Here is a 135,546-nt window from a genome sequence, read left to right as displayed (position 1 = left end):
AGATCTTGCCACTGCACTCCAGGCTGGGTGACAGCGAGACTCCGTCTGGAAGAAAAAGGAAAGACAGAAAGAAAGAAGGAAAGAAAGAAAGAAGGAAGGAAAGAAAGAAAGAAGGAAGGAAAGAAAGAAGGAAGGAAAGAAAGAAAGAAAGAAAGGAGCAAAAAGAGAAGAAAGAAAGAAAGAAAGAAAGAAAGAAAGAAAGAAAGAAAGAGAAAGGAAGAAAAGAAAGTGAGAAAGAAAAGCAAGAAACAAGGAAAGAATGAAATAAAGAAAGAGAGAGAAAGAAAGGGACAGAGAGATAGGAGAAAGAAAGAAAGAAGGAAAGAAAGAAAGAAGAAAGAACGAGAAGAAAGAAAAGGAAGATAGCAAGGGAAGAAAAAGAAAAGAATGAAAGAAGGAAAGAAAGAAAGAGCAAGCAAGAGAGAGGGAGAGAGAAAGAAAGAAGGAAAGAAAGGAGGAAGGATAGAAAGAAAGATAGGTAGAAAGAAAGAAAGAAGGAAAGACAGCAGAACGAAAGAAAGAAAGAGAGAGAGACAAAGAAAGAAAGGAAAGATAGCAAGGGAAGAAACAGAAAAGAATGAAAGTAAGAAGGAAAGCAAAAGAGAGAGAAAGAGCGAGATAGAGGGAGAGAGAGAAAAAAGGAAAGAAAGAAAGAAAGAAAGGAAAGAAAGAGAGAAAGAAGGAAAGAAAGAAAGAAGAGTGAGTGAGAGAAGGGAAGAAAGGAAGGTAGAAAAGAAAGAAAGAGAAGAAAGCAAGCCAAAAAGCCTACAGCACCCGGTATTCCCAGGCGGTCTCCCATCCAAGTACTAACCAGGCCCGACCCTGCTTAGCTTCCGAGATCAGACGAGATCGGGCGCGTTCAGGGTGGTATGGCCGTAGACGCCGGCAGAGGCGCCTGGCTGCCCCAAGAGCCCGGCCCAGCCATGCCCGCCGGCTTCCAGCCCGCACCGCCAGCCCGGGGTCGTCGTGCTCGGATCGGGATCCCGGAGCCTCTTCGCCTGCTGCCTCTCCCGGCTGCCGAGCTCCCGAGCTTCCACCACGTCGGGCCCGCTCGGAACAGGGAGTGCTCCGAGGCGTCAGGGCCCACAGCCCACGATCCTGGGACCCCGTCGGGTCCTCCGCGCTGTCGCGCAGGTATTCTTTGGGATCCCTGCCGCTCAGGAATCCTGCGAGGCCCCCTCTTGCCCCCTCACCCAGAGTCGTCGAGGCTGGCGAAGGGCGAACAGCGTATTATCAAATGTCTTCTCTGACCACAACAAAATCGAGTTAAAAATCAATAATACAAGGAAAACTGATAAACTGACCTGTTTTCTTTTTGGAAAGTAAAGAACACACTGCTATGGTCTGAATGTCCCCCAAAATTTATATGCTGAAATTTATTTGCCAATATGATAGTATTAAGAGGTGGGCACTGGCCTGGGGTGGTGGCTAACGCTGTCATCCCAGCACTTTGGAAGGGAAAGGCAGTCAGATTGTTCGAGCCCAGGAGTTCAAGACCAGCCAGGGCAAAATGGCAAAACTTGTCTCTAGAATAAACACCAAATTCGGTGGGCGTGGTGGTGCAGGCCTGTAGTCCCAGCTACTCAGGAGGCTGAAGCAGGAGGACTGGTTGAGCCTGGGAGGTCAAGGCTGCAGTGAGCCATGATCAGGCTACAGGCTACTGCACTGCCGTAGGGGCAATACAATGAGACCCTGTCTCAAAAAAAAAAAAAGGGTAAAAAGGTGGATTCTTTAGGAGGCGATTATCTCATGAGGGTAGAAGTCCTTATGGATGAAATTAGAGCCCTTAGAAAAGGACTTGAGTGGGTTCATTCCCTCCGTCTCCTCCGTGTGGGGACACAATGTTCTTCCCCTCTGAAAGATGAAGCAACGTTGTGTCATCTTGGAAGGAGAGACTGGGCCCTCCTTAGACACTGAATGGGCTGATGACTTGACCTTGGACACCCCAGCCTTGAGAACTGAGAGAAATAAATGTCTCTTTTTAATAAATTATCCAGTCTCAGGTATTTGAAGAGATTCAGATATTTTCTTAAACAACCAATGGGTTAAAGAAGAAACCACAAGAGAAATCAGAAAATACAGTTGGGTGTCAGTATCCACAGGGGATTGGTTCCAGGACCCCATAAGTAGGCCAAAATCCACACAGAGTCAAGTCTTGCAGTTGGCCCTGTAAAACCTGGGCATTAAAAAAGTTAGGCCGCTGTATCCTCAGGGTTTGCGCTCTGTGAAGACTGTATTTTCAATCTGCCTTTGGTTACAGATGCAGAATTAATGAAATCAGAGGACCTACTGTACTTATTGAAAACAATTCCTGTATAAGTGCACCCTTGCAGTTCAAACCCATGTTGTTCAAGGCTCAGCTGTACTCAGAAATGAATGAAAATGAAAACACAGCATAGCCAAACTTTGGGATGCAGTGAAAGCAGTGCTAACAGGGAAATTTATAGTGTGAAATGCTTACATGAAAAAAACCTAAAGAAAGCCAGGCGTCGCGGTTAATGCCTGTAATCCCAGCACTTTGGGAGGCTGAGGTGAGCCAATCACCTGAGGTCAGGAGTTCGAGACTAGCCTGAACAACAGGGAGAAACCCTGTCTCTGCTGAAAATACAAAATTAGCCGGTTGTGGTGGCAGGCGCCTGTAATCCCAGCGACTTGGGAGGCTGAAGCAAGAGAATTGCTTAAACCTGGGAGGCAGAGGTTGCAGTGAGCCGAGATCGCACCATTGCACTCCAGCCTGGCCAACAAGAGCGAGACTCCCTCTCAAAAGGAAACAAAACAAAAAACACCCAAAGGACCTCAAATTAGCACTCTAAATTTACACTTTAGGCACTAGAAAAGAACAAATTAAACCCTAGGAAGGAAAGAAAGAAAGATTAATTCAGAAATAAATAAAACAGAAAATACAAAAATGGAGAAAATCAACAAAACTGAAAGTTGGTTTTTTAAAAGATAAAATTGACAAACTTTATGGAGTGACTAAGAAAAAAAGAGAGAATACTCAAATTACTAAAATCAGAAATGGAAGTGGGGACATTACTATTGGATCCAGTCAAAATGAAAACGATTGGCAGGGTGAAGTGGCTCACACCTATAATCCCAGCACTTTGGGAGGCCGAGGCATGCAGATCACTTGAGGTTAGGAGTTCAAGACTAACCTGGCCAACATGGTGAAACCATCTCTACTAAAAATACAAAAAAAAAATAGCCGGGTGTGGTGGTAGGCCCCTGTAATCCCAGCTACTCGGGAGGTTCAGGCAGGTGAATCACTTTAGCTCAGGAGTTCAAGACCAGCCTGGGAGACATGGTCAAACCCGGTCTCTACAAAAAAAAAAAAAAAAAAAAAAAAAAAAAAGATAAAAAGGAAAGAAAAAAAATAAATTAAAGAAAGAAAGAAAGAAAGAAAGAAAGAAAGAAAGAAAGAAAGAAAGAAGAAAATTCAGCCCATCTTGATGGCAAAAGCCTGTTGTCCCAGCTACTGAGGAGGCTGAGGTAGGAGGATCGCTTGAACCTGGGAGGTGGAGGTTGTAATGAGCCTAGATCACACCACTGCACTCTAGCCTGGGTGACAGATGAGATCCTGTCTCAAAGAAATAAATGAATAGGATTGTAAGAGAGTGCTAAGAACAATTGTACACCAACATATTGGATAACTTGGATGAAATGGACAAATTCCTAGGAACATGAACCCTACCAAGACTAAATCACAAAGAAAGTGAAAATCTGAATAGACGAGTAACTAGTAAGGAGACTGAATCAGTAACCCAATATCTCCTGCCAAAAAAAAAAAAAAAAAAAAAAAAAAAAAAAAAAAAAAAAAAGCCTTGGACTTGACTTCTCTATCAAATATTTAGAGAACGAATAGTAATCCTTGTTAATCCTGCCAAAACCTTGAAGAGGAGGGAGTATTCCCTAACTCATTCTATGAGGCTACAATTGCCCTGATACCAAAGCAAGACAAAGATTTTACAAGAGAAAACTGTAGAATAATATCCCATATGAAGATCGATGCCTAAAACTCCTCACCATATCCTAAGACTGTGAGGTGAAATTCATCACAGAAAAGGAAAGCCAAGCAGAAGCCTAAAACTATACCCCTAGTCTGACCGGGCGCTGGTGACTCACGCCTGTAATCCTAGCACTTTGGGTATCCTAGCACTTTGGGAAAGTGGGTGGATCGCCTGAAGTTGGGAGTTCCAGACCAAGACCAAGCTAACCAACATGGAGAAACCCCGTCTCTACTAAAAATACAAAATTAGCCAGGTGTGGTGGTGCATGCCTGTAATCCCAGCTACTCAGGAGGCTGAGGCAGGAGAATGGCGTGAACCCGGGAGGCGGAGCTTGCAGTGGGCCCAGATCTTGCCACTGCACTCCAGGTTGGGTGACAGAGTGAGACTCCGTCTGGAAGAAAAAGGAAAGAAAGAAAGAAACCAAGTAGGAAAGAAAGAAAGAAAGAAAGAAAGAAAGAAAGAAAGAAAGAAAGAAAGAAAGAAAGAAAGAAAGAAAGAAAGAAAGAAAGAAAGAAAGAAAAGAAAGAAAGAAAGAAAGAGAGAGAAAGAGAGAGAGAGAAAGAAAGAGAGAGAAAGAAAGAGAGAGAAAGAAAGAAGGGAAAGATAGTAAGGGAAGAAAAAGAAAAGAATGAAAGTAAGAAGGAAAGAAAGAAAGGAAGAAAGAGGCAAAGACCGAAGAAAGAATGAAAGAAAGAAAGAAAGAGAAAGGAAGAAAGTGAGAAAGAAAGAAAAGCAAGAGAAAAGGAAAGAACGAAATAAAGAAAGAGAAAGAGAAAGAAAGAGACAGAGAGATAGGAGAAAGAAAGAAAGAAGGAAAGAAAAGAAAAGAGAAAGAAAGAAAACAAAGATAGCAAAGGAAGAAAAAGAAAAGAAGGAAAGAAAGAGAGAAAGAGTGAGAAAGAGAGAGAGAGAGAAAGAAGGAAAGAAAGAAAGAAAACAAAGAGAAAGAAAGAAGGAAGGAAAGAAAGAAAGAAAGAGTGATAGAGAGATAGAGAGGAAGGAAGAAAGGAAGGAAGGAAGAAAGAAAGAGAAAGAGAGAGAGACAAAGAAAGAAAGGAAAGATAGCAAGGGGAGAAACAGAAAAGAATGAAAGTAAGAAGGAAAGCACAAGAGAGAGAAAGAGCGAGATAGAAAGAGGGAGAGAGAGAAAGAAAGAAGGAAAGAAAGAAAGAAAGGAAAGAAAGAGAGAAAGAAGGAAAGAAAGAAAGAAGAGTGAGTGAGAGAAGGGAAGAAAGGAAGGTAGAAAAGAAAGAAAGAGAAGAAAGCAAGCCAAAAAGCCTACAGCACCCGGTATTCCCAGGCGGTCTCCCATCCAAGTACTAACCAGGCCCGACCCTGCTTAGCTTCCGAGATCAGACGAGATCGGGCGCGTTCAGGGTGGTATGGCCGTAGACGCCGGCAGAGGCGCCTGGCTGCCCCAAGAGCCCGGCCCAGCCATGCCCGCCGGCTTCCAGCCCGCACCGCCAGCCCGGGGTCGTCGTGCTCGGATCGGGATCCCGGAGCCTCTTCGCCTGCTGCCTCTCCCGGCTGCCGAGCTCCCGAGCTTCCACCACGTCGGGCCCGCTCGGAACAGGGAGTGCTCCGAGGCGTCGGGGCCCAGGGCCCACGATCCTGGGACCCCGGCGGGTCCTCCGCCCTGTCGTGGAGGTATTCTTTTGGATCCCTGGCCGCTGGGGAGCTCCTGCGAGGCCCCCTCTTGGCCCACACCCCCAGAGGCGTCAGGGCTGGCCAAGGGCGAACAGCCGGCCCAGCCGCGCCTGGCCTTTTTCTCACAACGCCCCCACCACGGTGGCTTGTCCCGACCAAGACCCGGCCGGTGGGCAAGAGGGCGTGGGGGCTGGGGTGTTGGGGGATGGCCCTGCTTTGCCCCGGGCTGGCACTAGAGCCGGCAGCCTGATCCCCGGCGAGAGGGGCTGAGAGAAACCCAGAAACACCCCACCACCACCAGCAGCAAATCCACAGCCCCACACACAGACACACCCGGGCGCTCGCGCGCGGGAACCCACACACGCGCGCGCGCTCAGACACAGACACAGACACACACACACACACACACACACACACACACACACACATACGTGCACACACAAACGGCTTGAAGGAGAGCAAGGAAGAGATAGATGGAGAGATTGAAACCGAGGGAGGGAGAGAGACAGCGATCGAGAGAGACAGGGGAGGTGGAGAGGGAAAGAGACAGAGAGGCAGAGATAGAGAGAGGGACAGAGAGAGCGAGAAAGACAGACAGAGAGGGAGAGACAGAGGAAAGGCGACAGAAATAGCGCGAGGTGCAGGGGCAAACCCAGAAGAGAGAGGGGCAGGGAGCTAGAGAGCGAGAGCGATAGAGCCTTGGAGAGGGAGCGCCCTGCTCCCGTAGGCAGGGCCCTTTTGAGCAGGCCGGGATAGGGTGGAGGGGGCTTGGGCTGGGCCAGAACAGGGTGGCCAGGCCGTCCATGCGAGAGGAGCAACGGAGCGCTGAGACGGGTTTTGTCTTGGATTAATTGCTTGCTTTGGGGGTGGGTTTCGTAGGCTCCTTCCTGTGTTGGCACCTCCCTGTGCTCTTGGTGCGGTGCGGTGGGCCCCTTGATTTGCAGAGTGCGCCCGCCCTTTTGGCGGGAGCCGTGGCACCGGGCGTGCCCACGGGGCCCGAGGCCTGGGTCTCTGGCGTGTCCTCGGGACTGGAGTTTACGCGAAGTTGGTGGCAATGGGAATCCGGGTGCACAGGGACTGTTTTCCTGGTTGCTGGCGAAGCAATGTCCTTCCCCCGGATAAAGCAGCCCCTGCGTTCTGGAGCGGAGGTCTCGGCTGGCGTCTGTGGCACCCGCTGGCCCTGCCCGCCCCTTCCCCCGGTTTGGAAGGTTGCGGCGGCGCCCGCCCGGTGAATGGATTGAATCGCCTGTGCGTTCCGGGAGCGGGAAGGCGCCGGGAACGGCAGGGAACCCGCGCCTGCGCCTTTGGGGTCCGGCCTCCTGCCCTCCAGGGCTGGAGCCGGGCTCCTGGCCGGGCGGCGGCGAGGCGCAAGCGGTGGGATGCTGCTGCCCGGTGGTGCTTTGGTGGCGGACCCCCAGGAGGAGGTCCCCGGCTGCGGCGGGGGTGTAGGCGGGCGACAAGGGGGGAGCAGAGTCCGGGGAGGTTGGGAAGCATGGCGATAGTAGGGGCAAGGGAGGGAGAGGGGAAGCCACAAAAGCCTACAGCAGGCCGGGCGCGGTGGATCACGCCTGTAATGCCAGCACTTTGGGAGGCCGAGGCGGGTGGATCACGAGGTCAGGAGATCCAGACCAGCCTGGCTAACACGGTGAAACCCCGTCTCCACTAAAACTACAAAACATGAGCCGGGCGTGGTGGCGGGCGCCTGTAGTCCCAGCTGCTTGGGAGGCTGAGGCAGGAGAATGGCGTGAACCCGGGAGGCGGAGCTTGCAGTGAGCCGAGATCTTGCCACTGCACTCCAGGCTGGGTGACAGCGAGACTCCGTCTGGAAGAAAAAGGAAAGACAGAAAGAAAGAAGGAAAGAAAGAAAGAAGGAAGGAAAGAAAGAAAGAAGGAAGGAAAGAAAGAAAGAAGGAAGGAAAGAAAGAAAGAAGGAAGGAAAGAAAGAAAGAAAGGAGCAAAAAGAGAAGAAAGAAAGAAAGAAAGAAAGAAAGAAAGAGAAAGGAAGAAAAGAAAGTGAGAAAGAAAAGCAAGAAACAAGGAAAGAATGAAATAAAGAAAGAGAGAGAAAGAAAGGGACAGAGAGATAGGAGAAAGAAAGAAAGAAGGAAAGAAAGAAAGAAGAAAGAACGAGAAGAAAGAAAAGGAAGATAGCAAGGGAAGAAAAAGAAAAGAATGAAAGAAGGAAAGAAAGAAAGAGCAAGCAAGAGAGAGGGAGAGAGAAAGAAAGAAGGAAAGAAAGGAGGAAGGATAGAAAGAAAGATAGGTAGAAAGAAAGAAAGAAGGAAAGACAGCAGAACGAAAGAAAGAAAGAGAGAGAGACAAAGAAAGAAAGGAAAGATAGCAAGGGAAGAAACAGAAAAGAATGAAAGTAAGAAGGAAAGCAAAAGAGAGAGAAAGAGCGAGATAGAGGGAGAGAGAGAAAAAAGGAAAGAAAGAAAGAAAGAAAGGAAAGAAAGAGAGAAAGAAGGAAAGAAAGAAAGAAGAGTGAGTGAGAGAAGGGAAGAAAGGAAGGTAGAAAAGAAAGAAAGAGAAGAAAGCAAGCCAAAAAGCCTACAGCACCCGGTATTCCCAGGCGGTCTCCCATCCAAGTACTAACCAGGCCCGACCCTGCTTAGCTTCCGAGATCAGACGAGATCGGGCGCGTTCAGGGTGGTATGGCCGTAGACGCCGGCAGAGGCGCCTGGCTGCCCCAAGAGCCCGGCCCAGCCATGCCCGCCGGCTTCCAGCCCGCACCGCCAGCCCGGGGTCGTCGTGCTCGGATCGGGATCCCGGAGCCTCTTCGCCTGCTGCCTCTCCCGGCTGCCGAGCTCCCGAGCTTCCACCACGTCGGGCCCGCTCGGAACAGGGAGTGCTCCGAGGCGTCAGGGCCCACAGCCCACGATCCTGGGACCCCGTCGGGTCCTCCGCGCTGTCGCGCAGGTATTCTTTGGGATCCCTGCCGCTCAGGAATCCTGCGAGGCCCCCTCTTGCCCCCTCACCCAGAGTCGTCGAGGCTGGCGAAGGGCGAACAGCGTATTATCAAATGTCTTCTCTGACCACAACAAAATCGAGTTAAAAATCAATAATACAAGGAAAACTGATAAACTGACCTGTTTTCTTTTTGGAAAGTAAAGAACACACTGCTATGGTCTGAATGTCCCCCAAAATTTATATGCTGAAATTTATTTGCCAATATGATAGTATTAAGAGGTGGGCACTGGCCTGGGGTGGTGGCTAACGCTGTCATCCCAGCACTTTGGAAGGGAAAGGCAGTCAGATTGTTCGAGCCCAGGAGTTCAAGACCAGCCAGGGCAAAATGGCAAAACTTGTCTCTAGAATAAACACCAAATTCGGTGGGCGTGGTGGTGCAGGCCTGTAGTCCCAGCTACTCAGGAGGCTGAAGCAGGAGGACTGGTTGAGCCTGGGAGGTCAAGGCTGCAGTGAGCCATGATCAGGCTACAGGCTACTGCGCTGCCGTAGGGGCAATACAATGAGACCCTGTCTCAAAAAAAAAAAAAGGGTAAAAAGGTGGATTCTTTAGGAGGCGATTATCTCATGAGGGTAGAAGTCCTTATGGATGAAATTAGAGCCCTTAGAAAAGGACTTGAGTGGGTTCATTCCCTCCGTCTCCTCCGTGTGGGGACACAATGTTCTTCCCCTCTGAAAGATGAAGCAACGTTGTGTCATCTTGGAAGGAGAGACTGGGCCCTCCTTAGACACTGAATGGGCTGATGACTTGACCTTGGACACCCCAGCCTTGAGAACTGAGAGAAATAAATGTCTCTTTTTAATAAATTATCCAGTCTCAGGTATTTGAAGAGATTCAGATATTTTCTTAAACAACCAATGGGTTAAAGAAGAAACCACAAGAGAAATCAGAAAATACAGTTGGGTGTCAGTATCCACAGGGGATTGGTTCCAGGACCCCATAAGTAGGCCAAAATCCACACAGAGTCAAGTCTTGCAGTTGGCCCTGTAAAACCTGGGCATTAAAAAAGTTAGGCCGCTGTATCCTCAGGGTTTGCGCTCTGTGAAGACTGTATTTTCAATCTGCCTTTGGTTACAGATGCAGAATTAATGAAATCAGGGGACCTACTGTACTTATTGAAAACAATTCCTGTATAAGTGCACCCTTGCAGTTCAAACCCATGTTGTTCAAGGCTCAGCTGTACTCAGAAATGAATGAAAATGAAAACACAGCATAGCCAAACTTTGGGATGCAGTGAAAGCAGTGCTAACAGGGAAATTTATAGTGTGAAATGCTTACATGAAAAAAACCTAAAGAAAGCCAGGCGTCGCGGTTAATGCCTGTAATCCCAGCACTTTGGGAGGCTGAGGTGAGCCAATCACCTGAGGTCAGGAGTTCGAGACTAGCCTGAACAACAGGGAGAAACCCTGTCTCTGCTGAAAATACAAAATTAGCCGGTTGTGGTGGCAGGCGCCTGTAATCCCAGCGACTTGGGAGGCTGAAGCAAGAGAATTGCTTAAACCTGGGAGGCAGAGGTTGCAGTGAGCCGAGATCGCACCATTGCACTCCAGCCTGGCCAACAAGAGCGAGACTCCCTCTCAAAAGGAAACAAAACAAAAAACACCCAAAGGACCTCAAATTAGCACTCTAAATTTACACTTTAGGCACTAGAAAAGAACAAATTAAACCCTAGGAAGGAAAGAAAGAAAGATTAATTCAGAAATAAATAAAACAGAAAATACAAAAATGGAGAAAATCAACAAAACTGAAAGTTGGTTTTTTAAAAGATAAAATTGACAAACTTTATGGAGTGACTAAGAAAAAAAGAGAGAATACTCAAATTACTAAAATCAGAAATGGAAGTGGGGACATTACTATTGGATCCAGTCAAAATGAAAACGATTGGCAGGGTGAAGTGGCTCACACCTATAATCCCAGCACTTTGGGAGGCCGAGGCATGCAGATCACTTGAGGTTAGGAGTTCAAGACTAACCTGGCCAACATGGTGAAACCATCTCTACTAAAAATACAAAAAAAAAAAGAGCCGGGTGTGGTGGTAGGCCCCTGTAATCCCAGCTACTCGGGAGGTTCAGGCAGGTGAATCACTTTAGCTCAGGAGTTCAAGACCAGCCTGGGAGACATGGTCAAACCCGGTCTCTACAAAAAAAAAAAAAAAAAAAAAAAAAAAAAAAAAAAGATAAAAAGGAAAGAAAAAAAATAAATTAAAGAAAGAAAGAAAGAAAGAAAGAAAGAAAGAAAGAAGAAAATTCAGCCCATCTTGATGGCAAAAGCCTGTTGTCCCAGCTACTGAGGAGGCTGAGGTAGGAGGATCGCTTGAACCTGGGAGGTGGAGGTTGTAATGAGCCTAGATCACACCACTGCACTCTAGCCTGGGTGACAGATGAGATCCTGTCTCAAAGAAATAAATGAATAGGATTGTAAGAGAGTGCTAAGAACAATTGTACACCAACATATTGGATAACTTGGATGAAATGGACAAATTCCTAGGAACATGAACCCTACCAAGACTAAATCACAAAGAAAGTGAAAATCTGAATAGACGAGTAACTAGTAAGGAGACTGAATCAGTAACCCAATATCTCCTGCCAAAAAAAAAAAAAAAAAAAAAAAAAAAAAAAGCCTTGGACTTGACTTCTCTATCAAATATTTAGAGAACGAATAGTAATCCTTGTTAATCCTGCCAAAACCTTGAAGAGGAGGGAGTATTCCCTAACTCATTCTATGAGGCTACAATTGCCCTGATACCAAAGCAAGACAAAGATTTTACAAGAGAAAACTGTAGAATAATATCCCATATGAAGATCGATGCCTAAAACTCCTCACCATATCCTAAGACTGTGAGGTGAAATTCATCACAGAAAAGGAAAGCCAAGCAGAAGCCTAAAACTATACCCCTAGTCTGACCGGGCGCTGGTGACTCACGCCTGTAATCCTAGCACTTTGGGTATCCTAGCACTTTGGGAAAGTGGGTGGATCGCCTGAAGTTGGGAGTTCCAGACCAAGACCAAGCTAACCAACATGGAGAAACCCCGTCTCTACTAAAAATACAAAATTAGCCAGGTGTGGTGGTGCATGCCTGTAATCCCAGCTACTCAGGAGGCTGAGGCAGGAGAATGGCGTGAACCCGGGAGGCGGAGCTTGCAGTGGGCCCAGATCTTGCCACTGCACTCCAGGTTGGGTGACAGAGTGAGACTCCGTCTGGAAGAAAAAGGAAAGAAAGAAAGAAACCAAGTAGGAAAGAAAGAAAGAAAGAAAGAAAGAAAGAAAGAAAGAAAGAAAGAAAGAAAGAAAGAAAGAAAGAAAGAAAGAAAGAAAGAAAGAAAAGAAAGAAAGAAAGAGAGAGAGAGAAAGAGAGAGAGAGAAAGAAAGAGAGAGAAAGAAAGAGAGAGAAAGAAAGAAGGGAAAGATAGTAAGGGAAGAAAAAGAAAAGAATGAAAGTAAGAAGGAAAGAAAGAAAGGAAGAAAGAGGCAAAGACCGAAGAAAGAATGAAAGAAAGAAAGAAAGAGAAAGGAAGAAAGTGAGAAAGAAAGAAAAGCAAGAGAAAAGGAAAGAACGAAATAAAGAAAGAGAAAGAGAAAGAAAGAGACAGAGAGATAGGAGAAAGAAAGAAAGAAGGAAAGAAAAGAAAAGAGAAAGAAAGAAAACAAAGATAGCAAAGGAAGAAAAAGAAAAGAAGGAAAGAAAGAGAGAAAGAGTGAGAAAGAGAGAGAGAGAGAAAGAAGGAAAGAAAGAAAGAAAACAAAGAGAAAGAAAGAAGGAAGGAAAGAAAGAAAGAAAGAGTGATAGAGAGATAGAGAGGAAGGAAGAAAGGAAGGAAGGAAGAAAGAAAGAGAAAGAGAGAGAGACAAAGAAAGAAAGGAAAGATAGCAAGGGGAGAAACAGAAAAGAATGAAAGTAAGAAGGAAAGCACAAGAGAGAGAAAGAGCGAGATAGAAAGAGGGAGAGAGAGAAAGAAAGAAGGAAAGAAAGAAAGAAAGGAAAGAAAGAGAGAAAGAAGGAAAGAAAGAAAGAAGAGTGAGTGAGAGAAGGGAAGAAAGGAAGGTAGAAAAGAAAGAAAGAGAAGAAAGCAAGCCAAAAAGCCTACAGCACCCGGTATTCCCAGGCGGTCTCCCATCCAAGTACTAACCAGGCCCGACCCTGCTTAGCTTCCGAGATCAGACGAGATCGGGCGCGTTCAGGGTGGTATGGCCGTAGACGCCGGCAGAGGCGCCTGGCTGCCCCAAGAGCCCGGCCCAGCCATGCCCGCCGGCTTCCAGCCCGCACCGCCAGCCCGGGGTCGTCGTGCTCGGATCGGGATCCCGGAGCCTCTTCGCCTGCTGCCTCTCCCGGCTGCCGAGCTCCCGAGCTTCCACCACGTCGGGCCCGCTCGGAACAGGGAGTGCTCCGAGGCGTCGGGGCCCAGGGCCCACGATCCTGGGACCCCGGCGGGTCCTCCGCCCTGTCGTGGAGGTATTCTTTTGGATCCCTGGCCGCTGGGGAGCTCCTGCGAGGCCCCCTCTTGGCCCACACCCCCAGAGGCGTCAGGGCTGGCCAAGGGCGAACAGCCGGCCCAGCCGCGCCTGGCCTTTTTCTCACAACGCCCCCACCACGGTGGCTTGTCCCGACCAAGACCCGGCCGGTGGGCAAGAGGGCGTGGGGGCTGGGGTGTTGGGGGATGGCCCTGCTTTGCCCCGGGCTGGCACTAGAGCCGGCAGCCTGATCCCCGGCGAGAGGGGCTGAGAGAAACCCAGAAACACCCCACCACCACCAGCAGCAAATCCACAGCCCCACACACAGACACACCCGGGCGCTCGCGCGCGGGAACCCACACACGCGCGCGCGCTCAGACACAGACACAGACACACACACACACACACACACACACACACACACACACATACGTGCACACACAAACGGCTTGAAGGAGAGCAAGGAAGAGATAGATGGAGAGATTGAAACCGAGGGAGGGAGAGAGACAGCGATCGAGAGAGACAGGGGAGGTGGAGAGGGAAAGAGACAGAGAGGCAGAGATAGAGAGAGGGACAGAGAGAGCGAGAAAGACAGACAGAGAGGGAGAGACAGAGGAAAGGCGACAGAAATAGCGCGAGGTGCAGGGGCAAACCCAGAAGAGAGAGGGGCAGGGAGCTAGAGAGCGAGAGCGATAGAGCCTTGGAGAGGGAGCGCCCTGCTCCCGTAGGCAGGGCCCTTTTGAGCAGGCCGGGATAGGGTGGAGGGGGCTTGGGCTGGGCCAGAACAGGGTGGCCAGGCCGTCCATGCGAGAGGAGCAACGGAGCGCTGAGACGGGTTTTGTCTTGGATTAATTGCTTGCTTTGGGGGTGGGTTTCGTAGGCTCCTTCCTGTGTTGGCACCTCCCTGTGCTCTTGGTGCGGTGCGGTGGGCCCCTTGATTTGCAGAGTGCGCCCGCCCTTTTGGCGGGAGCCGTGGCACCGGGCGTGCCCACGGGGCCCGAGGCCTGGGTCTCTGGCGTGTCCTCGGGACTGGAGTTTACGCGAAGTTGGTGGCAATGGGAATCCGGGTGCACAGGGACTGTTTTCCTGGTTGCTGGCGAAGCAATGTCCTTCCCCCGGATAAAGCAGCCCCTGCGTTCTGGAGCGGAGGTCTCGGCTGGCGTCTGTGGCACCCGCTGGCCCTGCCCGCCCCTTCCCCCGGTTTGGAAGGTTGCGGCGGCGCCCGCCCGGTGAATGGATTGAATCGCCTGTGCGTTCCGGGAGCGGGAAGGCGCCGGGAACGGCAGGGAACCCGCGCCTGCGCCTTTGGGGTCCGGCCTCCTGCCCTCCAGGGCTGGAGCCGGGCTCCTGGCCGGGCGGCGGCGAGGCGCAAGCGGTGGGATGCTGCTGCCCGGTGGTGCTTTGGTGGCGGACCCCCAGGAGGAGGTCCCCGGCTGCGGCGGGGGTGTAGGCGGGCGACAAGGGGGGAGCAGAGTCCGGGGAGGTTGGGAAGCATGGCGATAGTAGGGGCAAGGGAGGGAGAGGGGAAGCCACAAAAGCCTACAGCAGGCCGGGCGCGGTGGATCACGCCTGTAATGCCAGCACTTTGGGAGGCCGAGGCGGGTGGATCACGAGGTCAGGAGATCCAGACCAGCCTGGCTAACACGGTGAAACCCCGTCTCCACTAAAACTACAAAACATGAGCCGGGCGTGGTGGCGGGCGCCTGTAGTCCCAGCTGCTTGGGAGGCTGAGGCAGGAGAATGGCGTGAACCCGGGAGGCGGAGCTTGCAGTGAGCCGAGATCTTGCCACTGCACTCCAGGCTGGGTGACAGCGAGACTCCGTCTGGAAGAAAAAGGAAAGACAGAAAGAAAGAAGGAAAGAAAGAAAGAAGGAAGGAAAGAAAGAAAGAAGGAAGGAAAGAAAGAAGGAAGGAAAGAAAGAAAGAAAGAAAGGAGCAAAAAGAGAAGAAAGAAAGAAAGAAAGAAAGAAAGAAAGAAAGAAAGAAAGAAAGAAAGAAAGAAAGAGAAAGGAAGAAAAGAAAGTGAGAAAGAAAAGCAAGAAACAAGGAAAGAATGAAATAAAGAAAGAGAGAGAAAGAAAGGGACAGAGAGATAGGAGAAAGAAAGAAAGAAGGAAAGAAAGAAAGAAGAAAGAACGAGAAGAAAGAAAAGGAAGATAGCAAGGGAAGAAAAAGAAAAGAATGAAAGAAGGAAAGAAAGAAAGAGCAAGCAAGAGAGAGGGAGAGAGAAAGAAAGAAGGAAAGAAAGGAGGAAGGATAGAAAGAAAGATAGGTAGAAAGAAAGAAAGAAGGAAAGACAGCAGAACGAAAGAAAGAAAGAGAGAGAGACAAAGAAAGAAAGGAAAGATAGCAAGGGAAGAAACAGAAAAGAATGAAAGTAAGAAGGAAAGCAAAAGAGAGAGAAAGAGCGAGATAGAGGGAGAGAGAGAAAAAAGGAAAGAAAGAAAGAAAGAAAGGAAAGAAAGAGAGAAAGAAGGAAAGAAAGAAAGAAGAGTGAGTGAGAGAAGGGAAGAAAGGAAGGTAGAAAAGAAAGAAAGAGAAGAAAGCAAGCCAAAAAGCCTACAGCACCCGGTATTCCCAGGCGGTCTCCCATCCAAGTACTAACCAGGCCCGACCCTGCTTAGCTTCCGAGATCAGACGAGATCGGGCGCGTTCAGGGTGGTATGGCCGTAGACGCCGGCAGAGGCGCCTGGCTGCCCCAAGAGCCCGGCCCAGCCATGCCCGCCGGCTTCCAGCCCGCACCGCCAGCCCGGGGTCGTCGTGCTCGGATCGGGATCCCGGAGCCTCTTCGCCTGCTGCCTCTCCCGGCTGCCGAGCTCCCGAGCTTCCACCACGTCGGGCCCGCTCGGAACAGGGAGTGCTCCGAGGCGTCAGGGCCCACAGCCCACGATCCTGGGACCCCGTCGGGTCCTCCGCGCTGTCGCGCAGGTATTCTTTGGGATCCCTGCCGCTCAGGAATCCTGCGAGGCCCCCTCTTGCCCCCTCACCCAGAGTCGTCGAGGCTGGCGAAGGGCGAACAGCGTATTATCAAATGTCTTCTCTGACCACAACAAAATCGAGTTAAAAATCAATAATACAAGGAAAACTGATAAACTGACCTGTTTTCTTTTTGGAAAGTAAAGAACACACTGCTATGGTCTGAATGTCCCCCAAAATTTATATGCTGAAATTTATTTGCCAATATGATAGTATTAAGAGGTGGGCACTGGCCTGGGGTGGTGGCTAACGCTGTCATCCCAGCACTTTGGAAGGGAAAGGCAGTCAGATTGTTCGAGCCCAGGAGTTCAAGACCAGCCAGGGCAAAATGGCAAAACTTGTCTCTAGAATAAACACCAAATTCGGTGGGCGTGGTGGTGCAGGCCTGTAGTCCCAGCTACTCAGGAGGCTGAAGCAGGAGGACTGGTTGAGCCTGGGAGGTCAAGGCTGCAGTGAGCCATGATCAGGCTACAGGCTACTGCACTGCCGTAGGGGCAATACAATGAGACCCTGTCTCAAAAAAAAAAAAAGGGTAAAAAGGTGGATTCTTTAGGAGGCGATTATCTCATGAGGGTAGAAGTCCTTATGGATGAAATTAGAGCCCTTAGAAAAGGACTTGAGTGGGTTCATTCCCTCCGTCTCCTCCGTGTGGGGACACAATGTTCTTCCCCTCTGAAAGATGAAGCAACGTTGTGTCATCTTGGAAGGAGAGACTGGGCCCTCCTTAGACACTGAATGGGCTGATGACTTGACCTTGGACACCCCAGCCTTGAGAACTGAGAGAAATAAATGTCTCTTTTTAATAAATTATCCAGTCTCAGGTATTTGAAGAGATTCAGATATTTTCTTAAACAACCAATGGGTTAAAGAAGAAACCACAAGAGAAATCAGAAAATACAGTTGGGTGTCAGTATCCACAGGGGATTGGTTCCAGGACCCCATAAGTAGGCCAAAATCCACACAGAGTCAAGTCTTGCAGTTGGCCCTGTAAAACCTGGGCATTAAAAAAGTTAGGCCGCTGTATCCTCAGGGTTTGCGCTCTGTGAAGACTGTATTTTCAATCTGCCTTTGGTTACAGATGCAGAATTAATGAAATCAGAGGACCTACTGTACTTATTGAAAACAATTCCTGTATAAGTGCACCCTTGCAGTTCAAACCCATGTTGTTCAAGGCTCAGCTGTACTCAGAAATGAATGAAAATGAAAACACAGCATAGCCAAACTTTGGGATGCAGTGAAAGCAGTGCTAACAGGGAAATTTATAGTGTGAAATGCTTACATGAAAAAAACCTAAAGAAAGCCAGGCGTCGCGGTTAATGCCTGTAATCCCAGCACTTTGGGAGGCTGAGGTGAGCCAATCACCTGAGGTCAGGAGTTCGAGACTAGCCTGAACAACAGGGAGAAACCCTGTCTCTGCTGAAAATACAAAATTAGCCGGTTGTGGTGGCAGGCGCCTGTAATCCCAGCGACTTGGGAGGCTGAAGCAAGAGAATTGCTTAAACCTGGGAGGCAGAGGTTGCAGTGAGCCGAGATCGCACCATTGCACTCCAGCCTGGCCAACAAGAGCGAGACTCCCTCTCAAAAGGAAACAAAACAAAAAACACCCAAAGGACCTCAAATTAGCACTCTAAATTTACACTTTAGGCACTAGAAAAGAACAAATTAAACCCTAGGAAGGAAAGAAAGAAAGATTAATTCAGAAATAAATAAAACAGAAAATACAAAAATGGAGAAAATCAACAAAACTGAAAGTTGGTTTTTTAAAAGATAAAATTGACAAACTTTATGGAGTGACTAAGAAAAAAAGAGAGAATACTCAAATTACTAAAATCAGAAATGGAAGTGGGGACATTACTATTGGATCCAGTCAAAATGAAAACGATTGGCAGGGTGAAGTGGCTCACACCTATAATCCCAGCACTTTGGGAGGCCGAGGCATGCAGATCACTTGAGGTTAGGAGTTCAAGACTAACCTGGCCAACATGGTGAAACCATCTCTACTAAAAATACAAAAAAAAAATAGCCGGGTGTGGTGGTAGGCCCCTGTAATCCCAGCTACTCGGGAGGTTCAGGCAGGTGAATCACTTTAGCTCAGGAGTTCAAGACCAGCCTGGGAGACATGGTCAAACCCGGTCTCTACAAAAAAAAAAAAAAAAAAAAAAAAAAAAAAAAAGATAAAAAGGAAAGAAAAAAAATAAATTAAAGAAAGAAAGAAAGAAAGAAAGAAAGAAAGAAAGAAAGAAGAAAATTCAGCCCATCTTGATGGCAAAAGCCTGTTGTCCCAGCTACTGAGGAGGCTGAGGTAGGAGGATCGCTTGAACCTGGGAGGTGGAGGTTGTAATGAGCCTAGATCACACCACTGCACTCTAGCCTGGGTGACAGATGAGATCCTGTCTCAAAGAAATAAATGAATAGGATTGTAAGAGAGTGCTAAGAACAATTGTACACCAACATATTGGATAACTTGGATGAAATGGACAAATTCCTAGGAACATGAACCCTACCAAGACTAAATCACAAAGAAAGTGAAAATCTGAATAGACGAGTAACTAGTAAGGAGACTGAATCAGTAACCCAATATCTCCTGCCAAAAAAAAAAAAAAAAAAAAAAAAAAAAAAAAAAAAAAAAAAGCCTTGGACTTGACTTCTCTATCAAATATTTAGAGAACGAATAGTAATCCTTGTTAATCCTGCCAAAACCTTGAAGAGGAGGGAGTATTCCCTAACTCATTCTATGAGGCTACAATTGCCCTGATACCAAAGCAAGACAAAGATTTTACAAGAGAAAACTGTAGAATAATATCCCATATGAAGATCGATGCCTAAAACTCCTCACCATATCCTAAGACTGTGAGGTGAAATTCATCACAGAAAAGGAAAGCCAAGCAGAAGCCTAAAACTATACCCCTAGTCTGACCGGGCGCTGGTGACTCACGCCTGTAATCCTAGCACTTTGGGTATCCTAGCACTTTGGGAAAGTGGGTGGATCGCCTGAAGTTGGGAGTTCCAGACCAAGACCAAGCTAACCAACATGGAGAAACCCCGTCTCTACTAAAAATACAAAATTAGCCAGGTGTGGTGGTGCATGCCTGTAATCCCAGCTACTCAGGAGGCTGAGGCAGGAGAATGGCGTGAACCCGGGAGGCGGAGCTTGCAGTGGGCCCAGATCTTGCCACTGCACTCCAGGTTGGGTGACAGAGTGAGACTCCGTCTGGAAGAAAAAGGAAAGAAAGAAAGAAACCAAGTAGGAAAGAAAGAAAGAAAGAAAGAAAGAAAGAAAGAAAGAAAGAAAGAAAGAAAGAAAGAAAGAAAGAAAGAAAGAAAGAAAGAAAGAAAGAAAGAAAGAAAGAAAGAAAAGAAAGAAAGAAAGAAAGAGAGAGAAAGAGAGAGAGAGAAAGAAAGAGAGAGAAAGAAAGAGAGAGAAAGAAAGAAGGGAAAGATAGTAAGGGAAGAAAAAGAAAAGAATGAAAGTAAGAAGGAAAGAAAGAAAGGAAGAAAGAGGCAAAGACCGAAGAAAGAATGAAAGAAAGAAAGAAAGAGAAAGGAAGAAAGTGAGAAAGAAAGAAAAGCAAGAGAAAAGGAAAGAACGAAATAAAGAAAGAGAAAGAGAAAGAAAGAGACAGAGAGATAGGAGAAAGAAAGAAAGAAGGAAAGAAAAGAAAAGAGAAAGAAAGAAAACAAAGATAGCAAAGGAAGAAAAAGAAAAGAAGGAAAGAAAGAGAGAAAGAGTGAGAAAGAGAGAGAGAGAGAAAGAAGGAAAGAAAGAAAGAAAACAAAGAGAAAGAAAGAAGGAAGGAAAGAAAGAAAGAAAGAGTGATAGAGAGATAGAGAGGAAGGAAGAAAGGAAGGAAGGAAGAAAGAAAGAGAAAGAGAGAGAGACAAAGAAAGAAAGGAAAGATAGCAAGGGGAGAAACAGAAAAGAATGAAAGTAAGAAGGAAAGCACAAGAGAGAGAAAGAGCGAGATAGAAAGAGGGAGAGAGAGAAAGAAAGAAGGAAAGAAAGAAAGAAAGGAAAGAAAGAGAGAAAGAAGGAAAGAAAGAAAGAAGAGTGAGTGAGAGAAGGGAAGAAAGGAAGGTAGAAAAGAAAGAAAGAGAAGAAAGCAAGCCAAAAAGCCTACAGCACCCGGTATTCCCAGGCGGTCTCCCATCCAAGTACTAACCAGGCCCGACCCTGCTTAGCTTCCGAGATCAGACGAGATCGGGCGCGTTCAGGGTGGTATGGCCGTAGACGCCGGCAGAGGCGCCTGGCTGCCCCAAGAGCCCGGCCCAGCCATGCCCGCCGGCTTCCAGCCCGCACCGCCAGCCCGGGGTCGTCGTGCTCGGATCGGGATCCCGGAGCCTCTTCGCCTGCTGCCTCTCCCGGCTGCCGAGCTCCCGAGCTTCCACCACGTCGGGCCCGCTCGGAACAGGGAGTGCTCCGAGGCGTCGGGGCCCAGGGCCCACGATCCTGGGACCCCGGCGGGTCCTCCGCCCTGTCGTGGAGGTATTCTTTTGGATCCCTGGCCGCTGGGGAGCTCCTGCGAGGCCCCCTCTTGGCCCACACCCCCAGAGGCGTCAGGGCTGGCCAAGGGCGAACAGCCGGCCCAGCCGCGCCTGGCCTTTTTCTCACAACGCCCCCACCACGGTGGCTTGTCCCGACCAAGACCCGGCCGGTGGGCAAGAGGGCGTGGGGGCTGGGGTGTTGGGGGATGGCCCTGCTTTGCCCCGGGCTGGCACTAGAGCCGGCAGCCTGATCCCCGGCGAGAGGGGCTGAGAGAAACCCAGAAACACCCCACCACCACCAGCAGCAAATCCACAGCCCCACACACAGACACACCCGGGCGCTCGCGCGCGGGAACCCACACACGCGCGCGCGCTCAGACACAGACACAGACACACACACACACACACACACACACACACACACACACATACGTGCACACACAAACGGCTTGAAGGAGAGCAAGGAAGAGATAGATGGAGAGATTGAAACCGAGGGAGGGAGAGAGACAGCGATCGAGAGAGACAGGGGAGGTGGAGAGGGAAAGAGACAGAGAGGCAGAGATAGAGAGAGGGACAGAGAGAGCGAGAAAGACAGACAGAGAGGGAGAGACAGAGGAAAGGCGACAGAAATAGCGCGAGGTGCAGGGGCAAACCCAGAAGAGAGAGGGGCAGGGAGCTAGAGAGCGAGAGCGATAGAGCCTTGGAGAGGGAGCGCCCTGCTCCCGTAGGCAGGGCCCTTTTGAGCAGGCCGGGATAGGGTGGAGGGGGCTTGGGCTGGGCCAGAACAGGGTGGCCAGGCCGTCCATGCGAGAGGAGCAACGGAGCGCTGAGACGGGTTTTGTCTTGGATTAATTGCTTGCTTTGGGGGTGGGTTTCGTAGGCTCCTTCCTGTGTTGGCACCTCCCTGTGCTCTTGGTGCGGTGCGGTGGGCCCCTTGATTTGCAGAGTGCGCCCGCCCTTTTGGCGGGAGCCGTGGCACCGGGCGTGCCCACGGGGCCCGAGGCCTGGGTCTCTGGCGTGTCCTCGGGACTGGAGTTTACGCGAAGTTGGTGGCAATGGGAATCCGGGTGCACAGGGACTGTTTTCCTGGTTGCTGGCGAAGCAATGTCCTTCCCCCGGATAAAGCAGCCCCTGCGTTCTGGAGCGGAGGTCTCGGCTGGCGTCTGTGGCACCCGCTGGCCCTGCCCGCCCCTTCCCCCGGTTTGGAAGGTTGCGGCGGCGCCCGCCCGGTGAATGGATTGAATCGCCTGTGCGTTCCGGGAGCGGGAAGGCGCCGGGAACGGCAGGGAACCCGCGCCTGCGCCTTTGGGGTCCGGCCTCCTGCCCTCCAGGGCTGGAGCCGGGCTCCTGGCCGGGCGGCGGCGAGGCGCAAGCGGTGGGATGCTGCTGCCCGGTGGTGCTTTGGTGGCGGACCCCCAGGAGGAGGTCCCCGGCTGCGGCGGGGGTGTAGGCGGGCGACAAGGGGGGAGCAGAGTCCGGGGAGGTTGGGAAGCATGGCGATAGTAGGGGCAAGGGAGGGAGAGGGGAAGCCACAAAAGCCTACAGCAGGCCGGGCGCGGTGGATCACGCCTGTAATGCCAGCACTTTGGGAGGCCGAGGCGGGTGGATCACGAGGTCAGGAGATCCAGACCAGCCTGGCTAACACGGTGAAACCCCGTCTCCACTAAAACTACAAAACATGAGCCGGGCGTGGTGGCGGGCGCCTGTAGTCCCAGCTGCTTGGGAGGCTGAGGCAGGAGAATGGCGTGAACCCGGGAGGCGGAGCTTGCAGTGAGCCGAGATCTTGCCACTGCACTCCAGGCTGGGTGACAGCGAGACTCCGTCTGGAAGAAAAAGGAAAGACAGAAAGAAAGAAGGAAAGAAAGAAAGAAGGAAGGAAAGAAAGAAAGAAGGAAGGAAAGAAAGAAAGAAGGAAGGAAAGAAAGAAAGAAAGAAAGGAGCAAAAAGAGAAGAAAGAAAGAAAGAAAGAAAGAAAGAAAGAAAGAAAGAAAGAAAGAGAAAGGAAGAAAAGAAAGTGAGAAAGAAAAGCAAGAAACAAGGAAAGAATGAAATAAAGAAAGAGAGAGAAAGAAAGGGACAGAGAGATAGGAGAAAGAAAGAAAGAAGGAAAGAAAGAAAGAAGAAAGAACGAGAAGAAAGAAAAGGAAGATAGCAAGGGAAGAAAAAGAAAAGAATGAAAGAAGGAAAGAAAGAAAGAGCAAGCAAGAGAGAGGGAGAGAGAAAGAAAGAAGGAAAGAAAGGAGGAAGGATAGAAAGAAAGATAGGTAGAAAGAAAGAAAGAAGGAAAGACAGCAGAACGAAAGAAAGAAAGAGAGAGAGACAAAGAAAGAAAGGAAAGATAGCAAGGGAAGAAACAGAAAAGAATGAAAGTAAGAAGGAAAGCACAAGAGAGAGAAAGAGCGAGATAGAGGGAGAGAGAGAAAAAAGGAAAGAAAGAAAGAAAGAAAGGAAAGAAAGAGAGAAAGAAGGAAAGAAAGAAAGAAGAGTGAGTGAGAGAAGGGAAGAAAGGAAGGTAGAAAAGAAAGAAAGAGAAGAAAGCAAGCCAAAAAGCCTACAGCACCCGGTATTCCCAGGCGGTCTCCCATCCAAGTACTAACCAGGCCCGACCCTGCTTAGCTTCCGAGATCAGACGAGATCGGGCGCGTTCAGGGTGGTATGGCCGTAGACGCCGGCAGAGGCGCCTGGCTGCCCCAAGAGCCCGGCCCAGCCATGCCCGCCGGCTTCCAGCCCGCACCGCCAGCCCGGGGTCGTCGTGCTCGGATCGGGATCCCGGAGCCTCTTCGCCTGCTGCCTCTCCCGGCTGCCGAGCTCCCGAGCTTCCACCACGTCGGGCCCGCTCGGAACAGGGAGTGCTCCGAGGCGTCAGGGCCCACAGCCCACGATCCTGGGACCCCGTCGGGTCCTCCGCGCTGTCGCGCAGGTATTCTTTGGGATCCCTGCCGCTCAGGAATCCTGCGAGGCCCCCTCTTGCCCCCTCACCCAGAGTCGTCGAGGCTGGCGAAGGGCGAACAGCGTATTATCAAATGTCTTCTCTGACCACAACAAAATCGAGTTAAAAATCAATAATACAAGGAAAACTGATAAACTGACCTGTTTTCTTTTTGGAAAGTAAAGAACACACTGCTATGGTCTGAATGTCCCCCAAAATTTATATGCTGAAATTTATTTGCCAATATGATAGTATTAAGAGGTGGGCACTGGCCTGGGGTGGTGGCTAACGCTGTCATCCCAGCACTTTGGAAGGGAAAGGCAGTCAGATTGTTCGAGCCCAGGAGTTCAAGACCAGCCAGGGCAAAATGGCAAAACTTGTCTCTAGAATAAACACCAAATTCGGTGGGCGTGGTGGTGCAGGCCTGTAGTCCCAGCTACTCAGGAGGCTGAAGCAGGAGGACTGGTTGAGCCTGGGAGGTCAAGGCTGCAGTGAGCCATGATCAGGCTACAGGCTACTGCACTGCCGTAGGGGCAATACAATGAGACCCTGTCTCAAAAAAAAAAAAAAGGGTAAAAAGGTGGATTCTTTAGGAGGCGATTATCTCATGAGGGTAGAAGTCCTTATGGATGAAATTAGAGCCCTTAGAAAAGGACTTGAGTGGGTTCATTCCCTCCGTCTCCTCCGTGTGGGGACACAATGTTCTTCCCCTCTGAAAGATGAAGCAACGTTGTGTCATCTTGGAAGGAGAGACTGGGCCCTCCTTAGACACTGAATGGGCTGATGACTTGACCTTGGACACCCCAGCCTTGAGAACTGAGAGAAATAAATGTCTCTTTTTAATAAATTATCCAGTCTCAGGTATTTGAAGAGATTCAGATATTTTCTTAAACAACCAATGGGTTAAAGAAGAAACCACAAGAGAAATCAGAAAATACAGTTGGGTGTCAGTATCCACAGGGGATTGGTTCCAGGACCCCATAAGTAGGCCAAAATCCACACAGAGTCAAGTCTTGCAGTTGGCCCTGTAAAACCTGGGCATTAAAAATGTTAGGCCGCTGTATCCTCAGGGTTTGCGCTCTGTGAAGACTGTATTTTCAATCTGCCTTTGGTTACAGATGCAGAATTAATGAAATCAGGGGACCTACTGTACTTATTGAAAACAATTCCTGTATAAGTGCACCCTTGCAGTTCAAACCCATGTTGTTCAAGGCTCAGCTGTACTCAGAAATGAATGAAAATGAAAACACAGCATAGCCAAACTTTGGGATGCAGTGAAAGCAGTGCTAACAGGGAAATTTATAGTGTGAAATGCTTACATGAAAAAAACCTAAAGAAAGCCAGGCGTCGCGGTTAATGCCTGTAATCCCAGCACTTTGGGAGGCTGAGGTGAGCCAATCACCTGAGGTCAGGAGTTCGAGACTAGCCTGAACAACAGGGAGAAACCCTGTCTCTGCTGAAAATACAAAATTAGCCGGTTGTGGTGGCAGGCGCCTGTAATCCCAGCGACTTGGGAGGCTGAAGCAAGAGAATTGCTTAAACCTGGGAGGCAGAGGTTGCAGTGAGCCGAGATCGCACCATTGCACTCCAGCCTGGCCAACAAGAGCGAGACTCCCTCTCAAAAGGAAACAAAACAAAAAACACCCAAAGGACCTCAAATTAGCACTCTAAATTTACACTTTAGGCACTAGAAAAGAACAAATTAAACCCTAGGAAGGAAAGAAAGAAAGATTAATTCAGAAATAAATAAAACAGAAAATACAAAAATGGAGAAAATCAACAAAACTGAAAGTTGGTTTTTTAAAAGATAAAATTGACAAACTTTATGGAGTGACTAAGAAAAAAAGAGAGAATACTCAAATTACTAAAATCAGAAATGGAAGTGGGGACATTACTATTGGATCCAGTCAAAATGAAAACGATTGGCAGGGTGAAGTGGCTCACACCTATAATCCCAGCACTTTGGGAGGCCGAGGCATGCAGATCACTTGAGGTTAGGAGTTCAAGACTAACCTGGCCAACATGGTGAAACCATCTCTACTAAAAATACAAAAAAAAAATAGCCGGGTGTGGTGGTAGGCCCCTGTAATCCCAGCTACTCGGGAGGTTCAGGCAGGTGAATCACTTTAGCTCAGGAGTTCAAGACCAGCCTGGGAGACATGGTCAAACCCGGTCTCTACAAAAAAAAAAAAAAAAAAGATAAAAAGGAAAGAAAAAAAATAAATTAAAGAAAGAAAGAAAGAAAGAAAGAAAGAAAGAAGAAAATTCAGCCCATCTTGATGGCAAAAGCCTGTTGTCCCAGCTACTGAGGAGGCTGAGGTAGGAGGATCGCTTGAACCTGGGAGGTGGAGGTTGTAATGAGCCTAGATCACACCACTGCACTCTAGCCTGGGTGACAGATGAGATCCTGTCTCAAAGAAATAAATGAATAGGATTGTAAGAGAGTGCTAAGAACAATTGTACACCAACATATTGGATAACTTGGATGAAATGGACAAATTCCTAGGAACATGAACCCTACCAAGACTAAATCACAAAGAAAGTGAAAATCTGAATAGACGAGTAACTAGTAAGGAGACTGAATCAGTAACCCAATATCTCCTGCCAAAAAAAAAAAAAAAAAAAAAAAAAAGCCTTGGACTTAACTTCTCTATCAAATATTTAGAGAACGAATAGTAATCCTTGTTAATCCTGCCAAAACCTTGAAGAGGAGGGAGTATTCCCTAACTCATTCTATGAGGCTACAATTGCCCTGATACCAAAGCAAGACAAAGATTTTACAAGAGAAAACTGTAGAATAATATCCCATATGAAGATCGATGCCTAAAACTCCTCACCATATCCTAAGACTGTGAGGTGAAATTCATCACAGAAAAGGAAAGCCAAGCAGAAGCCTAAAACTATACCCCTAGTCTGACCGGGCGCTGGTGACTCACGCCTGTAATCCTAGCACTTTGGGTATCCTAGCACTTTGGGAAAGTGGGTGGATCGCCTGAAGTTGGGAGTTCCAGACCAAGACCAAGCTAACCAACATGGAGAAACCCCGTCTCTACTAAAAATACAAAATTAGCCAGGTGTGGTGGTGCATGCCTGTAATCCCAGCTACTCAGGAGGCTGAGGCAGGAGAATGGCGTGAACCCGGGAGGCGGAGCTTGCAGTGGGCCCAGATCTTGCCACTGCACTCCAGGTTGGGTGACAGAGTGAGACTCCGTCTGGAAGAAAAAGGAAAGAAAGAAAGAAACCAAGTAGGAAAGAAAGAAAGAAAGAAAGAAAGAAAGAAAGAAAGAAAGAAAGAAAGAAAGAAAGAAAGAAAGAAAGAAAGAAAGAAAGAAAGAAAGAAAGAAAGAAAGAAAGAAAAGAAAGAAAGAAAGAAAGAGAGAGAAAGAGAGAGAGAGAAAGAAAGAGAGAGAAAGAAAGAGAGAGAAAGAAAGAAGGGAAAGATAGTAAGGGAAGAAAAAGAAAAGAATGAAAGTAAGAAGGAAAGAAAGAAAGGAAGAAAGAGGCAAAGACCGAAGAAAGAATGAAAGAAAGAAAGAAAGAGAAAGGAAGAAAGTGAGAAAGAAAGAAAAGCAAGAGAAAAGGAAAGAACGAAATAAAGAAAGAGAAAGAGAAAGAAAGAGACAGAGAGATAGGAGAAAGAAAGAAAGAAGGAAAGAAAAGAAAAGAGAAAGAAAGAAAACAAAGATAGCAAAGGAAGAAAAAGAAAAGAAGGAAAGAAAGAGAGAAAGAGTGAGAAAGAGAGAGAGAGAGAAAGAAGGAAAGAAAGAAAGAAAACAAAGAGAAAGAAAGAAGGAAGGAAAGAAAGAAAGAAAGAGTGATAGAGAGATAGAGAGGAAGGAAGAAAGGAAGGAAGGAAGAAAGAAAGAGAAAGAGAGAGAGACAAAGAAAGAAAGGAAAGATAGCAAGGGGAGAAACAGAAAAGAATGAAAGTAAGAAGGAAAGCACAAGAGAGAGAAAGAGCGAGATAGAAAGAGGGAGAGAGAGAAAGAAAGAAGGAAAGAAAGAAAGAAAGGAAAGAAAGAGAGAAAGAAGGAAAGAAAGAAAGAAGAGTGAGTGAGAGAAGGGAAGAAAGGAAGGTAGAAAAGAAAGAAAGAGAAGAAAGCAAGCCAAAAAGCCTACAGCACCCGGTATTCCCAGGCGGTCTCCCATCCAAGTACTAACCAGGCCCGACCCTGCTTAGCTTCCGAGATCAGACGAGATCGGGCGCGTTCAGGGTGGTATGGCCGTAGACGCCGGCAGAGGCGCCTGGCTGCCCCAAGAGCCCGGCCCAGCCATGCCCGCCGGCTTCCAGCCCGCACCGCCAGCCCGGGGTCGTCGTGCTCGGATCGGGATCCCGGAGCCTCTTCGCCTGCTGCCTCTCCCGGCTGCCGAGCTCCCGAGCTTCCACCACGTCGGGCCCGCTCGGAACAGGGAGTGCTCCGAGGCGTCGGGGCCCAGGGCCCACGATCCTGGGACCCCGGCGGGTCCTCCGCCCTGTCGTGGAGGTATTCTTTTGGATCCCTGGCCGCTGGGGAGCTCCTGCGAGGCCCCCTCTTGGCCCACACCCCCAGAGGCGTCAGGGCTGGCCAAGGGCGAACAGCCGGCCCAGCCGCGCCTGGCCTTTTTCTCACAACGCCCCCACCACGGTGGCTTGTCCCGACCAAGACCCGGCCGGTGGGCAAGAGGGCGTGGGGGCTGGGGTGTTGGGGGATGGCCCTGCTTTGCCCCGGGCTGGCACTAGAGCCGGCAGCCTGATCCCCGGCGAGAGGGGCTGAGAGAAACCCAGAAACACCCCACCACCACCAGCAGCAAATCCACAGCCCCACACACAGACACACCCGGGCGCTCGCGCGCGGGAACCCACACACGCGCGCGCGCTCAGACACAGACACAGACACACACACACACACACACACACACACACACACACACATACGTGCACACACAAACGGCTTGAAGGAGAGCAAGGAAGAGATAGATGGAGAGATTGAAACCGAGGGAGGGAGAGAGACAGCGATCGAGAGAGACAGGGGAGGTGGAGAGGGAAAGAGACAGAGAGGCAGAGATAGAGAGAGGGACAGAGAGAGCGAGAAAGACAGACAGAGAGGGAGAGACAGAGGAAAGGCGACAGAAATAGCGCGAGGTGCAGGGGCAAACCCAGAAGAGAGAGGGGCAGGGAGCTAGAGAGCGAGAGCGATAGAGCCTTGGAGAGGGAGCGCCCTGCTCCCGTAGGCAGGGCCCTTTTGAGCAGGCCGGGATAGGGTGGAGGGGGCTTGGGCTGGGCCAGAACAGGGTGGCCAGGCCGTCCATGCGAGAGGAGCAACGGAGCGCTGAGACGGGTTTTGTCTTGGATTAATTGCTTGCTTTGGGGGTGGGTTTCGTAGGCTCCTTCCTGTGTTGGCACCTCCCTGTGCTCTTGGTGCGGTGCGGTGGGCCCCTTGATTTGCAGAGTGCGCCCGCCCTTTTGGCGGGAGCCGTGGCACCGGGCGTGCCCACGGGGCCCGAGGCCTGGGTCTCTGGCGTGTCCTCGGGACTGGAGTTTACGCGAAGTTGGTGGCAATGGGAATCCGGGTGCACAGGGACTGTTTTCCTGGTTGCTGGCGAAGCAATGTCCTTCCCCCGGATAAAGCAGCCCCTGCGTTCTGGAGCGGAGGTCTCGGCTGGCGTCTGTGGCACCCGCTGGCCCTGCCCGCCCCTTCCCCCGGTTTGGAAGGTTGCGGCGGCGCCCGCCCGGTGAATGGATTGAATCGCCTGTGCGTTCCGGGAGCGGGAAGGCGCCGGGAACGGCAGGGAACCCGCGCCTGCGCCTTTGGGGTCCGGCCTCCTGCCCTCCAGGGCTGGAGCCGGGCTCCTGGCCGGGCGGCGGCGAGGCGCAAGCGGTGGGATGCTGCTGCCCGGTGGTGCTTTGGTGGCGGACCCCCAGGAGGAGGTCCCCGGCTGCGGCGGGGGTGTAGGCGGGCGACAAGGGGGGAGCAGAGTCCGGGGAGGTTGGGAAGCATGGCGATAGTAGGGGCAAGGGAGGGAGAGGGGAAGCCACAAAAGCCTACAGCAGGCCGGGCGCGGTGGATCACGCCTGTAATGCCAGCACTTTGGGAGGCCGAGGCGGGTGGATCACGAGGTCAGGAGATCCAGACCAGCCTGGCTAACACGGTGAAACCCCGTCTCCACTAAAACTACAAAACATGAGCCGGGCGTGGTGGCGGGCGCCTGTAGTCCCAGCTGCTTGGGAGGCTGAGGCAGGAGAATGGCGTGAACCCGGGAGGCGGAGCTTGCAGTGAGCCGAGATCTTGCCACTGCACTCCAGGCTGGGTGACAGCGAGACTCCGTCTGGAAGAAAAAGGAAAGACAGAAAGAAAGAAGGAAAGAAAGAAAGAAGGAAGGAAAGAAAGAAAGAAGGAAGGAAAGAAAGAAAGAAGGAAGGAAAGAAAGAAAGAAGGAAGGAAAGAAAGAAAGAAAGGAGCAAAAAGAGAAGAAAGAAAGAAAGAAAGAAAGAAAGAAAGAAAGAGAAAGGAAGAAAAGAAAGTGAGAAAGAAAAGCAAGAAACAAGGAAAGAATGAAATAAAGAAAGAGAGAGAAAGAAAGGGACAGAGAGATAGGAGAAAGAAAGAAAGAAGGAAAGAAAGAAAGAAGAAAGAACGAGAAGAAAGAAAAGGAAGATAGCAAGGGAAGAAAAAGAAAAGAATGAAAGAAGGAAAGAAAGAAAGAGCAAGCAAGAGAGAGGGAGAGAGAAAGAAAGAAGGAAAGAAAGGAGGAAGGATAGAAAGAAAGATAGGTAGAAAGAAAGAAAGAAGGAAAGACAGCAGAACGAAAGAAAGAAAGAGAGAGAGACAAAGAAAGAAAGGAAAGATAGCAAGGGAAGAAACAGAAAAGAATGAAAGTAAGAAGGAAAGCAAAAGAGAGAGAAAGAGCGAGATAGAGGGAGAGAGAGAAAAAAGGAAAGAAAGAAAGAAAGAAAGGAAAGAAAGAGAGAAAGAAGGAAAGAAAGAAAGAAGAGTGAGTGAGAGAAGGGAAGAAAGGAAGGTAGAAAAGAAAGAAAGAGAAGAAAGCAAGCCAAAAAGCCTACAGCACCCGGTATTCCCAGGCGGTCTCCCATCCAAGTACTAACCAGGCCCGACCCTGCTTAGCTTCCGAGATCAGACGAGATCGGGCGCGTTCAGGGTGGTATGGCCGTAGACGCCGGCAGAGGCGCCTGGCTGCCCCAAGAGCCCGGCCCAGCCATGCCCGCCGGCTTCCAGCCCGCACCGCCAGCCCGGGGTCGTCGTGCTCGGATCGGGATCCCGGAGCCTCTTCGCCTGCTGCCTCTCCCGGCTGCCGAGCTCCCGAGCTTCCACCACGTCGGGCCCGCTCGGAACAGGGAGTGCTCCGAGGCGTCAGGGCCCACAGCCCACGATCCTGGGACCCCGTCGGGTCCTCCGCGCTGTCGCGCAGGTATTCTTTGGGATCCCTGCCGCTCAGGAATCCTGCGAGGCCCCCTCTTGCCCCCTCACCCAGAGTCGTCGAGGCTGGCGAAGGGCGAACAGCGTATTATCAAATGTCTTCTCTGACCACAACAAAATCGAGTTAAAAATCAATAATACAAGGAAAACTGATAAACTGACCTGTTTTCTTTTTGGAAAGTAAAGAACACACTGCTATGGTCTGAATGTCCCCCAAAATTTATATGCTGAAATTTATTTGCCAATATGATAGTATTAAGAGGTGGGCACTGGCCTGGGGTGGTGGCTAACGCTGTCATCCCAGCACTTTGGAAGGGAAAGGCAGTCAGATTGTTCGAGCCCAGGAGTTCAAGACCAGCCAGGGCAAAATGGCAAAACTTGTCTCTAGAATAAACACCAAATTCGGTGGGCGTGGTGGTGCAGGCCTGTAGTCCCAGCTACTCAGGAGGCTGAAGCAGGAGGACTGGTTGAGCCTGGGAGGTCAAGGCTGCAGTGAGCCATGATCAGGCTACAGGCTACTGCGCTGCCGTAGGGGCAATACAATGAGACCCTGTCTCAAAAAAAAAAAAAAGGGTAAAAAGGTGGATTCTTTAGGAGGCGATTATCTCATGAGGGTAGAAGTCCTTATGGATGAAATTAGAGCCCTTAGAAAAGGACTTGAGTGGGTTCATTCCCTCCGTCTCCTCCGTGTGGGGACACAATGTTCTTCCCCTCTGAAAGATGAAGCAACGTTGTGTCATCTTGGAAGGAGAGACTGGGCCCTCCTTAGACACTGAATGGGCTGATGACTTGACCTTGGACACCCCAGCCTTGAGAACTGAGAGAAATAAATGTCTCTTTTTAATAAATTATCCAGTCTCAGGTATTTGAAGAGATTCAGATATTTTCTTAAACAACCAATGGGTTAAAGAAGAAACCACAAGAGAAATCAGAAAATACAGTTGGGTGTCAGTATCCACAGGGGATTGGTTCCAGGACCCCATAAGTAGGCCAAAATCCACACAGAGTCAAGTCTTGCAGTTGGCCCTGTAAAACCTGGGCATTAAAAAAGTTAGGCCGCTGTATCCTCAGGGTTTGCGCTCTGTGAAGACTGTATTTTCAATCTGCCTTTGGTTACAGATGCAGAATTAATGAAATCAGGGGACCTACTGTACTTATTGAAAACAATTCCTGTATAAGTGCACCCTTGCAGTTCAAACCCATGTTGTTCAAGGCTCAGCTGTACTCAGAAATGAATGAAAATGAAAACACAGCATAGCCAAACTTTGGGATGCAGTGAAAGCAGTGCTAACAGGGAAATTTATAGTGTGAAATGCTTACATGAAAAAAACCTAAAGAAAGCCAGGCGTCGCGGTTAATGCCTGTAATCCCAGCACTTTGGGAGGCTGAGGTGAGCCAATCACCTGAGGTCAGGAGTTCGAGACTAGCCTGAACAACAGGGAGAAACCCTGTCTCTGCTGAAAATACAAAATTAGCCGGTTGTGGTGGCAGGCGCCTGTAATCCCAGCGACTTGGGAGGCTGAAGCAAGAGAATTGCTTAAACCTGGGAGGCAGAGGTTGCAGTGAGCCGAGATCGCACCATTGCACTCCAGCCTGGCCAACAAGAGCGAGACTCCCTCTCAAAAGGAAACAAAACAAAAAACACCCAAAGGACCTCAAATTAGCACTCTAAATTTACACTTTAGGCACTAGAAAAGAACAAATTAAACCCTAGGAAGGAAAGAAAGAAAGATTAATTCAGAAATAAATAAAACAGAAAATACAAAAATGGAGAAAATCAACAAAACTGAAAGTTGGTTTTTTAAAAGATAAAATTGACAAACTTTATGGAGTGACTAAGAAAAAAAGAGAGAATACTCAAATTACTAAAATCAGAAATGGAAGTGGGGACATTACTATTGGATCCAGTCAAAATGAAAACGATTGGCAGGGTGAAGTGGCTCACACCTATAATCCCAGCACTTTGGGAGGCCGAGGCATGCAGATCACTTGAGGTTAGGAGTTCAAGACTAACCTGGCCAACATGGTGAAACCATCTCTACTAAAAATACAAAAAAAAAAAGAGCCGGGTGTGGTGGTAGGCCCCTGTAATCCCAGCTACTCGGGAGGTTCAGGCAGGTGAATCACTTTAGCTCAGGAGTTCAAGACCAGCCTGGGAGACATGGTCAAACCCGGTCTCTACAAAAAAAAAAAAAAAAAAAAAAAAAAAAAAAAAAAAAAAGATAAAAAGGAAAGAAAAAAAATAAATTAAAGAAAGAAAGAAAGAAAGAAAGAAAGAAAGAAAGAAGAAAATTCAGCCCATCTTGATGGCAAAAGCCTGTTGTCCCAGCTACTGAGGAGGCTGAGGTAGGAGGATCGCTTGAACCTGGGAGGTGGAGGTTGTAATGAGCCTAGATCACACCACTGCACTCTAGCCTGGGTGACAGATGAGATCCTGTCTCAAAGAAATAAATGAATAGGATTGTAAGAGAGTGCTAAGAACAATTGTACACCAACATATTGGATAACTTGGATGAAATGGACAAATTCCTAGGAACATGAACCCTACCAAGACTAAATCACAAAGAAAGTGAAAATCTGAATAGACGAGTAACTAGTAAGGAGACTGAATCAGTAACCCAATATCTCCTGCCAAAAAAAAAAAAAAAAAAAAAAAAAAAAAAAGCCTTGGACTTGACTTCTCTATCAAATATTTAGAGAACGAATAGTAATCCTTGTTAATCCTGCCAAAACCTTGAAGAGGAGGGAGTATTCCCTAACTCATTCTATGAGGCTACAATTGCCCTGATACCAAAGCAAGACAAAGATTTTACAAGAGAAAACTGTAGAATAATATCCCATATGAAGATCGATGCCTAAAACTCCTCACCATATCCTAAGACTGTGAGGTGAAATTCATCACAGAAAAGGAAAGCCAAGCAGAAGCCTAAAACTATACCCCTAGTCTGACCGGGCGCTGGTGACTCACGCCTGTAATCCTAGCACTTTGGGTATCCTAGCACTTTGGGAAAGTGGGTGGATCGCCTGAAGTTGGGAGTTCCAGACCAAGACCAAGCTAACCAACATGGAGAAACCCCGTCTCTACTAAAAATACAAAATTAGCCAGGTGTGGTGGTGCATGCCTGTAATCCCAGCTACTCAGGAGGCTGAGGCAGGAGAATGGCGTGAACCCGGGAGGCGGAGCTTGCAGTGGGCCCAGATCTTGCCACTGCACTCCAGGTTGGGTGACAGAGTGAGACTCCGTCTGGAAGAAAAAGGAAAGAAAGAAAGAAACCAAGTAGGAAAGAAAGAAAGAAAGAAAGAAAGAAAGAAAGAAAGAAAGAAAGAAAGAAAGAAAGAAAGAAAGAAAGAAAGAAAGAAAGAAAAGAAAGAAAGAAAGAAAGAAAGAAAGAAAGAAAGAGAGAGAGAGAGAAAGAGAGAGAGAAAGAGAGAGAGAAAGAAAGAGAGAGAAAGAAAGAGAGAGAAAGAAAGAGAGAGAAAGAAAGAAGGGAAAGATAGTAAGGGAAGAAAAAGAAAAGAATGAAAGTAAGAAGGAAAGAAAGAAAGGAAGAAAGAGGCAAAGACCGAAGAAAGAATGAAAGAAAGAAAGAAAGAGAAAGGAAGAAAGTGAGAAAGAAAGAAAAGCAAGAGAAAAGGAAAGAACGAAATAAAGAAAGAGAAAGAGAAAGAGACAGAGAGATAGGAGAAAGAAAGAAAGAAGGAAAGAAAAGAAAAGAGAAAGAAAGAAAACAAAGATAGCAAAGGAAGAAAAAGAAAAGAAGGAAAGAAAGAGAGAAAGAGTGAGAAAGAGAGAGAGAGAGAAAGAAGGAAAGAAAGAAAGAAAACAAAGAGAAAGAAAGAAGGAAGGAAAGAAAGAAAGAAAGAGTGATAGAGAGATAGAGAGGAAGGAAGAAAGGAAGGAAGGAAGAAAGAAAGAGAAAGAGAGAGAGACAAAGAAAGAAAGGAAAGATAGCAAGGGGAGAAACAGAAAAGAATGAAAGTAAGAAGGAAAGCACAAGAGAGAGAAAGAGCGAGATAGAAAGAGGGAGAGAGAGAAAGAAAGAAGGAAAGAAAGAAAGAAAGGAAAGAAAGAGAGAAAGAAGGAAAGAAAGAAAGAAGAGTGAGTGAGAGAAGGGAAGAAAGGAAGGTAGAAAAGAAAGAAAGAGAAGAAAGCAAGCCAAAAAGCCTACAGCACCCGGTATTCCCAGGCGGTCTCCCATCCAAGTACTAACCAGGCCCGACCCTGCTTAGCTTCCGAGATCAGACGAGATCGGGCGCGTTCAGGGTGGTATGGCCGTAGACGCCGGCAGAGGCGCCTGGCTGCCCCAAGAGCCCGGCCCAGCCATGCCCGCCGGCTTCCAGCCCGCACCGCCAGCCCGGGGTCGTCGTGCTCGGATCGGGATCCCGGAGCCTCTTCGCCTGCTGCCTCTCCCGGCTGCCGAGCTCCCGAGCTTCCACCACGTCGGGCCCGCTCGGAACAGGGAGTGCTCCGAGGCGTCGGGGCCCAGGGCCCACGATCCTGGGACCCCGGCGGGTCCTCCGCCCTGTCGTGGAGGTATTCTTTTGGATCCCTGGCCGCTGGGGAGCTCCTGCGAGGCCCCCTCTTGGCCCACACCCCCAGAGGCGTCAGGGCTGGCCAAGGGCGAACAGCCGGCCCAGCCGCGCCTGGCCTTTTTCTCACAACGCCCCCACCACGGTGGCTTGTCCCGACCAAGACCCGGCCGGTGGGCAAGAGGGCGTGGGGGCTGGGGTGTTGGGGGATGGCCCTGCTTTGCCCCGGGCTGGCACTAGAGCCGGCAGCCTGATCCCCGGCGAGAGGGGCTGAGAGAAACCCAGAAACACCCCACCACCACCAGCAGCAAATCCACAGCCCCACACACAGACACACCCGGGCGCTCGCGCGCGGGAACCCACACACGCGCGCGCGCTCAGACACAGACACAGACACACACACACACACACACACACACACACACACACACACATACGTGCACACACAAACGGCTTGAAGGAGAGCAAGGAAGAGATAGATGGAGAGATTGAAACCGAGGGAGGGAGAGAGACAGCGATCGAGAGAGACAGGGGAGGTGGAGAGGGAAAGAGACAGAGAGGCAGAGATAGAGAGAGGGACAGAGAGAGCGAGAAAGACAGACAGAGAGGGAGAGACAGAGGAAAGGCGACAGAAATAGCGCGAGGTGCAGGGGCAAACCCAGAAGAGAGAGGGGCAGGGAGCTAGAGAGCGAGAGCGATAGAGCCTTGGAGAGGGAGCGCCCTGCTCCCGTAGGCAGGGCCCTTTTGAGCAGGCCGGGATAGGGTGGAGGGGGCTTGGGCTGGGCCAGAACAGGGTGGCCAGGCCGTCCATGCGAGAGGAGCAACGGAGCGCTGAGACGGGTTTTGTCTTGGATTAATTGCTTGCTTTGGGGGTGGGTTTCGTAGGCTCCTTCCTGTGTTGGCACCTCCCTGTGCTCTTGGTGCGGTGCGGTGGGCCCCTTGATTTGCAGAGTGCGCCCGCCCTTTTGGCGGGAGCCGTGGCACCGGGCGTGCCCACGGGGCCCGAGGCCTGGGTCTCTGGCGTGTCCTCGGGACTGGAGTTTACGCGAAGTTGGTGGCAATGGGAATCCGGGTGCACAGGGACTGTTTTCCTGGTTGCTGGCGAAGCAATGTCCTTCCCCCGGATAAAGCAGCCCCTGCGTTCTGGAGCGGAGGTCTCGGCTGGCGTCTGTGGCACCCGCTGGCCCTGCCCGCCCCTTCCCCCGGTTTGGAAGGTTGCGGCGGCGCCCGCCCGGTGAATGGATTGAATCGCCTGTGCGTTCCGGGAGCGGGAAGGCGCCGGGAACGGCAGGGAACCCGCGCCTGCGCCTTTGGGGTCCGGCCTCCTGCCCTCCAGGGCTGGAGCCGGGCTCCTGGCCGGGCGGCGGCGAGGCGCAAGCGGTGGGATGCTGCTGCCCGGTGGTGCTTTGGTGGCGGACCCCCAGGAGGAGGTCCCCGGCTGCGGCGGGGGTGTAGGCGGGCGACAAGGGGGGAGCAGAGTCCGGGGAGGTTGGGAAGCATGGCGATAGTAGGGGCAAGGGAGGGAGAGGGGAAGCCACAAAAGCCTACAGCAGGCCGGGCGCGGTGGATCACGCCTGTAATGCCAGCACTTTGGGAGGCCGAGGCGGGTGGATCACGAGGTCAGGAGATCCAGACCAGCCTGGCTAACACGGTGAAACCCCGTCTCCACTAAAACTACAAAACATGAGCCGGGCGTGGTGGCGGGCGCCTGTAGTCCCAGCTGCTTGGGAGGCTGAGGCAGGAGAATGGCGTGAACCCGGGAGGCGGAGCTTGCAGTGAGCCGAGATCTTGCCACTGCACTCCAGGCTGGGTGACAGCGAGACTCCGTCTGGAAGAAAAAGGAAAGACAGAAAGAAAGAAGGAAAGAAAGAAAGAAGGAAGGAAAGAAAGAAAGAAGGAAGGAAAGAAAGAAAGAAGGAAGGAAAGAAAGAAAGAAAGAAAGGAGCAAAAAGAGAAGAAAGAAAGAAAGAAAGAAAGAAAGAAAGAAAGAAAGAAAGAGAAAGGAAGAAAAGAAAGTGAGAAAGAAAAGCAAGAAACAAGGAAAGAATGAAATAAAGAAAGAGAGAGAAAGAAAGGGACAGAGAGATAGGAGAAAGAAAGAAAGAAGGAAAGAAAGAAAGAAGAAAGAACGAGAAGAAAGAAAAGGAAGATAGCAAGGGAAGAAAAAGAAAAGAATGAAAGAAGGAAAGAAAGAAAGAGCAAGCAAGAGAGAGGGAGAGAGAAAGAAAGAAGGAAAGAAAGGAGGAAGGATAGAAAGAAAGATAGGTAGAAAGAAAGAAAGAAGGAAAGACAGCAGAACGAAAGAAAGAAAGAGAGAGAGACAAAGAAAGAAAGGAAAGATAGCAAGGGAAGAAACAGAAAAGAATGAAAGTAAGAAGGAAAGCACAAGAGAGAGAAAGAGCGAGATAGAGGGAGAGAGAGAAAAAAGGAAAGAAAGAAAGAAAGAAAGGAAAGAAAGAGAGAAAGAAGGAAAGAAAGAAAGAAGAGTGAGTGAGAGAAGGGAAGAAAGGAAGGTAGAAAAGAAAGAAAGAGAAGAAAGCAAGCCAAAAAGCCTACAGCACCCGGTATTCCCAGGCGGTCTCCCATCCAAGTACTAACCAGGCCCGACCCTGCTTAGCTTCCGAGATCAGACGAGATCGGGCGCGTTCAGGGTGGTATGGCCGTAGACGCCGGCAGAGGCGCCTGGCTGCCCCAAGAGCCCGGCCCAGCCATGCCCGCCGGCTTCCAGCCCGCACCGCCAGCCCGGGGTCGTCGTGCTCGGATCGGGATCCCGGAGCCTCTTCGCCTGCTGCCTCTCCCGGCTGCCGAGCTCCCGAGCTTCCACCACGTCGGGCCCGCTCGGAACAGGGAGTGCTCCGAGGCGTCAGGGCCCACAGCCCACGATCCTGGGACCCCGTCGGGTCCTCCGCGCTGTCGCGCAGGTATTCTTTGGGATCCCTGCCGCTCAGGAATCCTGCGAGGCCCCCTCTTGCCCCCTCACCCAGAGTCGTCGAGGCTGGCGAAGGGCGAACAGCGTATTATCAAATGTCTTCTCTGACCACAACAAAATCGAGTTAAAAATCAATAATACAAGGAAAACTGATAAACTGACCTGTTTTCTTTTTGGAAAGTAAAGAACACACTGCTATGGTCTGAATGTCCCCCAAAATTTATATGCTGAAATTTATTTGCCAATATGATAGTATTAAGAGGTGGGCACTGGCCTGGGGTGGTGGCTAACGCTGTCATCCCAGCACTTTGGAAGGGAAAGGCAGTCAGATTGTTCGAGCCCAGGAGTTCAAGACCAGCCAGGGCAAAATGGCAAAACTTGTCTCTAGAATAAACACCAAATTCGGTGGGCGTGGTGGTGCAGGCCTGTAGTCCCAGCTACTCAGGAGGCTGAAGCAGGAGGACTGGTTGAGCCTGGGAGGTCAAGGCTGCAGTGAGCCATGATCAGGCTACAGGCTACTGCACTGCCGTAGGGGCAATACAATGAGACCCTGTCTCAAAAAAAAAAAAAAGGGTAAAAAGGTGGATTCTTTAGGAGGCGATTATCTCATGAGGGTAGAAGTCCTTATGGATGAAATTAGAGCCCTTAGAAAAGGACTTGAGTGGGTTCATTCCCTCCGTCTCCTCCGTGTGGGGACACAATGTTCTTCCCCTCTGAAAGATGAAGCAACGTTGTGTCATCTTGGAAGGAGAGACTGGGCCCTCCTTAGACACTGAATGGGCTGATGACTTGACCTTGGACACCCCAGCCTTGAGAACTGAGAGAAATAAATGTCTCTTTTTAATAAATTATCCAGTCTCAGGTATTTGAAGAGATTCAGATATTTTCTTAAACAACCAATGGGTTAAAGAAGAAACCACAAGAGAAATCAGAAAATACAGTTGGGTGTCAGTATCCACAGGGGATTGGTTCCAGGACCCCATAAGTAGGCCAAAATCCACACAGAGTCAAGTCTTGCAGTTGGCCCTGTAAAACCTGGGCATTAAAAAAGTTAGGCCGCTGTATCCTCAGGGTTTGCGCTCTGTGAAGACTGTATTTTCAATCTGCCTTTGGTTACAGATGCAGAATTAATGAAATCAGGGGACCTACTGTACTTATTGAAAACAATTCCTGTATAAGTGCACCCTTGCAGTTCAAACCCATGTTGTTCAAGGCTCAGCTGTACTCAGAAATGAATGAAAATGAAAACACAGCATAGCCAAACTTTGGGATGCAGTGAAAGCAGTGCTAACAGGGAAATTTATAGTGTGAAATGCTTACATGAAAAAAACCTAAAGAAAGCCAGGCGTCGCGGTTAATGCCTGTAATCCCAGCACTTTGGGAGGCTGAGGTGAGCCAATCACCTGAGGTCAGGAGTTCGAGACTAGCCTGAACAACAGGGAGAAACCCTGTCTCTGCTGAAAATACAAAATTAGCCGGTTGTGGTGGCAGGCGCCTGTAATCCCAGCGACTTGGGAGGCTGAAGCAAGAGAATTGCTTAAACCTGGGAGGCAGAGGTTGCAGTGAGCCGAGATCGCACCATTGCACTCCAGCCTGGCCAACAAGAGCGAGACTCCCTCTCAAAAGGAAACAAAACAAAAAACACCCAAAGGACCTCAAATTAGCACTCTAAATTTACACTTTAGGCACTAGAAAAGAACAAATTAAACCCTAGGAAGGAAAGAAAGAAAGATTAATTCAGAAATAAATAAAACAGAAAATACAAAAATGGAGAAAATCAACAAAACTGAAAGTTGGTTTTTTAAAAGATAAAATTGACAAACTTTATGGAGTGACTAAGAAAAAAAGAGAGAATACTCAAATTACTAAAATCAGAAATGGAAGTGGGGACATTACTATTGGATCCAGTCAAAATGAAAACGATTGGCAGGGTGAAGTGGCTCACACCTATAATCCCAGCACTTTGGGAGGCCGAGGCATGCAGATCACTTGAGGTTAGGAGTTCAAGACTAACCTGGCCAACATGGTGAAACCATCTCTACTAAAAATACAAAAAAAAAATAGCCGGGTGTGGTGGTAGGCCCCTGTAATCCCAGCTACTCGGGAGGTTCAGGCAGGTGAATCACTTTAGCTCAGGAGTTCAAGACCAGCCTGGGAGACATGGTCAAACCCGGTCTCTACAAAAAAAAAAAAAAAAAAGATAAAAAGGAAAGAAAAAAAATAAATTAAAGAAAGAAAGAAAGAAAGAAAGAAAGAAAGAAGAAAATTCAGCCCATCTTGATGGCAAAAGCCTGTTGTCCCAGCTACTGAGGAGGCTGAGGTAGGAGGATCGCTTGAACCTGGGAGGTGGAGGTTGTAATGAGCCTAGATCACACCACTGCACTCTAGCCTGGGTGACAGATGAGATCCTGTCTCAAAGAAATAAATGAATAGGATTGTAAGAGAGTGCTAAGAACAATTGTACACCAACATATTGGATAACTTGGATGAAATGGACAAATTCCTAGGAACATGAACCCTACCAAGACTAAATCACAAAGAAAGTGAAAATCTGAATAGACGAGTAACTAGTAAGGAGACTGAATCAGTAACCCAATATCTCCTGCCAAAAAAAAAAAAAAAAAAAAAAAAAAGCCTTGGACTTAACTTCTCTATCAAATATTTAGAGAACGAATAGTAATCCTTGTTAATCCTGCCAAAACCTTGAAGAGGAGGGAGTATTCCCTAACTCATTCTATGAGGCTACAATTGCCCTGATACCAAAGCAAGACAAAGATTTTACAAGAGAAAACTGTAGAATAATATCCCATATGAAGATCGATGCCTAAAACTCCTCACCATATCCTAAGACTGTGAGGTGAAATTCATCACAGAAAAGGAAAGCCAAGCAGAAGCCTAAAACTATACCCCTAGTCTGACCGGGCGCTGGTGACTCACGCCTGTAATCCTAGCACTTTGGGTATCCTAGCACTTTGGGAAAGTGGGTGGATCGCCTGAAGTTGGGAGTTCCAGACCAAGACCAAGCTAACCAACATGGAGAAACCCCGTCTCTACTAAAAATACAAAATTAGCCAGGTGTGGTGGTGCATGCCTGTAATCCCAGCTACTCAGGAGGCTGAGGCAGGAGAATGGCGTGAACCCGGGAGGCGGAGCTTGCAGTGGGCCCAGATCTTGCCACTGCACTCCAGGTTGGGTGACAGAGTGAGACTCCGTCTGGAAGAAAAAGGAAAGAAAGAAAGAAACCAAGTAGGAAAGAAAGAAAGAAAGAAAGAAAGAAAGAAAGAAAGAAAGAAAGAAAGAAAGAAAGAAAGAAAGAAAGAAAGAAAGAAAGAAAGAAAGAAAGAAAGAAAGAAAGAAAGAAAAGAAAGAAAGAAAGAAAGAGAGAGAAAGAGAGAGAGAGAAAGAAAGAGAGAGAAAGAAAGAGAGAGAAAGAAAGAAGGGAAAGATAGTAAGGGAAGAAAAAGAAAAGAATGAAAGTAAGAAGGAAAGAAAGAAAGGAAGAAAGAGGCAAAGACCGAAGAAAGAATGAAAGAAAGAAAGAAAGAGAAAGGAAGAAAGTGAGAAAGAAAGAAAAGCAAGAGAAAAGGAAAGAACGAAATAAAGAAAGAGAAAGAGAAAGAAAGAGACAGAGAGATAGGAGAAAGAAAGAAAGAAGGAAAGAAAAGAAAAGAGAAAGAAAGAAAACAAAGATAGCAAAGGAAGAAAAAGAAAAGAAGGAAAGAAAGAGAGAAAGAGTGAGAAAGAGAGAGAGAGAGAAAGAAGGAAAGAAAGAAAGAAAACAAAGAGAAAGAAAGAAGGAAGGAAAGAAAGAAAGAAAGAGTGATAGAGAGATAGAGAGGAAGGAAGAAAGGAAGGAAGGAAGAAAGAAAGAGAAAGAGAGAGAGACAAAGAAAGAAAGGAAAGATAGCAAGGGGAGAAACAGAAAAGAATGAAAGTAAGAAGGAAAGCACAAGAGAGAGAAAGAGCGAGATAGAAAGAGGGAGAGAGAGAAAGAAAGAAGGAAAGAAAGAAAGAAAGGAAAGAAAGAGAGAAAGAAGGAAAGAAAGAAAGAAGAGTGAGTGAGAGAAGGGAAGAAAGGAAGGTAGAAAAGAAAGAAAGAGAAGAAAGCAAGCCAAAAAGCCTACAGCACCCGGTATTCCCAGGCGGTCTCCCATCCAAGTACTAACCAGGCCCGACCCTGCTTAGCTTCCGAGATCAGACGAGATCGGGCGCGTTCAGGGTGGTATGGCCGTAGACGCCGGCAGAGGCGCCTGGCTGCCCCAAGAGCCCGGCCCAGCCATGCCCGCCGGCTTCCAGCCCGCACCGCCAGCCCGGGGTCGTCGTGCTCGGATCGGGATCCCGGAGCCTCTTCGCCTGCTGCCTCTCCCGGCTGCCGAGCTCCCGAGCTTCCACCACGTCGGGCCCGCTCGGAACAGGGAGTGCTCCGAGGCGTCGGGGCCCAGGGCCCACGATCCTGGGACCCCGGCGGGTCCTCCGCCCTGTCGTGGAGGTATTCTTTTGGATCCCTGGCCGCTGGGGAGCTCCTGCGAGGCCCCCTCTTGGCCCACACCCCCAGAGGCGTCAGGGCTGGCCAAGGGCGAACAGCCGGCCCAGCCGCGCCTGGCCTTTTTCTCACAACGCCCCCACCACGGTGGCTTGTCCCGACCAAGACCCGGCCGGTGGGCAAGAGGGCGTGGGGGCTGGGGTGTTGGGGGATGGCCCTGCTTTGCCCCGGGCTGGCACTAGAGCCGGCAGCCTGATCCCCGGCGAGAGGGGCTGAGAGAAACCCAGAAACACCCCACCACCACCAGCAGCAAATCCACAGCCCCACACACAGACACACCCGGGCGCTCGCGCGCGGGAACCCACACACGCGCGCGCGCTCAGACACAGACACAGACACACACACACACACACACACACACACACACACACATACGTGCACACACAAACGGCTTGAAGGAGAGCAAGGAAGAGATAGATGGAGAGATTGAAACCGAGGGAGGGAGAGAGACAGCGATCGAGAGAGACAGGGGAGGTGGAGAGGGAAAGAGACAGAGAGGCAGAGATAGAGAGAGGGACAGAGAGAGCGAGAAAGACAGACAGAGAGGGAGAGACAGAGGAAAGGCGACAGAAATAGCGCGAGGTGCAGGGGCAAACCCAGAAGAGAGAGGGGCAGGGAGCTAGAGAGCGAGAGCGATAGAGCCTTGGAGAGGGAGCGCCCTGCTCCCGTAGGCAGGGCCCTTTTGAGCAGGCCGGGATAGGGTGGAGGGGGCTTGGGCTGGGCCAGAACAGGGTGGCCAGGCCGTCCATGCGAGAGGAGCAACGGAGCGCTGAGACGGGTTTTGTCTTGGATTAATTGCTTGCTTTGGGGGTGGGTTTCGTAGGCTCCTTCCTGTGTTGGCACCTCCCTGTGCTCTTGGTGCGGTGCGGTGGGCCCCTTGATTTGCAGAGTGCGCCCGCCCTTTTGGCGGGAGCCGTGGCACCGGGCGTGCCCACGGGGCCCGAGGCCTGGGTCTCTGGCGTGTCCTCGGGACTGGAGTTTACGCGAAGTTGGTGGCAATGGGAATCCGGGTGCACAGGGACTGTTTTCCTGGTTGCTGGCGAAGCAATGTCCTTCCCCCGGATAAAGCAGCCCCTGCGTTCTGGAGCGGAGGTCTCGGCTGGCGTCTGTGGCACCCGCTGGCCCTGCCCGCCCCTTCCCCCGGTTTGGAAGGTTGCGGCGGCGCCCGCCCGGTGAATGGATTGAATCGCCTGTGCGTTCCGGGAGCGGGAAGGCGCCGGGAACGGCAGGGAACCCGCGCCTGCGCCTTTGGGGTCCGGCCTCCTGCCCTCCAGGGCTGGAGCCGGGCTCCTGGCCGGGCGGCGGCGAGGCGCAAGCGGTGGGATGCTGCTGCCCGGTGGTGCTTTGGTGGCGGACCCCCAGGAGGAGGTCCCCGGCTGCGGCGGGGGTGTAGGCGGGCGACAAGGGGGGAGCAGAGTCCGGGGAGGTTGGGAAGCATGGCGATAGTAGGGGCAAGGGAGGGAGAGGGGAAGCCACAAAAGCCTACAGCAGGCCGGGCGCGGTGGATCACGCCTGTAATGCCAGCACTTTGGGAGGCCGAGGCGGGTGGATCACGAGGTCAGGAGATCCAGACCAGCCTGGCTAACACGGTGAAACCCCGTCTCCACTAAAACTACAAAACATGAGCCGGGCGTGGTGGCGGGCGCCTGTAGTCCCAGCTGCTTGGGAGGCTGAGGCAGGAGAATGGCGTGAACCCGGGAGGCGGAGCTTGCAGTGAGCCGAGATCTTGCCACTGCACTCCAGGCTGGGTGACAGCGAGACTCCGTCTGGAAGAAAAAGGAAAGACAGAAAGAAAGAAGGAAAGAAAGAAAGAAGGAAGGAAAGAAAGAAAGAAGGAAGGAAAGAAAGAAAGAAGGAAGGAAAGAAAGAAAGAAAGAAAGGAGCAAAAAGAGAAGAAAGAAAGAAAGAAAGAAAGAAAGAAAGAAAGAGAAAGGAAGAAAAGAAAGTGAGAAAGAAAAGCAAGAAACAAGGAAAGAATGAAATAAAGAAAGAGAGAGAAAGAAAGGGACAGAGAGATAGGAGAAAGAAAGAAAGAAGGAAAGAAAGAAAGAAGAAAGAACGAGAAGAAAGAAAAGGAAGATAGCAAGGGAAGAAAAAGAAAAGAATGAAAGAAGGAAAGAAAGAAAGAGCAAGCAAGAGAGAGGGAGAGAGAAAGAAAGAAGGAAAGAAAGGAGGAAGGATAGAAAGAAAGATAGGTAGAAAGAAAGAAAGAAGGAAAGACAGCAGAACGAAAGAAAGAAAGAGAGAGAGACAAAGAAAGAAAGGAAAGATAGCAAGGGAAGAAACAGAAAAGAATGAAAGTAAGAAGGAAAGCAAAAGAGAGAGAAAGAGCGAGATAGAGGGAGAGAGAGAAAAAAGGAAAGAAAGAAAGAAAGAAAGGAAAGAAAGAGAGAAAGAAGGAAAGAAAGAAAGAAGAGTGAGTGAGAGAAGGGAAGAAAGGAAGGTAGAAAAGAAAGAAAGAGAAGAAAGCAAGCCAAAAAGCCTACAGCACCCGGTATTCCCAGGCGGTCTCCCATCCAAGTACTAACCAGGCCCGACCCTGCTTAGCTTCCGAGATCAGACGAGATCGGGCGCGTTCAGGGTGGTATGGCCGTAGACGCCGGCAGAGGCGCCTGGTTGCCCCAAGAGCCCGGCCCAGCCATGCCCGCCGGCTTCCAGCCCGCACCGCCAGCCCGGGGTCGTCGTGCTCGGATCGGGATCCCGGAGCCTCTTCGCCTGCTGCCTCTCCCGGCTGCCGAGCTCCCGAGCTTCCACCACGTCGGGCCCGCTCGGAACAGGGAGTGCTCCGAGGCGTCAGGGCCCACAGCCCACGATCCTGGGACCCCGTCGGGTCCTCCGCGCTGTCGCGCAGGTATTCTTTGGGATCCCTGCCGCTCAGGAATCCTGCGAGGCCCCCTCTTGCCCCCTCACCCAGAGTCGTCGAGGCTGGCGAAGGGCGAACAGCGTATTATCAAATGTCTTCTCTGACCACAACAAAATCGAGTTAAAAATCAATAATACAAGGAAAACTGATAAACTGACCTGTTTTCTTTTTGGAAAGTAAAGAACACACTGCTATGGTCTGAATGTCCCCCAAAATTTATATGCTGAAATTTATTTGCCAATATGATAGTATTAAGAGGTGGGCACTGGCCTGGGGTGGTGGCTAACGCTGTCATCCCAGCACTTTGGAAGGGAAAGGCAGTCAGATTGTTCGAGCCCAGGAGTTCAAGACCAGCCAGGGCAAAATGGCAAAACTTGTCTCTAGAATAAACACCAAATTCGGTGGGCGTGGTGGTGCAGGCCTGTAGTCCCAGCTACTCAGGAGGCTGAAGCAGGAGGACTGGTTGAGCCTGGGAGGTCAAGGCTGCAGTGAGCCATGATCAGGCTACAGGCTACTGCACTGCCGTAGGGGCAATACAATGAGACCCTGTCTCAAAAAAAAAAAAAGGGTAAAAAGGTGGATTCTTTAGGAGGCGATTATCTCATGAGGGTAGAAGTCCTTATGGATGAAATTAGAGCCCTTAGAAAAGGACTTGAGTGGGTTCATTCCCTCCGTCTCCTCCGTGTGGGGACACAATGTTCTTCCCCTCTGAAAGATGAAGCAACGTTGTGTCATCTTGGAAGGAGAGACTGGGCCCTCCTTAGACACTGAATGGGCTGATGACTTGACCTTGGACACCCCAGCCTTGAGAACTGAGAGAAATAAATGTCTCTTTTTAATAAATTATCCAGTCTCAGGTATTTGAAGAGATTCAGATATTTTCTTAAACAACCAATGGGTTAAAGAAGAAACCACAAGAGAAATCAGAAAATACAGTTGGGTGTCAGTATCCACAGGGGATTGGTTCCAGGACCCCATAAGTAGGCCAAAATCCACACAGAGTCAAGTCTTGCAGTTGGCCCTGTAAAACCTGGGCATTAAAAAAGTTAGGCCGCTGTATCCTCAGGGTTTGCGCTCTGTGAAGACTGTATTTTCAATCTGCCTTTGGTTACAGATGCAGAATTAATGAAATCAGAGGACCTACTGTACTTATTGAAAACAATTCCTGTATAAGTGCACCCTTGCAGTTCAAACCCATGTTGTTCAAGGCTCAGCTGTACTCAGAAATGAATGAAAATGAAAACACAGCATAGCCAAACTTTGGGATGCAGTGAAAGCAGTGCTAACAGGGAAATTTATAGTGTGAAATGCTTACATGAAAAAAACCTAAAGAAAGCCAGGCGTCGCGGTTAATGCCTGTAATCCCAGCACTTTGGGAGGCTGAGGTGAGCCAATCACCTGAGGTCAGGAGTTCGAGACTAGCCTGAACAACAGGGAGAAACCCTGTCTCTGCTGAAAATACAAAATTAGCCGGTTGTGGTGGCAGGCGCCTGTAATCCCAGCGACTTGGGAGGCTGAAGCAAGAGAATTGCTTAAACCTGGGAGGCAGAGGTTGCAGTGAGCCGAGATCGCACCATTGCACTCCAGCCTGGCCAACAAGAGCGAGACTCCCTCTCAAAAGGAAACAAAACAAAAAACACCCAAAGGACCTCAAATTAGCACTCTAAATTTACACTTTAGGCACTAGAAAAGAACAAATTAAACCCTAGGAAGGAAAGAAAGAAAGATTAATTCAGAAATAAATAAAACAGAAAATACAAAAATGGAGAAAATCAACAAAACTGAAAGTTGGTTTTTTAAAAGATAAAATTGACAAACTTTATGGAGTGACTAAGAAAAAAAGAGAGAATACTCAAATTACTAAAATCAGAAATGGAAGTGGGGACATTACTATTGGATCCAGTCAAAATGAAAACGATTGGCAGGGTGAAGTGGCTCACACCTATAATCCCAGCACTTTGGGAGGCCGAGGCATGCAGATCACTTGAGGTTAGGAGTTCAAGACTAACCTGGCCAACATGGTGAAACCATCTCTACTAAAAATACAAAAAAAAAATAGCCGGGTGTGGTGGTAGGCCCCTGTAATCCCAGCTACTCGGGAGGTTCAGGCAGGTGAATCACTTTAGCTCAGGAGTTCAAGACCAGCCTGGGAGACATGGTCAAACCCGGTCTCTACAAAAAAAAAAAAAAAAAAAAAAAAAAAAAAAAAAGATAAAAAGGAAAGAAAAAAAATAAATTAATTAAAGAAAGAAAGAAAGAAAGAAAGAAGAAAATTCAGCCCATCTTGATGGCAAAAGCCTGTTGTCCCAGCTACTGAGGAGGCTGAGGTAGGAGGATCGCTTGAACCTGGGAGGTGGAGGTTGTAATGAGCCTAGATCACACCACTGCACTCTAGCCTGGGTGACAGATGAGATCCTGTCTCAAAGAAATAAATGAATAGGATTGTAAGAGAGTGCTAAGAACAATTGTACACCAACATATTGGATAACTTGGATGAAATGGACAAATTCCTAGGAACATGAACCCTACCAAGACTAAATCACAAAGAAAGTGAAAATCTGAATAGACGAGTAACTAGTAAGGAGACTGAATCAGTAACCCAATATCTCCTGCCAAAAAAAAAAAAAAAAAAAAAAAAAAAAAAGCCTTGGACTTGACTTCTCTATCAAATATTTAGAGAACGAATAGTAATCCTTGTTAATCCTGCCAAAACCTTGAAGAGGAGGGAGTATTCCCTAACTCATTCTATGAGGCTACAATTGCCCTGATACCAAAGCAAGACAAAGATTTTACAAGAGAAAACTGTAGAATAATATCCCATATGAAGATCGATGCCTAAAACTCCTCACCATATCCTAAGACTGTGAGGTGAAATTCATCACAGAAAAGGAAAGCCAAGCAGAAGCCTAAAACTATACCCCTAGTCTGACCGGGCGCTGGTGACTCACGCCTGTAATCCTAGCACTTTGGGTATCCTAGCACTTTGGGAAAGTGGGTGGATCGCCTGAAGTTGGGAGTTCCAGACCAAGACCAAGCTAACCAACATGGAGAAACCCCGTCTCTACTAAAAATACAAAATTAGCCAGGTGTGGTGGTGCATGCCTGTAATCCCAGCTACTCAGGAGGCTGAGGCAGGAGAATGGCGTGAACCCGGGAGGCGGAGCTTGCAGTGGGCCCAGATCTTGCCACTGCACTCCAGGTTGGGTGACAGAGTGAGACTCCGTCTGGAAGAAAAAGGAAAGAAAGAAAGAAACCAAGTAGGAAAGAAAGAAAGAAAGAAAGAAAGAAAGAAAGAAAGAAAGAAAGAAAGAAAGAAAGAAAGAAAGAAAGAAAGAAAGAAAGAAAGAAAGAAAAGAAAGAAAGAAAGAGAGAGAAAGAGAGAGAGAGAAAGAAAGAGAGAGAAAGAAAGAGAGAGAAAGAAAGAAGGGAAAGATAGTAAGGGAAGAAAAAGAAAAGAATGAAAGTAAGAAGGAAAGAAAGAAAGGAAGAAAGAGGCAAAGACCGAAGAAAGAATGAAAGAAAGAAAGAAAGAGAAAGGAAGAAAGTGAGAAAGAAAGAAAAGCAAGAGAAAAGGAAAGAACGAAATAAAGAAAGAGAAAGAGAAAGAAAGAGACAGAGAGATAGGAGAAAGAAAGAAAGAAGGAAAGAAAAGAAAAGAGAAAGAAAGAAAACAAAGATAGCAAAGGAAGAAAAAGAAAAGAAGGAAAGAAAGAGAGAAAGAGTGAGAAAGAGAGAGAGAGAGAAAGAAGGAAAGAAAGAAAGAAAACAAAGAGAAAGAAAGAAGGAAGGAAAGAAAGAAAGAAAGAGTGATAGAGAGATAGAGAGGAAGGAAGAAAGGAAGGAAGGAAGAAAGAAAGAGAAAGAGAGAGAGACAAAGAAAGAAAGGAAAGATAGCAAGGGGAGAAACAGAAAAGAATGAAAGTAAGAAGGAAAGCACAAGAGAGAGAAAGAGCGAGATAGAAAGAGGGAGAGAGAGAAAGAAAGAAGGAAAGAAAGAAAGAAAGGAAAGAAAGAGAGAAAGAAGGAAAGAAAGAAAGAAGAGTGAGTGAGAGAAGGGAAGAAAGGAAGGTAGAAAAGAAAGAAAGAGAAGAAAGCAAGCCAAAAAGCCTACAGCACCCGGTATTCCCAGGCGGTCTCCCATCCAAGTACTAACCAGGCCCGACCCTGCTTAGCTTCCGAGATCAGACGAGATCGGGCGCGTTCAGGGTGGTATGGCCGTAGACGCCGGCAGAGGCGCCTGGCTGCCCCAAGAGCCCGGCCCAGCCATGCCCGCCGGCTTCCAGCCCGCACCGCCAGCCCGGGGTCGTCGTGCTCGGATCGGGATCCCGGAGCCTCTTCGCCTGCTGCCTCTCCCGGCTGCCGAGCTCCCGAGCTTCCACCACGTCGGGCCCGCTCGGAACAGGGAGTGCTCCGAGGCGTCGGGGCCCAGGGCCCACGATCCTGGGACCCCGGCGGGTCCTCCGCCCTGTCGTGGAGGTATTCTTTTGGATCCCTGGCCGCTGGGGAGCTCCTGCGAGGCCCCCTCTTGGCCCACACCCCCAGAGGCGTCAGGGCTGGCCAAGGGCGAACAGCCGGCCCAGCCGCGCCTGGCCTTTTTCTCACAACGCCCCCACCACGGTGGCTTGTCCCGACCAAGACCCGGCCGGTGGGCAAGAGGGCGTGGGGGCTGGGGTGTTGGGGGATGGCCCTGCTTTGCCCCGGGCTGGCACTAGAGCCGGCAGCCTGATCCCCGGCGAGAGGGGCTGAGAGAAACCCAGAAACACCCCACCACCACCAGCAGCAAATCCACAGCCCCACACACAGACACACCCGGGCGCTCGCGCGCGGGAACCCACACACGCGCGCGCGCTCAGACACAGACACAGACACACACACACACACACACACACACACACACACATACGTGCACACACAAACGGCTTGAAGGAGAGCAAGGAAGAGATAGATGGAGAGATTGAAACCGAGGGAGGGAGAGAGACAGCGATCGAGAGAGACAGGGGAGGTGGAGAGGGAAAGAGACAGAGAGGCAGAGATAGAGAGAGGGACAGAGAGAGCGAGAAAGACAGACAGAGAGGGAGAGACAGAGGAAAGGCGACAGAAATAGCGCGAGGTGCAGGGGCAAACCCAGAAGAGAGAGGGGCAGGGAGCTAGAGAGCGAGAGCGATAGAGCCTTGGAGAGGGAGCGCCCTGCTCCCGTAGGCAGGGCCCTTTTGAGCAGGCCGGGATAGGGTGGAGGGGGCTTGGGCTGGGCCAGAACAGGGTGGCCAGGCCGTCCATGCGAGAGGAGCAACGGAGCGCTGAGACGGGTTTTGTCTTGGATTAATTGCTTGCTTTGGGGGTGGGTTTCGTAGGCTCCTTCCTGTGTTGGCACCTCCCTGTGCTCTTGGTGCGGTGCGGTGGGCCCCTTGATTTGCAGAGTGCGCCCGCCCTTTTGGCGGGAGCCGTGGCACCGGGCGTGCCCACGGGGCCCGAGGCCTGGGTCTCTGGCGTGTCCTCGGGACTGGAGTTTACGCGAAGTTGGTGGCAATGGGAATCCGGGTGCACAGGGACTGTTTTCCTGGTTGCTGGCGAAGCAATGTCCTTCCCCCGGATAAAGCAGCCCCTGCGTTCTGGAGCGGAGGTCTCGGCTGGCGTCTGTGGCACCCGCTGGCCCTGCCCGCCCCTTCCCCCGGTTTGGAAGGTTGCGGCGGCGCCCGCCCGGTGAATGGATTGAATCGCCTGTGCGTTCCGGGAGCGGGAAGGCGCCGGGAACGGCAGGGAACCCGCGCCTGCGCCTTTGGGGTCCGGCCTCCTGCCCTCCAGGGCTGGAGCCGGGCTCCTGGCCGGGCGGCGGCGAGGCGCAAGCGGTGGGATGCTGCTGCCCGGTGGTGCTTTGGTGGCGGACCCCCAGGAGGAGGTCCCCGGCTGCGGCGGGGGTGTAGGCGGGCGACAAGGGGGGAGCAGAGTCCGGGGAGGTTGGGAAGCATGGCGATAGTAGGGGCAAGGGAGGGAGAGGGGAAGCCACAAAAGCCTACAGCAGGCCGGGCGCGGTGGATCACGCCTGTAATGCCAGCACTTTGGGAGGCCGAGGCGGGTGGATCACGAGGTCAGGAGATCCAGACCAGCCTGGCTAACACGGTGAAACCCCGTCTCCACTAAAACTACAAAACATGAGCCGGGCGTGGTGGCGGGCGCCTGTAGTCCCAGCTGCTTGGGAGGCTGAGGCAGGAGAATGGCGTGAACCCGGGAGGCGGAGCTTGCAGTGAGCCGAGATCTTGCCACTGCACTCCAGGCTGGGTGACAGCGAGACTCCGTCTGGAAGAAAAAGGAAAGACAGAAAGAAAGAAGGAAAGAAAGAAAGAAGGAAGGAAAGAAAGAAAGAAGGAAGGAAAGAAAGAAAGAAGGAAGGAAAGAAAGAAAGAAAGAAAGAAAGGAGCAAAAAGAGAAGAAAGAAAGAAAGAAAGAAAGAAAGAAAGAAAGAAAGAAAGAAAGAAAGAAAGAAAGAGAAAGGAAGAAAAGAAAGTGAGAAAGAAAAGCAAGAAACAAGGAAAGAATGAAATAAAGAAAGAGAGAGAAAGAAAGGGACAGAGAGATAGGAGAAAGAAAGAAAGAAGGAAAGAAAGAAAGAAGAAAGAACGAGAAGAAAGAAAAGGAAGATAGCAAGGGAAGAAAAAGAAAAGAATGAAAGAAGGAAAGAAAGAGCAAGCAAGAGAGAGGGAGAGAGAAAGAAAGAAGGAAAGAAAGGAGGAAGGATAGAAAGAAAGATAGGTAGAAAGAAAGAAAGAAGGAAAGACAGCAGAACGAAAGAAAGAAAGAGAGAGAGACAAAGAAAGAAAGGAAAGATAGCAAGGGAAGAAACAGAAAAGAATGAAAGTAAGAAGGAAAGCACAAGAGAGAGAAAGAGCGAGATAGAGGGAGAGAGAGAAAAAAGGAAAGAAAGAAAGAAAGAAAGGAAAGAAAGAGAGAAAGAAGGAAAGAAAGAAAGAAGAGTGAGTGAGAGAAGGGAAGAAAGGAAGGTAGAAAAGAAAGAAAGAGAAGAAAGCAAGCCAAAAAGCCTACAGCACCCGGTATTCCCAGGCGGTCTCCCATCCAAGTACTAACCAGGCCCGACCCTGCTTAGCTTCCGAGATCAGACGAGATCGGGCGCGTTCAGGGTGGTATGGCCGTAGACGCCGGCAGAGGCGCCTGGCTGCCCCAAGAGCCCGGCCCAGCCATGCCCGCCGGCTTCCAGCCCGCACCGCCAGCCCGGGGTCGTCGTGCTCGGATCGGGATCCCGGAGCCTCTTCGCCTGCTGCCTCTCCCGGCTGCCGAGCTCCCGAGCTTCCACCACGTCGGGCCCGCTCGGAACAGGGAGTGCTCCGAGGCGTCAGGGCCCACAGCCCACGATCCTGGGACCCCGTCGGGTCCTCCGCGCTGTCGCGCAGGTATTCTTTGGGATCCCTGCCGCTCAGGAATCCTGCGAGGCCCCCTCTTGCCCCCTCACCCAGAGTCGTCGAGGCTGGCGAAGGGCGAACAGCGTATTATCAAATGTCTTCTCTGACCACAACAAAATCGAGTTAAAAATCAATAATACAAGGAAAACTGATAAACTGACCTGTTTTCTTTTTGGAAAGTAAAGAACACACTGCTATGGTCTGAATGTCCCCCAAAATTTATATGCTGAAATTTATTTGCCAATATGATAGTATTAAGAGGTGGGCACTGGCCTGGGGTGGTGGCTAACGCTGTCATCCCAGCACTTTGGAAGGGAAAGGCAGTCAGATTGTTCGAGCCCAGGAGTTCAAGACCAGCCAGGGCAAAATGGCAAAACTTGTCTCTAGAATAAACACCAAATTCGGTGGGCGTGGTGGTGCAGGCCTGTAGTCCCAGCTACTCAGGAGGCTGAAGCAGGAGGACTGGTTGAGCCTGGGAGGTCAAGGCTGCAGTGAGCCATGATCAGGCTACAGGCTACTGCACTGCCATAGGGGCAATACAATGAGACCCTGTCTCAAAAAAAAAAAAAGGGTAAAAAGGTGGATTCTTTAGGAGGCGATTATCTCATGAGGGTAGAAGTCCTTATGGATGAAATTAGAGCCCTTAGAAAAGGACTTGAGTGGGTTCATTCCCTCCGTCTCCTCCGTGTGGGGACACAATGTTCTTCCCCTCTGAAAGATGAAGCAACGTTGTGTCATCTTGGAAGGAGAGACTGGGCCCTCCTTAGACACTGAATGGGCTGATGACTTGACCTTGGACACCCCAGCCTTGAGAACTGAGAGAAATAAATGTCTCTTTTTAATAAATTATCCAGTCTCAGGTATTTGAAGAGATTCAGATATTTTCTTAAACAACCAATGGGTTAAAGAAGAAACCACAAGAGAAATCAGAAAATACAGTTGGGTGTCAGTATCCACAGGGGATTGGTTCCAGGACCCCATAAGTAGGCCAAAATCCACACAGAGTCAAGTCTTGCAGTTGGCCCTGTAAAACCTGGGCATTAAAAAAGTTAGGCCGCTGTATCCTCAGGGTTTGCGCTCTGTGAAGACTGTATTTTCAATCTGCCTTTGGTTACAGATGCAGAATTAATGAAATCAGGGGACCTACTGTACTTATTGAAAACAATTCCTGTATAAGTGCACCCTTGCAGTTCAAACCCATGTTGTTCAAGGCTCAGCTGTACTCAGAAATGAATGAAAATGAAAACACAGCATAGCCAAACTTTGGGATGCAGTGAAAGCAGTGCTAACAGGGAAATTTATAGTGTGAAATGCTTACATGAAAAAAACCTAAAGAAAGCCAGGCGTCGCGGTTAATGCCTGTAATCCCAGCACTTTGGGAGGCTGAGGTGAGCCAATCACCTGAGGTCAGGAGTTCGAGACTAGCCTGAACAACAGGGAGAAACCCTGTCTCTGCTGAAAATACAAAATTAGCCGGTTGTGGTGGCAGGCGCCTGTAATCCCAGCGACTTGGGAGGCTGAAGCAAGAGAATTGCTTAAACCTGGGAGGCAGAGGTTGCAGTGAGCCGAGATCGCACCATTGCACTCCAGCCTGGCCAACAAGAGCGAGACTCCCTCTCAAAAGGAAACAAAACAAAAAACACCCAAAGGACCTCAAATTAGCACTCTAAATTTACACTTTAGGCACTAGAAAAGAACAAATTAAACCCTAGGAAGGAAAGAAAGAAAGATTAATTCAGAAATAAATAAAACAGAAAATACAAAAATGGAGAAAATCAACAAAACTGAAAGTTGGTTTTTTAAAAGATAAAATTGACAAACTTTATGGAGTGACTAAGAAAAAAAGAGAGAATACTCAAATTACTAAAATCAGAAATGGAAGTGGGGACATTACTATTGGATCCAGTCAAAATGAAAACGATTGGCAGGGTGAAGTGGCTCACACCTATAATCCCAGCACTTTGGGAGGCCGAGGCATGCAGATCACTTGAGGTTAGGAGTTCAAGACTAACCTGGCCAACATGGTGAAACCATCTCTACTAAAAATACAAAAAAAAAATAGCCGGGTGTGGTGGTAGGCCCCTGTAATCCCAGCTACTCGGGAGGTTCAGGCAGGTGAATCACTTTAGCTCAGGAGTTCAAGACCAGCCTGGGAGACATGGTCAAACCCGGTCTCTACAAAAAAAAAAAAAAAAAAGATAAAAAGGAAAGAAAAAAAATAAATTAAAGAAAGAAAGAAAGAAAGAAAGAAAGAAAGAAGAAAATTCAGCCCATCTTGATGGCAAAAGCCTGTTGTCCCAGCTACTGAGGAGGCTGAGGTAGGAGGATCGCTTGAACCTGGGAGGTGGAGGTTGTAATGAGCCTAGATCACACCACTGCACTCTAGCCTGGGTGACAGATGAGATCCTGTCTCAAAGAAATAAATGAATAGGATTGTAAGAGAGTGCTAAGAACAATTGTACACCAACATATTGGATAACTTGGATGAAATGGACAAATTCCTAGGAACATGAACCCTACCAAGACTAAATCACAAAGAAAGTGAAAATCTGAATAGACGAGTAACTAGTAAGGAGACTGAATCAGTAACCCAATATCTCCTGCCAAAAAAAAAAAAAAAAAAAAAAAAAAGCCTTGGACTTGACTTCTCTATCAAATATTTAGAGAACGAATAGTAATCCTTGTTAATCCTGCCAAAACCTTGAAGAGGAGGGAGTATTCCCTAACTCATTCTATGAGGCTACAATTGCCCTGATACCAAAGCAAGACAAAGATTTTACAAGAGAAAACTGTAGAATAATATCCCATATGAAGATCGATGCCTAAAACTCCTCACCATATCCTAAGACTGTGAGGTGAAATTCATCACAGAAAAGGAAAGCCAAGCAGAAGCCTAAAACTATACCCCTAGTCTGACCGGGCGCTGGTGACTCACGCCTGTAATCCTAGCACTTTGGGTATCCTAGCACTTTGGGAAAGTGGGTGGATCGCCTGAAGTTGGGAGTTCCAGACCAAGACCAAGCTAACCAACATGGAGAAACCCCGTCTCTACTAAAAATACAAAATTAGCCAGGTGTGGTGGTGCATGCCTGTAATCCCAGCTACTCAGGAGGCTGAGGCAGGAGAATGGCGTGAACCCGGGAGGCGGAGCTTGCAGTGGGCCCAGATCTTGCCACTGCACTCCAGGTTGGGTGACAGAGTGAGACTCCGTCTGGAAGAAAAAGGAAAGAAAGAAAGAAACCAAGTAGGAAAGAAAGAAAGAAAGAAAGAAAGAAAGAAAGAAAGAAAGAAAGAAAGAAAGAAAGAAAGAAAGAAAGAAAGAAAGAAAGAAAGAAAAGAAAGAAAGAAAGAAAGAGAGAGAAAGAGAGAGAGAGAAAGAAAGAGAGAGAAAGAAAGAGAGAGAAAGAAAGAAGGGAAAGATAGTAAGGGAAGAAAAAGAAAAGAATGAAAGTAAGAAGGAAAGAAAGAAAGGAAGAAAGAGGCAAAGACCGAAGAAAGAATGAAAGAAAGAAAGAAAGAGAAAGGAAGAAAGTGAGAAAGAAAGAAAAGCAAGAGAAAAGGAAAGAACGAAATAAAGAAAGAGAAAGAGAAAGAAAGAGACAGAGAGATAGGAGAAAGAAAGAAAGAAGGAAAGAAAAGAAAAGAGAAAGAAAGAAAACAAAGATAGCAAAGGAAGAAAAAGAAAAGAAGGAAAGAAAGAGAGAAAGAGTGAGAAAGAGAGAGAGAGAGAAAGAAGGAAAGAAAGAAAGAAAACAAAGAGAAAGAAAGAAGGAAGGAAAGAAAGAAAGAAAGAGTGATAGAGAGATAGAGAGGAAGGAAGAAAGGAAGGAAGGAAGAAAGAAAGAGAAAGAGAGAGAGACAAAGAAAGAAAGGAAAGATAGCAAGGGGAGAAACAGAAAAGAATGAAAGTAAGAAGGAAAGCACAAGAGAGAGAAAGAGCGAGATAGAAAGAGGGAGAGAGAGAAAGAAAGAAGGAAAGAAAGAAAGAAAGGAAAGAAAGAGAGAAAGAAGGAAAGAAAGAAAGAAGAGTGAGTGAGAGAAGGGAAGAAAGGAAGGTAGAAAAGAAAGAAAGAGAAGAAAGCAAGCCAAAAAGCCTACAGCACCCGGTATTCCCAGGCGGTCTCCCATCCAAGTACTAACCAGGCCCGACCCTGCTTAGCTTCCGAGATCAGACGAGATCGGGCGCGTTCAGGGTGGTATGGCCGTAGACGCCGGCAGAGGCGCCTGGCTGCCCCAAGAGCCCGGCCCAGCCATGCCCGCCGGCTTCCAGCCCGCACCGCCAGCCCGGGGTCGTCGTGCTCGGATCGGGATCCCGGAGCCTCTTCGCCTGCTGCCTCTCCCGGCTGCCGAGCTCCCGAGCTTCCACCACGTCGGGCCCGCTCGGAACAGGGAGTGCTCCGAGGCGTCGGGGCCCAGGGCCCACGATCCTGGGACCCCGGCGGGTCCTCCGCCCTGTCGTGGAGGTATTCTTTTGGATCCCTGGCCGCTGGGGAGCTCCTGCGAGGCCCCCTCTTGGCCCACACCCCCAGAGGCGTCAGGGCTGGCCAAGGGCGAACAGCCGGCCCAGCCGCGCCTGGCCTTTTTCTCACAACGCCCCCACCACGGTGGCTTGTCCCGACCAAGACCCGGCCGGTGGGCAAGAGGGCGTGGGGGCTGGGGTGTTGGGGGATGGCCCTGCTTTGCCCCGGGCTGGCACTAGAGCCGGCAGCCTGATCCCCGGCGAGAGGGGCTGAGAGAAACCCAGAAACACCCCACCACCACCAGCAGCAAATCCACAGCCCCACACACAGACACACCCGGGCGCTCGCGCGCGGGAACCCACACACGCGCGCGCGCTCAGACACAGACACAGACACACACACACACACACACACACACACACACACACACATACGTGCACACACAAACGGCTTGAAGGAGAGCAAGGAAGAGATAGATGGAGAGATTGAAACCGAGGGAGGGAGAGAGACAGCGATCGAGAGAGACAGGGGAGGTGGAGAGGGAAAGAGACAGAGAGGCAGAGATAGAGAGAGGGACAGAGAGAGCGAGAAAGACAGACAGAGAGGGAGAGACAGAGGAAAGGCGACAGAAATAGCGCGAGGTGCAGGGGCAAACCCAGAAGAGAGAGGGACAGGGAGCTAGAGAGCGAGAGCGATAGAGCCTTGGAGAGGGAGCGCCCTGCTCCCGTAGGCAGGGCCCTTTTGAGCAGGCCGGGATAGGGTGGAGGGGGCTTGGGCTGGGCCAGAACAGGGTGGCCAGGCCGTCCATGCGAGAGGAGCAACGGAGCGCTGAGACGGGTTTTGTCTTGGATTAATTGCTTGCTTTGGGGGTGGGTTTCGTAGGCTCCTTCCTGTGTTGGCACCTCCCTGTGCTCTTGGTGCGGTGCGGTGGGCCCCTTGATTTGCAGAGTGCGCCCGCCCTTTTGGCGGGAGCCGTGGCACCGGGCGTGCCCACGGGGCCCGAGGCCTGGGTCTCTGGCGTGTCCTCGGGACTGGAGTTTACGCGAAGTTGGTGGCAATGGGAATCCGGGTGCACAGGGACTGTTTTCCTGGTTGCTGGCGAAGCAATGTCCTTCCCCCGGATAAAGCAGCCCCTGCGTTCTGGAGCGGAGGTCTCGGCTGGCGTCTGTGGCACCCGCTGGCCCTGCCCGCCCCTTCCCCCGGTTTGGAAGGTTGCGGCGGCGCCCGCCCGGTGAATGGATTGAATCGCCTGTGCGTTCCGGGAGCGGGAAGGCGCCGGGAACGGCAGGGAACCCGCGCCTGCGCCTTTGGGGTCCGGCCTCCTGCCCTCCAGGGCTGGAGCCGGGCTCCTGGCCGGGCGGCGGCGAGGCGCAAGCGGTGGGATGCTGCTGCCCGGTGGTGCTTTGGTGGCGGACCCCCAGGAGGAGGTCCCCGGCTGCGGCGGGGGTGTAGGCGGGCGACAAGGGGGGAGCAGAGTCCGGGGAGGTTGGGAAGCATGGCGATAGTAGGGGCAAGGGAGGGAGAGGGGAAGCCACAAAAGCCTACAGCAGGCCGGGCGCGGTGGATCACGCCTGTAATGCCAGCACTTTGGGAGGCCGAGGCGGGTGGATCACGAGGTCAGGAGATCCAGACCAGCCTGGCTAACACGGTGAAACCCCGTCTCCACTAAAACTACAAAACATGAGCCGGGCGTGGTGGCGGGCGCCTGTAGTCCCAGCTGCTTGGGAGGCTGAGGCAGGAGAATGGCGTGAACCCGGGAGGCGGAGCTTGCAGTGAGCCGAGATCTTGCCACTGCACTCCAGGCTGGGTGACAGCGAGACTCCGTCTGGAAGAAAAAGGAAAGACAGAAAGAAAGAAGGAAAGAAAGAAAGAAGGAAGGAAAGAAAGAAAGAAGGAAGGAAAGAAAGAAAGAAGGAAGGAAAGAAAGAAAGAAAGAAAGAAAGGAGCAAAAAGAGAAGAAAGAAAGAAAGAAAGAAAGAAAGAAAGAAAGAAAGAAAGAAAGAGAAAGGAAGAAAAGAAAGTGAGAAAGAAAAGCAAGAAACAAGGAAAGAATGAAATAAAGAAAGAGAGAGAAAGAAAGGGACAGAGAGATAGGAGAAAGAAAGAAAGAAGGAAAGAAAGAAAGAAGAAAGAACGAGAAGAAAGAAAAGGAAGATAGCAAGGGAAGAAAAAGAAAAGAATGAAAGAAGGAAAGAAAGAGCAAGCAAGAGAGAGGGAGAGAGAAAGAAAGAAGGAAAGAAAGGAGGAAGGATAGAAAGAAAGATAGGTAGAAAGAAAGAAAGAAGGAAAGACAGCAGAACGAAAGAAAGAAAGAGAGAGAGACAAAGAAAGAAAGGAAAGATAGCAAGGGAAGAAACAGAAAAGAATGAAAGTAAGAAGGAAAGCACAAGAGAGAGAAAGAGCGAGATAGAGGGAGAGAGAGAAAAAAGGAAAGAAAGAAAGAAAGAAAGGAAAGAAAGAGAGAAAGAAGGAAAGAAAGAAAGAAGAGTGAGTGAGAGAAGGGAAGAAAGGAAGGTAGAAAAGAAAGAAAGAGAAGAAAGCAAGCCAAAAAGCCTACAGCACCCGGTATTCCCAGGCGGTCTCCCATCCAAGTACTAACCAGGCCCGACCCTGCTTAGCTTCCGAGATCAGACGAGATCGGGCGCGTTCAGGGTGGTATGGCCGTAGACGCCGGCAGAGGCGCCTGGCTGCCCCAAGAGCCCGGCCCAGCCATGCCCGCCGGCTTCCAGCCCGCACCGCCAGCCCGGGGTCGTCGTGCTCGGATCGGGATCCCGGAGCCTCTTCGCCTGCTGCCTCTCCCGGCTGCCGAGCTCCCGAGCTTCCACCACGTCGGGCCCGCTCGGAACAGGGAGTGCTCCGAGGCGTCAGGGCCCACAGCCCACGATCCTGGGACCCCGTCGGGTCCTCCGCGCTGTCGCGCAGGTATTCTTTGGGATCCCTGCCGCTCAGGAATCCTGCGAGGCCCCCTCTTGCCCCCTCACCCAGAGTCGTCGAGGCTGGCGAAGGGCGAACAGCGTATTATCAAATGTCTTCTCTGACCACAACAAAATCGAGTTAAAAATCAATAATACAAGGAAAACTGATAAACTGACCTGTTTTCTTTTTGGAAAGTAAAGAACACACTGCTATGGTCTGAATGTCCCCCAAAATTTATATGCTGAAATTTATTTGCCAATATGATAGTATTAAGAGGTGGGCACTGGCCTGGGGTGGTGGCTAACGCTGTCATCCCAGCACTTTGGAAGGGAAAGGCAGTCAGATTGTTCGAGCCCAGGAGTTCAAGACCAGCCAGGGCAAAATGGCAAAACTTGTCTCTAGAATAAACACCAAATTCGGTGGGCGTGGTGGTGCAGGCCTGTAGTCCCAGCTACTCAGGAGGCTGAAGCAGGAGGACTGGTTGAGCCTGGGAGGTCAAGGCTGCAGTGAGCCATGATCAGGCTACAGGCTACTGCACTGCCGTAGGGGCAATACAATGAGACCCTGTCTCAAAAAAAAAAAAAGGGTAAAAAGGTGGATTCTTTAGGAGGCGATTATCTCATGAGGGTAGAAGTCCTTATGGATGAAATTAGAGCCCTTAGAAAAGGACTTGAGTGGGTTCATTCCCTCCGTCTCCTCCGTGTGGGGACACAATGTTCTTCCCCTCTGAAAGATGAAGCAACGTTGTGTCATCTTGGAAGGAGAGACTGGGCCCTCCTTAGACACTGAATGGGCTGATGACTTGACCTTGGACACCCCAGCCTTGAGAACTGAGAGAAATAAATGTCTCTTTTTAATAAATTATCCAGTCTCAGGTATTTGAAGAGATTCAGATATTTTCTTAAACAACCAATGGGTTAAAGAAGAAACCACAAGAGAAATCAGAAAATACAGTTGGGTGTCAGTATCCACAGGGGATTGGTTCCAGGACCCCATAAGTAGGCCAAAATCCACACAGAGTCAAGTCTTGCAGTTGGCCCTGTAAAACCTGGGCATTAAAAAAGTTAGGCCGCTGTATCCTCAGGGTTTGCGCTCTGTGAAGACTGTATTTTCAATCTGCCTTTGGTTACAGATGCAGAATTAATGAAATCAGGGGACCTACTGTACTTATTGAAAACAATTCCTGTATAAGTGCACCCTTGCAGTTCAAACCCATGTTGTTCAAGGCTCAGCTGTACTCAGAAATGAATGAAAATGAAAACACAGCATAGCCAAACTTTGGGATGCAGTGAAAGCAGTGCTAACAGGGAAATTTATAGTGTGAAATGCTTACATGAAAAAAACCTAAAGAAAGCCAGGCGTCGCGGTTAATGCCTGTAATCCCAGCACTTTGGGAGGCTGAGGTGAGCCAATCACCTGAGGTCAGGAGTTCGAGACTAGCCTGAACAACAGGGAGAAACCCTGTCTCTGCTGAAAATACAAAATTAGCCGGTTGTGGTGGCAGGCGCCTGTAATCCCAGCGACTTGGGAGGCTGAAGCAAGAGAATTGCTTAAACCTGGGAGGCAGAGGTTGCAGTGAGCCGAGATCGCACCATTGCACTCCAGCCTGGCCAACAAGAGCGAGACTCCCTCTCAAAAGGAAACAAAACAAAAAACACCCAAAGGACCTCAAATTAGCACTCTAAATTTACACTTTAGGCACTAGAAAAGAACAAATTAAACCCTAGGAAGGAAAGAAAGAAAGATTAATTCAGAAATAAATAAAACAGAAAATACAAAAATGGAGAAAATCAACAAAACTGAAAGTTGGTTTTTTAAAAGATAAAATTGACAAACTTTATGGAGTGACTAAGAAAAAAAGAGAGAATACTCAAATTACTAAAATCAGAAATGGAAGTGGGGACATTACTATTGGATCCAGTCAAAATGAAAACGATTGGCAGGGTGAAGTGGCTCACACCTATAATCCCAGCACTTTGGGAGGCCGAGGCATGCAGATCACTTGAGGTTAGGAGTTCAAGACTAACCTGGCCAACATGGTGAAACCATCTCTACTAAAAATACAAAAAAAAAATAGCCGGGTGTGGTGGTAGGCCCCTGTAATCCCAGCTACTCGGGAGGTTCAGGCAGGTGAATCACTTTAGCTCAGGAGTTCAAGACCAGCCTGGGAGACATGGTCAAACCCGGTCTCTACAAAAAAAAAAAAAAAAAAAAGATAAAAAGGAAAGAAAAAAAATAAATTAAAGAAAGAAAGAAAGAAAGAAAGAAAGAAAGAAGAAAATTCAGCCCATCTTGATGGCAAAAGCCTGTTGTCCCAGCTACTGAGGAGGCTGAGGTAGGAGGATCGCTTGAACCTGGGAGGTGGAGGTTGTAATGAGCCTAGATCACACCACTGCACTCTAGCCTGGGTGACAGATGAGATCCTGTCTCAAAGAAATAAATGAATAGGATTGTAAGAGAGTGCTAAGAACAATTGTACACCAACATATTGGATAACTTGGATGAAATGGACAAATTCCTAGGAACATGAACCCTACCAAGACTAAATCACAAAGAAAGTGAAAATCTGAATAGACGAGTAACTAGTAAGGAGACTGAATCAGTAACCCAATATCTCCTGCCAAAAAAAAAAAAAAAAAAAAAAAAGCCTTGGACTTGACTTCTCTATCAAATATTTAGAGAACGAATAGTAATCCTTGTTAATCCTGCCAAAACCTTGAAGAGGAGGGAGTATTCCCTAACTCATTCTATGAGGCTACAATTGCCCTGATACCAAAGCAAGACAAAGATTTTACAAGAGAAAACTGTAGAATAATATCCCATATGAAGATCGATGCCTAAAACTCCTCACCATATCCTAAGACTGTGAGGTGAAATTCATCACAGAAAAGGAAAGCCAAGCAGAAGCCTAAAACTATACCCCTAGTCTGACCGGGCGCTGGTGACTCACGCCTGTAATCCTAGCACTTTGGGTATCCTAGCACTTTGGGAAAGTGGGTGGATCGCCTGAAGTTGGGAGTTCCAGACCAAGACCAAGCTAACCAACATGGAGAAACCCCGTCTCTACTAAAAATACAAAATTAGCCAGGTGTGGTGGTGCATGCCTGTAATCCCAGCTACTCAGGAGGCTGAGGCAGGAGAATGGCGTGAACCCGGGAGGCGGAGCTTGCAGTGGGCCCAGATCTTGCCACTGCACTCCAGGTTGGGTGACAGAGTGAGACTCCGTCTGGAAGAAAAAGGAAAGAAAGAAAGAAACCAAGTAGGAAAGAAAGAAAGAAAGAAAGAAAGAAAGAAAGAAAGAAAGAAAGAAAGAAAGAAAGAAAGAAAGAAAGAAAGAAAGAAAGAAAGAAAGAAAGAAAGAAAAGAAAGAAAGAAAGAAAGAGAGAGAAAGAGAGAGAGAGAAAGAAAGAGAGAGAAAGAAAGAGAGAGAAAGAAAGAAGGGAAAGATAGTAAGGGAAGAAAAAGAAAAGAATGAAAGTAAGAAGGAAAGAAAGAAAGGAAGAAAGAGGCAAAGACCGAAGAAAGAATGAAAGAAAGAAAGAAAGAGAAAGGAAGAAAGTGAGAAAGAAAGAAAAGCAAGAGAAAAGGAAAGAACGAAATAAAGAAAGAGAAAGAGAAAGAAAGAGACAGAGAGATAGGAGAAAGAAAGAAAGAAGGAAAGAAAAGAAAAGAGAAAGAAAGAAAACAAAGATAGCAAAGGAAGAAAAAGAAAAGAAGGAAAGAAAGAGAGAAAGAGTGAGAAAGAGAGAGAGAGAGAAAGAAGGAAAGAAAGAAAGAAAACAAAGAGAAAGAAAGAAGGAAGGAAAGAAAGAAAGAAAGAGTGATAGAGAGATAGAGAGGAAGGAAGAAAGGAAGGAAGGAAGAAAGAAAGAGAAAGAGAGAGAGACAAAGAAAGAAAGGAAAGATAGCAAGGGGAGAAACAGAAAAGAATGAAAGTAAGAAGGAAAGCACAAGAGAGAGAAAGAGCGAGATAGAAAGAGGGAGAGAGAGAAAGAAAGAAGGAAAGAAAGAAAGAAAGGAAAGAAAGAGAGAAAGAAGGAAAGAAAGAAAGAAGAGTGAGTGAGAGAAGGGAAGAAAGGAAGGTAGAAAAGAAAGAAAGAGAAGAAAGCAAGCCAAAAAGCCTACAGCACCCGGTATTCCCAGGCGGTCTCCCATCCAAGTACTAACCAGGCCCGACCCTGCTTAGCTTCCGAGATCAGACGAGATCGGGCGCGTTCAGGGTGGTATGGCCGTAGACGCCGGCAGAGGCGCCTGGCTGCCCCAAGAGCCCGGCCCAGCCATGCCCGCCGGCTTCCAGCCCGCACCGCCAGCCCGGGGTCGTCGTGCTCGGATCGGGATCCCGGAGCCTCTTCGCCTGCTGCCTCTCCCGGCTGCCGAGCTCCCGAGCTTCCACCACGTCGGGCCCGCTCGGAACAGGGAGTGCTCCGAGGCGTCGGGGCCCAGGGCCCACGATCCTGGGACCCCGGCGGGTCCTCCGCCCTGTCGTGGAGGTATTCTTTTGGATCCCTGGCCGCTGGGGAGCTCCTGCGAGGCCCCCTCTTGGCCCACACCCCCAGAGGCGTCAGGGCTGGCCAAGGGCGAACAGCCGGCCCAGCCGCGCCTGGCCTTTTTCTCACAACGCCCCCACCACGGTGGCTTGTCCCGACCAAGACCCGGCCGGTGGGCAAGAGGGCGTGGGGGCTGGGGTGTTGGGGGATGGCCCTGCTTTGCCCCGGGCTGGCACTAGAGCCGGCAGCCTGATCCCCGGCGAGAGGGGCTGAGAGAAACCCAGAAACACCCCACCACCACCAGCAGCAAATCCACAGCCCCACACACAGACACACCCGGGCGCTCGCGCGCGGGAACCCACACACGCGCGCGCGCTCAGACACAGACACAGACACACACACACACACACACACACACACACACACACACATACGTGCACACACAAACGGCTTGAAGGAGAGCAAGGAAGAGATAGATGGAGAGATTGAAACCGAGGGAGGGAGAGAGACAGCGATCGAGAGAGACAGGGGAGGTGGAGAGGGAAAGAGACAGAGAGGCAGAGATAGAGAGAGGGACAGAGAGAGCGAGAAAGACAGACAGAGAGGGAGAGACAGAGGAAAGGCGACAGAAATAGCGCGAGGTGCAGGGGCAAACCCAGAAGAGAGAGGGGCAGGGAGCTAGAGAGCGAGAGCGATAGAGCCTTGGAGAGGGAGCGCCCTGCTCCCGTAGGCAGGGCCCTTTTGAGCAGGCCGGGATAGGGTGGAGGGGGCTTGGGCTGGGCCAGAACAGGGTGGCCAGGCCGTCCATGCGAGAGGAGCAACGGAGCGCTGAGACGGGTTTTGTCTTGGATTAATTGCTTGCTTTGGGGGTGGGTTTCGTAGGCTCCTTCCTGTGTTGGCACCTCCCTGTGCTCTTGGTGCGGTGCGGTGGGCCCCTTGATTTGCAGAGTGCGCCCGCCCTTTTGGCGGGAGCCGTGGCACCGGGCGTGCCCACGGGGCCCGAGGCCTGGGTCTCTGGCGTGTCCTCGGGACTGGAGTTTACGCGAAGTTGGTGGCAATGGGAATCCGGGTGCACAGGGACTGTTTTCCTGGTTGCTGGCGAAGCAATGTCCTTCCCCCGGATAAAGCAGCCCCTGCGTTCTGGAGCGGAGGTCTCGGCTGGCGTCTGTGGCACCCGCTGGCCCTGCCCGCCCCTTCCCCCGGTTTGGAAGGTTGCGGCGGCGCCCGCCCGGTGAATGGATTGAATCGCCTGTGCGTTCCGGGAGCGGGAAGGCGCCGGGAACGGCAGGGAACCCGCGCCTGCGCCTTTGGGGTCCGGCCTCCTGCCCTCCAGGGCTGGAGCCGGGCTCCTGGCCGGGCGGCGGCGAGGCGCAAGCGGTGGGATGCTGCTGCCCGGTGGTGCTTTGGTGGCGGACCCCCAGGAGGAGGTCCCCGGCTGCGGCGGGGGTGTAGGCGGGCGACAAGGGGGGAGCAGAGTCCGGGGAGGTTGGGAAGCATGGCGATAGTAGGGGCAAGGGAGGGAGAGGGGAAGCCACAAAAGCCTACAGCAGGCCGGGCGCGGTGGATCACGCCTGTAATGCCAGCACTTTGGGAGGCCGAGGCGGGTGGATCACGAGGTCAGGAGATCCAGACCAGCCTGGCTAACACGGTGAAACCCCGTCTCCACTAAAACTACAAAACATGAGCCGGGCGTGGTGGCGGGCGCCTGTAGTCCCAGCTGCTTGGGAGGCTGAGGCAGGAGAATGGCGTGAACCCGGGAGGCGGAGCTTGCAGTGAGCCGAGATCTTGCCACTGCACTCCAGGCTGGGTGACAGCGAGACTCCGTCTGGAAGAAAAAGGAAAGACAGAAAGAAAGAAGGAAAGAAAGAAAGAAGGAAGGAAAGAAAGAAAGAAGGAAGGAAAGAAAGAAAGAAGGAAGGAAAGAAAGAAAGAAAGAAAGGAGCAAAAAGAGAAGAAAGAAAGAAAGAAAGAAAGAAAGAAAGAAAGAAAGAGAAAGGAAGAAAAGAAAGTGAGAAAGAAAAGCAAGAAACAAGGAAAGAATGAAATAAAGAAAGAGAGAGAAAGAAAGGGACAGAGAGATAGGAGAAAGAAAGAAAGAAGGAAAGAAAGAAAGAAGAAAGAACGAGAAGAAAGAAAAGGAAGATAGCAAGGGAAGAAAAAGAAAAGAATGAAAGAAGGAAAGAAAGAAAGAGCAAGCAAGAGAGAGGGAGAGAGAAAGAAAGAAGGAAAGAAAGGAGGAAGGATAGAAAGAAAGATAGGTAGAAAGAAAGAAAGAAGGAAAGACAGCAGAACGAAAGAAAGAAAGAGAGAGAGACAAAGAAAGAAAGGAAAGATAGCAAGGGAAGAAACAGAAAAGAATGAAAGTAAGAAGGAAAGCACAAGAGAGAGAAAGAGCGAGATAGAGGGAGAGAGAGAAAAAAGGAAAGAAAGGAAGAAAGAAAGGAAAGAAAGAGAGAAAGAAGGAAAGAAAGAAAGAAGAGTGAGTGAGAGAAGGGAAGAAAGGAAGGTAGAAAAGAAAGAAAGAGAAGAAAGCAAGCCAAAAAGCCTACAGCACCCGGTATTCCCAGGCGGTCTCCCATCCAAGTACTAACCAGGCCCGACCCTGCTTAGCTTCCGAGATCAGACGAGATCGGGCGCGTTCAGGGTGGTATGGCCGTAGACGCCGGCAGAGGCGCCTGGCTGCCCCAAGAGCCCGGCCCAGCCATGCCCGCCGGCTTCCAGCCCGCACCGCCAGCCCGGGGTCGTCGTGCTCGGATCGGGATCCCGGAGCCTCTTCGCCTGCTGCCTCTCCCGGCTGCCGAGCTCCCGAGCTTCCACCACGTCGGGCCCGCTCGGAACAGGGAGTGCTCCGAGGCGTCAGGGCCCACAGCCCACGATCCTGGGACCCCGTCGGGTCCTCCGCGCTGTCGCGCAGGTATTCTTTGGGATCCCTGCCGCTCAGGAATCCTGCGAGGCCCCCTCTTGCCCCCTCACCCAGAGTCGTCGAGGCTGGCGAAGGGCGAACAGCGTATTATCAAATGTCTTCTCTGACCACAACAAAATCGAGTTAAAAATCAATAATACAAGGAAAACTGATAAACTGACCTGTTTTCTTTTTGGAAAGTAAAGAACACACTGCTATGGTCTGAATGTCCCCCAAAATTTATATGCTGAAATTTATTTGCCAATATGATAGTATTAAGAGGTGGGCACTGGCCTGGGGTGGTGGCTAACGCTGTCATCCCAGCACTTTGGAAGGGAAAGGCAGTCAGATTGTTCGAGCCCAGGAGTTCAAGACCAGCCAGGGCAAAATGGCAAAACTTGTCTCTAGAATAAACACCAAATTCGGTGGGCGTGGTGGTGCAGGCCTGTAGTCCCAGCTACTCAGGAGGCTGAAGCAGGAGGACTGGTTGAGCCTGGGAGGTCAAGGCTGCAGTGAGCCATGATCAGGCTACAGGCTACTGCACTGCCATAGGGGCAATACAATGAGACCCTGTCTCAAAAAAAAAAAAAGGGTAAAAAGGTGGATTCTTTAGGAGGCGATTATCTCATGAGGGTAGAAGTCCTTATGGATGAAATTAGAGCCCTTAGAAAAGGACTTGAGTGGGTTCATTCCCTCCGTCTCCTCCGTGTGGGGACACAATGTTCTTCCCCTCTGAAAGATGAAGCAACGTTGTGTCATCTTGGAAGGAGAGACTGGGCCCTCCTTAGACACTGAATGGGCTGATGACTTGACCTTGGACACCCCAGCCTTGAGAACTGAGAGAAATAAATGTCTCTTTTTAATAAATTATCCAGTCTCAGGTATTTGAAGAGATTCAGATATTTTCTTAAACAACCAATGGGTTAAAGAAGAAACCACAAGAGAAATCAGAAAATACAGTTGGGTGTCAGTATCCACAGGGGATTGGTTCCAGGACCCCATAAGTAGGCCAAAATCCACACAGAGTCAAGTCTTGCAGTTGGCCCTGTAAAACCTGGGCATTAAAAAAGTTAGGCCGCTGTATCCTCAGGGTTTGCGCTCTGTGAAGACTGTATTTTCAATCTGCCTTTGGTTACAGATGCAGAATTAATGAAATCAGAGGACCTACTGTACTTATTGAAAACAATTCCTGTATAAGTGCACCCTTGCAGTTCAAACCCATGTTGTTCAAGGCTCAGCTGTACTCAGAAATGAATGAAAATGAAAACACAGCATAGCCAAACTTTGGGATGCAGTGAAAGCAGTGCTAACAGGGAAATTTATAGTGTGAAATGCTTACATGAAAAAAACCTAAAGAAAGCCAGGCGTCGCGGTTAATGCCTGTAATCCCAGCACTTTGGGAGGCTGAGGTGAGCCAATCACCTGAGGTCAGGAGTTCGAGACTAGCCTGAACAACAGGGAGAAACCCTGTCTCTGCTGAAAATACAAAATTAGCCGGTTGTGGTGGCAGGCGCCTGTAATCCCAGCGACTTGGGAGGCTGAAGCAAGAGAATTGCTTAAACCTGGGAGGCAGAGGTTGCAGTGAGCCGAGATCGCACCATTGCACTCCAGCCTGGCCAACAAGAGCGAGACTCCCTCTCAAAAGGAAACAAAACAAAAAACACCCAAAGGACCTCAAATTAGCACTCTAAATTTACACTTTAGGCACTAGAAAAGAACAAATTAAACCCTAGGAAGGAAAGAAAGAAAGATTAATTCAGAAATAAATAAAACAGAAAATACAAAAATGGAGAAAATCAACAAAACTGAAAGTTGGTTTTTTAAAAGATAAAATTGACAAACTTTATGGAGTGACTAAGAAAAAAAGAGAGAATACTCAAATTACTAAAATCAGAAATGGAAGTGGGGACATTACTATTGGATCCAGTCAAAATGAAAACGATTGGCAGGGTGAAGTGGCTCACACCTATAATCCCAGCACTTTGGGAGGCCGAGGCATGCAGATCACTTGAGGTTAGGAGTTCAAGACTAACCTGGCCAACATGGTGAAACCATCTCTACTAAAAATACAAAAAAAAAATAGCCGGGTGTGGTGGTAGGCCCCTGTAATCCCAGCTACTCGGGAGGTTCAGGCAGGTGAATCACTTTAGCTCAGGAGTTCAAGACCAGCCTGGGAGACATGGTCAAACCCGGTCTCTACAAAAAAAAAAAAAAAAAAGATAAAAAGGAAAGAAAAAAAATAAATTAAAGAAAGAAAGAAAGAAAGAAAGAAAGAAAGAAGAAAATTCAGCCCATCTTGATGGCAAAAGCCTGTTGTCCCAGCTACTGAGGAGGCTGAGGTAGGAGGATCGCTTGAACCTGGGAGGTGGAGGTTGTAATGAGCCTAGATCACACCACTGCACTCTAGCCTGGGTGACAGATGAGATCCTGTCTCAAAGAAATAAATGAATAGGATTGTAAGAGAGTGCTAAGAACAATTGTACACCAACATATTGGATAACTTGGATGAAATGGACAAATTCCTAGGAACATGAACCCTACCAAGACTAAATCACAAAGAAAGTGAAAATCTGAATAGACGAGTAACTAGTAAGGAGACTGAATCAGTAACCCAATATCTCCTGCCAAAAAAAAAAAAAAAAAAAAAAAAAAAGCCTTGGACTTAACTTCTCTATCAAATATTTAGAGAACGAATAGTAATCCTTGTTAATCCTGCCAAAACCTTGAAGAGGAGGGAGTATTCCCTAACTCATTCTATGAGGCTACAATTGCCCTGATACCAAAGCAAGACAAAGATTTTACAAGAGAAAACTGTAGAATAATATCCCATATGAAGATCGATGCCTAAAACTCCTCACCATATCCTAAGACTGTGAGGTGAAATTCATCACAGAAAAGGAAAGCCAAGCAGAAGCCTAAAACTATACCCCTAGTCTGACCGGGCGCTGGTGACTCACGCCTGTAATCCTAGCACTTTGGGTATCCTAGCACTTTGGGAAAGTGGGTGGATCGCCTGAAGTTGGGAGTTCCAGACCAAGACCAAGCTAACCAACATGGAGAAACCCCGTCTCTACTAAAAATACAAAATTAGCCAGGTGTGGTGGTGCATGCCTGTAATCCCAGCTACTCAGGAGGCTGAGGCAGGAGAATGGCGTGAACCCGGGAGGCGGAGCTTGCAGTGGGCCCAGATCTTGCCACTGCACTCCAGGTTGGGTGACAGAGTGAGACTCCGTCTGGAAGAAAAAGGAAAGAAAGAAAGAAACCAAGTAGGAAAGAAAGAAAGAAAGAAAGAAAGAAAGAAAGAAAGAAAGAAAGAAAGAAAGAAAGAAAGAAAGAAAGAAAGAAAGAAAGAAAGAAAGAAAGAAAGAAAGAAAGAAAGAAAAGAAAGAAAGAAAGAAAGAGAGAGAAAGAGAGAGAGAGAAAGAAAGAGAGAGAAAGAAAGAGAGAGAAAGAAAGAAGGGAAAGATAGTAAGGGAAGAAAAAGAAAAGAATGAAAGTAAGAAGGAAAGAAAGAAAGGAAGAAAGAGGCAAAGACCGAAGAAAGAATGAAAGAAAGAAAGAAAGAGAAAGGAAGAAAGTGAGAAAGAAAGAAAAGCAAGAGAAAAGGAAAGAACGAAATAAAGAAAGAGAAAGAGAAAGAAAGAGACAGAGAGATAGGAGAAAGAAAGAAAGAAGGAAAGAAAAGAAAAGAGAAAGAAAGAAAACAAAGATAGCAAAGGAAGAAAAAGAAAAGAAGGAAAGAAAGAGAGAAAGAGTGAGAAAGAGAGAGAGAGAGAAAGAAGGAAAGAAAGAAAGAAAACAAAGAGAAAGAAAGAAGGAAGGAAAGAAAGAAAGAAAGAGTGATAGAGAGATAGAGAGGAAGGAAGAAAGGAAGGAAGGAAGAAAGAAAGAGAAAGAGAGAGAGACAAAGAAAGAAAGGAAAGATAGCAAGGGGAGAAACAGAAAAGAATGAAAGTAAGAAGGAAAGCACAAGAGAGAGAAAGAGCGAGATAGAAAGAGGGAGAGAGAGAAAGAAAGAAGGAAAGAAAGAAAGAAAGGAAAGAAAGAGAGAAAGAAGGAAAGAAAGAAAGAAGAGTGAGTGAGAGAAGGGAAGAAAGGAAGGTAGAAAAGAAAGAAAGAGAAGAAAGCAAGCCAAAAAGCCTACAGCACCCGGTATTCCCAGGCGGTCTCCCATCCAAGTACTAACCAGGCCCGACCCTGCTTAGCTTCCGAGATCAGACGAGATCGGGCGCGTTCAGGGTGGTATGGCCGTAGACGCCGGCAGAGGCGCCTGGCTGCCCCAAGAGCCCGGCCCAGCCATGCCCGCCGGCTTCCAGCCCGCACCGCCAGCCCGGGGTCGTCGTGCTCGGATCGGGATCCCGGAGCCTCTTCGCCTGCTGCCTCTCCCGGCTGCCGAGCTCCCGAGCTTCCACCACGTCGGGCCCGCTCGGAACAGGGAGTGCTCCGAGGCGTCGGGGCCCAGGGCCCACGATCCTGGGACCCCGGCGGGTCCTCCGCCCTGTCGTGGAGGTATTCTTTTGGATCCCTGGCCGCTGGGGAGCTCCTGCGAGGCCCCCTCTTGGCCCACACCCCCAGAGGCGTCAGGGCTGGCCAAGGGCGAACAGCCGGCCCAGCCGCGCCTGGCCTTTTTCTCACAACGCCCCCACCACGGTGGCTTGTCCCGACCAAGACCCGGCCGGTGGGCAAGAGGGCGTGGGGGCTGGGGTGTTGGGGGATGGCCCTGCTTTGCCCCGGGCTGGCACTAGAGCCGGCAGCCTGATCCCCGGCGAGAGGGGCTGAGAGAAACCCAGAAACACCCCACCACCACCAGCAGCAAATCCACAGCCCCACACACAGACACACCCGGGCGCTCGCGCGCGGGAACCCACACACGCGCGCGCGCTCAGACACAGACACAGACACACACACACACACACACACACACACACACACACACATACGTGCACACACAAACGGCTTGAAGGAGAGCAAGGAAGAGATAGATGGAGAGATTGAAACCGAGGGAGGGAGAGAGACAGCGATCGAGAGAGACAGGGGAGGTGGAGAGGGAAAGAGACAGAGAGGCAGAGATAGAGAGAGGGACAGAGAGAGCGAGAAAGACAGACAGAGAGGGAGAGACAGAGGAAAGGCGACAGAAATAGCGCGAGGTGCAGGGGCAAACCCAGAAGAGAGAGGGGCAGGGAGCTAGAGAGCGAGAGCGATAGAGCCTTGGAGAGGGAGCGCCCTGCTCCCGTAGGCAGGGCCCTTTTGAGCAGGCCGGGATAGGGTGGAGGGGGCTTGGGCTGGGCCAGAACAGGGTGGCCAGGCCGTCCATGCGAGAGGAGCAACGGAGCGCTGAGACGGGTTTTGTCTTGGATTAATTGCTTGCTTTGGGGGTGGGTTTCGTAGGCTCCTTCCTGTGTTGGCACCTCCCTGTGCTCTTGGTGCGGTGCGGTGGGCCCCTTGATTTGCAGAGTGCGCCCGCCCTTTTGGCGGGAGCCGTGGCACCGGGCGTGCCCACGGGGCCCGAGGCCTGGGTCTCTGGCGTGTCCTCGGGACTGGAGTTTACGCGAAGTTGGTGGCAATGGGAATCCGGGTGCACAGGGACTGTTTTCCTGGTTGCTGGCGAAGCAATGTCCTTCCCCCGGATAAAGCAGCCCCTGCGTTCTGGAGCGGAGGTCTCGGCTGGCGTCTGTGGCACCCGCTGGCCCTGCCCGCCCCTTCCCCCGGTTTGGAAGGTTGCGGCGGCGCCCGCCCGGTGAATGGATTGAATCGCCTGTGCGTTCCGGGAGCGGGAAGGCGCCGGGAACGGCAGGGAACCCGCGCCTGCGCCTTTGGGGTCCGGCCTCCTGCCCTCCAGGGCTGGAGCCGGGCTCCTGGCCGGGCGGCGGCGAGGCGCAAGCGGTGGGATGCTGCTGCCCGGTGGTGCTTTGGTGGCGGACCCCCAGGAGGAGGTCCCCGGCTGCGGCGGGGGTGTAGGCGGGCGACAAGGGGGGAGCAGAGTCCGGGGAGGTTGGGAAGCATGGCGATAGTAGGGGCAAGGGAGGGAGAGGGGAAGCCACAAAAGCCTACAGCAGGCCGGGCGCGGTGGATCACGCCTGTAATGCCAGCACTTTGGGAGGCCGAGGCGGGTGGATCACGAGGTCAGGAGATCCAGACCAGCCTGGCTAACACGGTGAAACCCCGTCTCCACTAAAACTACAAAACATGAGCCGGGCGTGGTGGCGGGCGCCTGTAGTCCCAGCTGCTTGGGAGGCTGAGGCAGGAGAATGGCGTGAACCCGGGAGGCGGAGCTTGCAGTGAGCCGAGATCTTGCCACTGCACTCCAGGCTGGGTGACAGCGAGACTCCGTCTGGAAGAAAAAGGAAAGACAGAAAGAAAGAAGGAAAGAAAGAAAGAAGGAAGGAAAGAAAGAAAGAAGGAAGGAAAGAAAGAAAGAAGGAAGGAAAGAAAGAAAGAAAGAAAGGAGCAAAAAGAGAAGAAAGAAAGAAAGAAAGAAAGAAAGAAAGAAAGAAAGAAAGAAAGAAAGAGAAAGGAAGAAAAGAAAGTGAGAAAGAAAAGCAAGAAACAAGGAAAGAATGAAATAAAGAAAGAGAGAGAAAGAAAGGGACAGAGAGATAGGAGAAAGAAAGAAAGAAGGAAAGAAAGAAAGAAGAAAGAACGAGAAGAAAGAAAAGGAAGATAGCAAGGGAAGAAAAAGAAAAGAATGAAAGAAGGAAAGAAAGAAAGAGCAAGCAAGAGAGAGGGAGAGAGAAAGAAAGAAGGAAAGAAAGGAGGAAGGATAGAAAGAAAGATAGGTAGAAAGAAAGAAAGAAGGAAAGACAGCAGAACGAAAGAAAGAAAGAGAGAGAGACAAAGAAAGAAAGGAAAGATAGCAAGGGAAGAAACAGAAAAGAATGAAAGTAAGAAGGAAAGCACAAGAGAGAGAAAGAGCGAGATAGAGGGAGAGAGAGAAAAAAGGAAAGAAAGAAAGAAAGAAAGGAAAGAAAGAGAGAAAGAAGGAAAGAAAGAAAGAAGAGTGAGTGAGAGAAGGGAAGAAAGGAAGGTAGAAAAGAAAGAAAGAGAAGAAAGCAAGCCAAAAAGCCTACAGCACCCGGTATTCCCAGGCGGTCTCCCATCCAAGTACTAACCAGGCCCGACCCTGCTTAGCTTCCGAGATCAGACGAGATCGGGCGCGTTCAGGGTGGTATGGCCGTAGACGCCGGCAGAGGCGCCTGGCTGCCCCAAGAGCCCGGCCCAGCCATGCCCGCCGGCTTCCAGCCCGCACCGCCAGCCCGGGGTCGTCGTGCTCGGATCGGGATCCCGGAGCCTCTTCGCCTGCTGCCTCTCCCGGCTGCCGAGCTCCCGAGCTTCCACCACGTCGGGCCCGCTCGGAACAGGGAGTGCTCCGAGGCGTCAGGGCCCACAGCCCACGATCCTGGGACCCCGTCGGGTCCTCCGCGCTGTCGCGCAGGTATTCTTTGGGATCCCTGCCGCTCAGGAATCCTGCGAGGCCCCCTCTTGCCCCCTCACCCAGAGTCGTCGAGGCTGGCGAAGGGCGAACAGCGTATTATCAAATGTCTTCTCTGACCACAACAAAATCGAGTTAAAAATCAATAATACAAGGAAAACTGATAAACTGACCTGTTTTCTTTTTGGAAAGTAAAGAACACACTGCTATGGTCTGAATGTCCCCCAAAATTTATATGCTGAAATTTATTTGCCAATATGATAGTATTAAGAGGTGGGCACTGGCCTGGGGTGGTGGCTAACGCTGTCATCCCAGCACTTTGGAAGGGAAAGGCAGTCAGATTGTTCGAGCCCAGGAGTTCAAGACCAGCCAGGGCAAAATGGCAAAACTTGTCTCTAGAATAAACACCAAATTCGGTGGGCGTGGTGGTGCAGGCCTGTAGTCCCAGCTACTCAGGAGGCTGAAGCAGGAGGACTGGTTGAGCCTGGGAGGTCAAGGCTGCAGTGAGCCATGATCAGGCTACAGGCTACTGCACTGCCGTAGGGGCAATACAATGAGACCCTGTCTCAAAAAAAAAAAAAGGGTAAAAAGGTGGATTCTTTAGGAGGCGATTATCTCATGAGGGTAGAAGTCCTTATGGATGAAATTAGAGCCCTTAGAAAAGGACTTGAGTGGGTTCATTCCCTCCGTCTCCTCCGTGTGGGGACACAATGTTCTTCCCCTCTGAAAGATGAAGCAACGTTGTGTCATCTTGGAAGGAGAGACTGGGCCCTCCTTAGACACTGAATGGGCTGATGACTTGACCTTGGACACCCCAGCCTTGAGAACTGAGAGAAATAAATGTCTCTTTTTAATAAATTATCCAGTCTCAGGTATTTGAAGAGATTCAGATATTTTCTTAAACAACCAATGGGTTAAAGAAGAAACCACAAGAGAAATCAGAAAATACAGTTGGGTGTCAGTATCCACAGGGGATTGGTTCCAGGACCCCATAAGTAGGCCAAAATCCACACAGAGTCAAGTCTTGCAGTTGGCCCTGTAAAACCTGGGCATTAAAAAAGTTAGGCCGCTGTATCCTCAGGGTTTGCGCTCTGTGAAGACTGTATTTTCAATCTGCCTTTGGTTACAGATGCAGAATTAATGAAATCAGAGGACCTACTGTACTTATTGAAAACAATTCCTGTATAAGTGCACCCTTGCAGTTCAAACCCATGTTGTTCAAGGCTCAGCTGTACTCAGAAATGAATGAAAATGAAAACACAGCATAGCCAAACTTTGGGATGCAGTGAAAGCAGTGCTAACAGGGAAATTTATAGTGTGAAATGCTTACATGAAAAAAACCTAAAGAAAGCCAGGCGTCGCGGTTAATGCCTGTAATCCCAGCACTTTGGGAGGCTGAGGTGAGCCAATCACCTGAGGTCAGGAGTTCGAGACTAGCCTGAACAACAGGGAGAAACCCTGTCTCTGCTGAAAATACAAAATTAGCCGGTTGTGGTGGCAGGCGCCTGTAATCCCAGCGACTTGGGAGGCTGAAGCAAGAGAATTGCTTAAACCTGGGAGGCAGAGGTTGCAGTGAGCCGAGATCGCACCATTGCACTCCAGCCTGGCCAACAAGAGCGAGACTCCCTCTCAAAAGGAAACAAAACAAAAAACACCCAAAGGACCTCAAATTAGCACTCTAAATTTACACTTTAGGCACTAGAAAAGAACAAATTAAACCCTAGGAAGGAAAGAAAGAAAGATTAATTCAGAAATAAATAAAACAGAAAATACAAAAATGGAGAAAATCAACAAAACTGAAAGTTGGTTTTTTAAAAGATAAAATTGACAAACTTTATGGAGTGACTAAGAAAAAAAGAGAGAATACTCAAATTACTAAAATCAGAAATGGAAGTGGGGACATTACTATTGGATCCAGTCAAAATGAAAACGATTGGCAGGGTGAAGTGGCTCACACCTATAATCCCAGCACTTTGGGAGGCCGAGGCATGCAGATCACTTGAGGTTAGGAGTTCAAGACTAACCTGGCCAACATGGTGAAACCATCTCTACTAAAAATACAAAAAAAAAATAGCCGGGTGTGGTGGTAGGCCCCTGTAATCCCAGCTACTCGGGAGGTTCAGGCAGGTGAATCACTTTAGCTCAGGAGTTCAAGACCAGCCTGGGAGACATGGTCAAACCCGGTCTCTACAAAAAAAAAAAAAAAAAAGATAAAAAGGAAAGAAAAAAAATAAATTAAAGAAAGAAAGAAAGAAAGAAAGAAAGAAAGAAGAAAATTCAGCCCATCTTGATGGCAAAAGCCTGTTGTCCCAGCTACTGAGGAGGCTGAGGTAGGAGGATCGCTTGAACCTGGGAGGTGGAGGTTGTAATGAGCCTAGATCACACCACTGCACTCTAGCCTGGGTGACAGATGAGATCCTGTCTCAAAGAAATAAATGAATAGGATTGTAAGAGAGTGCTAAGAACAATTGTACACCAACATATTGGATAACTTGGATGAAATGGACAAATTCCTAGGAACATGAACCCTACCAAGACTAAATCACAAAGAAAGTGAAAATCTGAATAGACGAGTAACTAGTAAGGAGACTGAATCAGTAACCCAATATCTCCTGCCAAAAAAAAAAAAAAAAAAAAAAAAAAAAAGCCTTGGACTTGACTTCTCTATCAAATATTTAGAGAACGAATAGTAATCCTTGTTAATCCTGCCAAAACCTTGAAGAGGAGGGAGTATTCCCTAACTCATTCTATGAGGCTACAATTGCCCTGATACCAAAGCAAGACAAAGATTTTACAAGAGAAAACTGTAGAATAATATCCCATATGAAGATCGATGCCTAAAACTCCTCACCATATCCTAAGACTGTGAGGTGAAATTCATCACAGAAAAGGAAAGCCAAGCAGAAGCCTAAAACTATACCCCTAGTCTGACCGGGCGCTGGTGACTCACGCCTGTAATCCTAGCACTTTGGGTATCCTAGCACTTTGGGAAAGTGGGTGGATCGCCTGAAGTTGGGAGTTCCAGACCAAGACCAAGCTAACCAACATGGAGAAACCCCGTCTCTACTAAAAATACAAAATTAGCCAGGTGTGGTGGTGCATGCCTGTAATCCCAGCTACTCAGGAGGCTGAGGCAGGAGAATGGCGTGAACCCGGGAGGCGGAGCTTGCAGTGGGCCCAGATCTTGCCACTGCACTCCAGGTTGGGTGACAGAGTGAGACTCCGTCTGGAAGAAAAAGGAAAGAAAGAAAGAAACCAAGTAAGGAAAGAAAGAAAGAAAGAAAGAAAGAAAGAAAGAAAGAAAGAAAGAAAGAAAGAAAGAAAGAAAGAAAGAAAGAAAGAAAAGAAAGAAAGAAAGAAAGAGAGAGAAAGAGAGAGAGAGAAAGAAAGAGAGAGAAAGAAAGAGAGAGAAAGAAAGAAGGGAAAGATAGTAAGGGAAGAAAAAGAAAAGAATGAAAGTAAGAAGGAAAGAAAGAAAGGAAGAAAGAGGCAAAGACCGAAGAAAGAATGAAAGAAAGAAAGAGAAAGGAAGAAAGTGAGAAAGAAAGAAAAGCAAGAGAAAAGGAAAGAACGAAATAAAGAAAGAGAAAGAGAAAGAAAGAGACAGAGAGATAGGAGAAAGAAAGAAAGAAGGAAAGAAAAGAAAAGAGAAAGAAAGAAAACAAAGATAGCAAAGGAAGAAAAAGAAAAGAAGGAAAGAAAGAGAGAAAGAGTGAGAAAGAGAGAGAGAGAGAAAGAAGGAAAGAAAGAAAGAAAACAAAGAGAAAGAAAGAAGGAAGGAAAGAAAGAAAGAAAGAGTGATAGAGAGATAGAGAGGAAGGAAGAAAGGAAGGAAGGAAGAAAGAAAGAGAAAGAGAGAGAGACAAAGAAAGAAAGGAAAGATAGCAAGGGGAGAAACAGAAAAGAATGAAAGTAAGAAGGAAAGCACAAGAGAGAGAAAGAGCGAGATAGAAAGAGGGAGAGAGAGAAAGAAAGAAGGAAAGAAAGAAAGAAAGGAAAGAAAGAGAGAAAGAAGGAAAGAAAGAAAGAAGAGTGAGTGAGAGAAGGGAAGAAAGGAAGGTAGAAAAGAAAGAAAGAGAAGAAAGCAAGCCAAAAAGCCTACAGCACCCGGTATTCCCAGGCGGTCTCCCATCCAAGTACTAACCAGGCCCGACCCTGCTTAGCTTCCGAGATCAGACGAGATCGGGCGCGTTCAGGGTGGTATGGCCGTAGACGCCGGCAGAGGCGCCTGGCTGCCCCAAGAGCCCGGCCCAGCCATGCCCGCCGGCTTCCAGCCCGCACCGCCAGCCCGGGGTCGTCGTGCTCGGATCGGGATCCCGGAGCCTCTTCGCCTGCTGCCTCTCCCGGCTGCCGAGCTCCCGAGCTTCCACCACGTCGGGCCCGCTCGGAACAGGGAGTGCTCCGAGGCGTCGGGGCCCAGGGCCCACGATCCTGGGACCCCGGCGGGTCCTCCGCCCTGTCGTGGAGGTATTCTTTTGGATCCCTGGCCGCTGGGGAGCTCCTGCGAGGCCCCCTCTTGGCCCACACCCCCAGAGGCGTCAGGGCTGGCCAAGGGCGAACAGCCGGCCCAGCCGCGCCTGGCCTTTTTCTCACAACGCCCCCACCACGGTGGCTTGTCCCGACCAAGACCCGGCCGGTGGGCAAGAGGGCGTGGGGGCTGGGGTGTTGGGGGATGGCCCTGCTTTGCCCCGGGCTGGCACTAGAGCCGGCAGCCTGATCCCCGGCGAGAGGGGCTGAGAGAAACCCAGAAACACCCCACCACCACCAGCAGCAAATCCACAGCCCCACACACAGACACACCCGGGCGCTCGCGCGCGGGAACCCACACACGCGCGCGCGCTCAGACACAGACACAGACACACACACACACACACACACACACACACACACACACACATACGTGCACACACAAACGGCTTGAAGGAGAGCAAGGAAGAGATAGATGGAGAGATTGAAACCGAGGGAGGGAGAGAGACAGCGATCGAGAGAGACAGGGGAGGTGGAGAGGGAAAGAGACAGAGAGGCAGAGATAGAGAGAGGGACAGAGAGAGCGAGAAAGACAGACAGAGAGGGAGAGACAGAGGAAAGGCGACAGAAATAGCGCGAGGTGCAGGGGCAAACCCAGAAGAGAGAGGGGCAGGGAGCTAGAGAGCGAGAGCGATAGAGCCTTGGAGAGGGAGCGCCCTGCTCCCGTAGGCAGGGCCCTTTTGAGCAGGCCGGGATAGGGTGGAGGGGGCTTGGGCTGGGCCAGAACAGGGTGGCCAGGCCGTCCATGCGAGAGGAGCAACGGAGCGCTGAGACGGGTTTTGTCTTGGATTAATTGCTTGCTTTGGGGGTGGGTTTCGTAGGCTCCTTCCTGTGTTGGCACCTCCCTGTGCTCTTGGTGCGGTGCGGTGGGCCCCTTGATTTGCAGAGTGCGCCCGCCCTTTTGGCGGGAGCCGTGGCACCGGGCGTGCCCACGGGGCCCGAGGCCTGGGTCTCTGGCGTGTCCTCGGGACTGGAGTTTACGCGAAGTTGGTGGCAATGGGAATCCGGGTGCACAGGGACTGTTTTCCTGGTTGCTGGCGAAGCAATGTCCTTCCCCCGGATAAAGCAGCCCCTGCGTTCTGGAGCGGAGGTCTCGGCTGGCGTCTGTGGCACCCGCTGGCCCTGCCCGCCCCTTCCCCCGGTTTGGAAGGTTGCGGCGGCGCCCGCCCGGTGAATGGATTGAATCGCCTGTGCGTTCCGGGAGCGGGAAGGCGCCGGGAACGGCAGGGAACCCGCGCCTGCGCCTTTGGGGTCCGGCCTCCTGCCCTCCAGGGCTGGAGCCGGGCTCCTGGCCGGGCGGCGGCGAGGCGCAAGCGGTGGGATGCTGCTGCCCGGTGGTGCTTTGGTGGCGGACCCCCAGGAGGAGGTCCCCGGCTGCGGCGGGGGTGTAGGCGGGCGACAAGGGGGGAGCAGAGTCCGGGGAGGTTGGGAAGCATGGCGATAGTAGGGGCAAGGGAGGGAGAGGGGAAGCCACAAAAGCCTACAGCAGGCCGGGCGCGGTGGATCACGCCTGTAATGCCAGCACTTTGGGAGGCCGAGGCGGGTGGATCACGAGGTCAGGAGATCCAGACCAGCCTGGCTAACACGGTGAAACCCCGTCTCCACTAAAACTACAAAACATGAGCCGGGCGTGGTGGCGGGCGCCTGTAGTCCCAGCTGCTTGGGAGGCTGAGGCAGGAGAATGGCGTGAACCCGGGAGGCGGAGCTTGCAGTGAGCCGAGATCTTGCCACTGCACTCCAGGCTGGGTGACAGCGAGACTCCGTCTGGAAGAAAAAGGAAAGACAGAAAGAAAGAAGGAAAGAAAGAAAGAAGGAAGGAAAGAAAGAAAGAAGGAAGGAAAGAAAGAAAGAAGGAAGGAAAGAAAGAAAGAAAGAAAGGAGCAAAAAGAGAAGAAAGAAAGAAAGAAAGAAAGAAAGAAAGAGAAAGGAAGAAAAGAAAGTGAGAAAGAAAAGCAAGAAACAAGGAAAGAATGAAATAAAGAAAGAGAGAGAAAGAAAGGGACAGAGAGATAGGAGAAAGAAAGAAAGAAGGAAAGAAAGAAAGAAGAAAGAACGAGAAGAAAGAAAAGGAAGATAGCAAGGGAAGAAAAAGAAAAGAATGAAAGAAGGAAAGAAAGAAAGAGCAAGCAAGAGAGAGGGAGAGAGAAAGAAAGAAGGAAAGAAAGGAGGAAGGATAGAAAGAAAGATAGGTAGAAAGAAAGAAAGAAGGAAAGACAGCAGAACGAAAGAAAGAAAGAGAGAGAGACAAAGAAAGAAAGGAAAGATAGCAAGGGAAGAAACAGAAAAGAATGAAAGTAAGAAGGAAAGCAAAAGAGAGAGAAAGAGCGAGATAGAGGGAGAGAGAGAAAAAAGGAAAGAAAGAAAGAAAGAAAGGAAAGAAAGAGAGAAAGAAGGAAAGAAAGAAAGAAGAGTGAGTGAGAGAAGGGAAGAAAGGAAGGTAGAAAAGAAAGAAAGAGAAGAAAGCAAGCCAAAAAGCCTACAGCACCCGGTATTCCCAGGCGGTCTCCCATCCAAGTACTAACCAGGCCCGACCCTGCTTAGCTTCCGAGATCAGACGAGATCGGGCGCGTTCAGGGTGGTATGGCCGTAGACGCCGGCAGAGGCGCCTGGCTGCCCCAAGAGGCCGGCCCAGCCATGCCCGCCGGCTTCCAGCCCGCACCGCCAGCCCGGGGTCGTCGTGCTCGGATCGGGATCCCGGAGCCTCTTCGCCTGCTGCCTCTCCCGGCTGCCGAGCTCCCGAGCTTCCACCACGTCGGGCCCGCTCGGAACAGGGAGTGCTCCGAGGCGTCAGGGCCCACAGCCCACGATCCTGGGACCCCGTCGGGTCCTCCGCGCTGTCGCGCAGGTATTCTTTGGGATCCCTGCCGCTCAGGAATCCTGCGAGGCCCCCTCTTGCCCCCTCACCCAGAGTCGTCGAGGCTGGCGAAGGGCGAACAGCGTATTATCAAATGTCTTCTCTGACCACAACAAAATCGAGTTAAAAATCAATAATACAAGGAAAACTGATAAACTGACCTGTTTTCTTTTTGGAAAGTAAAGAACACACTGCTATGGTCTGAATGTCCCCCAAAATTTATATGCTGAAATTTATTTGCCAATATGATAGTATTAAGAGGTGGGCACTGGCCTGGGGTGGTGGCTAACGCTGTCATCCCAGCACTTTGGAAGGGAAAGGCAGTCAGATTGTTCGAGCCCAGGAGTTCAAGACCAGCCAGGGCAAAATGGCAAAACTTGTCTCTAGAATAAACACCAAATTCGGTGGGCGTGGTGGTGCAGGCCTGTAGTCCCAGCTACTCAGGAGGCTGAAGCAGGAGGACTGGTTGAGCCTGGGAGGTCAAGGCTGCAGTGAGCCATGATCAGGCTACAGGCTACTGCACTGCCGTAGGGGCAATACAATGAGACCCTGTCTCAAAAAAAAAAAAAGGGTAAAAAGGTGGATTCTTTAGGAGGCGATTATCTCATGAGGGTAGAAGTCCTTATGGATGAAATTAGAGCCCTTAGAAAAGGACTTGAGTGGGTTCATTCCCTCCGTCTCCTCCGTGTGGGGACACAATGTTCTTCCCCTCTGAAAGATGAAGCAACGTTGTGTCATCTTGGAAGGAGAGACTGGGCCCTCCTTAGACACTGAATGGGCTGATGACTTGACCTTGGACACCCCAGCCTTGAGAACTGAGAGAAATAAATGTCTCTTTTTAATAAATTATCCAGTCTCAGGTATTTGAAGAGATTCAGATATTTTCTTAAACAACCAATGGGTTAAAGAAGAAACCACAAGAGAAATCAGAAAATACAGTTGGGTGTCAGTATCCACAGGGGATTGGTTCCAGGACCCCATAAGTAGGCCAAAATCCACACAGAGTCAAGTCTTGCAGTTGGCCCTGTAAAACCTGGGCATTAAAAAAGTTAGGCCGCTGTATCCTCAGGGTTTGCGCTCTGTGAAGACTGTATTTTCAATCTGCCTTTGGTTACAGATGCAGAATTAATGAAATCAGAGGACCTACTGTACTTATTGAAAACAATTCCTGTATAAGTGCACCCTTGCAGTTCAAACCCATGTTGTTCAAGGCTCAGCTGTACTCAGAAATGAATGAAAATGAAAACACAGCATAGCCAAACTTTGGGATGCAGTGAAAGCAGTGCTAACAGGGAAATTTATAGTGTGAAATGCTTACATGAAAAAAACCTAAAGAAAGCCAGGCGTCGCGGTTAATGCCTGTAATCCCAGCACTTTGGGAGGCTGAGGTGAGCCAATCACCTGAGGTCAGGAGTTCGAGACTAGCCTGAACAACAGGGAGAAACCCTGTCTCTGCTGAAAATACAAAATTAGCCGGTTGTGGTGGCAGGCGCCTGTAATCCCAGCGACTTGGGAGGCTGAAGCAAGAGAATTGCTTAAACCTGGGAGGCAGAGGTTGCAGTGAGCCGAGATCGCACCATTGCACTCCAGCCTGGCCAACAAGAGCGAGACTCCCTCTCAAAAGGAAACAAAACAAAAAACACCCAAAGGACCTCAAATTAGCACTCTAAATTTACACTTTAGGCACTAGAAAAGAACAAATTAAACCCTAGGAAGGAAAGAAAGAAAGATTAATTCAGAAATAAATAAAACAGAAAATACAAAAATGGAGAAAATCAACAAAACTGAAAGTTGGTTTTTTAAAAGATAAAATTGACAAACTTTATGGAGTGACTAAGAAAAAAAGAGAGAATACTCAAATTACTAAAATCAGAAATGGAAGTGGGGACATTACTATTGGATCCAGTCAAAATGAAAACGATTGGCAGGGTGAAGTGGCTCACACCTATAATCCCAGCACTTTGGGAGGCCGAGGCATGCAGATCACTTGAGGTTAGGAGTTCAAGACTAACCTGGCCAACATGGTGAAACCATCTCTACTAAAAATACAAAAAAAAAATAGCCGGGTGTGGTGGTAGGCCCCTGTAATCCCAGCTACTCGGGAGGTTCAGGCAGGTGAATCACTTTAGCTCAGGAGTTCAAGACCAGCCTGGGAGACATGGTCAAACCCGGTCTCTACAAAAAAAAAAAAAAAAAAAAAAAAAAAAAAAAAAAAGATAAAAAGGAAAGAAAAAAAATAAATTAATTAAAGAAAGAAAGAAAGAAAGAAAGAAAGAAGAAAATTCAGCCCATCTTGATGGCAAAAGCCTGTTGTCCCAGCTACTGAGGAGGCTGAGGTAGGAGGATCGCTTGAACCTGGGAGGTGGAGGTTGTAATGAGCCTAGATCACACCACTGCACTCTAGCCTGGGTGACAGATGAGATCCTGTCTCAAAGAAATAAATGAATAGGATTGTAAGAGAGTGCTAAGAACAATTGTACACCAACATATTGGATAACTTGGATGAAATGGACAAATTCCTAGGAACATGAACCCTACCAAGACTAAATCACAAAGAAAGTGAAAATCTGAATAGACGAGTAACTAGTAAGGAGACTGAATCAGTAACCCAATATCTCCTGCCAAAAAAAAAAAAAAAAAAAAAAAAAAGCCTTGGACTTGACTTCTCTATCAAATATTTAGAGAACGAATAGTAATCCTTGTTAATCCTGCCAAAACCTTGAAGAGGAGGGAGTATTCCCTAACTCATTCTATGAGGCTACAATTGCCCTGATACCAAAGCAAGACAAAGATTTTACAAGAGAAAACTGTAGAATAATATCCCATATGAAGATCGATGCCTAAAACTCCTCACCATATCCTAAGACTGTGAGGTGAAATTCATCACAGAAAAGGAAAGCCAAGCAGAAGCCTAAAACTATACCCCTAGTCTGACCGGGCGCTGGTGACTCACGCCTGTAATCCTAGCACTTTGGGTATCCTAGCACTTTGGGAAAGTGGGTGGATCGCCTGAAGTTGGGAGTTCCAGACCAAGACCAAGCTAACCAACATGGAGAAACCCCGTCTCTACTAAAAATACAAAATTAGCCAGGTGTGGTGGTGCATGCCTGTAATCCCAGCTACTCAGGAGGCTGAGGCAGGAGAATGGCGTGAACCCGGGAGGCGGAGCTTGCAGTGGGCCCAGATCTTGCCACTGCACTCCAGGTTGGGTGACAGAGTGAGACTCCGTCTGGAAGAAAAAGGAAAGAAAGAAAGAAACCAAGTAGGAAAGAAAGAAAGAAAGAAAGAAAGAAAGAAAGAAAGAAAGAAAGAAAGAAAGAAAGAAAGAAAGAAAGAAAGAAAGAAAGAAAGAAAGAAAGAAAGAAAAGAAAGAGAGAGAAAGAGAGAGAGAGAAAGAAAGAGAGAGAAAGAAAGAGAGAGAAAGAAAGAAGGGAAAGATAGTAAGGGAAGAAAAAGAAAAGAATGAAAGTAAGAAGGAAAGAAAGAAAGGAAGAAAGAGGCAAAGACCGAAGAAAGAATGAAAGAAAGAAAGAAAGAGAAAGGAAGAAAGTGAGAAAGAAAGAAAAGCAAGAGAAAAGGAAAGAACGAAATAAAGAAAGAGAAAGAGAAAGAGACAGAGAGATAGGAGAAAGAAAGAAAGAAGGAAAGAAAAGAAAAGAGAAAGAAAGAAAACAAAGATAGCAAAGGAAGAAAAAGAAAAGAAGGAAAGAAAGAGAGAAAGAGTGAGAAAGAGAGAGAGAGAGAAAGAAGGAAAGAAAGAAAGAAAACAAAGAGAAAGAAAGAAGGAAGGAAAGAAAGAAAGAAAGAGTGATAGAGAGATAGAGAGGAAGGAAGAAAGGAAGGAAGGAAGAAAGAAAGAGAAAGAGAGAGAGACAAAGAAAGAAAGGAAAGATAGCAAGGGGAGAAACAGAAAAGAATGAAAGTAAGAAGGAAAGCACAAGAGAGAGAAAGAGCGAGATAGAAAGAGGGAGAGAGAGAAAGAAAGAAGGAAAGAAAGAAAGAAAGGAAAGAAAGAGAGAAAGAAGGAAAGAAAGAAAGAAGAGTGAGTGAGAGAAGGGAAGAAAGGAAGGTAGAAAAGAAAGAAAGAGAAGAAAGCAAGCCAAAAAGCCTACAGCACCCGGTATTCCCAGGCGGTCTCCCATCCAAGTACTAACCAGGCCCGACCCTGCTTAGCTTCCGAGATCAGACGAGATCGGGCGCGTTCAGGGTGGTATGGCCGTAGACGCCGGCAGAGGCGCCTGGCTGCCCCAAGAGCCCGGCCCAGCCATGCCCGCCGGCTTCCAGCCCGCACCGCCAGCCCGGGGTCGTCGTGCTCGGATCGGGATCCCGGAGCCTCTTCGCCTGCTGCCTCTCCCGGCTGCCGAGCTCCCGAGCTTCCACCACGTCGGGCCCGCTCGGAACAGGGAGTGCTCCGAGGCGTCGGGGCCCAGGGCCCACGATCCTGGGACCCCGGCGGGTCCTCCGCCCTGTCGTGGAGGTATTCTTTTGGATCCCTGGCCGCTGGGGAGCTCCTGCGAGGCCCCCTCTTGGCCCACACCCCCAGAGGCGTCAGGGCTGGCCAAGGGCGAACAGCCGGCCCAGCCGCGCCTGGCCTTTTTCTCACAACGCCCCCACCACGGTGGCTTGTCCCGACCAAGACCCGGCCGGTGGGCAAGAGGGCGTGGGGGCTGGGGTGTTGGGGGATGGCCCTGCTTTGCCCCGGGCTGGCACTAGAGCCGGCAGCCTGATCCCCGGCGAGAGGGGCTGAGAGAAACCCAGAAACACCCCACCACCACCAGCAGCAAATCCACAGCCCCACACACAGACACACCCGGGCGCTCGCGCGCGGGAACCCACACACGCGCGCGCGCTCAGACACAGACACAGACACACACACACACACACACACACACACATACGTGCACACACAAACGGCTTGAAGGAGAGCAAGGAAGAGATAGATGGAGAGATTGAAACCGAGGGAGGGAGAGAGACAGCGATCGAGAGAGACAGGGGAGGTGGAGAGGGAAAGAGACAGAGAGGCAGAGATAGAGAGAGGGACAGAGAGAGCGAGAAAGACAGACAGAGAGGGAGAGACAGAGGAAAGGCGACAGAAATAGCGCGAGGTGCAGGGGCAAACCCAGAAGAGAGAGGGGCAGGGAGCTAGAGAGCGAGAGCGATAGAGCCTTGGAGAGGGAGCGCCCTGCTCCCGTAGGCAGGGCCCTTTTGAGCAGGCCGGGATAGGGTGGAGGGGGCTTGGGCTGGGCCAGAACAGGGTGGCCAGGCCGTCCATGCGAGAGGAGCAACGGAGCGCTGAGACGGGTTTTGTCTTGGATTAATTGCTTGCTTTGGGGGTGGGTTTCGTAGGCTCCTTCCTGTGTTGGCACCTCCCTGTGCTCTTGGTGCGGTGCGGTGGGCCCCTTGATTTGCAGAGTGCGCCCGCCCTTTTGGCGGGAGCCGTGGCACCGGGCGTGCCCACGGGGCCCGAGGCCTGGGTCTCTGGCGTGTCCTCGGGACTGGAGTTTACGCGAAGTTGGTGGCAATGGGAATCCGGGTGCACAGGGACTGTTTTCCTGGTTGCTGGCGAAGCAATGTCCTTCCCCCGGATAAAGCAGCCCCTGCGTTCTGGAGCGGAGGTCTCGGCTGGCGTCTGTGGCACCCGCTGGCCCTGCCCGCCCCTTCCCCCGGTTTGGAAGGTTGCGGCGGCGCCCGCCCGGTGAATGGATTGAATCGCCTGTGCGTTCCGGGAGCGGGAAGGCGCCGGGAACGGCAGGGAACCCGCGCCTGCGCCTTTGGGGTCCGGCCTCCTGCCCTCCAGGGCTGGAGCCGGGCTCCTGGCCGGGCGGCGGCGAGGCGCAAGCGGTGGGATGCTGCTGCCCGGTGGTGCTTTGGTGGCGGACCCCCAGGAGGAGGTCCCCGGCTGCGGCGGGGGTGTAGGCGGGCGACAAGGGGGGAGCAGAGTCCGGGGAGGTTGGGAAGCATGGCGATAGTAGGGGCAAGGGAGGGAGAGGGGAAGCCACAAAAGCCTACAGCAGGCCGGGCGCGGTGGATCACGCCTGTAATGCCAGCACTTTGGGAGGCCGAGGCGGGTGGATCACGAGGTCAGGAGATCCAGACCAGCCTGGCTAACACGGTGAAACCCCGTCTCCACTAAAACTACAAAACATGAGCCGGGCGTGGTGGCGGGCGCCTGTAGTCCCAGCTGCTTGGGAGGCTGAGGCAGGAGAATGGCGTGAACCCGGGAGGCGGAGCTTGCAGTGAGCCGAGATCTTGCCACTGCACTCCAGGCTGGGTGACAGCGAGACTCCGTCTGGAAGAAAAAGGAAAGACAGAAAGAAAGAAGGAAAGAAAGAAAGAAGGAAGGAAAGAAAGAAAGAAGGAAGGAAAGAAAGAAAGAAGGAAGGAAAGAAAGAAAGAAAGAAAGGAGCAAAAAGAGAAGAAAGAAAGAAAGAGAAAGGAAGAAAAGAAAGTGAGAAAGAAAAGCAAGAAACAAGGAAAGAATGAAATAAAGAAAGAGAGAGAAAGAAAGGGACAGAGAGATAGGAGAAAGAAAGAAAGAAGGAAAGAAAGAAAGAAGAAAGAACGAGAAGAAAGAAAAGGAAGATAGCAAGGGAAGAAAAAGAAAAGAATGAAAGAAGGAAAGAAAGAAAGAGCAAGCAAGAGAGAGGGAGAGAGAAAGAAAGAAGGAAAGAAAGGAGGAAGGATAGAAAGAAAGATAGGTAGAAAGAAAGAAAGAAGGAAAGACAGCAGAACGAAAGAAAGAAAGAGAGAGAGACAAAGAAAGAAAGGAAAGATAGCAAGGGAAGAAACAGAAAAGAATGAAAGTAAGAAGGAAAGCAAAAGAGAGAGAAAGAGCGAGATAGAGGGAGAGAGAGAAAAAAGGAAAGAAAGAAAGAAAGGAAAGAAAGAGAGAAAGAAGGAAAGAAAGAAAGAAGAGTGAGTGAGAGAAGGGAAGAAAGGAAGGTAGAAAAGAAAGAAAGAGAAGAAAGCAAGCCAAAAAGCCTACAGCACCCGGTATTCCCAGGCGGTCTCCCATCCAAGTACTAACCAGGCCCGACCCTGCTTAGCTTCCGAGATCAGACGAGATCGGGCGCGTTCAGGGTGGTATGGCCGTAGACGCCGGCAGAGGCGCCTGGCTGCCCCAAGAGCCCGGCCCAGCCATGCCCGCCGGCTTCCAGCCCGCACCGCCAGCCCGGGGTCGTCGTGCTCGGATCGGGATCCCGGAGCCTCTTCGCCTGCTGCCTCTCCCGGCTGCCGAGCTCCCGAGCTTCCACCACGTCGGGCCCGCTCGGAACAGGGAGTGCTCCGAGGCGTCAGGGCCCACAGCCCACGATCCTGGGACCCCGTCGGGTCCTCCGCGCTGTCGCGCAGGTATTCTTTGGGATCCCTGCCGCTCAGGAATCCTGCGAGGCCCCCTCTTGCCCCCTCACCCAGAGTCGTCGAGGCTGGCGAAGGGCGAACAGCGTATTATCAAATGTCTTCTCTGACCACAACAAAATCGAGTTAAAAATCAATAATACAAGGAAAACTGATAAACTGACCTGTTTTCTTTTTGGAAAGTAAAGAACACACTGCTATGGTCTGAATGTCCCCCAAAATTTATATGCTGAAATTTATTTGCCAATATGATAGTATTAAGAGGTGGGCACTGGCCTGGGGTGGTGGCTAACGCTGTCATCCCAGCACTTTGGAAGGGAAAGGCAGTCAGATTGTTCGAGCCCAGGAGTTCAAGACCAGCCAGGGCAAAATGGCAAAACTTGTCTCTAGAATAAACACCAAATTCGGTGGGCGTGGTGGTGCAGGCCTGTAGTCCCAGCTACTCAGGAGGCTGAAGCAGGAGGACTGGTTGAGCCTGGGAGGTCAAGGCTGCAGTGAGCCATGATCAGGCTACAGGCTACTGCGCTGCCGTAGGGGCAATACAATGAGACCCTGTCTCAAAAAAAAAAAAAGGGTAAAAAGGTGGATTCTTTAGGAGGCGATTATCTCATGAGGGTAGAAGTCCTTATGGATGAAATTAGAGCCCTTAGAAAAGGACTTGAGTGGGTTCATTCCCTCCGTCTCCTCCGTGTGGGGACACAATGTTCTTCCCCTCTGAAAGATGAAGCAACGTTGTGTCATCTTGGAAGGAGAGACTGGGCCCTCCTTAGACACTGAATGGGCTGATGACTTGACCTTGGACACCCCAGCCTTGAGAACTGAGAGAAATAAATGTCTCTTTTTAATAAATTATCCAGTCTCAGGTATTTGAAGAGATTCAGATATTTTCTTAAACAACCAATGGGTTAAAGAAGAAACCACAAGAGAAATCAGAAAATACAGTTGGGTGTCAGTATCCACAGGGGATTGGTTCCAGGACCCCATAAGTAGGCCAAAATCCACACAGAGTCAAGTCTTGCAGTTGGCCCTGTAAAACCTGGGCATTAAAAAAGTTAGGCCGCTGTATCCTCAGGGTTTGCGCTCTGTGAAGACTGTATTTTCAATCTGCCTTTGGTTACAGATGCAGAATTAATGAAATCAGAGGACCTACTGTACTTATTGAAAACAATTCCTGTATAAGTGCACCCTTGCAGTTCAAACCCATGTTGTTCAAGGCTCAGCTGTACTCAGAAATGAATGAAAATGAAAACACAGCATAGCCAAACTTTGGGATGCAGTGAAAGCAGTGCTAACAGGGAAATTTATAGTGTGAAATGCTTACATGAAAAAAACCTAAAGAAAGCCAGGCGTCGCGGTTAATGCCTGTAATCCCAGCACTTTGGGAGGCTGAGGTGAGCCAATCACCTGAGGTCAGGAGTTCGAGACTAGCCTGAACAACAGGGAGAAACCCTGTCTCTGCTGAAAATACAAAATTAGCCGGTTGTGGTGGCAGGCGCCTGTAATCCCAGCGACTTGGGAGGCTGAAGCAAGAGAATTGCTTAAACCTGGGAGGCAGAGGTTGCAGTGAGCCGAGATCGCACCATTGCACTCCAGCCTGGCCAACAAGAGCGAGACTCCCTCTCAAAAGGAAACAAAACAAAAAACACCCAAAGGACCTCAAATTAGCACTCTAAATTTACACTTTAGGCACTAGAAAAGAACAAATTAAACCCTAGGAAGGAAAGAAAGAAAGATTAATTCAGAAATAAATAAAACAGAAAATACAAAAATGGAGAAAATCAACAAAACTGAAAGTTGGTTTTTTAAAAGATAAAATTGACAAACTTTATGGAGTGACTAAGAAAAAAAGAGAGAATACTCAAATTACTAAAATCAGAAATGGAAGTGGGGACATTACTATTGGATCCAGTCAAAATGAAAACGATTGGCAGGGTGAAGTGGCTCACACCTATAATCCCAGCACTTTGGGAGGCCGAGGCATGCAGATCACTTGAGGTTAGGAGTTCAAGACTAACCTGGCCAACATGGTGAAACCATCTCTACTAAAAATACAAAAAAAAAATAGCCGGGTGTGGTGGTAGGCCCCTGTAATCCCAGCTACTCGGGAGGTTCAGGCAGGTGAATCACTTTAGCTCAGGAGTTCAAGACCAGCCTGGGAGACATGGTCAAACCCGGTCTCTACAAAAAAAAAAAAAAAAAAAAAAAAAAAAAAAAAAAAAAAGATAAAAAGGAAAGAAAAAAAATAAATTAATTAAAGAAAGAAAGAAAGAAAGAAAGAAAGAAAGAAGAAAATTCAGCCCATCTTGATGGCAAAAGCCTGTTGTCCCAGCTACTGAGGAGGCTGAGGTAGGAGGATCGCTTGAACCTGGGAGGTGGAGGTTGTAATGAGCCTAGATCACACCACTGCACTCTAGCCTGGGTGACAGATGAGATCCTGTCTCAAAGAAATAAATGAATAGGATTGTAAGAGAGTGCTAAGAACAATTGTACACCAACATATTGGATAACTTGGATGAAATGGACAAATTCCTAGGAACATGAACCCTACCAAGACTAAATCACAAAGAAAGTGAAAATCTGAATAGACGAGTAACTAGTAAGGAGACTGAATCAGTAACCCAATATCTCCTGCCAAAAAAAAAAAAAAAAAAAAGCCTTGGACTTGACTTCTCTATCAAATATTTAGAGAACGAATAGTAATCCTTGTTAATCCTGCCAAAACCTTGAAGAGGAGGGAGTATTCCCTAACTCATTCTATGAGGCTACAATTGCCCTGATACCAAAGCAAGACAAAGATTTTACAAGAGAAAACTGTAGAATAATATCCCATATGAAGATCGATGCCTAAAACTCCTCACCATATCCTAAGACTGTGAGGTGAAATTCATCACAGAAAAGGAAAGCCAAGCAGAAGCCTAAAACTATACCCCTAGTCTGACCGGGCGCTGGTGACTCACGCCTGTAATCCTAGCACTTTGGGTATCCTAGCACTTTGGGAAAGTGGGTGGATCGCCTGAAGTTGGGAGTTCCAGACCAAGACCAAGCTAACCAACATGGAGAAACCCCGTCTCTACTAAAAATACAAAATTAGCCAGGTGTGGTGGTGCATGCCTGTAATCCCAGCTACTCAGGAGGCTGAGGCAGGAGAATGGCGTGAACCCGGGAGGCGGAGCTTGCAGTGGGCCCAGATCTTGCCACTGCACTCCAGGTTGGGTGACAGAGTGAGACTCCGTCTGGAAGAAAAAGGAAAGAAAGAAAGAAACCAAGTAGAAAGAAAGAAAGAAAGAAAGAAAGAAAGAAAGAAAGAAAGAAAGAAAGAAAGAAAGAAAGAAAGAAAGAAAGAAAGAAAGAAAGAAAGAAAGAAAGAAAGAAAGAAAAGAAAGAAAGAAAGAAAGAGAGAGAAAGAGAGAGAGAGAAAGAAAGAGAGAGAAAGAAAGAGAGAGAAAGAAAGAAGGGAAAGATAGTAAGGGAAGAAAAAGAAAAGAATGAAAGTAAGAAGGAAAGAAAGAAAGGAAGAAAGAGGCAAAGACCGAAGAAAGAATGAAAGAAAGAAAGAAAGAGAAAGGAAGAAAGTGAGAAAGAAAGAAAAGCAAGAGAAAAGGAAAGAACGAAATAAAGAAAGAGAAAGAGAAAGAAAGAGACAGAGAGATAGGAGAAAGAAAGAAAGAAGGAAAGAAAAGAAAAGAGAAAGAAAGAAAACAAAGATAGCAAAGGAAGAAAAAGAAAAGAAGGAAAGAAAGAGAGAAAGAGTGAGAAAGAGAGAGAGAGAGAAAGAAGGAAAGAAAGAAAGAAAACAAAGAGAAAGAAAGAAGGAAGGAAAGAAAGAAAGAAAGAGTGATAGAGAGATAGAGAGGAAGGAAGAAAGGAAGGAAGGAAGAAAGAAAGAGAAAGAGAGAGAGACAAAGAAAGAAAGGAAAGATAGCAAGGGGAGAAACAGAAAAGAATGAAAGTAAGAAGGAAAGCACAAGAGAGAGAAAGAGCGAGATAGAAAGAGGGAGAGAGAGAAAGAAAGAAGGAAAGAAAGAAAGAAAGGAAAGAAAGAGAGAAAGAAGGAAAGAAAGAAAGAAGAGTGAGTGAGAGAAGGGAAGAAAGGAAGGTAGAAAAGAAAGAAAGAGAAGAAAGCAAGCCAAAAAGCCTACAGCACCCGGTATTCCCAGGCGGTCTCCCATCCAAGTACTAACCAGGCCCGACCCTGCTTAGCTTCCGAGATCAGACGAGATCGGGCGCGTTCAGGGTGGTATGGCCGTAGACGCCGGCAGAGGCGCCTGGCTGCCCCAAGAGCCCGGCCCAGCCATGCCCGCCGGCTTCCAGCCCGCACCGCCAGCCCGGGGTCGTCGTGCTCGGATCGGGATCCCGGAGCCTCTTCGCCTGCTGCCTCTCCCGGCTGCCGAGCTCCCGAGCTTCCACCACGTCGGGCCCGCTCGGAACAGGGAGTGCTCCGAGGCGTCGGGGCCCAGGGCCCACGATCCTGGGACCCCGGCGGGTCCTCCGCCCTGTCGTGGAGGTATTCTTTTGGATCCCTGGCCGCTGGGGAGCTCCTGCGAGGCCCCCTCTTGGCCCACACCCCCAGAGGCGTCAGGGCTGGCCAAGGGCGAACAGCCGGCCCAGCCGCGCCTGGCCTTTTTCTCACAACGCCCCCACCACGGTGGCTTGTCCCGACCAAGACCCGGCCGGTGGGCAAGAGGGCGTGGGGGCTGGGGTGTTGGGGGATGGCCCTGCTTTGCCCCGGGCTGGCACTAGAGCCGGCAGCCTGATCCCCGGCGAGAGGGGCTGAGAGAAACCCAGAAACACCCCACCACCACCAGCAGCAAATCCACAGCCCCACACACAGACACACCCGGGCGCTCGCGCGCGGGAACCCACACACGCGCGCGCGCTCAGACACAGACACAGACACACACACACACACACACACACACACACACACACACACACACACGTGCACACACAAACGGCTTGAAGGAGAGCAAGGAAGAGATAGATGGAGAGATTGAAACCGAGGGAGGGAGAGAGACAGCGATCGAGAGAGACAGGGGAGGTGGAGAGGGAAAGAGACAGAGAGGCAGAGATAGAGAGAGGGACAGAGAGAGCGAGAAAGACAGACAGAGAGGGAGAGACAGAGGAAAGGCGACAGAAATAGCGCGAGGTGCAGGGGCAAACCCAGAAGAGAGAGGGGCAGGGAGCTAGAGAGCGAGAGCGATAGAGCCTTGGAGAGGGAGCGCCCTGCTCCCGTAGGCAGGGCCCTTTTGAGCAGGCCGGGATAGGGTGGAGGGGGCTTGGGCTGGGCCAGAACAGGGTGGCCAGGCCGTCCATGCGAGAGGAGCAACGGAGCGCTGAGACGGGTTTTGTCTTGGATTAATTGCTTGCTTTGGGGGTGGGTTTCGTAGGCTCCTTCCTGTGTTGGCACCTCCCTGTGCTCTTGGTGCGGTGCGGTGGGCCCCTTGATTTGCAGAGTGCGCCCGCCCTTTTGGCGGGAGCCGTGGCACCGGGCGTGCCCACGGGGCCCGAGGCCTGGGTCTCTGGCGTGTCCTCGGGACTGGAGTTTACGCGAAGTTGGTGGCAATGGGAATCCGGGTGCACAGGGACTGTTTTCCTGGTTGCTGGCGAAGCAATGTCCTTCCCCCGGATAAAGCAGCCCCTGCGTTCTGGAGCGGAGGTCTCGGCTGGCGTCTGTGGCACCCGCTGGCCCTGCCCGCCCCTTCCCCCGGTTTGGAAGGTTGCGGCGGCGCCCGCCCGGTGAATGGATTGAATCGCCTGTGCGTTCCGGGAGCGGGAAGGCGCCGGGAACGGCAGGGAACCCGCGCCTGCGCCTTTGGGGTCCGGCCTCCTGCCCTCCAGGGCTGGAGCCGGGCTCCTGGCCGGGCGGCGGCGAGGCGCAAGCGGTGGGATGCTGCTGCCCGGTGGTGCTTTGGTGGCGGACCCCCAGGAGGAGGTCCCCGGCTGCGGCGGGGGTGTAGGCGGGCGACAAGGGGGGAGCAGAGTCCGGGGAGGTTGGGAAGCATGGCGATAGTAGGGGCAAGGGAGGGAGAGGGGAAGCCACAAAAGCCTACAGCAGGCCGGGCGCGGTGGATCACGCCTGTAATGCCAGCACTTTGGGAGGCCGAGGCGGGTGGATCACGAGGTCAGGAGATCCAGACCAGCCTGGCTAACACGGTGAAACCCCGTCTCCACTAAAACTACAAAACATGAGCCGGGCGTGGTGGCGGGCGCCTGTAGTCCCAGCTGCTTGGGAGGCTGAGGCAGGAGAATGGCGTGAACCCGGGAGGCGGAGCTTGCAGTGAGCCGAGATCTTGCCACTGCACTCCAGGCTGGGTGACAGCGAGACTCCGTCTGGAAGAAAAAGGAAAGACAGAAAGAAAGAAGGAAAGAAAGAAAGAAGGAAGGAAAGAAAGAAAGAAGGAAGGAAAGAAAGAAAGAAGGAAGGAAAGAAAGAAAGAAAGAAAGGAGCAAAAAGAGAAGAAAGAAAGAAAGAAAGAAAGAAAGAAAGAAAGAAAGAAAGAAAGAAAGAGAAAGGAAGAAAAGAAAGTGAGAAAGAAAAGCAAGAAACAAGGAAAGAATGAAATAAAGAAAGAGAGAGAAAGAAAGGGACAGAGAGATAGGAGAAAGAAAGAAAGAAGGAAAGAAAGAAAGAAGAAAGAACGAGAAGAAAGAAAAGGAAGATAGCAAGGGAAGAAAAAGAAAAGAATGAAAGAAGGAAAGAAAGAAAGAGCAAGCAAGAGAGAGGGAGAGAGAAAGAAAGAAGGAAAGAAAGGAGGAAGGATAGAAAGAAAGATAGGTAGAAAGAAAGAAGGAAGGAAAGACAGCAGAACGAAAGAAAGAAAGAGAGAGAGACAAAGAAAGAAAGGAAAGATAGCAAGGGAAGAAACAGAAAAGAATGAAAGTAAGAAGGAAAGCAAAAGAGAGAGAAAGAGCGAGATAGAGGGAGAGAGAGAAAAAAGGAAAGAAAGAAAGAAAGAAAGGAAAGAAAGAGAGAAAGAAGGAAAGAAAGAAAGAAGAGTGAGTGAGAGAAGGGAAGAAAGGAAGGTAGAAAAGAAAGAAAGAGAAGAAAGCAAGCCAAAAAGCCTACAGCACCCGGTATTCCCAGGCGGTCTCCCATCCAAGTACTAACCAGGCCCGACACTGCTTAGCTTCCGAGATCAGACGAGATCGGGCGCGTTCAGGGTGGTATGGCCGTAGACGCCGGCAGAGGCGCCTGGCTGCCCCAAGAGCCCGGCCCAGCCATGCCCGCCGGCTTCCAGCCCGCACCGCCAGCCCGGGGTCGTCGTGCTCGGATCGGGATCCCGGAGCCTCTTCGCCTGCTGCCTCTCCCGGCTGCCGAGCTCCCGAGCTTCCACCACGTCGGGCCCGCTCGGAACAGGGAGTGCTCCGAGGCGTCAGGGCCCACAGCCCACGATCCTGGGACCCCGTCGGGTCCTCCGCGCTGTCGCGCAGGTATTCTTTGGGATCCCTGCCGCTCAGGAATCCTGCGAGGCCCCCTCTTGCCCCCTCACCCAGAGTCGTCGAGGCTGGCGAAGGGCGAACAGCGTATTATCAAATGTCTTCTCTGACCACAACAAAATCGAGTTAAAAATCAATAATACAAGGAAAACTGATAAACTGACCTGTTTTCTTTTTGGAAAGTAAAGAACACACTGCTATGGTCTGAATGTCCCCCAAAATTTATATGCTGAAATTTATTTGCCAATATGATAGTATTAAGAGGTGGGCACTGGCCTGGGGTGGTGGCTAACGCTGTCATCCCAGCACTTTGGAAGGGAAAGGCAGTCAGATTGTTCGAGCCCAGGAGTTCAAGACCAGCCAGGGCAAAATGGCAAAACTTGTCTCTAGAATAAACACCAAATTCGGTGGGCGTGGTGGTGCAGGCCTGTAGTCCCAGCTACTCAGGAGGCTGAAGCAGGAGGACTGGTTGAGCCTGGGAGGTCAAGGCTGCAGTGAGCCATGATCAGGCTACAGGCTACTGCGCTGCCGTAGGGGCAATACAATGAGACCCTGTCTCAAAAAAAAAAAAAGGGTAAAAAGGTGGATTCTTTAGGAGGCGATTATCTCATGAGGGTAGAAGTCCTTATGGATGAAATTAGAGCCCTTAGAAAAGGACTTGAGTGGGTTCATTCCCTCCGTCTCCTCCGTGTGGGGACACAATGTTCTTCCCCTCTGAAAGATGAAGCAACGTTGTGTCATCTTGGAAGGAGAGACTGGGCCCTCCTTAGACACTGAATGGGCTGATGACTTGACCTTGGACACCCCAGCCTTGAGAACTGAGAGAAATAAATGTCTCTTTTTAATAAATTATCCAGTCTCAGGTATTTGAAGAGATTCAGATATTTTCTTAAACAACCAATGGGTTAAAGAAGAAACCACAAGAGAAATCAGAAAATACAGTTGGGTGTCAGTATCCACAGGGGATTGGTTCCAGGACCCCATAAGTAGGCCAAAATCCACACAGAGTCAAGTCTTGCAGTTGGCCCTGTAAAACCTGGGCATTAAAAAAGTTAGGCCGCTGTATCCTCAGGGTTTGCGCTCTGTGAAGACTGTATTTTCAATCTGCCTTTGGTTACAGATGCAGAATTAATGAAATCAGAGGACCTACTGTACTTATTGAAAACAATTCCTGTATAAGTGCACCCTTGCAGTTCAAACCCATGTTGTTCAAGGCTCAGCTGTACTCAGAAATGAATGAAAATGAAAACACAGCATAGCCAAACTTTGGGATGCAGTGAAAGCAGTGCTAACAGGGAAATTTATAGTGTGAAATGCTTACATGAAAAAAACCTAAAGAAAGCCAGGCGTCGCGGTTAATGCCTGTAATCCCAGCACTTTGGGAGGCTGAGGTGAGCCAATCACCTGAGGTCAGGAGTTCGAGACTAGCCTGAACAACAGGGAGAAACCCTGTCTCTGCTGAAAATACAAAATTAGCCGGTTGTGGTGGCAGGCGCCTGTAATCCCAGCGACTTGGGAGGCTGAAGCAAGAGAATTGCTTAAACCTGGGAGGCAGAGGTTGCAGTGAGCCGAGATCGCACCATTGCACTCCAGCCTGGCCAACAAGAGCGAGACTCCCTCTCAAAAGGAAACAAAACAAAAAACACCCAAAGGACCTCAAATTAGCACTCTAAATTTACACTTTAGGCACTAGAAAAGAACAAATTAAACCCTAGGAAGGAAAGAAAGAAAGATTAATTCAGAAATAAATAAAACAGAAAATACAAAAATGGAGAAAATCAACAAAACTGAAAGTTGGTTTTTTAAAAGATAAAATTGACAAACTTTATGGAGTGACTAAGAAAAAAAGAGAGAATACTCAAATTACTAAAATCAGAAATGGAAGTGGGGACATTACTATTGGATCCAGTCAAAATGAAAACGATTGGCAGGGTGAAGTGGCTCACACCTATAATCCCAGCACTTTGGGAGGCCGAGGCATGCAGATCACTTGAGGTTAGGAGTTCAAGACTAACCTGGCCAACATGGTGAAACCATCTCTACTAAAAATACAAAAAAAAAATAGCCGGGTGTGGTGGTAGGCCCCTGTAATCCCAGCTACTCGGGAGGTTCAGGCAGGTGAATCACTTTAGCTCAGGAGTTCAAGACCAGCCTGGGAGACATGGTCAAACCCGGTCTCTACAAAAAAAAAAAAAAAAAAAAAAAAAAAAAAAAAAAAAAAGATAAAAAGGAAAGAAAAAAAATAAATTAATTAAAGAAAGAAAGAAAGAAAGAAAGAAAGAAAGAAGAAAATTCAGCCCATCTTGATGGCAAAAGCCTGTTGTCCCAGCTACTGAGGAGGCTGAGGTAGGAGGATCGCTTGAACCTGGGAGGTGGAGGTTGTAATGAGCCTAGATCACACCACTGCACTCTAGCCTGGGTGACAGATGAGATCCTGTCTCAAAGAAATAAATGAATAGGATTGTAAGAGAGTGCTAAGAACAATTGTACACCAACATATTGGATAACTTGGATGAAATGGACAAATTCCTAGGAACATGAACCCTACCAAGACTAAATCACAAAGAAAGTGAAAATCTGAATAGACGAGTAACTAGTAAGGAGACTGAATCAGTAACCCAATATCTCCTGCCAAAAAAAAAAAAAAAAAAAAGCCTTGGACTTGACTTCTCTATCAAATATTTAGAGAACGAATAGTAATCCTTGTTAATCCTGCCAAAACCTTGAAGAGGAGGGAGTATTCCCTAACTCATTCTATGAGGCTACAATTGCCCTGATACCAAAGCAAGACAAAGATTTTACAAGAGAAAACTGTAGAATAATATCCCATATGAAGATCGATGCCTAAAACTCCTCACCATATCCTAAGACTGTGAGGTGAAATTCATCACAGAAAAGGAAAGCCAAGCAGAAGCCTAAAACTATACCCCTAGTCTGACCGGGCGCTGGTGACTCACGCCTGTAATCCTAGCACTTTGGGTATCCTAGCACTTTGGGAAAGTGGGTGGATCGCCTGAAGTTGGGAGTTCCAGACCAAGACCAAGCTAACCAACATGGAGAAACCCCGTCTCTACTAAAAATACAAAATTAGCCAGGTGTGGTGGTGCATGCCTGTAATCCCAGCTACTCAGGAGGCTGAGGCAGGAGAATGGCGTGAACCCGGGAGGCGGAGCTTGCAGTGGGCCCAGATCTTGCCACTGCACTCCAGGTTGGGTGACAGAGTGAGACTCCGTCTGGAAGAAAAAGGAAAGAAAGAAAGAAACCAAGTAGGAAAGAAAGAAAGAAAGAAAGAAAGAAAGAAAGAAAGAAAGAAAGAAAGAAAGAAAGAAAGAAAGAAAGAAAGAAAGAAAAGAAAGAAAGAAAGAAAGAGAGAGAAAGAGAGAGAGAGAAAGAAAGAGAGAGAAAGAAAGAGAGAGAAAGAAAGAAGGGAAAGATAGTAAGGGAAGAAAAAGAAAAGAATGAAAGTAAGAAGGAAAGAAAGAAAGGAAGAAAGAGGCAAAGACCGAAGAAAGAATGAAAGAAAGAAAGAAAGAGAAAGGAAGAAAGTGAGAAAGAAAGAAAAGCAAGAGAAAAGGAAAGAACGAAATAAAGAAAGAGAAAGAGAAAGAAAGAGACAGAGAGATAGGAGAAAGAAAGAAAGAAGGAAAGAAAAGAAAAGAGAAAGAAAGAAAACAAAGATAGCAAAGGAAGAAAAAGAAAAGAAGGAAAGAAAGAGAGAAAGAGTGAGAAAGAGAGAGAGAGAGAAAGAAGGAAAGAAAGAAAGAAAACAAAGAGAAAGAAAGAAGGAAGGAAAGAAAGAAAGAAAGAGTGATAGAGAGATAGAGAGGAAGGAAGAAAGGAAGGAAGGAAGAAAGAAAGAGAAAGAGAGAGAGACAAAGAAAGAAAGGAAAGATAGCAAGGGGAGAAACAGAAAAGAATGAAAGTAAGAAGGAAAGCACAAGAGAGAGAAAGAGCGAGATAGAAAGAGGGAGAGAGAGAAAGAAAGAAGGAAAGAAAGAAAGAAAGGAAAGAAAGAGAGAAAGAAGGAAAGAAAGAAAGAAGAGTGAGTGAGAGAAGGGAAGAAAGGAAGGTAGAAAAGAAAGAAAGAGAAGAAAGCAAGCCAAAAAGCCTACAGCACCCGGTATTCCCAGGCGGTCTCCCATCCAAGTACTAACCAGGCCCGACCCTGCTTAGCTTCCGAGATCAGACGAGATCGGGCGCGTTCAGGGTGGTATGGCCGTAGACGCCGGCAGAGGCGCCTGGCTGCCCCAAGAGCCCGGCCCAGCCATGCCCGCCGGCTTCCAGCCCGCACCGCCAGCCCGGGGTCGTCGTGCTCGGATCGGGATCCCGGAGCCTCTTCGCCTGCTGCCTCTCCCGGCTGCCGAGCTCCCGAGCTTCCACCACGTCGGGCCCGCTCGGAACAGGGAGTGCTCCGAGGCGTCGGGGCCCAGGGCCCACGATCCTGGGACCCCGGCGGGTCCTCCGCCCTGTCGTGGAGGTATTCTTTTGGATCCCTGGCCGCTGGGGAGCTCCTGCGAGGCCCCCTCTTGGCCCACACCCCCAGAGGCGTCAGGGCTGGCCAAGGGCGAACAGCCGGCCCAGCCGCGCCTGGCCTTTTTCTCACAACGCCCCCACCACGGTGGCTTGTCCCGACCAAGACCCGGCCGGTGGGCAAGAGGGCGTGGGGGCTGGGGTGTTGGGGGATGGCCCTGCTTTGCCCCGGGCTGGCACTAGAGCCGGCAGCCTGATCCCCGGCGAGAGGGGCTGAGAGAAACCCAGAAACACCCCACCACCACCAGCAGCAAATCCACAGCCCCACACACAGACACACCCGGGCGCTCGCGCGCGGGAACCCACACACGCGCGCGCGCTCAGACACAGACACAGACACACACACACACACACACACACACACACACACACACACACACACACACACGTGCACACACAAACGGCTTGAAGGAGAGCAAGGAAGAGATAGATGGAGAGATTGAAACCGAGGGAGGGAGAGAGACAGCGATCGAGAGAGACAGGGGAGGTGGAGAGGGAAAGAGACAGAGAGGCAGAGATAGAGAGAGGGACAGAGAGAGCGAGAAAGACAGACAGAGAGGGAGAGACAGAGGAAAGGCGACAGAAATAGCGCGAGGTGCAGGGGCAAACCCAGAAGAGAGAGGGGCAGGGAGCTAGAGAGCGAGAGCGATAGAGCCTTGGAGAGGGAGCGCCCTGCTCCCGTAGGCAGGGCCCTTTTGAGCAGGCCGGGATAGGGTGGAGGGGGCTTGGGCTGGGCCAGAACAGGGTGGCCAGGCCGTCCATGCGAGAGGAGCAACGGAGCGCTGAGACGGGTTTTGTCTTGGATTAATTGCTTGCTTTGGGGGTGGGTTTCGTAGGCTCCTTCCTGTGTTGGCACCTCCCTGTGCTCTTGGTGCGGTGCGGTGGGCCCCTTGATTTGCAGAGTGCGCCCGCCCTTTTGGCGGGAGCCGTGGCACCGGGCGTGCCCACGGGGCCCGAGGCCTGGGTCTCTGGCGTGTCCTCGGGACTGGAGTTTACGCGAAGTTGGTGGCAATGGGAATCCGGGTGCACAGGGACTGTTTTCCTGGTTGCTGGCGAAGCAATGTCCTTCCCCCGGATAAAGCAGCCCCTGCGTTCTGGAGCGGAGGTCTCGGCTGGCGTCTGTGGCACCCGCTGGCCCTGCCCGCCCCTTCCCCCGGTTTGGAAGGTTGCGGCGGCGCCCGCCCGGTGAATGGATTGAATCGCCTGTGCGTTCCGGGAGCGGGAAGGCGCCGGGAACGGCAGGGAACCCGCGCCTGCGCCTTTGGGGTCCGGCCTCCTGCCCTCCAGGGCTGGAGCCGGGCTCCTGGCCGGGCGGCGGCGAGGCGCAAGCGGTGGGATGCTGCTGCCCGGTGGTGCTTTGGTGGCGGACCCCCAGGAGGAGGTCCCCGGCTGCGGCGGGGGTGTAGGCGGGCGACAAGGGGGGAGCAGAGTCCGGGGAGGTTGGGAAGCATGGCGATAGTAGGGGCAAGGGAGGGAGAGGGGAAGCCACAAAAGCCTACAGCAGGCCGGGCGCGGTGGATCACGCCTGTAATGCCAGCACTTTGGGAGGCCGAGGCGGGTGGATCACGAGGTCAGGAGATCCAGACCAGCCTGGCTAACACGGTGAAACCCCGTCTCCACTAAAACTACAAAACATGAGCCGGGCGTGGTGGCGGGCGCCTGTAGTCCCAGCTGCTTGGGAGGCTGAGGCAGGAGAATGGCGTGAACCCGGGAGGCGGAGCTTGCAGTGAGCCGAGATCTTGCCACTGCACTCCAGGCTGGGTGACAGCGAGACTCCGTCTGGAAGAAAAAGGAAAGACAGAAAGAAAGAAGGAAAGAAAGAAAGAAGGAAGGAAAGAAAGAAAGAAGGAAGGAAAGAAAGAAAGAAGGAAGGAAAGAAAGAAAGAAAGAAAGGAGCAAAAAGAGAAGAAAGAAAGAAAGAAAGAAAGAAAGAAAGAAAGAGAAAGGAAGAAAAGAAAGTGAGAAAGAAAAGCAAGAAACAAGGAAAGAATGAAATAAAGAAAGAGAGAGAAAGAAAGGGACAGAGAGATAGGAGAAAGAAAGAAAGAAGGAAAGAAAGAAAGAAGAAAGAACGAGAAGAAAGAAAAGGAAGATAGCAAGGGAAGAAAAAGAAAAGAATGAAAGAAGGAAAGAAAGAAAGAGCAAGCAAGAGAGAGGGAGAGAGAAAGAAAGAAGGAAAGAAAGGAGGAAGGATAGAAAGAAAGATAGGTAGAAAGAAAGAAAGAAGGAAAGACAGCAGAACGAAAGAAAGAAAGAGAGAGAGACAAAGAAAGAAAGGAAAGATAGCAAGGGAAGAAACAGAAAAGAATGAAAGTAAGAAGGAAAGCAAAAGAGAGAGAAAGAGCGAGATAGAGGGAGAGAGAGAAAAAAGGAAAGAAAGAAAGAAAGAAAGGAAAGAAAGAGAGAAAGAAGGAAAGAAAGAAAGAAGAGTGAGTGAGAGAAGGGAAGAAAGGAAGGTAGAAAAGAAAGAAAGAGAAGAAAGCAAGCCAAAAAGCCTACAGCACCCGGTATTCCCAGGCGGTCTCCCATCCAAGTACTAACCAGGCCCGACCCTGCTTAGCTTCCGAGATCAGACGAGATCGGGCGCGTTCAGGGTGGTATGGCCGTAGACGCCGGCAGAGGCGCCTGGCTGCCCCAAGAGCCCGGCCCAGCCATGCCCGCCGGCTTCCAGCCCGCACCGCCAGCCCGGGGTCGTCGTGCTCGGATCGGGATCCCGGAGCCTCTTCGCCTGCTGCCTCTCCCGGCTGCCGAGCTCCCGAGCTTCCACCACGTCGGGCCCGCTCGGAACAGGGAGTGCTCCGAGGCGTCAGGGCCCACAGCCCACGATCCTGGGACCCCGTCGGGTCCTCCGCGCTGTCGCGCAGGTATTCTTTGGGATCCCTGCCGCTCAGGAATCCTGCGAGGCCCCCTCTTGCCCCCTCACCCAGAGTCGTCGAGGCTGGCGAAGGGCGAACAGCGTATTATCAAATGTCTTCTCTGACCACAACAAAATCGAGTTAAAAATCAATAATACAAGGAAAACTGATAAACTGACCTGTTTTCTTTTTGGAAAGTAAAGAACACACTGCTATGGTCTGAATGTCCCCCAAAATTTATATGCTGAAATTTATTTGCCAATATGATAGTATTAAGAGGTGGGCACTGGCCTGGGGTGGTGGCTAACGCTGTCATCCCAGCACTTTGGAAGGGAAAGGCAGTCAGATTGTTCGAGCCCAGGAGTTCAAGACCAGCCAGGGCAAAATGGCAAAACTTGTCTCTAGAATAAACACCAAATTCGGTGGGCGTGGTGGTGCAGGCCTGTAGTCCCAGCTACTCAGGAGGCTGAAGCAGGAGGACTGGTTGAGCCTGGGAGGTCAAGGCTGCAGTGAGCCATGATCAGGCTACAGGCTACTGCACTGCCGTAGGGGCAATACAATGAGACCCTGTCTCAAAAAAAAAAAAAGGGTAAAAAGGTGGATTCTTTAGGAGGCGATTATCTCATGAGGGTAGAAGTCCTTATGGATGAAATTAGAGCCCTTAGAAAAGGACTTGAGTGGGTTCATTCCCTCCGTCTCCTCCGTGTGGGGACACAATGTTCTTCCCCTCTGAAAGATGAAGCAACGTTGTGTCATCTTGGAAGGAGAGACTGGGCCCTCCTTAGACACTGAATGGGCTGATGACTTGACCTTGGACACCCCAGCCTTGAGAACTGAGAGAAATAAATGTCTCTTTTTAATAAATTATCCAGTCTCAGGTATTTGAAGAGATTCAGATATTTTCTTAAACAACCAATGGGTTAAAGAAGAAACCACAAGAGAAATCAGAAAATACAGTTGGGTGTCAGTATCCACAGGGGATTGGTTCCAGGACCCCATAAGTAGGCCAAAATCCACACAGAGTCAAGTCTTGCAGTTGGCCCTGTAAAACCTGGGCATTAAAAAAGTTAGGCCGCTGTATCCTCAGGGTTTGCGCTCTGTGAAGACTGTATTTTCAATCTGCCTTTGGTTACAGATGCAGAATTAATGAAATCAGAGGACCTACTGTACTTATTGAAAACAATTCCTGTATAAGTGCACCCTTGCAGTTCAAACCCATGTTGTTCAAGGCTCAGCTGTACTCAGAAATGAATGAAAATGAAAACACAGCATAGCCAAACTTTGGGATGCAGTGAAAGCAGTGCTAACAGGGAAATTTATAGTGTGAAATGCTTACATGAAAAAAACCTAAAGAAAGCCAGGCGTCGCGGTTAATGCCTGTAATCCCAGCACTTTGGGAGGCTGAGGTGAGCCAATCACCTGAGGTCAGGAGTTCGAGACTAGCCTGAACAACAGGGAGAAACCCTGTCTCTGCTGAAAATACAAAATTAGCCGGTTGTGGTGGCAGGCGCCTGTAATCCCAGCGACTTGGGAGGCTGAAGCAAGAGAATTGCTTAAACCTGGGAGGCAGAGGTTGCAGTGAGCCGAGATCGCACCATTGCACTCCAGCCTGGCCAACAAGAGCGAGACTCCCTCTCAAAAGGAAACAAAACAAAAAACACCCAAAGGACCTCAAATTAGCACTCTAAATTTACACTTTAGGCACTAGAAAAGAACAAATTAAACCCTAGGAAGGAAAGAAAGAAAGATTAATTCAGAAATAAATAAAACAGAAAATACAAAAATGGAGAAAATCAACAAAACTGAAAGTTGGTTTTTTAAAAGATAAAATTGACAAACTTTATGGAGTGACTAAGAAAAAAAGAGAGAATACTCAAATTACTAAAATCAGAAATGGAAGTGGGGACATTACTATTGGATCCAGTCAAAATGAAAACGATTGGCAGGGTGAAGTGGCTCACACCTATAATCCCAGCACTTTGGGAGGCCGAGGCATGCAGATCACTTGAGGTTAGGAGTTCAAGACTAACCTGGCCAACATGGTGAAACCATCTCTACTAAAAATACAAAAAAAAAAAGAGCCGGGTGTGGTGGTAGGCCCCTGTAATCCCAGCTACTCGGGAGGTTCAGGCAGGTGAATCACTTTAGCTCAGGAGTTCAAGACCAGCCTGGGAGACATGGTCAAACCCGGTCTCTACAAAAAAAAAAAAAAAAAAAAAAAAAAAAAAAAAAAAAGGAAAGAAAAAAAATAAATTAAAGAAAGAAAGAAAGAAAGAAAGAAAGAAGAAAATTCAGCCCATCTTGATGGCAAAAGCCTGTTGTCCCAGCTACTGAGGAGGCTGAGGTAGGAGGATCGCTTGAACCTGGGAGGTGGAGGTTGTAATGAGCCTAGATCACACCACTGCACTCTAGCCTGGGTGACAGATGAGATCCTGTCTCAAAGAAATAAATGAATAGGATTGTAAGAGAGTGCTAAGAACAATTGTACACCAACATATTGGATAACTTGGATGAAATGGACAAATTCCTAGGAACATGAACCCTACCAAGACTAAATCACAAAGAAAGTGAAAATCTGAATAGACGAGTAACTAGTAAGGAGACTGAATCAGTAACCCAATATCTCCTGCCAAAAAAAAAAAAAAAAAAAAAAAAAAAAAAAAAAAAAAAAAAGCCTTGGACTTGACTTCTCTATCAAATATTTAGAGAACGAATAGTAATCCTTGTTAATCCTGCCAAAACCTTGAAGAGGAGGGAGTATTCCCTAACTCATTCTATGAGGCTACAATTGCCCTGATACCAAAGCAAGACAAAGATTTTACAAGAGAAAACTGTAGAATAATATCCCATATGAAGATCGATGCCTAAAACTCCTCACCATATCCTAAGACTGTGAGGTGAAATTCATCACAGAAAAGGAAAGCCAAGCAGAAGCCTAAAACTATACCCCTAGTCTGACCGGGCGCTGGTGACTCACGCCTGTAATCCTAGCACTTTGGGTATCCTAGCACTTTGGGAAAGTGGGTGGATCGCCTGAAGTTGGGAGTTCCAGACCAAGACCAAGCTAACCAACATGGAGAAACCCCGTCTCTACTAAAAATACAAAATTAGCCAGGTGTGGTGGTGCATGCCTGTAATCCCAGCTACTCAGGAAGCTGAGGCAGGAGAATGGCGTGAACCCGGGAGGCGGAGCTTGCAGTGGGCCCAGATCTTGCCACTGCACTCCAGGTTGGGTGACAGAGTGAGACTCCGTCTGGAAGAAAAAGGAAAGAAAGAAAGAAACCAAGTAGGAAAGAAAGAAAGAAAGAAAGAAAGAAAGAAAGAAAGAAAGAAAGAAAGAAAGAAAGAAAGAAAGAAAGAAAGAAAGAAAGAGAGAAAGAGTGAGAGAGAGAGAGAGAGAAAGAAAGAGAGAGAAAGAAAGAGAGAGAAAGAAAGAAGGGAAAGATAGTAAGGGAAGAAAAAGAAAAGAATTAAAGAAGGAAAGAAAGAAAGAGCAAGCAAGAGAGAGGGAGAGAGAAAGAAAGAAGGAAAGAAAGGAGGAAGGATAGAAAGAAAGATAGGTAGAAAGAAAGAAAGAAGGAAAGACAGCAGAACGAAAGAAAGAAAGAGAGAGAGACAAAGAAAGAAAGGAAAGATAGCAAGGGAAGAAACAGAAAAGAATGAAAGTAAGAAGGAAAGCAAAAGAGAGAGAAAGAGCGAGACAGAGGGAGAGAGAGAAAAAAGGAAAGAAAGAAAGAAAGAAAGGAAAGAAAGAGAGAAAGAAGGAAAGAAAGAAAGAAGAGTGAGTGAGAGAAGGGAAGAAAGGAAGGTAGAAAAGAAAGAAAGAGAAGAAAGCAAGCCAAAAAGCCTACAGCACCCGGTATTCCCAGGCGGTCTCCCATCCAAGTACTAACCAGGCCCGACCCTGCTTAGCTTCCGAGATCAGACGAGATCGGGCACGTTCAGGGTGGTATGGCCGTAGACGCCGGCAGAGGCGCCTGGCTGCCCCAAGAGCCCGGCCCAGCCATGCCCGCCGGCTTCCAGCCCGCACCGCCAGCCCGGGGTCGTCGTGCTCGGATCGGGATCCCGGAGCCTCTTCGCCTGCTGCCTCTCCCGGCTGCCGAGCTCCCGAGCTTCCACCACGTCGGGCCCGCTCGGAACAGGGAGTGCTCCGAGGCGTCAGGGCCCACAGCCCACGATCCTGGGACCCCGTCGGGTCCTCCGCGCTGTCGCGCAGGTATTCTTTGGGATCCCTGCCGCTCAGGAATCCTGCGAGGCCCCCTCTTGCCCCCTCACCCAGAGTCGTCGAGGCTGGCGAAGGGCGAACAGCGTATTATCAAATGTCTTCTCTGACCACAACAAAATCGAGTCAAAAATCAATAATACAAGGAAAACTGATAAACTGACCTGTTTTCTTTTTGGAAAGTAAAGAACACACTGCTATGGTCTGAATGTCCCCCAAAATTTATATGCTGAAATTTATTTGCCAATATGATAGTATTAAGAGGTGGGCACTGGCCTGGGGTGGTGGCTAACGCTGTCATCCCAGCACTTTGGAAGGGAAAGGCAGTCAGATTGTTCGAGCCCAGGAGTTCAAGACCAGCCAGGGCAAAATGGCAAAACTTGTCTCTAGAATAAACACCAAATTCGGTGGGCGTGGTGGTGCAGGCCTGTAGTCCCAGCTACTCAGGAGGCTGAAGCAGGAGGACTGGTTGAGCCTGGGAGGTCAAGGCTGCAGTGAGCCATGATCAGGCTACAGGCTACTGCACTGCCGTAGGGGCAATACAATGAGACCCTGTCTCAAAAAAAAAAAAAGGGTAAAAAGGTGGATTCTTTAGGAGGCGATTATCTCATGAGGGTAGAAGTCCTTATGGATGAAATTAGAGCCCTTAGAAAAGGACTTGAGTGGGTTCATTCCCTCCGTCTCCTCCGTGTGGGGACACAATGTTCTTCCCCTCTGAAAGATGAAGCAACGTTGTGTCATCTTGGAAGGAGAGACTGGGCCCTCCTTAGACACTGAATGGGCTGATGACTTGACCTTGGACACCCCAGCCTTGAGAACTGAGAGAAATAAATGTCTCTTTTTAATAAATTATCCAGTCTCAGGTATTTGAAGAGATTCAGATATTTTCTTAAACAACCAATGGGTTAAAGAAGAAACCACAAGAGAAATCAGAAAATACAGTTGGGTGTCAGTATCCACAGGGGATTGGTTCCAGGACCCCATAAGTAGGCCAAAATCCACACAGAGTCAAGTCTTGCAGTTGGCCCTGTAAAACCTGGGCATTAAAAATGTTAGGCCGCTGTATCCTCAGGGTTTGCGCTCTGTGAAGACTGTATTTTCAATCTGCCTTTGGTTACAGATGCAGAATTAATGAAATCAGAGGACCTACTGTACTTATTGAAAACAATTCCTGTATAAGTGCACCCTTGCAGTTCAAACCCATGTTGTTCAAGGCTCAGCTGTACTCAGAAATGAATGAAAATGAAAACACAGCATAGCCAAACTTTGGGATGCAGTGAAAGCAGTGCTAACAGGGAAATTTATAGTGTGAAATGCTTACATGAAAAAAACCTAAAGAAAGCCAGGCGTCGCGGTTAATGCCTGTAATCCCAGCACTTTGGGAGGCTGAGGTGAGCCAATCACCTGAGGTCAGGAGTTCGAGACTAGCCTGAACAACAGGGAGAAACCCTGTCTCTGCTGAAAATACAAAATTAGCCGGTTGTGGTGGCAGGCGCCTGTAATCCCAGCGACTTGGGAGGCTGAAGCAAGAGAATTGCTTAAACCTGGGAGGCAGAGGTTGCAGTGAGCCGAGATCGCACCATTGCACTCCAGCCTGGCCAACAAGAGCGAGACTCCCTCTCAAAAGGAAACAAAACAAAAAACACCCAAAGGACCTCAAATTAGCACTCTAAATTTACACTTTAGGCACTAGAAAAGAACAAATTAAACCCTAGGAAGGAAAGAAAGAAAGATTAATTCAGAAATAAATAAAACAGAAAATACAAAAATGGAGAAAATCAACAAAACTGAAAGTTGGTTTTTTAAAAGATAAAATTGACAAACTTTATGGAGTGACTAAGAAAAAAAGAGAGAATACTCAAATTACTAAAATCAGAAATGGAAGTGGGGACATTACTATTGGATCCAGTCAAAATGAAAACGATTGGCAGGGTGAAGTGGCTCACACCTATAATCCCAGCACTTTGGGAGGCCGAGGCATGCAGATCACTTGAGGTTAGGAGTTCAAGACTAACCTGGCCAACATGGTGAAACCATCTCTACTAAAAATACAAAAAAAAAATAGCCGGGTGTGGTGGTAGGCCCCTGTAATCCCAGCTACTCGGGAGGTTCAGGCAGGTGAATCACTTTAGCTCAGGAGTTCAAGACCAGCCTGGGAGACATGGTCAAACCCGGTCTCTACAAAAAAAAAAAAAAAAAAAAAAAAAAAAGATAAAAAGGAAAGAAAAAAAATAAATTAATTAAAGAAAGAAAGAAAGAAAGAAAGAAGAAAATTCAGCCCATCTTGATGGCAAAAGCCTGTTGTCCCAGCTACTGAGGAGGCTGAGGTAGGAGGATCGCTTGAACCTGGGAGGTGGAGGTTGTAATGAGCCTAGATCACACCACTGCACTCTAGCCTGGGTGACAGATGAGATCCTGTCTCAAAGAAATAAATGAATAGGATTGTAAGAGAGTGCTAAGAACAATTGTACACCAACATATTGGATAACTTGGATGAAATGGACAAATTCCTAGGAACATGAACCCTACCAAGACTAAATCACAAAGAAAGTGAAAATCTGAATAGACGAGTAACTAGTAAGGAGACTGAATCAGTAACCCAATATCTCCTGCCAAAAAAAAAAAAAAAAAAAAAAAAAAAAAAAAAAAAAAAAAAAGCCTTGGACTTGACTTCTCTATCAAATATTTAGAGAACGAATAGTAATCCTTGTTAATCCTGCCAAAACCTTGAAGAGGAGGGAGTATTCCCTAACTCATTCTATGAGGCTACAATTGCCCTGATACCAAAGCAAGACAAAGATTTTACAAGAGAAAACTGTAGAATAATATCCCATATGAAGATCGATGCCTAAAACTCCTCACCATATCCTAAGACTGTGAGGTGAAATTCATCACAGAAAAGGAAAGCCAAGCAGAAGCCTAAAACTATACCCCTAGTCTGACCGGGCGCTGGTGACTCACGCCTGTAATCCTAGCACTTTGGGTATCCTAGCACTTTGGGAAAGTGGGTGGATCGCCTGAAGTTGGGAGTTCCAGACCAAGACCAAGCTAACCAACATGGAGAAACCCCGTCTCTACTAAAAATACAAAATTAGCCAGGTGTGGTGGTGCATGCCTGTAATCCCAGCTACTCAGGAAGCTGAGGCAGGAGAATGGCGTGAACCCGGGAGGCGGAGCTTGCAGTGGGCCCAGATCTTGCCACTGCACTCCAGGTTGGGTGACAGAGTGAGACTCCGTCTGGAAGAAAAAGGAAAGAAAGAAAGAAACCAAGTAGGAAAGAAAGAAAGAAAGAAAGAAAGAAAGAAAGAAAGAAAGAAAGAAAGAAAGAAAGAAAGAAAGAAAGAAAGAAAGAAAGAAAGAAAGAAAGAAAGAGAGAAAGAGTGAGAGAGAGAGAGAGAGAAAGAAAGAGAGAGAAAGAAAGAGAGAGAAAGAAAGAAGGGAAAGATAGTAAGGGAAGAAAAAGAAAAGAATTAAAGAAGGAAAGAAAGAAAGAGCAAGCAAGAGAGAGGGAGAGAGAAAGAAAGAAGGAAAGAAAGGAGGAAGGATAGAAAGAAAGATAGGTAGAAAGAAAGAAAGAAGGAAAGACAGCAGAACGAAAGAAAGAAAGAGAGAGAGACAAAGAAAGAAAGGAAAGATAGCAAGGGAAGAAACAGAAAAGAATGAAAGTAAGAAGGAAAGCAAAAGAGAGAGAAAGAGCGAGACAGAGGGAGAGAGAGAAAAAAGGAAAGAAAGAAAGAAAGAAAGGAAAGAAAGAGAGAAAGAAGGAAAGAAAGAAAGAAGAGTGAGTGAGAGAAGGGAAGAAAGGAAGGTAGAAAAGAAAGAAAGAGAAGAAAGCAAGCCAAAAAGCCTACAGCACCCGGTATTCCCAGGCGGTCTCCCATCCAAGTACTAACCAGGCCCGACCCTGCTTAGCTTCCGAGATCAGACGAGATCGGGCACGTTCAGGGTGGTATGGCCGTAGACGCCGGCAGAGGCGCCTGGCTGCCCCAAGAGCCCGGCCCAGCCATGCCCGCCGGCTTCCAGCCCGCACCGCCAGCCCGGGGTCGTCGTGCTCGGATCGGGATCCCGGAGCCTCTTCGCCTGCTGCCTCTCCCGGCTGCCGAGCTCCCGAGCTTCCACCACGTCGGGCCCGCTCGGAACAGGGAGTGCTCCGAGGCGTCAGGGCCCACAGCCCACGATCCTGGGACCCCGTCGGGTCCTCCGCGCTGTCGCGCAGGTATTCTTTGGGATCCCTGCCGCTCAGGAATCCTGCGAGGCCCCCTCTTGCCCCCTCACCCAGAGTCGTCGAGGCTGGCGAAGGGCGAACAGCGTATTATCAAATGTCTTCTCTGACCACAACAAAATCGAGTCAAAAATCAATAATACAAGGAAAACTGATAAACTGACCTGTTTTCTTTTTGGAAAGTAAAGAACACACTGCTATGGTCTGAATGTCCCCCAAAATTTATATGCTGAAATTTATTTGCCAATATGATAGTATTAAGAGGTGGGCACTGGCCTGGGGTGGTGGCTAACGCTGTCATCCCAGCACTTTGGAAGGGAAAGGCAGTCAGATTGTTCGAGCCCAGGAGTTCAAGACCAGCCAGGGCAAAATGGCAAAACTTGTCTCTAGAATAAACACCAAATTCGGTGGGCGTGGTGGTGCAGGCCTGTAGTCCCAGCTACTCAGGAGGCTGAAGCAGGAGGACTGGTTGAGCCTGGGAGGTCAAGGCTGCAGTGAGCCATGATCAGGCTACAGGCTACTGCACTGCCGTAGGGGCAATACAATGAGACCCTGTCTCAAAAAAAAAAAAAGGGTAAAAAGGTGGATTCTTTAGGAGGCGATTATCTCATGAGGGTAGAAGTCCTTATGGATGAAATTAGAGCCCTTAGAAAAGGACTTGAGTGGGTTCATTCCCTCCGTCTCCTCCGTGTGGGGACACAATGTTCTTCCCCTCTGAAAGATGAAGCAACGTTGTGTCATCTTGGAAGGAGAGACTGGGCCCTCCTTAGACACTGAATGGGCTGATGACTTGACCTTGGACACCCCAGCCTTGAGAACTGAGAGAAATAAATGTCTCTTTTTAATAAATTATCCAGTCTCAGGTATTTGAAGAGATTCAGATATTTTCTTAAACAACCAATGGGTTAAAGAAGAAACCACAAGAGAAATCAGAAAATACAGTTGGGTGTCAGTATCCACAGGGGATTGGTTCCAGGACCCCATAAGTAGGCCAAAATCCACACAGAGTCAAGTCTTGCAGTTGGCCCTGTAAAACCTGGGCATTAAAAAAGTTAGGCCGCTGTATCCTCAGGGTTTGCGCTCTGTGAAGACTGTATTTTCAATCTGCCTTTGGTTACAGATGCAGAATTAATGAAATCAGAGGACCTACTGTACTTATTGAAAACAATTCCTGTATAAGTGCACCCTTGCAGTTCAAACCCATGTTGTTCAAGGCTCAGCTGTACTCAGAAATGAATGAAAATGAAAACACAGCATAGCCAAACTTTGGGATGCAGTGAAAGCAGTGCTAACAGGGAAATTTATAGTGTGAAATGCTTACATGAAAAAAACCTAAAGAAAGCCAGGCGTCGCGGTTAATGCCTGTAATCCCAGCACTTTGGGAGGCTGAGGTGAGCCAATCACCTGAGGTCAGGAGTTCGAGACTAGCCTGAACAACAGGGAGAAACCCTGTCTCTGCTGAAAATACAAAATTAGCCGGTTGTGGTGGCAGGCGCCTGTAATCCCAGCGACTTGGGAGGCTGAAGCAAGAGAATTGCTTAAACCTGGGAGGCAGAGGTTGCAGTGAGCCGAGATCGCACCATTGCACTCCAGCCTGGCCAACAAGAGCGAGACTCCCTCTCAAAAGGAAACAAAACAAAAAACACCCAAAGGACCTCAAATTAGCACTCTAAATTTACACTTTAGGCACTAGAAAAGAACAAATTAAACCCTAGGAAGGAAAGAAAGAAAGATTAATTCAGAAATAAATAAAACAGAAAATACAAAAATGGAGAAAATCAACAAAACTGAAAGTTGGTTTTTTAAAAGATAAAATTGACAAACTTTACAGAGTGACTAAGAAAAAAAGAGAGAATACTCAAATTACTAAAATCAGAAATGGAAGTGGGGACATTACTATTGGATCCAGTCAAAATGAAAACGATTGGCAGGGTGAAGTGGCTCACACCTATAATCCCAGCACTTTGGGAGGCCGAGGCATGCAGATCACTTGAGGTTAGGAGTTCAAGACTAACCTGGCCAACATGGTGAAACCATCTCTACTAAAAATACAAAAAAAAAATAGCCGGGTGTGGTGGTAGGCCCCTGTAATCCCAGCTACTCGGGAGGTTCAGGCAGGTGAATCACTTTAGCTCAGGAGTTCAAGACCAGCCTGGGAGACATGGTCAAACCCGGTCTCTACAAAAAAAAAAAAAAAAAAGATAAAAAGGAAAGAAAAAAAATAAATTAAAGAAAGAAAGAAAGAAAGAAAGAAAGAAAGAAGAAAATTCAGCCCATCTTGATGGCAAAAGCCTGTTGTCCCAGCTACTGAGGAGGCTGAGGTAGGAGGATCGCTTGAACCTGGGAGGTGGAGGTTGTAATGAGCCTAGATCACACCACTGCACTCTAGCCTGGGTGACAGATGAGATCCTGTCTCAAAGAAATAAATGAATAGGATTGTAAGAGAGTGCTAAGAACAATTGTACACCAACATATTGGATAACTTGGATGAAATGGACAAATTCCTAGGAACATGAACCCTACCAAGACTAAATCACAAAGAAAGTGAAAATCTGAATAGACGAGTAACTAGTAAGGAGACTGAATCAGTAACCCAATATCTCCTGCCAAAAAAAAAAAAAAAAAAAAAAAAAAAGCCTTGGACTTAACTTCTCTATCAAATATTTAGAGAACGAATAGTAATCCTTGTTAATCCTGCCAAAACCTTGAAGAGGAGGGAGTATTCCCTAACTCATTCTATGAGGCTACAATTGCCCTGATACCAAAGCAAGACAAAGATTTTACAAGAGAAAACTGTAGAATAATATCCCATATGAAGATCGATGCCTAAAACTCCTCACCATATCCTAAGACTGTGAGGTGAAATTCATCACAGAAAAGGAAAGCCAAGCAGAAGCCTAAAACTATACCCCTAGTCTGACCGGGCGCTGGTGACTCACGCCTGTAATCCTAGCACTTTGGGTATCCTAGCACTTTGGGAAAGTGGGTGGATCGCCTGAAGTTGGGAGTTCCAGACCAAGACCAAGCTAACCAACATGGAGAAACCCCGTCTCTACTAAAAATACAAAATTAGCCAGGTGTGGTGGTGCATGCCTGTAATCCCAGCTACTCAGGAGGCTGAGGCAGGAGAATGGCGTGAACCCGGGAGGCGGAGCTTGCAGTGGGCCCAGATCTTGCCACTGCACTCCAGGTTGGGTGACAGAGTGAGACTCCGTCTGGAAGAAAAAGGAAAGAAAGAAAGAAACCAAGTAGGAAAGAAAGAAAGAAAGAAAGAAAGAAAGAAAGAAAGAAAGAAAGAAAGAAAGAAAGAAAGAAAGAAAGAAAGAAAGAAAGAAAGAAAGAAAGAAAGAAAGAAAAGAAAGAAAGAAAGAAAGAGAGAGAAAGAGAGAGAGAGAAAGAAAGAGAGAGAAAGAAAGAGAGAGAAAGAAAGAAGGGAAAGATAGTAAGGGAAGAAAAAGAAAAGAATGAAAGTAAGAAGGAAAGAAAGAAAGGAAGAAAGAGGCAAAGACCGAAGAAAGAATGAAAGAAAGAAAGAAAGAGAAAGGAAGAAAGTGAGAAAGAAAGAAAAGCAAGAGAAAAGGAAAGAACGAAATAAAGAAAGAGAAAGAGAAAGAAAGAGACAGAGAGATAGGAGAAAGAAAGAAAGAAGGAAAGAAAAGAAAAGAGAAAGAAAGAAAACAAAGATAGCAAAGGAAGAAAAAGAAAAGAAGGAAAGAAAGAGAGAAAGAGTGAGAAAGAGAGAGAGAGAGAAAGAAGGAAAGAAAGAAAGAAAACAAAGAGAAAGAAAGAAGGAAGGAAAGAAAGAAAGAAAGAGTGATAGAGAGATAGAGAGGAAGGAAGAAAGGAAGGAAGGAAGAAAGAAAGAGAAAGAGAGAGAGACAAAGAAAGAAAGGAAAGATAGCAAGGGGAGAAACAGAAAAGAATGAAAGTAAGAAGGAAAGCACAAGAGAGAGAAAGAGCGAGATAGAAAGAGGGAGAGAGAGAAAGAAAGAAGGAAAGAAAGAAAGAAAGGAAAGAAAGAGAGAAAGAAGGAAAGAAAGAAAGAAGAGTGAGTGAGAGAAGGGAAGAAAGGAAGGTAGAAAAGAAAGAAAGAGAAGAAAGCAAGCCAAAAAGCCTACAGCACCCGGTATTCCCAGGCGGTCTCCCATCCAAGTACTAACCAGGCCCGACCCTGCTTAGCTTCCGAGATCAGACGAGATCGGGCGCGTTCAGGGTGGTATGGCCGTAGACGCCGGCAGAGGCGCCTGGCTGCCCCAAGAGCCCGGCCCAGCCATGCCCGCCGGCTTCCAGCCCGCACCGCCAGCCCGGGGTCGTCGTGCTCGGATCGGGATCCCGGAGCCTCTTCGCCTGCTGCCTCTCCCGGCTGCCGAGCTCCCGAGCTTCCACCACGTCGGGCCCGCTCGGAACAGGGAGTGCTCCGAGGCGTCGGGGCCCAGGGCCCACGATCCTGGGACCCCGGCGGGTCCTCCGCCCTGTCGTGGAGGTATTCTTTTGGATCCCTGGCCGCTGGGGAGCTCCTGCGAGGCCCCCTCTTGGCCCACACCCCCAGAGGCGTCAGGGCTGGCCAAGGGCGAACAGCCGGCCCAGCCGCGCCTGGCCTTTTTCTCACAACGCCCCCACCACGGTGGCTTGTCCCGACCAAGACCCGGCCGGTGGGCAAGAGGGCGTGGGGGCTGGGGTGTTGGGGGATGGCCCTGCTTTGCCCCGGGCTGGCACTAGAGCCGGCAGCCTGATCCCCGGCGAGAGGGGCTGAGAGAAACCCAGAAACACCCCACCACCACCAGCAGCAAATCCACAGCCCCACACACAGACACACCCGGGCGCTCGCGCGCGGGAACCCACACACGCGCGCGCGCTCAGACACAGACACAGACACACACACACACACACACACACACACACACACACACACACACACACATACGTGCACACACAAACGGCTTGAAGGAGAGCAAGGAAGAGATAGATGGAGAGATTGAAACCGAGGGAGGGAGAGAGACAGCGATCGAGAGAGACAGGGGAGGTGGAGAGGGAAAGAGACAGAGAGGCAGAGATAGAGAGAGGGACAGAGAGAGCGAGAAAGACAGACAGAGAGGGAGAGACAGAGGAAAGGCGACAGAAATAGCGCGAGGTGCAGGGGCAAACCCAGAAGAGAGAGGGGCAGGGAGCTAGAGAGCGAGAGCGATAGAGCCTTGGAGAGGGAGCGCCCTGCTCCCGTAGGCAGGGCCCTTTTGAGCAGGCCGGGATAGGGTGGAGGGGGCTTGGGCTGGGCCAGAACAGGGTGGCCAGGCCGTCCATGCGAGAGGAGCAACGGAGCGCTGAGACGGGTTTTGTCTTGGATTAATTGCTTGCTTTGGGGGTGGGTTTCGTAGGCTCCTTCCTGTGTTGGCACCTCCCTGTGCTCTTGGTGCGGTGCGGTGGGCCCCTTGATTTGCAGAGTGCGCCCGCCCTTTTGGCGGGAGCCGTGGCACCGGGCGTGCCCACGGGGCCCGAGGCCTGGGTCTCTGGCGTGTCCTCGGGACTGGAGTTTACGCGAAGTTGGTGGCAATGGGAATCCGGGTGCACAGGGACTGTTTTCCTGGTTGCTGGCGAAGCAATGTCCTTCCCCCGGATAAAGCAGCCCCTGCGTTCTGGAGCGGAGGTCTCGGCTGGCGTCTGTGGCACCCGCTGGCCCTGCCCGCCCCTTCCCCCGGTTTGGAAGGTTGCGGCGGCGCCCGCCCGGTGAATGGATTGAATCGCCTGTGCGTTCCGGGAGCGGGAAGGCGCCGGGAACGGCAGGGAACCCGCGCCTGCGCCTTTGGGGTCCGGCCTCCTGCCCTCCAGGGCTGGAGCCGGGCTCCTGGCCGGGCGGCGGCGAGGCGCAAGCGGTGGGATGCTGCTGCCCGGTGGTGCTTTGGTGGCGGACCCCCAGGAGGAGGTCCCCGGCTGCGGCGGGGGTGTAGGCGGGCGACAAGGGGGGAGCAGAGTCCGGGGAGGTTGGGAAGCATGGCGATAGTAGGGGCAAGGGAGGGAGAGGGGAAGCCACAAAAGCCTACAGCAGGCCGGGCGCGGTGGATCACGCCTGTAATGCCAGCACTTTGGGAGGCCGAGGCGGGTGGATCACGAGGTCAGGAGATCCAGACCAGCCTGGCTAACACGGTGAAACCCCGTCTCCACTAAAACTACAAAACATGAGCCGGGCGTGGTGGCGGGCGCCTGTAGTCCCAGCTGCTTGGGAGGCTGAGGCAGGAGAATGGCGTGAACCCGGGAGGCGGAGCTTGCAGTGAGCCGAGATCTTGCCACTGCACTCCAGGCTGGGTGACAGCGAGACTCCGTCTGGAAGAAAAAGGAAAGACAGAAAGAAAGAAGGAAAGAAAGAAAGAAGGAAGGAAAGAAAGAAAGAAGGAAGGAAAGAAAGAAAGAAAGGAGCAAAAAGAGAAGAAAGAAAGAAAGAAAGAAAGAAAGAGAAAGGAAGAAAAGAAAGTGAGAAAGAAAAGCAAGAAACAAGGAAAGAATGAAATAAAGAAAGAGAGAGAAAGAAAGGGACAGAGAGATAGGAGAAAGAAAGAAAGAAGGAAAGAAAGAAAGAAGAAAGAACGAGAAGAAAGAAAAGGAAGATAGCAAGGGAAGAAAAAGAAAAGAATGAAAGAAGGAAAGAAAGAAAGAGCAAGCAAGAGAGAGGGAGAGAGAAAGAAAGAAGGAAAGAAAGGAGGAAGGATAGAAAGAAAGATAGGTAGAAAGAAAGAAAGAAGGAAAGACAGCAGAACGAAAGAAAGAAAGAGAGAGAGACAAAGAAAGAAAGGAAAGATAGCAAGGGAAGAAACAGAAAAGAATGAAAGTAAGAAGGAAAGCAAAAGAGAGAGAAAGAGCGAGATAGAGGGAGAGAGAGAAAAAAGGAAAGAAAGAAAGAAAGAAAGGAAAGAAAGAGAGAAAGAAGGAAAGAAAGAAAGAAGAGTGAGTGAGAGAAGGGAAGAAAGGAAGGTAGAAAAGAAAGAAAGAGAAGAAAGCAAGCCAAAAAGCCTACAGCACCCGGTATTCCCAGGCGGTCTCCCATCCAAGTACTAACCAGGCCCGACCCTGCTTAGCTTCCGAGATCAGACGAGATCGGGCGCGTTCAGGGTGGTATGGCCGTAGACGCCGGCAGAGGCGCCTGGCTGCCCCAAGAGCCCGGCCCAGCCATGCCCGCCGGCTTCCAGCCCGCACCGCCAGCCCGGGGTCGTCGTGCTCGGATCGGGATCCCGGAGCCTCTTCGCCTGCTGCCTCTCCCGGCTGCCGAGCTCCCGAGCTTCCACCACGTCGGGCCCGCTCGGAACAGGGAGTGCTCCGAGGCGTCAGGGCCCACAGCCCACGATCCTGGGACCCCGTCGGGTCCTCCGCGCTGTCGCGCAGGTATTCTTTGGGATCCCTGCCGCTCAGGAATCCTGCGAGGCCCCCTCTTGCCCCCTCACCCAGAGTCGTCGAGGCTGGCGAAGGGCGAACAGCGTATTATCAAATGTCTTCTCTGACCACAACAAAATCGAGTTAAAAATCAATAATACAAGGAAAACTGATAAACTGACCTGTTTTCTTTTTGGAAAGTAAAGAACACACTGCTATGGTCTGAATGTCCCCCAAAATTTATATGCTGAAATTTATTTGCCAATATGATAGTATTAAGAGGTGGGCACTGGCCTGGGGTGGTGGCTAACGCTGTCATCCCAGCACTTTGGAAGGGAAAGGCAGTCAGATTGTTCGAGCCCAGGAGTTCAAGACCAGCCAGGGCAAAATGGCAAAACTTGTCTCTAGAATAAACACCAAATTCGGTGGGCGTGGTGGTGCAGGCCTGTAGTCCCAGCTACTCAGGAGGCTGAAGCAGGAGGACTGGTTGAGCCTGGGAGGTCAAGGCTGCAGTGAGCCATGATCAGGCTACAGGCTACTGCACTGCCGTAGGGGCAATACAATGAGACCCTGTCTCAAAAAAAAAAAAAGGGTAAAAAGGTGGATTCTTTAGGAGGCGATTATCTCATGAGGGTAGAAGTCCTTATGGATGAAATTAGAGCCCTTAGAAAAGGACTTGAGTGGGTTCATTCCCTCCGTCTCCTCCGTGTGGGGACACAATGTTCTTCCCCTCTGAAAGATGAAGCAACGTTGTGTCATCTTGGAAGGAGAGACTGGGCCCTCCTTAGACACTGAATGGGCTGATGACTTGACCTTGGACACCCCAGCCTTGAGAACTGAGAGAAATAAATGTCTCTTTTTAATAAATTATCCAGTCTCAGGTATTTGAAGAGATTCAGATATTTTCTTAAACAACCAATGGGTTAAAGAAGAAACCACAAGAGAAATCAGAAAATACAGTTGGGTGTCAGTATCCACAGGGGATTGGTTCCAGGACCCCATAAGTAGGCCAAAATCCACACAGAGTCAAGTCTTGCAGTTGGCCCTGTAAAACCTGGGCATTAAAAAAGTTAGGCCGCTGTATCCTCAGGGTTTGCGCTCTGTGAAGACTGTATTTTCAATCTGCCTTTGGTTACAGATGCAGAATTAATGAAATCAGGGGACCTACTGTACTTATTGAAAGCAATTCCTGTATAAGTGCACCCTTGCAGTTCAAACCCATGTTGTTCAAGGCTCAGCTGTACTCAGAAATGAATGAACATGAAAACACAGCATAGCCAAACTTTGGGATGCAGTGAAAGCAGTGCTAACAGGGAAATTTATAGTGTGAAATGCTTACATGAAAAAAACCTAAAGAAAGCCAGGCGTCGCGGTTAATGCCTGTAATCCCAGCACTTTGGGAGGCTGAGGTGAGCCAATCACCTGAGGTCAGGAGTTCGAGACTAGCCTGAACAACAGGGAGAAACCCTGTCTCTGCTGAAAATACAAAATTAGCCGGTTGTGGTGGCAGGCGCCTGTAATCCCAGCGACTTGGGAGGCTGAAGCAAGAGAATTGCTTAAACCTGGGAGGCAGAGGTTGCAGTGAGCCGAGATCGCACCATTGCTCTCCAGCCTGGCCAACAAGAGCGAGACTCCCTCTCAAAAGAAAACAAAACAAAAAACACCCAAAGGACCTCAAATTAGCACTCTAAATTTACACTTTAGGCACTAGAAAAGAACACATTAAACCCTAGGAAGGAAAGAAAGAAAGATTAATTCAGAAATAAATAAAACAGAAAATACAAAAATGGAGAAAATCAACAAAACTGAAAGTTGGTTTTTTAAAAGATAAAATTGACAAACTTTATGGAGTGACTAAGAAAAAAAGAGAGAATACTCAAATTACTAACATCAGAAATGGAAGTGGGGACATTACTATTGGATCCAGTCAAAATGAAAACGATTGGCAGGGTGAAGTGGCTCACACCTATAATCCCAGCACTTTGGGAGGCCGAGGCATGCAGATCACTTGAGGTTAGGAGTTCAAGACTAACCTGGCCAACATGGTGAAACCATCTCTACTAAAAATACAAAAAAAAAAATAGCGGGGTGTGGTGGTAGGCCCCTGTAATCCCAGCTACTCGGGAGGTTCAGGCAGGTGAATCACTTTAGCTCAGGAGTTCAAGACCAGCCTGGGAGACATGGTCAAACCCGGTCTCTACAAAAAAAAAAAAAAAAAAAAAAAAAAAAAAAAAAGCCTTGGACTTGACTTCTCTATCAAATATTTAGAGAACGAATAGTAATCCTTCTTAATCCTGCCAAAACCTTGAAGAGGAGGGAGTATTCCCTAACTCATTCTATGAGGCTACAATTGCCCTGATACCAAAGCAAGACAAAGATTTTACAAGAGAAAACTGTAGAATAATATCCCATATGAAGATCGATGCTTAAAACTCCTCACCATATCCTAAGACTGTGAGGTGAAATTCATCACAGAAAAGGAAAGCCAAGCAGAAGCCTAAATCTGTACCCCTAGTCTGACCGGGCGCTGGTGACTCACGCCTGTAATCCTAGCACTTTGGGAATTCTAGCACTTTGGGAAGGTGGTTGGATCACCTGAGGTTTGGATTTCGAGACCAAGCTAACCAACATGGAGCAACCCTGTCTCTACTAAAAATACAAAATTAGTCCGGTGTGATGGTGTATGCCTGTAATCCCAGCTATTCAGGAGGCTGAGGCAGGAGAATCGCTTGAACCCCGTAGGCGGAGGTTGCGGTAAGCTGGTATCGTGCCAGTGCACTCCAGACTTGGTAACAAGAGCAAAACTCTGTCTTAAAAAAAAAAAAAAAAAAAAAAAAAAAAAAAGGCTCCTGAAGCTGATAAGCAACTTCAGGAAAGCCTCAGGATAAAAAATCAATGTGCAAAAATCACAGGGATTCTTATACACCAATAACAGACAAACAGAGAGCCAAATCATCAGTGAAGTCCCATTCACAATTGCTACAAAGAGAACAAAATACCTAGGAATCCAACTTACAAGGGATGTGAAGGACCTCTTCAAGGAGAACTTCAAACCAGTGCTCAACAAAATAAAGGAGGACACAAACAAATGGAAGAAAATTCCATGCTCATGGATAGGAAGAATCAATATCATGAAATATGATATTGATGAATTTCATGATAAATCAATATCCTGAAAATGGCCATACATGGCCATGAAAATGGCCAATGAAAAGGTAATTTATAGATTCAATGCTATCCCCATCAAGCTACCAATGACTTAACAGAATTGGAAAAAACTACTTTTAAGTTCATGGAACCAAAAAAGAGCCCTCATTGCCAAGACAATCCTAAGCAAAAAGAACAAAGCTGGAGGCATCACACTACCTGACTTCAAACTACAGTACTTCAAGATACAAGGCTACAGTAACCAAAACAGCATGGTACTGGTACAAAAACAGAGATAGAGACCGATGGAACATAACAGAGGCCTCAGAAATAACACCACACATCTACAACCATCTGCTCTTTGACAACGTGACGAAAACTATAAATGGGAAAAAAATTCCCTATTTAATAAATGGTGCTGGGAAAACTGGCTAGCCATATGTGGAAAGCTGAAACTGGATCCCTTTCTCACACCTTATACAAAAGCTAATTCAAGGTGGATTCAAGACTTAAATGTTAGACCTAAAAGCATAAAAACCCTAGAAGAAAACCTAGGCAATACCATTCAGGACATAGGCATGGGCAAGGATTTCATGACTAACACACCAAAAGCAATGGCAGCAAGAGCCAAAACAGACAAATGGGATCTAATTAAACTAAGGAGCTTCTGCACAGCAAAAGAAACTACCATCAGAGTGAACAGGTAATCTACAGAATGGGAGAAAATTTTTGCAATCTACCCATCTGAGAAAGGACTAATATCCAGAATCTACAAAGAACTTAAACAAATTTACAAGAAAAAAACCAAACAATCCCATCAAACAGTGGACAAAGGATATGAACAGACACTTCACGAAAGAAGACATTTATGCAGCCAACAGACACATGAAAAAATGCTCATCATCACTGGCCATCAGAGAAATGAAAATCAAAACCACAATGAGACACCATCTCACACCAGTTAGAATGGCGATCATTAAAAACTCAGGAAACAACAGATGCTGGAGAGGATGTGGAGAAATGGGAATGCTTTTACACTGTTGGTGGGAGTGTAAACTCGCTTAACCATTGTGGAAGACAGTGTGGTGATTCCTCAAGGATCTAGAACTAGAAATACCATTTGACCCAGTGATCTCATTACTGGGTGTATACCCAAAGAATTATAAATCATGCTACTATAAAGACAAATGCACACGTATGTTTATTGTGGCACTATTCACAATAGCAAAGACTTGGAACCAACCCAAATGTCCATCAGTGATAGACTGGATTAAGAAAATATGGCACATATACACCATGGAATACTATGCGGCCATAAAAAAGACGAGTTCATGTCCTTTGCAGGGACATGGATGAAGCTGGAAACCATCATTCTGAGCAAACTATCACAAGGACAGACAAACCAACACCGCATGTTCTCACTCATAGGTGGGTACTGAACAATAAGAACACTTGGCCACAGGATGGGGAACATCACACACTGGGTCCTGTTGTAGGGTTGGGGGCTGGGAGAGGGATAGCATTAGGATAAATACCTAATGTAAATGACGAGTTAATGGGTGCAGCAAACCAACATGGCATATATATATATCTATGTAACAAACCTGCATATTGTGCACACGTATCCTAGAACTTAAAGTATATATATATATGTGTGTGTGTGTGTGTGTGTGTGTGTGTGTATAAATAACTGTATCCCTAGTCAAGAGAGAGAATAAGACAAAATACTGCATCAAGGGGAATGGCAGAGATGAGTGACACCCTCAAGGGTCTAAAGAATGCAGCAGTAGTGTCCCCATGATATTTCTGTTTAAATCACCATTCTGTCCCCTTGGGATCTGGCTGCTCTTGGTGGATGACTCTAGACCAGAGGTCCACAACTACAGATTCTGTGCCCAAATTGTTCAGCAGCCTGTTTTTGTATATGGTTTTAACTTTTGTTAACAATTGAGAAAAATAAAAAGAATGATTTTTTGTAGTATTTGAAAATTATGTGAAATTCAGATTTCAACATTTATGAATAAAGTTTTATGAGAGCGCAGTTGCACTCATTCATTTATGTATTTTATGGCTGCTTTTGTGGTCCAAAGATCAGAGTTGAAGAGTCTGGACAGAGACCTTGTGTGGTGTTCTCATTACTTCCCCTTGCTTTGGGCACATCACAAACCACAGTGAGGCAACTAGCACACCGCAGTGTTTCAAGTGCTCTACTTTTTGCTCTGCTATGACATTTCATTTATTTATTTTATCACACTAGAGCTGTGCCAAGAGAATACAATGTGTGTGCAAATTACCAGATTAGGCACTTATCACAATATTCTCAACTTATAGGAAAGCAATAATAAGGAAAATCAGAAAATTTAAGCATATTCTTACTATTGAGTTTAAGAAGAAAAAGAAAAGTTTTAAAAAAATTAAGCAGCAATATCTCAACATAGCTGATTTTATTTTTATTTGTATTTGTTTTTCTTTTCTTTCTTTTCTTTTTTCTTTTTTTTTCTTTTCTTTTTTCTTTTTTTAGATGGAATCTCACTCTGTCCCCCAGGCTGGGGTGCAGTGGCATGATCTCAACTCCCTGCAACCTCCGCCTCCCGGGATCAAGCGATTCTCCTGCCTCAGCCTCCCATGTAGCTGAGATTACACGCGCGCGACACCACACCTGGCTAATTTATGTATTTTTAGTAGAGATGGGGCTTCACCATGTTGGCCACGCTGGTCCCGAACTCCTGACCTCAAGTGATCCGCCTGCCTTGGCCTGTCAAAGTGCTGGGATTACAGGCGTGACTACGCCCAGCCAACATAACTGGATTTCCCTGTCCCCTCCCCTCCCCTCCCCTCCCCTCCTCTCCCCTCCCCTCTCCTCCCCTCTCCTCCCCTCTCCTCCTCTCTCTTCCCCTCTCCTCTCCTCCTCTTTGTCTTCTCTTCCTTATCTTCTGTCGCCCAGGCTGGAGAGCAATGGCACTATCACGGCTCACTGCAGCCTTGACCTCTCGGGCTTGCGTGATCTCCCACTTTAGCCTACCGAGTAGCTGGGACTACAGATGTACGCCACCACGCTCGGCTAATTTTTGTAGTTTTTGTACAGACGAGGTTTCTCCATATTTCCCAGGCTGGTCTCGAACTCCTGGGCTCAAGCGATCTGCCCGCCTCGGCCTCCCAAAGTGCTGGGATGACAGGTGTGAGCCACTGAACTCGGCCTGGATTTCTTCATAAAGATAAAATTGGAAATAAAATTGCAACCCAAGTAAGTTTCCAAGTGGCCCATTTGTTCCTCAAATGAGGAAAGCCATTTGCGGATGGCGAATCAACAAATCATATTTGTACTCATTTTCTCAGAAACGTATTCTGAGAAAATAATCTTTTTGAAGAATGTTAGCCTTTTTGCTGGGTGGGATGGGACTTTGGGAACAAACCCAACAGTTTATTAAAACAAACAAAGCAGGAAACCTAATTGTCCGGCAGAGGGCAGCATTACCCTACAGAGCCAAAACCTTTGCCAGGTGGAACCCGTGTTGGTTGCCAAGATTGATTGATTTTGAGACAGAGGTTTGTTCTTGTTGCCCAGGCTGGAGTGCAATGTCGCAATCTCAGCTCACTGCAACCTCCACCTCCCATGTTCAAGCAGTTCTCCTGCTTCAGCTTCCCGAATAGCTGGGTTTACAGGCACCTGTCACCACACCCGGTTAATTTTTTTTGGATTTTGGTAGAGATGGGGTTTCACCATGTTGGCCATGCTGGTCTCGAACTCCTGACCTCGGGTGATCCACCCGCCTCAGCCTCCCAAAGGGCTAAGATTACAGGTGTGAGCCACAGTGCCCAGCTTGCCAAGATTTATTAACTAACATTTGTGGTGCCAGGCTGTTATGGTGATTTCTTCCTATTAGCTTATTTAATCTTCATGAAAACCCTTCAAGATAGGTACTATTTTACTTTCATTTTACAAATAAGAAAACTGAAACTCAGAATGGCTAAGTGACTTTTACCTGGTTCACATATCAATTAAGGTCAAGCCTTTGGCTCCAGTACCTGTGTTTTTATTGAAGTAAATGATTATAAAGTGCCTGCTATGCACCAGGCATGGTCTAAGCACTTCACATATTTTAATTACTTTAATCTTTATGATAACCCCAAGATTTCGGTACTATTATTACCATCTCCACTGTACCGATAAAGAAACGAAGAGAAAGAGGTGGAGATGATCCTACCTTCCCAAGGGAACGCCCACTGTTAGGCTTGAGTCCACAGGAGAGGCTCCAGCTGCTCCATATGGCAGCACTAGGGTGAAGGCAATGAGGCTCCTATGCTCTGGTTCTGGCTGAGTCACACATGTCAGGGGTGGGTTGCCAGCTCCCTCAATAAACCCTTACCTAGTCTTCTGAGTGACTCAAGTCAGGTATCTTGGGTAGAGTGGGGTGGGGAACAGCAATATATCTTTGAGTAGAGTGGGATGGGGAACACTAATATAAGTCCCAGAGTCCCAGGATTGAGAACCTGCAGTTCTGATGTCAGAGATCTGAAGCTGGATGTCCTAGCTCCAGAAGAAAGAGCAAATTTGCCCTTCCCCAGTCTTTTTGTTCTATTGAGACCTTCGAGGAATTGGAAGAATAATGCCTATCAACGTTGGTGAGGACAGATCATTTTGACTCAGTCTAGTGGTTCAAATAGTAATACCTTCTACCCTGGGAGTAAGCAGTCCTTCCAGGGTCAGCAAGGCCCCAAGATGTCAAAGGATCAAAAAAACAGAATAAAAAGGTCATAATTATCACAGGATGGACAAAAGCCTTCTTCACCCCAACATTTAGAAGCATTCTTTTTTTTTTTTTTGACAGAATCTTACTCTCACCAAGGCTGGAGTGTAGTGGTGCGATCTCGGCTCACTGCAACCTCTGCCTCCTGGGTTCAAGTGATCCTCCTCCCACCTCAGCTTCCCAAGTAGCTAGGATTACAGGCATGAGCCACCATGCCTGGCTAATTTTTTTGTATTTTTAGTAGAAACAGTGTTTCGCCATGTTGGCCAGTCTGGTCTTGAACTCCTGACTTCAAGTGATCCATCCACGTTGGCCTTTCCAAGTGCTAGGATTACAGGTGTGAGCCACCGTGTCTGGCCTAAGAGCATTCTTTGTTAAAATTTTATTTTATTTTTTCCTAATTGACAAATAGTTGTTGTACATAGTCATGAGGTACCTAGTGATGTTTTGATACAAATAATATCTGGTGATGAGATCATGGTAATTAGTGTATTCATCATTTCAAGCGTTTATCATTTCTTTGTATTGGGAACATTCAATATCCTCCTTCTCACTGTTTGAAACTATGTAGTATATTATTGTTGACTATAGTCATCCTACAGTGGTATAGAACGCTAGAAGTAATTCCTCTTACCTATCTGTTTTTCTGTATCCTTTAACAAACCTCTCCATATCCCTCCCTTCTTATCCTTCCCAGCCTCCAGGGTAGGAGTATTCTTGCTCAGGGTGGTGTGGCAGCCCCTGTTTGAAAGCCAGCAGGGAATGTGCACCCCTGTGACTGAAGACTTGGAAGTCCCCATTCCATAAGACTCAGGCTACTTGGGTACTAAGTAGGACTAAAATCAGAGAAAAAGTAGGCTGGAGCAAAATTTATTGTGCTTTTGGATAAATATCCAGCATTTCCAGTAAAATGTTACAGCAATTCCCTCATGGAATGTAATGAGACTAGAAATGCCCTCCCAGAGATTTCCCCACCTGGTTTTGTGGAATGTAACTCAGATGGCTGACCCTGGGTCTGAGATTTGCATAGTGACTTTTAGCTCAGAACGTTCCTTTCTGGTGCCTCATCTAGCAAGGCAATTTAGCCTCACTTGTCTGTTATTATCATTATTTTTAAACTATCAAAAGCTATCTAACTGAAGGAAATCTGAGCTGGCTTTGCTGGAAATAGTTTCCTTGTAGTCAGGATGAAATAAACTGATACGAGCTTGCTGTCAGTTCACCTGAGAAATATGTTTTAACACTTTCTAAATAGGTTCATTTAACCAACATGGAAGTGCTGCTTCTATTCTGGACACTGTTCCAGATGCTGGGATTCAGAGACTGACCCCATCCTTGGAGCAAGTGGTTAAATAACAGTAGACATAACAATAAATCAATAATCACGAAACATGTGACAGACGTTTAAAGAACTGTGAAAGCCCAAAGGAAGGGATCAGTAACTGCCTGATGGAGTCCAGGAAGAGCTCAAGGAACTAACATGTTGACAGAGTTTCGAAAGGCAAATAGACAGGAGGAGGCAGATGCTGCAGGGGAAAAGGTGCAGAGGCACTGAATCTTAAACACACTTGCATCCATGCCACAAGCAGTCAGGGATGTAGGACGCTGGGAACTTCACAGTTGTTTGGCCTGTGGGAGCCCCTCTCTCTCCTTGTTCTCCTAGTTTCTGACTCCAGGCCTCTCTCTGGCCTGTACCTGCATTTATCCCTCCATGTTGGACTTGATTCTGGGAAATTGACCCATGTTTTCAATGACTACATTTGATGTTACCTTTGATCAATACTATTTTTAAATAAAGCAATAAAGTGATAAATACAGCCATATCTCTGGTTAAGAACTTATGAAAAGTTACTGGAGTAGAACTAGAGTGATACTTGACTCACCAAGATTTTTTTATTGTATTATTTTAAAATGACACATAAAAACCATAATTGTGATATTGTCATATAATAACAAATAAAGGTTTGGTCTTTGGCCCAGGTTCTTGTCACAGAGCTTCCAAAACTGGTGGAATTTCCTGAGTGACAGTCTTTTGTTATTTATAGTAAGCCTCTTCAACTGTGTATGAGTTTATGCTGATGAGATAACTCCTGGTGGTTGCCAAGATAGCTTTAGGATGGGACCTGGTTGCGACAGTGATTAGAGGGTTACTCACCAATGGCCAATGATTTAATCTATCATGCCGATGTAGTGGAAGCTCCATAAGACCCCAAAGCAATGGGGTTGAACAGCTTCCAGGTTAGTGGACGCATCCACTTGCTGGGAGGATGCCACACCCCAGCTCCACTGGGACAGAAACATCTGTGCTTGAGCATCTTCCGGACCTTGCTGTATATACCTTTGCACGTGGCTGTTCTTGTGTATCCTTTGTAATGGACTGGTAAATGTAAGTAAAATGCTGAGTTCTGTGAGCTCTTCTAGCAAATATCCAACCTAAAAAATCGGTTGTAGAAACCCCCAACTTATAGCCAGTTCATGAGAAGGATGGATGGCCCCAAATTGCAATTGGCATGTGAAGTGGGGGCGGTCTTGTGGGACTGAGCCTTTAACCTGTGAGTTCCAAACTAACTCTGGGTAGATAGTGCCAGAGTTCAATTGTAGAACACTTAGCTGGTGTTGCAGAAATGATCGTTGAGGGCAAACCTCCACACACATTTGGCATCAGAAGTGTTCTGTGGGCAGAAACAGATCGTAGTAGCAATAACACAGTGCTAAGATGCCACTGGTTGTGAGACACATCCTGATTTCACAAGCACTCAATTATAAAAAGAGCTTTGTCTTAGAATCGATAACATACACCATCTCAACAGCTCTGTCTGGCTTCTCACCCAGCCCTGCTACCACCTGCAGGCCTCTAGGTTGCTCATTTCTCATCTAACTTTGACCTCCCTGTTGTCCTTCCAGGCCTACCCGGAAGCCTTGAGCCAGCAGACTAGCTGCCTGTTCTGGCGTAATGTCACTTTTCTCCTCTTCTGACTTTCTGTCCTATCACAGACATGAGAAGGTTGGGGAACTCCAGGAACCCGGGCCAGCTGCAGAATCAGGCAAGTCAGGGACAGATGGTGGCCTGAATGAAAAGGAGCAGGATGGGACTTGATGGTGTCTGAAGATCCCCCCATGTAGGAAGTGGGTGTCCCTGGAAGGCACTAAGCAGGGCAATGCCATGCTTGTGTGGAACTAGACAGCAGGGATTGGACAGGCAACAGGTGTTTTCTCTAGACTTGTAAAAAACAGGAGTTAGGTAGTACACTGGACTTGAACTTCTACAAGGAACACCACAAGAACCCAGTCCCCCAACCCCTGGCTCTTCCTGCTAGCAGGGTCCTAGGGCTGCTGAAACATTTGCAGTGTGGCTCTTACTGGTGGTTTCATCACAGCCGTTGGACAAGCAGCTTCCTCCCTCCACTTGTCATCACTTCTCAGCTTCCTCCAGGCCTCAGGCATTGCCTGGGTGATGCTGAGCCTGAGCCAGCAACACAGTGTTGGTGGTTCATGTTTCTTGCATTAAAGCCTCTGTGCTTTTTTGGATGGAATGTTTAACTTGGAAAATAAAAGCTCCCACCTCCTAATTTTTTCTTCTGAGAGCCAGCACAGCTAAACCTTAGAATGTTCTTTCTGCAGGCTGTAACTGAAGGACTGAGGTAATCCATGAGCTTTTATTAAGCCGCGCCTCTGGTTAAGAACTTATGAAATGTTATTGGAATAGAACTAAAAGACCTTAATTTGCTTGAGTAAAATTTTAGCTTAGATGAAATCTCCTAATTCTTAGACTTATGGTGTGTCATGTCTACCTTACGGGTACTTTTTCTGAACCTGATAATAATGGCATGACCGTTCAGTATGGAGAAGAGTATAATTTCCTAAAAATTAATGGCATTTTAGCTACTTCATTGTAAAGTGCATTTCTGCCCAGAATTCTCTGAAAGTCATAGTGATGCTTAAAGGATGCAGTTTGCTCTTTGGTGCACTTCAAACTGAAAATCATAAGGGTGCTGAGAGAGTGATTAAAGAATGACTACCAGAATATAAACACGAAGTTCAGGTAACTAGTTGCTTTTGAAAACCTCCAGGCTCATACACAGTAGCCAGTCAAGTGGGTTAAACATCAAGCCATTACGGTGGGCCTGGCCTTGCTCTTGGCAATAGGATAAACAAAGTTGCTGCTACTGAGAATCTCATGCAGAATAGTAAGTAGATAAGTTAATGGTAGTACTGTTAAGGGCAGTAAAGAGGATGAAATAGAATCTTGTGGGGCTGATTTAGATGGGGCTGGGGGTCAGGAAAGACCTCTCTGAAGAAGTGAGAACAGATTCATTTATTTTAACTCAAATGTCAGTTAAAATCTGAGAACAAATCCTTGTCAAAAAAGTGGCCTAGCCAAGGTAATCATTAACGCTATCCCCTTTCTTCAGCAGAGCTAGATTAGGGACCTCTCCATAAGCTGGGCAGTTGCCCAGAGCACTAATAATTAAGGAGAACAAAAACATCAACTGGAGGAATTCAGCAAAATGTAAATCAGTCCTTCCAACAAATGATGAGAACGTCCCAATGGAAAAGAGAAAACTGAAGAGTGAACACCATCTCTTACCTCCCAAGGTCTCTCCTTCAGGATGGGTCAAGTGTTAGGAAAAGCCAATCTAAAAAGGATAAAAAGAGTAGCCACTTAACAGACCAGTTTAACATTCTTCTGGAACATTCTATGATGACTTACTTGGATGAGATCCTCTTACTTTCTCATTCCCAGCATAGATGTTGATATTGTTCGGCTCTAAGTCCCCACTCAAATCTCAGCTGTGATTCTCAATGTTGGAGTAGAGGCCTGGTGGGAGCTGACTGGATCATGAGGGCGGACTTCTCCCTTGCCGTTCTCGTGATAGTGAGTGAGTTCTCACAAGCTCTGGTGGTTTAAAAAGTGTGTGGCACTGCCCCCTTCACTTTCTTCCTCTTGCTCTACCGTGGGAAGAAATGCTTGCTTCCCTTTCACCTTCTGCCATGATTGTAAGTTTCCTGAGGCCTCCCTAGCCATGCCTCCTGTACAGCCTACAGAACTGTGAGTTGATTAAACCTCTTTTTAAATTACCCAGTCTCAAGCTGTTGTTGTTGTTGTTGTTTTCAGATGTAGTCTCACTCCTGTTGTGCAGGATGGAGTGCAGTGGTGTGATCTCGGCTCACTGCAACCTCCACCTCCCGGGTTCAAGTGATTCTCCTTCCTCAGCCTCCCAAGTAGCTGGGATTACAGGCATGCATCACCATGCCCAGCTAATTTTTGTATTTTTAGTAGAGACAGGTTTTCGCCATATTGGCAAGGTTGGTCTCAAACTCCTGACCTCAGGTGATCCAACCGCCTTGACCTCCCAAAGTTCTAGGATTACAAGTTTGAGCCACCACACCTAGCCTCAAGTAATTCTTTATATCAATGTGAAAACAGACTAATACAGATGTTTTACAGTCTATTTTTTTAAGAAATAAGTGGTAATTTTTATTATTTTTAAATATGGAAAATGTGAACTTAAAAATATGACAATTGCCTGGGGGCGGTGGGTCAAGCCTGTAATCCAAGCACTTTGGGAGGCCGAGGCAAGTGGATTACTTTAGGTCAGGAGTTTGAGATCAGCCTGGCCAATGTAGTGAAACCCCGTTTCTACTAAAAGTACAAAAATTAGCCAGGCATGGTGGTGGGTGCCTGAAATCCCAGCTACTTGGGAGGTTGAGGCAGGAGAATCACTTGAACCCAGGAGGCGGAGGTTGCAGTGAGCTGAGGGCCACTGCACTCCAGTCTGGGTGACAGAGCAAGACTCCGTCTCAAAAAAAAAGAGAAGTAAGTGAAAAGTATTGATGGAAATATTTTCAACTTTAACACTGTGATTTCTAACCAGTGGACACTAAGTGTTCATCAGATCCATATTTGCATCAGGTGTAGTCTTAGTGACTTTATATGAATTTATTGCCATTTTTCAAAATAATATAGATCTTGTGATCATACATTTATCTAGTTATATAACTGAATTCTGTCCTTATACATTCTTTTGAATAAATGTATATACCAAAGAGAAAACTGTCATGTAGGAGTCAACCATGTTTACGTAAGTGTGCACACTGGTGCATATACACACAAATTAAAAGAGGTCCTGAAGCCTAAGTGAATGGAAATTATTGTGCTTACACATATGCCAAACATTCTTCTAGAAAGCAGAGCAAAAAATCTAGGGACTTCATTTTGATATAATTGCATATTCATGTGTGTGCGTGTGTGTGTGTGTGTGTATGTGTATGTATGTTTTTGAGATGGAGTTTTGCTCTTGTTGCCCAGGCTGGAGTACAGTGGTGCAACCTCAGCTCACTGCAACCTCTGCCTCCTGAGTTCAAGCAATTCTCCCACCTCAGCCTCTGGAGTAGCTGGGATTACAGATGCCCGCCACCAGACATGGCTGATTTTTTGTATTTTTAGTAGAACCATGGTTTCACCATGTTGGCCATGCCGGTCTCGAACTTCAGACCTCAGATGGTCCACCCGCTTCGGCCTCCCAAAGTGCTGGGATTACAGGCATGAGCCACTGTGCTCAGCCGCATTTTCATATTTTAAAAGAAAATCTTAATAGCACAAATTTAAACCTTTGTAATTTAAATTTGAAGTTAGAATTTAGGTGGGTCAGCTTGATCTTTCTAGCTAAGTCAAAAGCTACTGATAAAAATGTGAGAATGAGACATATTCCCTCAAAGATGATAATACACATGCCCAAGGTTAATACTGCAGCAGTGGGGAGGGAAGAAATTAGTTTAAACTACCTGGATACACTATTTTCATAAATCACCTTTGCCATCACCTCAGGAAGTTTGAGTTTTTGCCTGGGAATATGACCCAAACTTGCATTGCCATAACATCCAAGTCTTTTTCAGTGGTTTTGTCTTACTATGTTACTACAGTTTCCCACTGCCTAGTATTACCAG

The 135,546-nt window shown here is 48.6% G+C and overlaps 1 long non-coding RNA gene and 33 other non-coding genes across 34 annotated transcripts; all 34 read right to left on the bottom strand.

The window, feature by feature from the left end:
- Positions 1-762: 762 nt before the first annotated feature.
- LOC139360520 (5S ribosomal RNA) lies at positions 763-881 on the bottom strand. Its single transcript, XR_011617928.1, has one exon. It is a non-coding gene; the product is annotated as a 5S ribosomal RNA (ribosomal RNA).
- A 4,401-nt stretch (positions 882-5,282) lies between these two features.
- LOC139360516 (5S ribosomal RNA) lies at positions 5,283-5,401 on the bottom strand. The gene has a single exon (XR_011617920.1). It is a non-coding gene; the product is annotated as a 5S ribosomal RNA (ribosomal RNA).
- Positions 5,402-8,201: 2,800 nt separating this feature from the next.
- On the bottom strand, positions 8,202-8,320 carry LOC139360504 (5S ribosomal RNA). The gene has a single exon (XR_011617903.1). It is a non-coding gene; the product is annotated as a 5S ribosomal RNA (ribosomal RNA).
- A 4,380-nt stretch (positions 8,321-12,700) lies between these two features.
- On the bottom strand, positions 12,701-12,819 carry LOC139360491 (5S ribosomal RNA). The gene has a single exon (XR_011617896.1). It is a non-coding gene; the product is annotated as a 5S ribosomal RNA (ribosomal RNA).
- Positions 12,820-15,627: 2,808 nt separating this feature from the next.
- LOC139360471 (5S ribosomal RNA) lies at positions 15,628-15,746 on the bottom strand. Its single transcript, XR_011617893.1, has one exon. It is a non-coding gene; the product is annotated as a 5S ribosomal RNA (ribosomal RNA).
- A 4,412-nt stretch (positions 15,747-20,158) lies between these two features.
- LOC112423287 (5S ribosomal RNA) lies at positions 20,159-20,277 on the bottom strand. The gene has a single exon (XR_011617881.1). It is a non-coding gene; the product is annotated as a 5S ribosomal RNA (ribosomal RNA).
- A 2,800-nt stretch (positions 20,278-23,077) lies between these two features.
- LOC139360454 (5S ribosomal RNA) lies at positions 23,078-23,196 on the bottom strand. The gene has a single exon (XR_011617869.1). It is a non-coding gene; the product is annotated as a 5S ribosomal RNA (ribosomal RNA).
- Positions 23,197-27,570: 4,374 nt separating this feature from the next.
- Positions 27,571-27,689, bottom strand: LOC139360447 (5S ribosomal RNA). The gene has a single exon (XR_011617853.1). It is a non-coding gene; the product is annotated as a 5S ribosomal RNA (ribosomal RNA).
- Positions 27,690-30,493: 2,804 nt separating this feature from the next.
- Positions 30,494-30,612, bottom strand: LOC139360442 (5S ribosomal RNA). Its single transcript, XR_011617842.1, has one exon. It is a non-coding gene; the product is annotated as a 5S ribosomal RNA (ribosomal RNA).
- A 4,423-nt stretch (positions 30,613-35,035) lies between these two features.
- On the bottom strand, positions 35,036-35,154 carry LOC139360432 (5S ribosomal RNA). The gene has a single exon (XR_011617815.1). It is a non-coding gene; the product is annotated as a 5S ribosomal RNA (ribosomal RNA).
- Positions 35,155-37,952: 2,798 nt separating this feature from the next.
- On the bottom strand, positions 37,953-38,071 carry LOC139360425 (5S ribosomal RNA). Its single transcript, XR_011617803.1, has one exon. It is a non-coding gene; the product is annotated as a 5S ribosomal RNA (ribosomal RNA).
- Positions 38,072-42,449: 4,378 nt separating this feature from the next.
- Positions 42,450-42,568, bottom strand: LOC139360422 (5S ribosomal RNA). The gene has a single exon (XR_011617798.1). It is a non-coding gene; the product is annotated as a 5S ribosomal RNA (ribosomal RNA).
- A 2,786-nt stretch (positions 42,569-45,354) lies between these two features.
- On the bottom strand, positions 45,355-45,473 carry LOC139360417 (5S ribosomal RNA). Its single transcript, XR_011617790.1, has one exon. It is a non-coding gene; the product is annotated as a 5S ribosomal RNA (ribosomal RNA).
- Positions 45,474-49,842: 4,369 nt separating this feature from the next.
- Positions 49,843-49,961, bottom strand: LOC139360415 (5S ribosomal RNA). Its single transcript, XR_011617777.1, has one exon. It is a non-coding gene; the product is annotated as a 5S ribosomal RNA (ribosomal RNA).
- Positions 49,962-52,769: 2,808 nt separating this feature from the next.
- Positions 52,770-52,888, bottom strand: LOC139360411 (5S ribosomal RNA). The gene has a single exon (XR_011617768.1). It is a non-coding gene; the product is annotated as a 5S ribosomal RNA (ribosomal RNA).
- Positions 52,889-57,241: 4,353 nt separating this feature from the next.
- LOC139360407 (5S ribosomal RNA) lies at positions 57,242-57,360 on the bottom strand. The gene has a single exon (XR_011617765.1). It is a non-coding gene; the product is annotated as a 5S ribosomal RNA (ribosomal RNA).
- Positions 57,361-60,160: 2,800 nt separating this feature from the next.
- On the bottom strand, positions 60,161-60,279 carry LOC139360405 (5S ribosomal RNA). The gene has a single exon (XR_011617763.1). It is a non-coding gene; the product is annotated as a 5S ribosomal RNA (ribosomal RNA).
- A 4,365-nt stretch (positions 60,280-64,644) lies between these two features.
- LOC139360404 (5S ribosomal RNA) lies at positions 64,645-64,763 on the bottom strand. The gene has a single exon (XR_011617761.1). It is a non-coding gene; the product is annotated as a 5S ribosomal RNA (ribosomal RNA).
- Positions 64,764-67,555: 2,792 nt separating this feature from the next.
- Positions 67,556-67,674, bottom strand: LOC139360402 (5S ribosomal RNA). Its single transcript, XR_011617750.1, has one exon. It is a non-coding gene; the product is annotated as a 5S ribosomal RNA (ribosomal RNA).
- A 4,378-nt stretch (positions 67,675-72,052) lies between these two features.
- On the bottom strand, positions 72,053-72,171 carry LOC139360397 (5S ribosomal RNA). The gene has a single exon (XR_011617739.1). It is a non-coding gene; the product is annotated as a 5S ribosomal RNA (ribosomal RNA).
- Positions 72,172-74,975: 2,804 nt separating this feature from the next.
- On the bottom strand, positions 74,976-75,094 carry LOC139360384 (5S ribosomal RNA). Its single transcript, XR_011617721.1, has one exon. It is a non-coding gene; the product is annotated as a 5S ribosomal RNA (ribosomal RNA).
- A 4,345-nt stretch (positions 75,095-79,439) lies between these two features.
- Positions 79,440-79,558, bottom strand: LOC139360364 (5S ribosomal RNA). Its single transcript, XR_011617700.1, has one exon. It is a non-coding gene; the product is annotated as a 5S ribosomal RNA (ribosomal RNA).
- A 2,786-nt stretch (positions 79,559-82,344) lies between these two features.
- Positions 82,345-82,463, bottom strand: LOC139360348 (5S ribosomal RNA). Its single transcript, XR_011617670.1, has one exon. It is a non-coding gene; the product is annotated as a 5S ribosomal RNA (ribosomal RNA).
- Positions 82,464-86,830: 4,367 nt separating this feature from the next.
- On the bottom strand, positions 86,831-86,949 carry LOC139360331 (5S ribosomal RNA). Its single transcript, XR_011617654.1, has one exon. It is a non-coding gene; the product is annotated as a 5S ribosomal RNA (ribosomal RNA).
- Positions 86,950-89,703: 2,754 nt separating this feature from the next.
- Positions 89,704-89,822, bottom strand: LOC139360315 (5S ribosomal RNA). The gene has a single exon (XR_011617638.1). It is a non-coding gene; the product is annotated as a 5S ribosomal RNA (ribosomal RNA).
- Positions 89,823-94,213: 4,391 nt separating this feature from the next.
- On the bottom strand, positions 94,214-94,332 carry LOC139360634 (5S ribosomal RNA). Its single transcript, XR_011618135.1, has one exon. It is a non-coding gene; the product is annotated as a 5S ribosomal RNA (ribosomal RNA).
- Positions 94,333-97,140: 2,808 nt separating this feature from the next.
- On the bottom strand, positions 97,141-97,259 carry LOC139360396 (5S ribosomal RNA). The gene has a single exon (XR_011617738.1). It is a non-coding gene; the product is annotated as a 5S ribosomal RNA (ribosomal RNA).
- A 4,364-nt stretch (positions 97,260-101,623) lies between these two features.
- On the bottom strand, positions 101,624-101,742 carry LOC139360548 (5S ribosomal RNA). The gene has a single exon (XR_011618024.1). It is a non-coding gene; the product is annotated as a 5S ribosomal RNA (ribosomal RNA).
- Positions 101,743-104,540: 2,798 nt separating this feature from the next.
- LOC139360468 (5S ribosomal RNA) lies at positions 104,541-104,659 on the bottom strand. The gene has a single exon (XR_011617883.1). It is a non-coding gene; the product is annotated as a 5S ribosomal RNA (ribosomal RNA).
- A 4,088-nt stretch (positions 104,660-108,747) lies between these two features.
- On the bottom strand, positions 108,748-108,866 carry LOC139360391 (5S ribosomal RNA). Its single transcript, XR_011617732.1, has one exon. It is a non-coding gene; the product is annotated as a 5S ribosomal RNA (ribosomal RNA).
- Positions 108,867-112,969: 4,103 nt separating this feature from the next.
- LOC139360390 (5S ribosomal RNA) lies at positions 112,970-113,088 on the bottom strand. The gene has a single exon (XR_011617731.1). It is a non-coding gene; the product is annotated as a 5S ribosomal RNA (ribosomal RNA).
- Positions 113,089-117,458: 4,370 nt separating this feature from the next.
- On the bottom strand, positions 117,459-117,577 carry LOC139360408 (5S ribosomal RNA). Its single transcript, XR_011617766.1, has one exon. It is a non-coding gene; the product is annotated as a 5S ribosomal RNA (ribosomal RNA).
- Positions 117,578-120,343: 2,766 nt separating this feature from the next.
- Positions 120,344-120,462, bottom strand: LOC139360305 (5S ribosomal RNA). The gene has a single exon (XR_011617623.1). It is a non-coding gene; the product is annotated as a 5S ribosomal RNA (ribosomal RNA).
- A 10,081-nt stretch (positions 120,463-130,543) lies between these two features.
- LOC139356464 (uncharacterized) lies at positions 130,544-133,488 on the bottom strand. The gene is made up of 3 exons (XR_011608438.1): positions 133,329-133,488; positions 133,187-133,235; positions 130,544-131,270 (listed from the first exon to the last, which is right to left on the bottom strand). It is a non-coding gene; the product is annotated as an uncharacterized lncRNA (long non-coding RNA).
- Positions 133,489-135,546: the final 2,058 nt, after the last annotated feature.

The sequence above is a fragment of the Macaca nemestrina genome, chromosome 1 (assembly GCF_043159975.1).
Source record: "Macaca nemestrina isolate mMacNem1 chromosome 1, mMacNem.hap1, whole genome shotgun sequence".
NCBI lineage: Eukaryota > Metazoa > Chordata > Mammalia > Primates > Cercopithecidae > Macaca > Macaca nemestrina.
Note: the sequence above shows the minus strand (reverse complement) of the source record. Positions and strands in the feature narration are given on the sequence as shown.